This window comes from Sorex fumeus, unplaced genomic scaffold (genome assembly GCF_029834395.1).
Source record: "Sorex fumeus unplaced genomic scaffold, SorFum_2.1 ptg000061l, whole genome shotgun sequence".
In the NCBI taxonomy this organism is placed as follows: domain Eukaryota; kingdom Metazoa; phylum Chordata; class Mammalia; order Eulipotyphla; family Soricidae; genus Sorex; species Sorex fumeus.
Genome location: NW_026606118.1, coordinates 32880336 through 33007369, shown reverse-complemented (window position 1 = coordinate 33007369; position 127034 = coordinate 32880336). Strand labels below are relative to the sequence as shown.

At 40.4% G+C, this 127034-nt stretch overlaps 2 protein-coding genes and 3 non-coding genes across 6 annotated transcripts; 4 read left to right on the top strand and 1 right to left on the bottom strand.

Moving 5' to 3' along the window:
• Window positions 1-16043: 16043 nt before the first annotated feature.
• SLC18B1 (solute carrier family 18 member B1) lies at window positions 16044-54048 on the bottom strand. 2 transcript variants are annotated; one of them, XM_056126199.1, is made up of 14 exons: window positions 53977-54048; window positions 51456-51598; window positions 42232-42327; window positions 41630-41703; window positions 40250-40397; window positions 36721-36877; window positions 28373-28509; window positions 25130-25231; window positions 23258-23349; window positions 21268-21363; window positions 19768-19842; window positions 17888-17981; window positions 17743-17792; window positions 16044-16608 (listed from the first exon to the last, which is right to left on the bottom strand). In XM_056126199.1, the coding sequence occupies exons 1-14, from the start codon at window positions 54017-54019 to the stop codon at window positions 16542-16544; spliced, it is 1374 nt and encodes a 457-aa protein (XP_055982174.1). In that variant the 5' UTR covers window positions 54020-54048; the 3' UTR covers window positions 16044-16541. The 2 variants fall into 2 exon arrangements, with proteins under 2 accessions (XP_055982174.1, XP_055982176.1); XM_056126201.1 differs by lacking the exons at window positions 16044-16608; window positions 17888-17981 and having other exon boundaries at window positions 17743-17839.
• Window positions 54049-66106: 12058 nt separating this feature from the next.
• On the top strand, window positions 66107-68569 carry RPS12 (ribosomal protein S12). Its single transcript, XM_056126222.1, has 6 exons — window positions 66107-66212; window positions 66349-66399; window positions 66531-66647; window positions 67583-67685; window positions 68049-68150; window positions 68490-68569. Exons 2-6 carry the CDS (start codon window positions 66386-66388, stop codon window positions 68550-68552), a joined length of 399 nt encoding a protein of 132 aa, XP_055982197.1. The 5' UTR covers window positions 66107-66212; window positions 66349-66385; the 3' UTR covers window positions 68553-68569.
• On the top strand, window positions 66905-66981 carry LOC130034844 (small nucleolar RNA SNORD101). Its single transcript, XR_008794170.1, has one exon. It is a non-coding gene; the product is annotated as a small nucleolar RNA SNORD101 (small nucleolar RNA).
• LOC130034865 (small nucleolar RNA SNORD100) lies at window positions 67890-67966 on the top strand. The gene has a single exon (XR_008794182.1). It is a non-coding gene; the product is annotated as a small nucleolar RNA SNORD100 (small nucleolar RNA).
• LOC130034857 (small nucleolar RNA SNORA33) lies at window positions 68229-68356 on the top strand. The gene has a single exon (XR_008794178.1). It is a non-coding gene; the product is annotated as a small nucleolar RNA SNORA33 (small nucleolar RNA).
• Window positions 68570-127034: the final 58465 nt, after the last annotated feature.

Here is a 127034-nt window from a genome sequence, read left to right as displayed (position 1 = left end):
TAGAAAATAGATATTTTTTTTTCTGTTCTGGTGAATGATTTGCATCATAATTATTTTAATGATAAGAAAATGTAAACATTTACTATTAGGAGTAAACCCTGCAAATCAAAATGAGGAACAAAATTCACCCAGATCAACTTTAACTTACTGATTAAAGATAAAGATACGTGTGCTCCATAAAAATCAGAACATTGTGTCAGATTTGTTCCCTGCTGTATCCCTAGATGCTGTTTTCTGGGATTTGATCAGGAGAAATCATGAACCTCTGCTAAGGGGGCCCCAGTCTTCAAGGGACTATTATTCATTCTTCCCTTCTCCTAATCTTCCTTCCCCCTTGCTCTTCCTTCATTCCCCCTTTCTCTTTTCCTCCTCCTATTTCTCCTTCCTTTGTCCTTTCCTCTCCATCTCTTTCCTTTCTTCATAGATAGATAGATAGATAGATAGATAGATAGATAGATAGATAAATAGATAGATAGATGGACTGGAGCAATAGCACAGCGGGTAGGGAGTTTGCCTTGCACGTGGCTGACCTGGGTCCTCTCAGAGAGCCCAGCAAGCTATCCAGAGTATCCTGCCTGCTCGGCAGAGCTTGACAAGCTCCCGGTGGTGTACTCGATATGCCAAAAACAGTAACAAGTCTCACAATGGAGATGTTACTGGTAACTACTCGAGCAAATCAATGAACAACTAGAGGACAGTGCTACAGTGCTACACACACACACACACACACACACACACACACACACACACACATGCACGCACGCACACACACTACAACCTCTTTAAAACCTCCTAGGACATCTGTAAATCTCAAAAAAGAGAAAAGAGGGGTCTGATGGGCCTGCACAGGCTGAACTCGAGCTTTTGGTGGCCAAGAGCTACCTTCCCAGGCCGAAGGATGGGCAGCGAACAGGTGACAGACCGAGGAACAGGAACCCAGACCCAGGGCTTGTCGGCAGTCGGTTTATTTCTCTCTTCTCCCCAGTGTCATCCGATCTCTCCCCTTACACCACAGTCGTAGTCATAGTTTTGAACATAGTCTCAAAGTCCCAAAGTCCCAGTTCTCCTTGTCTTCAAAGTCTCGTCATTGACTTTCTGGTCTCCAACATTTCTGGTCCTCAGCGTCTAGTATTCAGCATTTCTGGTCTCCAACTAGTCTAGTATTCAGCATTTCTGGTCTCCAACTTTCTGGTCCTCAGCGTCTAGTATTCAGCATCTCCTCCCAGAACCTAGTCACCTGAGTCTAGTCCACTTCTCCTTCACATCTTGTTCCCTAACAACTACAGCACATCTTGTTCCTCTTACCCCTTAGAGCACAGTTATATGGAAATCATGAAGGATGGGGATAAAAAGGTGGGGTTGAACATTATCATAACAATAAAGAGGTAAAGTCACTCCTTCCGGGTATTAACTCAAGGACAAATCTCATCTGAGGGTTCAACACTTCAGATTACTAGAAGATCTGCTCAAGGGCTGGATTCCATTCAGGGTGTATTGCTTTCTCCTTTCCTCAGCTGTTTCCATTTAAACAGTCATAGTAAATTTACTTCTTATAATGTTATAATGTTTCTAGCAATGTCATTTTGTATGAACACAGTGAGAGATATATTAAGCTTAAAGGTTGGCTCTTCCTGAGGACATCTCGCTATAAATTCCAGACAACAGTCCTCAGGCCAGGTTAGTCTTTCCAAACCGCAGGGTCCTTATCCTTTTTGGGTCATGATAGAGTTTGTCCATGAGCATGTTCTTAATTTATAGATAAGTATTATGGTGCTTGGCCCACAATCCCAGGGTAGCTCATGGCTTGCCCTGGGTCCATGCAGTCCCTCATTGGGACCCTATTATCAGAGTGCTAGGAACAAAGGGCAACTGAGGCTTAAGATAAGGAAATATGAAAGACTGGGAGTAAATGTTATTTTTGGAGCCAATTAACGCCCATGTTACAAAGCATAGAATGAACTGTCTTCCTGTGTCTACACAAAAAGGACATTTCTAAATAAACTATGCAAATTACATAAAGGAAAAAGGAAAGCACTACAGAATTAAGTTGGGTGTGCCTCAGTTGCACTCTTGTGGAAGTGGCTCAATAAACCTAAGTTATCCAACAGACATGATAAATGATCACTTGATATAGATGATGTTTAATGAATATTTTTAACTTTCATGTCTATAAATATAATTTATCTATAATATAATTTGGATCATGGTCTACTCTTATTTAACCTCACATTAAAATGTTTTGTTATGTCTTTTGCTTGGAAGTGTCCAAGTTGATGATAAGTTTATAATCTTTACTTTTTTAGGGATAGGAGCCAAAACAATAATATCTACCTTTCAGATCTTAGTATCCTCCAGGTTTTCCTGAATATTTTCTCTCTTTGTGACTAAAAAAGAGATAGATCACTTGAATTAAGGTGTAGGTTTTTGTTTTTGTTTAAGTAGAAAGGAGAAAGGGAAATAGCTGCTAATATAAAGTTAAAATGAACAAGTTTCCATTCGACTCTGAAATTTTGAAAATCTGTTCCATATAAACTGGGAATCTGGGACTGGAGCGATAGCACAGTGAGTAGGGCGTTTGCCTTGCACATGGCCGACCCTGTCAACTCGAGTCAATTCCTCTGCCCCCTGGGAGAGTCAGGCAAGCTACCGAGAGTATTTCGTCCACACGGCAAAACCTGTCAAGCTCCCTGTGACGTATTTGATATGCCAAATACAGTAACAAGTCTCACAGTGTTACTGGGTCCACTTAAGCAAATCGATGAACAATGGGAGGTCAGTGACAGTGACAGTAACTTTAAACTGGAAATCTGAACAGCAAAGGCAATTGCTTGAAATAAATAGTCAGAAACCAGTGAATAAATAAACAATTTAAATACAGAAAGATCTGAGGTCTGGGAACTAGCCCAGTGGGCTAAAACTCATACTTTACATTTAGGGGCTCCAGGTTCAATTCCTGGAACTACTTTGTTCCCCCCATCACCACTTGAAAGAAACTTCAAGCACTGAGCCAGGAATATCCCCTGAAGACCTGTAGGTGTAACCCCCAGAAAAATAATAGAAATAACAATATGAAGTCCTTGAAAAATAAAGAAAAAGTGAATGATCTTTACAACCTTGTCATAGATGCTCTTGATACTGTTTTAAGTATGCAGAAGTAAAAGACCAAAGGAGAGAGAACTTCATGAGTTTAAATGCTCATGTTCATAAAGTTGATTAAGTAGGACTGGACTTCTTCATTTTTAACTCAGCGATAGAAAATTTTACTTTACTATCAGGAAAAGAGATTAATTACATTTCATTGCTTACAGACCCCAACATCCTAATTTACCATTTTGTGTTTATTTAGCTTTGTTAAAAGGTTATAATCAATTCAACATTATTTGATCAAACAGTTACTTTTTTAAAAAAGAGCACTGCTCAAATACTTGTCCCTTGCTTATACAGCTACTACAATATATAATTATCAAAGATTATGAGATTCTTATTTTCTAAGATTACCTCCTAGAATAATGTGCAACCAGGCTAGGTTTGAAGTCTATTGTAAGAAAAGTAGAAGAGAGAGCTGCTACTTTGTGGTCCACATTCTTAACCTCTATTCCTCATCTAAAAATTCAGGTATACATACCTTTATTGCCTTCAAAGTTCACTGTGAAATTCAGAAACACATGAGAGTCTTCTGTAAGATTAAAATAGAATTATAATCATTAACAAAAATGGATTACAATTTGCTAATATAGTAATCTTTTCCTCTTAATATTATTTAGTTAGTTATATGGAACTGCTATTTTTCAATTAAATAAATTTAACAGCTTTAGGTGCTCTTCTGGGGAGTATTTGGAGACAGAATGGAGAGCAGTTACCTGGGCACCAATCCCTAGATCATGATGAGCTGGACATGGTAGTCGCTTCTGAGTAGGGAAGTAGACATCAGCAAGGACACCGAGGAATCAGTCACAGCTTGCTGAAGAACAGCTCCTGGGGACTTCCTGGTCTGGCCTCTCTACCAGAAACGAAACGCTGAGAAGTGGAGCATTGAAAATGGCACGTACAATGTTTGACATTTCCTCATACTCAAAGAAGAAACAATAAAATAAGAAGCAAATGGGTGTGCGTGTGTGGAAGGGGCGGGGGGCGGGGGGGCGGAACGCAAAGAACCAGCAAGAGAGAAACAGGAAAAACTTCATACTTTAACCAAACTAAAAAAGGATGAAGTGGTGAGGTGCTCATCCAGCTCAGGACTGGGACCAGTGTCTCAGCTCTCACATTCTTACCTCCTGGTACTCTCTGAATGTGCAATTGGGCGGAAATGCTTGTGACACAGGAAGTTGCATAGCCCCAACTGCTTTATTGTTATCTATAATTACAGCAACTTCATGTGTTCGATTGACACTTCTGTTTTCTGCTCGAAGAATGTTAGGACTGAGCTGCAGAACTTTTGTGAAAGTAATATAACATGCACCTTTTCTCTCAGATTACCCTATTGGCAAAAAGAAGGACAGTAGTGAGTATTCTCCTTGCAAACTTTATTCTGCCAAAATTCATTGCATTCACCAGCAGCAGCTTATAACAAATGTCTCAGTTGGTACTACAGACTTTGGGCCATGCCAAATTCTTAGGTTAGAACTTCAATATTGTGGTATTAGGAACTGTTTCATCTGGGAGGTGATTAGATCATGAGGGTGGAGTTAATCTGAATGAGAATCTTGCCCTTATCAAGATAAATCCAGAGTGACCAGCCTCTGCCATCATGTTCTCTGAGAAGACAGCTGTCTAAATGTCAGTACTTTATACTTGGGCATTTCAGCCTCCAGAAATAAGAGAGATAAGTTTTTGCTGTTATAAGCAACTTGATCTATGGTATTATTAACAGAAACCCAAAGTGACTAGACAGTTGATTCAAAGCTGTTGGTAAAGTGAGAAAAGTCGCCCCGACTCAAATACAGAAGGGCTGTACCAAAATCAAGTGTTGACTTGGACAGTTATACTAGCATGCATTGGAAAATGTATAAGATACGAAAATAAAACTAAAACTTCAGATAGTGGGATGAAGAGAATGATTTAAAATTGAGAAGTATTGAGTTGAGGTACATTTGCTGTTTTGTTAAGCAATGCTAGGACTTCACAATTTCCCAGTATTCATCTTGCTCATTATTGTTCAGAAAGGACATAAAAACAAAAAGCATATGTGAAGCCACAATTAAATAGGTAAAGATTCTGTCCCAATGAAGCTCTCCACATCTGTTTTCTTTCCAGTTGTTGTAGTTTCTCCAGTGACCCCTTAACTTCTTGTTTTGGTTTTCTTTGGGGTGGGGGGGTGAGCAACAGCCAGCCAGCATATTTTGTCTTCTTATCCAGTTACCAGAAGAGGGAGTTTCTATTCCAGCCTGACTTCTGAGATTTCCTTTCAAGCAATATATAGATTATATCACCCAAGCCAGGTGGAATGATAAAGATTTTTTTCTGAAAAAAACCAAATGGCCTCAGAGAAATATCAGAGTGATAGAATCTGGACATTAATGGTCCTCAAGGCATAATGGCATCACTCTTAAATTTATGTCACATTCTTTCCCCTTAATAAATTATTCTGCTGTAACACATATTCTCCTAGAACTTTCCTACAGGTAAAGAAAACAAAGTTTGCATAACTCTTGATAAAGATCAGCATGATTTTTCTTTTTTAATCTAGATTTCCCAGGTTTTTCTGTTTATTTGACTTTGCTTTTTGTTTTGCGGCCACACCCAGCAGTGCTCAAGGGTCACTCCTTGCTCTGTACTCAGGAATCACTCCTGGCAGTGCTTGAGGGACCATATGGGATGCTGGGATGGAACCCCCATTAGCTGCATGCAAAGCAAGAGCCCTACCAGCTGTACAATCACTCTGGTCCAAGATTCTCAAGTTTGCAGCATTTCCTGCCTGTGTGATCATGAGCAAGTGCCCTCTAAGAAACACAGTATCTTTTCAGAAAAATGGTGGTAATGTACTCTGTTTGTTCTGTTATTATTGCCTCAGGCCCAGAGATGAAGATCTTACTGTGAGAACAACTTTGACCCAGGTCTTAACTCCTCCTGGTTAGATGCCCATTTGTCCTTGTCAACTACTGTGTGTGTGCCTGTGTATGTGTGTGTGTGTGAGAGAGAGAGTGCGTGTGTGCACACACATGTGCACATGCGACGGGGGGTGAAAATGGGAGCTTGCTAGTACACATACTCTACTTTCTTCGGGTTCTTTTTCCACTGTCTTTCCATGTTTCCTCTTTTCCGTGTCAACTTGACCTGCATGGTTTCTCCTAAAATTAAGATGATTTCTGCTAGCTAATCTCGATGATGTTCTCCCCAGAAGTGGCATAGAGTACTCCTTGATTTTGCTCTCAATTCTTCTAACATTCTACTTTTTTGTACATCATACACATAAAAAGAAAGAAAAAGAAAGTACGAGAATATCCTTACGAAACTAGACATTGCTGTTGAGAACATGAAATGCTTCATCCAGAGCCACCCTGGAAAAGTTTGGCAGTTTCTTGAAGAACTAATCCCAGACATGGAAGTGTGACTCCTTAGTAAAGGAAATGCTTTGCAGAACATGAGTCAAGGATTCCATGACTGGCAACACCCCACTGTGACACACCATTGGGATCCTGTGACAGGACACGTGTGCAGCACCTGAACATTGCAACAAGAACAAAAAATGGAAGAGAAGAGAGAGAAAACTACTCATAGCACACCCCATCATGGGTAGCAGGTAAAAGCTGGGAGGTTGTATATGATCATGGTTCCTCTTACATCCTCCTGTTCCCTAGTCCGGAAGAGGATGACGGACAGTGCTTTCAGAGCTTAGAGAGACCAGTGCAGAAATCCACCTGAGTATTTTGAAGAGTGGTAGAGGAGGGTTGGGACAAGTGCCTTGAGCTATGTGTTATCTCTCCAGTCCCAGTTTTTATTAGCTGTTTCCTCAGTTTCTTATCCACTGTGACATTAATCAAAGTGGTTTTATTCAAAGACAGAAGGAAAACTACAAGATCTGCATTTGTCACAAGGAATTTTAGACACAAGGAATTTTGGAAACAAGGAATCTTAGACTTATGCCATAGCTCTGCTAAAGGCAATTCACTTCTAGGGAAGATCAATGAAATGTAGTTATCAATTTGGGAATTCTCATTCCTCTGAAACAATTAACCAAAATCTTTAGAGTTGTGTGAAGATAATTTATCACCACAAGAGTGAAAAATTTGTGGCAAGATTTCCTATTCCCATGCAATGTTTTGGGCAATTAATAAAGCTTTACTTTAAAAAAGTTGTTTTTTTTTTTTTTTCAGAAGATCAAGTGGCATGCTTAGAATCCAGTGCAGCTGCTTCCTGGCTCTGAGATGACATTGTCACTTCCTGATGTACAGGCCTGTCCTCTGACACATGACAAATCCAAACACTAGACCAAGGTTTTAGGCCTGGATTCTCTGACCACCAAGTGATGCTGATCTTTAGCAGTGAATAAAAGGCAAATAATAATGTAGGAAAGAAAACAGAAATTAATATACTCAAAAGTTCTGAAGGCATAAGAAAGAAAGGTATGAATTTATCCAAATAAAATATTTCTCTACACTGGTTTAATTCTTTTGTGGGTGGGAGTCTGGAGGAGGGCACACCCGGCTGTGTTCAGGGCTTACCCCTGACTCTGCCCTCACGGACTGTCCCTGGTGAGACTTGGGGCTGAGCACTTGAAGAGTGACCCCTGAGCACAGAGCTGAGTAAATCCTGAGCACCACTGGGTGTGACTCAACCACCCCCGCAAAATAAAAGAACCTAATGGGTGTGTGACAGGAAGGATGGGAATGCTTCTATGTCTTGATTCTTCCAACACATCCTGTTCATGCTAACGTAAGCTAAGATGTGAGCCGAGGGGAACCAGAATCAAGAGTACAAGCAATCTCTTAACGGCCATGATCCCAGAGACTCAGGAACAAGTCTTGGAACCCAGCAGGTTTTGGCAGAAATCTCTCCAGATTTAAGTGTTAAAATTTCGGAATCAAAATCGTGTGGCCACTACTGCAGTCACGCGACATCATCTGTTATTCATAACCAGAAATAGAAAACAAATTGTCTACTGTTGCCTTTACAGCAGATCTGAGTGTTGGGGTAAAATCCCAAATAATAATGGTGGGTCTGGTGTCAAAATATTGAATGTGATCAAAGTAGAGAGAGAGTAATGTGGAAGTCATCTGCCCCACAGGTAGGGGGAGGGTGTGGGATGGAGGTATACTGGGGTTTTGGGGGTTGGAGAATGGGCACTGGTGAAGGTATGGGTGTTTCATTGTATGACCGAGACTTAGACCCGAAAGCTTTGTAACTGCTCTCATGGTGATTCAATAAATAAAATTATAAAAAATGAAAAAAAGTAAGGTGGAGTTCGTGCACAATTCAATCAGCTAATCAGTGGCTGAATAAATAGCAGTACTCCTACATAAAAAAAAAAGAGTACAAGCAATCTCTGCCTATAGTTTCTTATAACCTCTGGTGAATGAACGATTTTCTGAAAATAAAAAAAAAAGAAAAGTCTACTTTAAAATCTACCTGTGGGGCTGGAGAGATAGCGCAGCAGGTAGGGCATTTGCCTTGCACGTGGCCGACCCAGGTTCAATTCCCAGCATCCCATATGGTCCCCTGAGCACCACCAAGAGTAACTCCTGAGTGCAGAGCCAGGAGTAACCCCTGTGCATCACCAGGTGTGACCCAAAAAGCAAAATCAAAAACAAACAAAATCTACCTGTGATTTTTTGTGCCTTTCTGTTTTTCCTTTGAATTACTGTGCATGTCATATATATAAAACATGCATAAACATACACATTTCTATATTATATACATATGCGTGTATATAAACATATGAACGGCAGAGCCTGGTAAGGTACCCGTGGCGAATTCGATATGCCAAAAATAATAACAATAATGGGCCTCGTTCCCCTAACCCTAAATAAGAACAGGGACAAATGGTGACGTTACTGGCACCCGCTAGAGCAAATCGATGAGCAACAGGACAACAGTGATATGGCAGAGATACAGTGATGTAAACATATATGTATTTTTAAGTTTGCATATTACAACCTTAACATAAATCTATGGGTTATTATAATGTATAGTCAGGTATATGTCTACATTTTTTAAAGTTACAAATGTTCTGAGCATATTTCAAAGAAAATATGTAAAATGTAAACCTCCACAAAAATTTCCTTTTATATTTTTAATTTTTTTTCAATATAAAAACACTTTGGGGCTGGAGCAATAGCACAGCAGGTAGGGCATTTGCCTTGCACATGGCCAAGCCGGGTTCAACTCCTAGCATCTCATATGGTCCTCTGAGCACCGCTAAGGGTAATCCCTGAGTACAGAGCCAGGAGTAACCCCTGGTGTGACCCAAAAAGAAAAAATATATATAAACACTTTAATTTTTTGAATATTTATTGATTTTCAACATTATGTAATTTCAGGGGCATGTTTTGAACATTTCTGCAACTTGGGTTTTTTTTTTTTTTTTTAGCCACAGCTGGCGGTGCTCAAGGATTATTCCTGACTCTGCACTCAAGAAACACTCCTGGCGGTGCTTAGAGGACCATATGGGGAGCTGCTGATCCATCCCGTTGGCCTTCAGAAAGGCAAGCGCCCTACCTACTGCACTATCACTCCAGCCCCTTGCCACTTATTTTAACATATGCAAAATCATAGAATGGGGACGGGCAAGCTTGGTTTTGCAGTCTTTTAGATCACCAGTCTCGGTTGGTGTACAGAGAGCTGGTGTGTTGAGAATTGGGAACTAAAAGTTCGCTCACCGGAAAGCCTGGAATCTTTGCTTTGGCCTTGAACTCTCAGCTGTCACTAGCGCTGGTAACGGTAAAAGCTGGCAGTCCTGGGCTATGCAGATGCCCGGCCGCGAGAGGCTGGTATAGGGGTGATGCCAGCCGGACTGTCGAGGCCGTGCCAGGAGCAGCCTGAAGGCTCCGCAGCGCTGTCATAGCGACCCCGCACGGCAGCGGCGGGAACTACAGGCAGCCAAAATTGGCAGGTGAAGCTCCCGGGTAGAGAGGTGAAGGAAGGCTAGCCGGGAGAACAGGGTTAGAATGAAAGGTCAGGGTGATCTAGACTTTGTCCCACACAGGTGGAGCAAGCGGGGTCACATTCCGTCCTTGTGCTGCTTTGAGAAGTGGAGGGGAGAGGCGACAGTTCACAGTGCTCCCTACCCATTGGCCCACATTCAGGAAGTTTCTTGTTGGAAGAGATTTGGGAGAATAGGATAAAGAGCTCATAGGATTTGTGAAAATCCAGTATCACATCTGATTCCAGTCTTCCACGGACAATTCTAGGCAGGTTGCTTCCATGCTCTCCAACACCGCCATTGCTGTCTTCTTTCCATGTTCTGCTGCTATGAAAGGATGTTCCATTGTGGTCTATTTTGCACCATCAGATATTTTTCTCCGTTTTTGGGTCACACCTGGCGATGCTCAGGGGTTACTCCTGGCTCTGAACTCAGAAATAACTCCTGGCAGTGTTTAGAGGACCATATGGGATGCCGAGGTCAGCTGCATGCAAGGCAGACACCCTACCCACTGTACTATCGCTCTGGCCCAAGAATTTATTATTTATTTTGCTTCTATCCCTTCTCATCTCACAAAGAGCACAGACATAGACCATACCCTCCAACTAAATTCTAGGGATTCTACTACATGCTTTTCTTCTGCTGCATTCAGATCAGTAAGTCCTATTGGTCTCACTCCCAAACACCATTTTCTCTTTATCAACACTTCTCTGGCTTGAACCAATGAAGTCTCTCTTAAAACTTCTGAAGATCTTCTTCTAACCCTCGTAACCAACAACCCCTTCCTGTCTCTGGGTAGGTACAATGATTCCCTTCCTGAAACAAGAATCAAATTTCTGGAAGACCCCATCTAAAGCTAACTCCTGTACATCCCTCTAACATCCACTGAGCAGGTGTGATCCCATGTTGGACCTTGTATGCGAGGCACTGGTTTAATAAATAAATGTCTGCCTCCTCATCCTACCCATCTTCATTAAAACATTTCCACTCTTAGGGAAGTGGCCAGAGAGACAGCTCAAATGCGTAGGTAGTGAATATTTTGCCTGCAGAAGGCTCAATATAGTCCCCTGAGTAACAGGGTCAGGGGCCGAAGGGTGGGGCTGGGGAATGAGCCACCCCCATGCCAAAAAGTAGTGGATCTGAGAGTGGCCAAGTGTTAGAGCAAAGGCCCCTGGGTTTGTCCCCTGTCCCTTTGTTCATTCTCCAGGGTTACAGGGAGCAGCCTTGCCCCAGCACTGCTAGATACATAGCACTGTAACACTGTCCACCCGTTGTTCATCGATTTGCTTGAGCAGGCACCAGTAACGTTTCCATTGTGAGACTTGTTACTGTTTTTGGCATATAGAATACGCCACAGGAAGTTTGCCAGGCTCTGCCATGTGGGCAGGATACTCTCGGTAGCTTTCCAGGCTCTCCGAGAGGGATGGAGGAATCAATCCCGGGTCGGCCACATGCAAGGCAAACACCCTATCCACTGTGCTATTGCTAAGACTGCTCCAAAAATCACTTCAAAAACAAAGCCCATACCTGCTTCTATGGAAAGTGCTTATTTAAATTCAGGAGCCTTACCCAGTTGGTCCCAACCAATCAGTATAGTATAGCAACAGGCTTTCTTCCTCATCGCGGTCTGTAAGATAACTAGAGTTTCTGGCATTTACTTATATCCTGCTCATTCCAATGAACAGCATGGTCTGAAAAAGCAGGATTGTCTTGATCTTGATTATAGAATTTTTATAGCACCCTGCACAGTTCAGAGAAATCTTTTATGTTAAAAATTGTATAGATTTTTCTGGGGGGATAGTACAGCTGATAGGGCGTTTGCCTTGCCCACGGCCGACCAGGTTCGATTCCCAGCATTGCATATGGTCTCCCAAGAACCGCTTGGAGTAATTCCTGAATGCAAAAACTGGAGTAACCTTTGTGCATTGCTGGGTGTGATCCCCAGTAAAACAAAATATAAAAAAAATTTTTAAATGTATATATATATATATATATTAGGACTAGAGCGATAGTACAGCCGGCTCTTGCACGCGGCCGACCTGGGTTCGATTCCCAACATCCAATATGGTCCCCTGAGTACCGCCAGGAGTAATTTTTGAGTGCAAAGCCAGGAGTAACCCCCATGCATCATTGGGTGTTACCCAAAAAGGAAAAAATACATAGATTTTTTCAAAGCATTTTTATTCTTTTTTCCAAAAGGTGAGTGTAGTTCCACACCATAAAAATGGATCAGGAGGTGTAAGAATTGCACAGTTGAGATTTCCTCACTCAGCACAAGAGCATAAAATGTATATGAAATCAGACCATCCCTTCCTTAAAAGAGAACAGTCTCACAGAGGTATAGTGCCACCAGCAGGTCAATCTCTAGCTGTGAGCCGAGTGCATCAGCAGCCTGATGGCGCCTTCAGACTTCCAGATACCCCAAATTTGCTGCTGTGCCTTTGGCCAGACCCCAAAAACTTGGGGCAAAGTTTACCAAGAAAGTAAATGGCCAAAAGTTAGGTATGTGGGAGACACAACCACAAACCACCTCCGGCTCAGCTGTATAACTGGAGGCATGGCCTCTCTGGTTCCTGATCAAACTGCTTAACAGCCATGATACCAGAGATTCAGAAACAAATCTCAAAACCCAACGGCTTTTGGCAGAAATGCATCCAGTCCCTACAGTAGGTTACAGGCGCTGGACCACCCCAGGTGGGAATAAGTTTTGTGCCCTTGGCCTGGTGCCTTGGCCCAGCGGCTGCCATCCTCCAGAGGCCACTGCACAGTCAGGTTTGGGCCCACAGTGATGAGACACACGGGGCCTCACAGGATGGGGTGGATGCGGCCCTTTCCTCCCCTAATCAACAAGACTCCAAGTCGCCGCCCACTAACCACCTTTCTGGCTCCTGATCAAGCTGCTTAACAGTCATGATCCAAGAGACTCAGGAATAAATCTCAGAACCCAGCAGATTTGGGCAGAAATCCCTCCAGATTTGTTAAAATTTCAGAATTTCAAAATCACGCAGCCACTACTGCAGCCACGCGACATCATATGTTATTCATAACCAGCAATAGAAAACAACTTGTCTACTGTTGCCTTTTCAGCAGATCTGAGTGTTGGGGTAAAATCCCAAATAATAATGGTGGGTCTGGTGTCAAAATATTGAACGTAATCAAAGTAGAGGCTGAGTAATGTGGAAATCATCTGCCCCACAGGTAGGGGGAGGGTGTGGGATGGGAGTATACTGGGGTTTGTGGTGGTAGAGAATGGGCACTGGTGAAGGTATGGGTGTTTCATTGTTTGACCGAGACTTAAACCCAAAAGCTTTGTAACTGCTCTCATGGTGATTCAATAAATAAAATTATAAAAAATTTAAAAAAGGTGGAGTTCATGACCAATTCAATCAGCTAATCAGTGGCTGAATAAATACAGTATTCTTACATTAAAAAAAATAAAAACAGAACAGTTTCTGTGAACTCACTTGTTCTAAGGATGGGATATACCTATTAGTGTTATGTTTAAAGAAAAATAGTAGCATAAGCAAAATTAATAGTGTTGGATCAAGCATTGTAATAATCCACATAATAATTCAAAGATGGAAGTCTCTTCTGATTTGGTTGTTTTGGGGTCACACCCGCAGTGCTTGGGGCTTACTTCTGCCCTGCATTCCCGTCACTCTGGGTGGGCTCGGAGACCATATGAAGTACTAGGGATCAAGCCTGGTTAGTTGCATGCAAGACAAGCACCCTACCTACTGTGATATCACCCTATAGATATAAATTCTAATGTCATTCCTGTATTTTTCAAAGTTTTTATAAAAGCTGATAATCAATGATGCAGACTTTTTGCGTGGTCAGCAGGAATACTGTCTTTTGAATAAGAATTAAGAAAAGAACTCATGAAACACAGAGGTACCTTTTAAAAACAAATTTCCGATACAGTCGAAGAGAAGGGCCACATGGAGGGCGGGATCCACAGCTCCCGGAGGAAAAAAAAAAACAGGTTCCAAAAAGAGCCAAGAAAATTAGGAAGTTCCAGATGGGGTAGGTACCGCATCCCGCCTCCCCCAGATGGAACCCCGGTGACCAGAAGCCTCTACAAGCACAGCTCGAGTATGCGGGAACTAGGACTTTTCCTCAAATCTGCCGGGACTACAGCTCCCAGGTAACCTCTGATTCCGGGAGTCACGCCCACAGCCCGCCCTAAGCGCCATCTTTACAGCATACAGCCGAAGAGAAGGGCCACATAGAGGGCGGGATCCACAGCTCCCGGAGGAAAAAAAGAAAAACAGGTTCCAAAAAGAGCCGAGATCATCGGGAAGTCCCAGATGGGGTAGGTACCGCATCCCGCCTCCCCCAGATGGAACCCCGGTGACCAGAAGCCTCTACAAGCACAGCTCGAGTATGCGGGAACTAGGACTTTTCCTCAAAACCACGTGGCGGCTTACGCGGCCACGCGACATCTCTCTATATACAAAGTGATCAATGGGAAGTAAACCACCCAACGTTTCTCCCTGAAAATCAGAGTTAAGTTTGGAGCATGGCCACAGCCCCAGAAACACAAGGACTTAATGCAGAAACTAGCAGCTTGGAGCAGAAAAGTGAAAGGACTATGCGTTAATCCAGGCCATCATGTCTGCCCGGAGGGGAAAGGGTGTTGCCCCATTCGCCCTCTCTTCTCTAGAAAGAAAAATGGCGGCCGCATGGGAGCCTTGTGGACAGCAGGTATGAGCCGGGGGTGTGGGGGTGACTAAAACCTCATGGGAAGGGGGGCGTTCCAGTCCGTCCTTCACGCCCTACCGAGGTCACCAGTTGCCCCCACGAGCGGCTCTCCAGCATGGCCACAGCCCCAGAAGCACAAGGACTTAATGCAGAACCCAGCAGCTTGGAGCAGAAAAGTGAAAGGACTATGCGTTAATCCAGGCCATCATATCTGCCCGGAGGGGAAAGGGTGTTGCTCCCTTCCGCCCTCCTCCCTCTGGAAAGAAAGATGGCAGCCACATGGGTGCCTTGTGGACAGCAGGTATGAACCGGGGGTGTGGGGGCGACTAAAACCTCATGGGAAGGGGAGCGTTCCGGTCCGTCCTTCACACCCTACCGAGGTCACCAGTTGCCCCCCGTGAGCGGCTCTCCAGCACAGCCACAGCCCCAGAAGCACAAGGACTTAATGCAGAACCCAGCTGCTTGGAGCAGAAAAGTGAAAGGACTATGCATTAATCCAGGCCATCATGTCTGCCCGGAGGGGAAAGGGTGTTGCTCCCTTCCGCTCTCCTCCCTCTGGAAAGAAAGATGGCGGCCACATGGGAGCCTTGTGGACAGCAGGTATGAGCCGGGGGTGTGGGGGTGACTAAAACCTCATGGGAAGGGGGGCGTTTCGGTACACCCTTCACATCCTACCGAGGCCACCAGTTGCCCCCCACGAGCAGCTCTCCAGCACGGCCACGACTCCAGAGCACAGAAACCAATTTCTTAACTATCTGACTTTCAGTAGAAATACTTCCAGGGTCAATAAGTAAAATAGCAGAAATCCAAAACCAACATTTAATTCTTGAACCCAGCTGTAGAAAGCAAATCACTTCACAATGCTTTTTCAGCATGTCTGATTTGGGGGGGGGGGGGTAAACTCTAAATAATAGTGGTGAATTTTTTATTGAAACAATGAATCTAATCAAAGCAGATAGAGTGTTAACTAGAATCCATCTGCCTAACAGGGACTGGGAGGGGTGGCGGGTGAGGTTTTATTGGGGTTCTTCATGGTAAAAAATAAGTATTGGTAAAGGGAAATGTGTTTGATATTTGCATGACTGAGACCTAAACCTGAAAGCTTTGTAACCTTTCCCACAGTGATTCAATAAATAAATAAATAAATAAAATTAAAAATAAAAAAAAATAAAAACAAATTTCCAAGTAGTTGCATGTTTTGAGACACCTTAATATATTTTACGCATCTCAATCATGTCTTTCTTTTCCTGTTAATAAAAAATTACATTCAGAATCAGTGCAGTTGGAATAAAAAGTAAAAAGAGGGAAAAGGAGGCTTTAATAACAAGTCCAAGTTTAGTTACTTTACAAACTTTCAGGGACCAGAGAGAGTACAGTGAGTAGGGTGTTGGCCTTACATGTTACCAACTGGAGTTTGATCCCCTGTATCCCAAATGGTTCACCAAGCACTGCCAGAACTACTTCCAGAGTGCAGAGACAACAGTTACCTCTGAGTATTACCGGCTGTGGCCCCCAAACAAGAAAAAGTCCTTTTGTTAACATTTGGCTGTTCTTTTCACATTTAAAGATTCAAAGATGACTGGATCAACGAGCAACATATCAGCCAACTAAGTACAAAACAGGAGCATCCAAATATGATAACATTTCCAGAACGCTGGTGTAGGATCTGCGAATTCCATGTGTGCAATTAAGCAACTCTTCCAACTTTGACATTCAAAGCGTCTGTTTTCTACCCGGTAACAATCCAGGATTCTCAGGGCTATCTTTCATCAGACAAAAGAGTAATTCGGTCCTCCTCTGTGCTGGGAATATCTTGAAATTTGGATCTAAGTGAGAGAAAGATGAGAACCTCAGTATCTCTTATCTACAAATAACTCAACGGGGCAGAGAGCAAATATAGTGGGTAATATGCTTGCATGCAGCTGACCCAAGCTTGGTTCCAGGAACCACATATGGAGTCCTGAGCACCACCAGGAATGATTCCCGAGTACAGAGCCAGGAGCAAGCCCTGAGCACTACTGAGTGTGCCCTTTTCCCCCAACAAACAAACAAAAAACTCTCCATAACCAGGAATTGTAAAGGATGAGGGTTAAGCCACTTGCTTTACATGCTACTGACCCTGGATTGATTCCCAGGTACCATGGCGGTGAACCCCTGAGCACTACAGGACTCCACTCTCAAGCACAGAGCTGAGAGCAGTTCCGGAACCCAACTTGGTATGGCCCACCACCACACTCCAACTGAAAAAAACACCCTCGGTGCCTACATTTCTATCCAACTATCTTAAACAAATGATGAGGCATAGTGTCCAGAAACCTCTAACTGGAAGAAAGGGAATAAATTAAAATTTCTTTCCTACTTTCATAGACCAATTTTTTTTCATTTTTTTAATTTATTTTTTTTATTAGTGAGACATATGAGGTACAGTTGTAGACTTACAAATTTTTGTGCTTGGGTTTCAATTATACAATGATCAAATGCCCATCCCTCAACCAGTGCCCATTTCCCACCACCACGGATCCCAGTATCCCTCCCACCCCCCAACCTCCCATCCCACCCTGCCTCTGTAGCAGGGCATTCCCTTTTGTTCTCTCTTATTGGGTGTTGTGGTTTGCAAAAGAGGCACTGGGTGACAATAATGTTTGGTCTATAGTCTACTTTCAGCATGCTTCTCCCATCCTGGGAGGATCCTCCCAACACCTTTATTTGGTGTTCCCTTCTCTATCTGAGCTCCCTTTTCCCCTAGCATGTGTGGTTGGCTTCCAAGCCATGGAGTAAAATTGCTGGTACTAATCTCGGCCATTCTTGAGTGTTAGTCTCCTATTTTGTTACTTTATGTTCATAGACCAATTTTTAAAGGAGTGATAAAAAGGTCAAGAGCTGATCATACATCAATTATTGTAAACAACTTTATGAAAGTAAAATTTAAAAAGTTAATTAAAAAAAAGAACTGATCATACCTTTTTTTCCTTGAGTTCTCCAACAGATAATACAAGGCCATTGATGATCCCTTTAACATAATTAAAAGTACCTGTTAATGTCAATTCTCCAAGTCATCTTTCTCCACAGATGTAGGGAAAGGGAAAATAAAGACTGATTACTCACACTTGCCAGAGAACATAGACCTTGTATAGCAGCTGCCCATTCAAAACCAATTTTTTCATATAGAAATCCACCCAGCACAGGTCCTATAAAAGCACTAACAATAAAAAGAAGAGTATTAAATACTGATTTTTTTTTTTTTAAAGAAAGGGTACTTATGGGGCTGGAGCAATAGCACAGCGAGTAGGCATTTGCCTTGCACACGGTCGACCCAGGTTCAATTCCCAGCATCCCATATGGTCCCCTGAGCACTGCCAGGAGTAATTCCTGAATACAGAGCTAGGAGTAACCCCTGTGCATGTCTGGGTGTGACCCAAAAAGCAAATAAATAAATAAATGGTACTTATTAAAGAGTGAGTGATTGCACAACACAGGTCTTCATGAAGTCAGAAGTATGCATAGTAAAGTAAAAATCCTGTACAAAGTATTTGGGTATAAAATTTTTTTTCTGATAATAACGATGTTTAATATTTTAAACACTTCTACAATCATAACTTCTTTTGAAAAGTTGATGCCTTGTATAAGATTAGAAAGATGAAATAAGACTGAAAAGAATCTTTGTATTATTCTCACTTTTCTCATTATTTGTGCTTAAAATCTCTTGGTAGATTTATAATATCTACACTATCAGCATTTATGTCACCCTCTTGGGCAGCAGGGAGTAAAATTAAATAAATTAATCAGTAAATACATTTTTACAACCGAAACACACTCTTGTTAATAAAACTCTTTTTAAAAAAATGACTGGGGAGGGGGGCTCGAGCAATAGCACATTGGGTAGGGTGTTCGCCTTGCACGCAGCCAGCCCAGGTTCAATTCCCAGCATCCCATATAGTCCCCTGAGCATCGCCAAGAGTAATTCCTGAGTGTATGAGCCAGGAGTAACCCCTGTGCATCACTGGGTATGACTCCAAAAAGCAAAAAAAAAAAAAAAAAGACTAGGGACCAGAGCAATAGATGGCTGAATCCAGGATTTCCTGGGGTTCCCCTTACCCCCACCCCAGGGGGGCCTGGGAGTAGGCCCAGTAACAAGCCTAAGCTGCACAGGGTATGCCCCTCCCACTCCGCCACCACAAGTACCAAAACAAATTACTTAAAGGAGCTGGGAGATAATAGAGAGGTTGCCTGACCCAGGGTCAATTCCTGACTCCACACTATCTCCCCAGAATCTCCACGGACAACCCTGGAGACCACAGGACGGCAGGTGTCTTGGGTATCCCTGCAGCATGGCGTCCTTCATTCCCTGGATGGAACCTCAGGGTACAGCTGGCCAAAAACTTATGATAGGACCCCCAGGCCTCCTGAGCACCACTTGAGAGGCCCCCACAAAAGAAACATTTTAAAAATTTTAATTGCTTTAGTTACTATAAAGTAACTTATACCAATCACCTGAGTAAAACAAAAATATATCAGGATTTTTTTTGGGGGGTGGGGGTGAGGCTCACCTAACAGTGCTCCTGGAACCATAAGGGGTACCAAGGGATCAAGCCATGTTTGTCCTCATGTAAGGCAAGTGCCCTGACCACTGTGCTATTGCTCCGGCCCCACTCAGAATTTTCTTTAAATATTTCATTAATTTTTATTTTTGAGCCATACCTAGCGTTGCTCTGAACTTACTTTTGGCCCTGCACTCAGGAATCACTGGAGGACCATATGCGGTGCCAGGGATCAAAGCATACACAAGGCAAACACCCTATATGCTGTACTCGGTTATATCAGAACACTCTGATTAAGTAGAACCTCTAATCATGGAGTCAGAACTCCAACACTGCCCAAAAGTATATGTCTTGGTTCAACTCATCTGACCTTTCAGTGCCTCAATTTCTTTTTCTGTAAAATGGGAATCACCATTCAGATGTGAATGAAATTCAATCGTTACTCACCCAACTGACCACATTGCACCTAAGAGACCTGACACAAGTCCCAATGTACTCAAGCCTTCTTCAAAGCCATTTTCGCTGCAAAGACAAAAATACAGTTGTTATTAAAAGGGAAACCAGTGGAGCCGGAAAGATAGTACTGAGGGCAGGAGCTTGCCTTGCATATGGCTGACCTGAGGTTAAATCCCCAGACCTCACATGGTTCCCTGGGCCCTGTCAAGTGTGATCCCTGAACACAGAGCCAGGAGGAAATCTTGAGCACCACCAAGCATAGCCTACACACACACACACACACACACACACACACACACACACACACACGGAAAACTTGTGTGAAATAAAAAAGTGCACAACATCAAATAAAGCAGGTGCAATCCAGATAAAAATAATAGTAAAACACTCATTTCTTTTTAAAAATTTTATTTTATTGGACCACACTCTGAGGTTCTCAGAGTATACTCCTAGCTCTGCAATCAGGAATCACTCATGGTGTTCCAAGGACCATACGGGGTTAGAAAATCAAACCCAGGTTGGTTATATGCAAGGCAAGAGATCTACCTGCTATATTATTTTAGCTCATAAAACACTTATGTCTAAGATAAAAGCTAATCTTTTTTAGAGAAATGATTATAGTTATGTTCACATGATGTTGTCTTCTAAAAAATAATTTTATTATATTTAGAGGACATGCAACTGGGAATCATGATGCATTTGCATGAAATACTCATAGAATATATAAATTTAAAAAATTTTAGAAGGAGATAAGCAAGGACAGTAGGTAATGTCTTGAAAATACACAGCCAAATCCTTATTCATGTGAGAACTGTTTAAAGTGATATTAGAGACTCATCAATACTCTTCCTGCTTAAGTTACGTCATAAGGACATTCCTGTGTTCAACAAGTTAAAAATATAACTACACCGGGGGTTAACGAGATAGCACAGCGGGTAGGGCGTTTTTCGACCCGGGTTTGATTCCCAGCATCCCATATGGTCCCCCAAACACCACCAAGAGTAATTCCTGAATGTAGAGCCAGGAGCAACCCCTGTGCATTGCCGGATGTGACCCAAAAACCAAATGTGTGTGTGTGTGTGTATGTATATAAATAATATACATATGTATTTATACACATATATAGAATATTTAAAGGACACGCGACTGAGAATCATGATGCATTTGCATGAAATGCATATACATATTATATGAAACGCATATATATTATATATATATAAAACTGCACCAAGGCATAAAAACTATGCCAAACTTCCATCTACAAACCATTTTACTGGTTACTATGTTAATACTTCTACAAATTACAAATAATGTCACTTATTATATTATTGCATGCCTTATTATAGTGCAAAATTGTCATGAAATCACAAAGGTTTGGAATTGGAGAAGAAATATCTAACATCCTACACAGATTAAGAAACAAAAGGAAGCCTGTGATTATGGATCACAGCTAGTCACAATACAGCCCTTCACGCAATGCAAGTAACTTACTGTGCATAACTAAGGATTTCCGGGAAAACTGGAATCAGGCTCATTGCAGTTGAGATGCCACTGATGACTAACATCAACACCAACAACCAGAGCTGACTGCAAAAGAATTTGAAAGGAAAACAAGGTTTTGAAGAGAGACAAAGCTCTGTTAGAAAGGAGGGTTCCCAGGATCCCAGACAAGTTTATTTCACATATTCCATAATTGTGAAAATATGAGAATTAAAGAGAATCAGACGATTCTCTTCTTGTCTGATCATATTTCAGTACTAGCCCTTCAGCCTCTTACTTTGGGGGAATGTGGGCATCATTTCATCCTGATAGCTTGATTTTCTTTTTCATCTTTTCTTTTTGTGATGCCAAGGTATACTACATGCGAGTCCTACACTTTACCACTACATCCCCAGCCCCTGGTTCCTCTGTTTCTTAGGTCCTACAGATCACATGCCTAGTCAGCCTTTTTCTTCTCACCAAATGAAATCCCTTCATAATTGTTCAAAAATGAGCTAATGTTGCTCCATCAATCACTTGCCATTGATATGTACTTGAATGAAAGATGGTACAGGACGGGAGCAGCTGATTAAGTGATGGGCGACGAATATTTGCTCTATGCCATCACACTGCCAGTAATTTAACAGTCTTTAGCACCATTTAATCCTCACAGCAACCCCACCGTGTAGATAGTAATATCAACTCCTTTGGGGGGACGGTGGTGTGGGGAGTTGTGCCACAGTGCTCAGGGCTTACTTCTGGCTCGGTGTTCAGGGATTAATTCCTGGAGGGCTCCTGGACCATATGGGATGACAGGGATTGAAACTGTGCCCTACGCTCTGCACTATCTATCTGCCCCCTAAGCTCCTTTTTGTATATAAGGAAACTTGGAAATTAAGTGAATTGTCCAAGATAACATACGGAGTAAAAGACAGAGCCAGAACATCAAATCTAAATCTGACACACTATACGAAAAAAAAATAAATAAATAAAAATAAAGGTTAATTAAAAAAGAATCTTTGCTTTTCACCATCAGGGCTCACTCCTGAGCACAGAGTCAGGAGCATTCCTGGAGCTCTGCTGGGTGTGGCCTCCACAATGCAATAAAAGAAACCTCTTTGCCCTTTCAACACCATGTTTCAACTCACAAGTACCAGAAAAGGTCTAAGCAGTTCACTTTCTATTAGGAAGCTATAATGAACAGGTCAAGGGTGACACAGAAACAAAATGGTATTTGGTTCCTATCTCAAGAAAAATTACAGGCTGTAAACTAAACTAAAACAATGTAGTAATAAATGTTATTTTTAAAATAAAGTATAGGTGCTGAAGATATAGTATAGTGGAAAGGGCGTTTGCCTTGCACACTTGTGGCTGACCTAGGTTCAACCTCTGGCATACCAGACGGTCCCCAGAGCCCAACTGGGGTGATTCCTGAGCAGAGTCAGGAGTAACCCTAGAGCACCTTCCATGATGTCCCCAAATAAAAAATTAATTAAGTCCATTAAAAGGTACAAACAAGTGTGCAATTGAAATAGGATAAATAAGCCTTTTCCTCATTTGATGAAGATTTAGTTAACCCATTGTGTTACCATGTGAATATCTGCCTGACAATTTATCACAGTCCTAAATAATGAAAATTTAAATAATACAGTTCAAAACACTTAAGTTTTGAACTTATAACAGCTTTATAGCAATTGGCTGAAGCGACAGCACAGCAGGTAGGGCGTTTGCCTTGCATGCGGCCGACCTGGCTGACCCCGGTTCGATTCTTCCACCCCTCTCGGAGAGCCCGGCGAGCTACCGAGAGTATTTTGCCCGCACGGCAAATCCTGGCAAGCTCCCCATGACGTATTCAATATGCCAAACACAATAATGAGTCTCACAATGAAGACATTACTGGGACCGCTCGAGCAAATCGATTAACAATGGAAGGACAGTGCTACAGTGCTGCAATTCCTAATCTATTAGGCCAAAAATACCAGAAAAAAGCCCCAAAAATTACCTTTTAATGGGCAGGATTGGGGCAGGTCCTAAGAACATATAGCATCCTGCAGTGATGAGACTTCCAACGACCAGAAACCATTTCCGGAGATGCTGGGAAACAGAGTACAGAGAAACTCTTTCAGGTAGTGACCCTCCATCATCAAAGTATATTAACAAAGAAGAGCATAAGTTATGATATTCAGAAACCAAAAATACATCGAAGAAAACAAAACATTACATTTAAGAGAGAATAGGTAGGTGCTATACACAAAAGCAAGGACAATATACTCCAAGAAAAGGAGTGAGAAAAGGACAAGGACTCCTTGCAAAGGATATGATTAGAGATCTTGCAAATGATGAACTATTCAAACTGTAACAGTTTAAGAAGCAGGAGTCAGTAGACAAGATGATTACACTCGGTTGTGGGATATAAAGAAACAGAGTAGAAGAAACATACCCAAAGACATGAAGGCTAGCAGAACTGGTCCTTAGTAGGAAACTTGCCTTAATGGGGGGGATGTGATTAGGACAGAGAAGGGACAGCTAAGACAATGATTAGTGGGAAGAACCAATCTGGACAAGAACTAGATGCTGAAAAGAGGTAAATTGATATCCATGATACCCTTCTGCAATAGTATTGCAAAGCAGAAAGCCTAAAAGGAAAAAAGACAAAAAGAAAAGTGTCTAGCATATCAGCAGGCTAGGAGGATGGGTGAGGAAATGGGGATATTGGTGGAGGTAACTGGACACTGGTGAAGGAATAGGTGCTCCAACACTTACAACTAAAAATTAATCATGAAAAACTTTGCATCTTACAGTAATTCGATAAAAACTAACAATAATGAACTAAATGACACCTAAAAAATTGAATAAAAATCAGGGGTCAGAGATAGTAGAAGGATTAAGGTGCTTACATTGCAGATGGTTGACCCCAGTTTGAGCCGCATGGTCCCCCAAACACCATCAGGAGTGGCCCACAGAATACTCAAAACGTGAAAATTAAAATAAAGGCTTGCTCTTCAAGCCCATGTTCTTGCTGCTTGCCTCAATGTTTCTTTGCTTGCCTGTTTGCACTCTGGAGAAGCCAGTCCTGTTTTCTCTTGTGTCTTCCTAATAACTTTCGATTAAATCTACCTTACTTCACGAAGAAAGGAAGGAAGGAAGGAAGGAAGGAAGGAAGGAAGGAAGGAAGGAAGGAAGGAAGGAAGGAAGGAAGGAAGGAAGGAGAGAGGAAGAAAGAGAGGAAGAAAGGAGGGAGGGAGGGAGAGAGGGGAGGGAGAAAGGGAGGGAAGGAGGGAAAAGAAAAAGCAAACCCTATCAGGAGTCACTAGGCATAATACCTAGCAATTCATATTATTTTTAAAAGTACCCAATAAAATTATTTATAAAATAAAAAAATCACTTCCTAGGTATAATATCTAGCAATTCATATTATTTTTAAAAGTGGTCAATAAAATTCTCTTTATAAGATACTTGAATGAAAGCTAAAATGACAAAAGTACAGTTATCAGTTCAATTACATAAGACTGGTTTTAAAAAAACCATACTCCAAAAACTGGTTAAAGCAATTTGGGTTTTGTCACCAGCTTGACTAAGTAAACTTCACATAGTTAATAAGGCTTTGGCAAAAAAGTATGTAAATCAAATGGAGAGAAAATGTTTTTAAAATAAGTGTTAAAGTCATAGAAATTTGGAATCAGTACTAGTGCTATATACTAGTAATCCAAATGGAATGATTTAGAACTATTTAAGTAGACTAGAGTGGATTTTATCTCAGGTTGATAATGGGATAACCTACGTATGTCTAGATACCAGAATTCTGCATTATAGTCAGAATATCAAAGGTCTAAAAAAAAACCAAGCAACTCTCAGAAAAATTAAATCTACATACCGGCATTTTGTCACTCAGTAGACCAAGTAGTGGTGAAGAAATCATGTAACACAGGGCCATGCCCAAGTATACAAGTCCGACATATCCAGCTGGTAAATTAAACTGTAAAAGAAAACCTCATATTAAAGATATTATGGTTAACTCATTTTAAGTAAGCATCTCTTGTTTCTGTCTGCTATTTCTTCAGCTCTTGTTTATAATGATTCTACCAACAACACTCAGGGTACTTAATTTTGCCCTTACATCTATAAATGATTATTTTTCCTCTATCAGAAATATACCTAAACGAGAGGTCTGATGGTACAGATTTCTTGCTTTGTAGCATTTGGCATTAAACATAGCATTTTACTTCTATGAATTATAACATCTTTACACATGAGCCAGCTTTTGCAAACCTTATGATACACAAAACTTAACTGGAGAACTTCCTAAATTAGATTCTGGTTCCTCAGTCTGAGATGTTTTGATTCAAATACTGGGATATGGGACAGGCATTTGGCATTTCTAACACTGCCCCCCACGATGCTGACTGTCCATAAACTGAACAACACTGGTGTGAAAAAACACAATGACACTGTTAATTCTACTACAGCTCAAACAACATGTAACTGAAATTTAGAAGGAGGGGTCAGAGCAAAAGTGCCAGGTGGGGAGTTTGCCCTGCACATGACCCACTTGAGTTAGATCCCGCCAACTCTATGTGGTTCCTGATCCCCACTAGGAGTGATCCCTGAGAATCAGGGGTAAGCCCTGAGTATCCTCCACCCACAAAAAAATTAAGATTCATGACCCATTTTTTTCTGTTTTATTTTTTTTCTTTCTTTTTTTTTTTATTAGTGAAACACCATGAGATACAGTTGTAGACTTACAAGTTTTTGTGCTTGGGTTTCAGTTATACAATGCTCGAGTACCCATCCCATCACCAGTGCCCATTCTCCACCCCACCAATCCCAGTATCCCTCCCACTCCCCATCCCCCTTCCCACCCTGCCTCTGTGGCAGGGCACTCCCTTTTGTTCTCTCCTTTTGGGTGCTGTGGTTTGCAGAAGAGGCACTGGGTGGCAATCATGTTTGGTCTAGAATCTACTTTCAGCATGCATCTCCCGTCCTGGGCAGATCTTCCCAGCACCCTTTATTTGGTGCTCCCTTCTCCATTTGAGCTGCCTTTACCCCTAGAGTGTGCAGCTGGCCTCGAAGCCATTGAGTCAACCTCCTGGTATTTATCGCAGCTGTTCTTGGGTGTTAGTCTCTTATTTTGTTACTTTATATTACCCAGATGAATGCAGTATTTCTATGTCTATCCTTCTCTTTCTGGCTCATTTCCCTTAGCATGATATTTTCCATCTAGTACCACTTGTATGTAAATTTCATGACTTCATTTTTTCTTACAGCTACATAGTACTCCATTGTGTGGATGTACCAAAGTTTCTTTAACCAATCATCTGTTCTTGGGCACTCAGGTTTTTTCCATATTCTAGCTATTGTAAACAGTGCTGCAATGAACAAACAAGTGCAGATGTCAGGACCCATTTTAAATTAGTAAGTCACCATATAACTCATACTATTACTATTCACAGTGCTCTAAGCACTGCTTTTGAGACTCATCTAAATTCTCATTTTCTTCAATGAATCTCATGAGATTTACTTATGGTCAGTATATATTTTAACAAATAATTAAAATGAATGATAGCTCAAGCTGAAATTATTTCTTTAAGGATAGCAGCAAGATATGCAAGTCACTACGTCCTTTGTGATTTATTTCTGTGGATTCCTAATAACTGGGAAGCAAAATATTGATTCATTTAAGTCCAAAAAAGGCAAAAAAATTTCTAGGATATTATAGGAAAATACATTTTTTGACATTGCAAATTTGTTTATTAGGTTTTTAATTTTATTAATTTTTAAAAATTTTGAGTGACACCCATTTGGGGCTCAGGAACTACTCCTTGCTCTGCTCTTGGGAATTACTCCTGGTGGTGCGATAGGAATATGGTGCCAGGGATGAAATTTGGGCATCCTGTTGCAAAGCATGTATTGTGGCTTGCTGAGCTATCTCTATGGCCCCACTGAAAATACATGTTTAAAGACATGAGCAACATGGGTTTATCAAAAGTTGGTTACAAAATCTTTCATTGCGTAGATAAATTTCCTTACAATGAAAGAAGCATAGCTTTTAGAGAAAGTGTTCACGCTGTTAATGATGTGAATGGAAACGACAGCATAAACATAAACATTTTCATAGGTGTGGGGTCATGGGTGCCAATGCTTAAGTGTGATATTTTATTACTTTCTAATCCTTGGAACTGGTGCTAAAATTCCCCAGGTTATTATTTAAGGTATCTCACATATGCACAATTATCTCTAATGACCCAAGGAGTTGCAGTTCTGACAACTATATTTTTAACTTTAGTGCCTCTAGTCAAATCACTTTGAGCTATAAAATTAGTAGATGTCTCTTTATTTACACATTAATTCTTTAGTAAAACAAGCCATCAGATGTGCTATTAGAGCATACTACATTATGAATCTTATTTTTCAAAAATATCTAAAAGCATGTTTCTAGGGCATAAAAATTTCTAATTCAATGTCTGCTTTTCAGGCTTTAAAAAAAAGGGAGAGATTCTTGATTCCTTTCTCCCATTCCAGTCTGATCATAGACCCTAAAACATTTTTATTACATGCAACAGATCCAGTAAGGGGACCAGGTGATATATAGGAGAACAAAGGCCTATCACATTAATTGAGTCATTGCATATTCTATCACACTGAAATCTAAAAAAACAGAGGAATGATAACTTTGATATGCTACATGGATGATGCCCAAGTGACACCTATAAGACAAGTAGTGTTGGGGCCAGAGTGATAGTAAAGCGAGTAGGCGTTGCACGCAGCTGACCCAGGTTCAATCCCCAGCATCCCATACGGTTCCCTGAACACCGCTAGGAGTAATTCCTGAGTAGAGCCAGGAGAAACCCCTGAGCACTTCTGGGTCTGACCCAGAAAGAAAAAAAAAAAGACACATAGTGTCTTGGAAAGGAGACCAATGTTTGGGTCACTTCAAAAGCTTCTTTTATTTTTACATAGAATCAGACCCATCATTACTGAGATATCAGAGAGGGAAGGCACAGACTGCCTCAGATGATAACCCTTTGCCTCCTTTCTCACAGTTACTCAGAGGATTTTCCTTAAAGTAATCATACCCACTCGCCACAAGGCCAAGCTTTTCTGTTCTCAGGCTACTTACCTGCTTCATAACAAAGAGAGACAGAGTCGGGTCAAGGAAGCCTAAACAGGAGCTGACGGAGATGATGATGAAGGCGAGGAAGGCAACCTTGGGTAAAGTGATCAGTTTCCAGAATGAGTGTTTATTTGGATCGGATTCTTTGGGATGAAAAATTTTTAAATTTGTTAGCATAATTAAAAAACACTTAACTTTATATTTTAACCAATTTTGAAAGTTAAAATCAGCAAGAACAATCAAAGGAACTCATCTCTAAGTTTACCTGAAATTGTGTAAATACACATTTGAATATAAGTCATTTGAACCTAGAGACTAGTTTAGTTTAGTTTAGACTAGACTAGTTTAGTTTCTTAAAAATAGTTTCTGAAATTCCAAAGAAATCCTTTAGAATCAGTGTGATAAGAAAGGGACATGGATTACAGGTGAGATCTTGAATCAGGAATGGCTTTCACCAGGCAGAAGAACATCTATGTGACCTTGATCTGTTACATGGGAAAAGCCAGACACTATGTGTAGAGAAACTATGTGTAGAGACAGATAGGACAAGATAAGGTGACTGCCTTGCACACAGCCAACCAACCTGGTTTGATCCATTCCACCGCATACGGTGCTCTGAGCACTTTCAGAAGTTATCTCTGAGCAAGCACAAAGGCAGAAATGAGTCCAAGGAGGGAGAAAAAGAATGGAGGGAGGGAGAGAGGAAGGGAGGGAAAAAAAGAGAAAGAGAGGAAAGACAAAGGAAGGAAGGAAGGAAGGAAGGAAGGAAGGAAGGAAGGAGAGAGAGAGAGAAAGAAAGAAAGAAAGAAAGAAAGAAAGAAAGAAAGAAAGAAAGAAAGAAAGAAAGAAAGAAAGTTGCTAGGGGCTGGAGCGATAGCACAGCGGGTGGGGCGTTTGCCTTGCACACAGCCAACATGGCTGACCCGGGTTTGATTCCCAGCATCCCATATGGTCGCCTCCCCACTCCCCCCAGCACAGCCTGAGTAATTCCTGAGTGCATGAGCCAGGAGAACCCATGAGCATCGCCAGGTGTGACTCAAAAAGCAAAAAAAAAAAAAAAAGTTGCTAAGAAGGAATCTAAATTTTTAATTAAAGAACACAAGATTTTTCTCTGGTGGCAAGTAAAAACAGCAAATCAAAGGGGTGCTGCTAAATTATGTGTGAATTATGTTTGGAAAAGCTGTATTTTCCAGGATTCCGGGGACGGTAACCCAATTTCTTCACTGTTTCCAATACCAAAGATCATTGTTTCACCTCTCTGATGTCTTTCCTCCTTCTAATTCTGCAAATTCTATTAATTTTGGAAGGCCTGAGTCTGGCCCTAATTAAAACCAGAAATTTTACCTTTCTCTGATCTGCAAATATGCTCCCAGCCCATCCCATATGATTGCAACACAACTCTATTTCATCCAATACTGTTTACTATTATTTGGTAATGTTCCTATCTTCTCGTTAATTTACTGAGTAGAATCTTTGCACACAAAATCAAAGAAGAAAAACGCAGAATCTGTATAAGAAGACAGAGTAGTTAGCATGATTATTGGAGAGAACAAGAATGCAGCAGGAAGGCATATATTAGAGGGGGCGGAGGGCTGCCTAAGAAACAAACGAAACAACAAACACCACTCAGGCTGGCACACATGAAAAAGAGCAAAACAATCAGTGGTGGTGTGTATGTAGGAAAATAAAGAAGCCTTGTCCACTGTTGGTGAGAATGCTGACAGGTTCACCCTCTTTGGAAAAAAACACGGACACTTCTCGTAAAACTAAGAATTGAGACTTGAGCAATTCTGCTTCTCAGTAGCTTCTCAAAGACGCCCCCCTCAAAAAATCCCCAATATTTTGAAAAGAACAGGAGCTCATGTTTGCCCCTATGTTCATTGCAGCAACAGTCACTATAGCCAAGATTTGGAAACAACCTGCGTCCCTAACAATAAATGAATGGATAAAGAAATATTATAGAGAATATCATGTAGAATACTACTCAGCTATAGGAAAAGATGAAAGCATGCAATTTACCACCACATGGATAGAACTAGACGGTATAATGCTGGGTGAAGTCAGACAGAAGACAGATACAGATATATGTCTCTCAGACAGAATGATTTCTTTTATGTGGAATATAAAGAAACATGGTAAAGGAATGACAAGTGACTAAAAGCAACACAACTGGAGACAGTCTACTGAGTTCGCCTGAGGTGGAGGAGGGAAGAGGAGGGGTCCCTGGAACATTGATGGAGGGAAGGTGGTAGGTGTGATATTGGAACGATGTAGCCTACTAATACTATGAACTGACAATATTATAAACCAGGTTCATTAATAAAAATAGGGGGTTCAAAAGGAGAGAGAGAACAAAAGGGAATGCCCTGCCACAGAGGCAGGGTGGGATGGGGGGATGGGTGTGGGAGGGATACTGGGATCCATGGTGGTGGAAAATGGGCACTGGTGGAGGGATGGGTATTTGATCATTGTATAATCGAAACCCAAGAACAAAAATTTGTAAATCTACAACTGTACCTCATGATGTTCCACTGATAAAAAAAATAGGGGGATACCTAGGAAGGGCTTTTTTAAATTAGTAATATCTTAGTTGTACCTAAAGGATAAACTTGAGATGGGCAATCAAGAAAAGAATCTCCAGGACTTTTTTTTTTCAACAATGGTATATTTCAAGGCTCAGCAAAAATTACTGTTTGGGGAAATAAAAGAATAAAAGCAGGGACAAAGACTAGGCTCAAAAGGCTGTCAGAGGGGCTGGAGCAACAGCACAGCGGGTAGGGCGTTTGCCTTGCACGTGGCCGACCCAGGTTCAATTCCCAGCATCCTATATGGTCCCCCAAGCACCGCCAGGAGTGATTCCTGAGTGCAAAGCCAGGAGTAACCCCTGAGCATCACCAGGTGTGACCCAAAAAGGAAAAAAAAAAGGCTGTCAGATAACTTCTGAAAGTGCTCAGAGCTCCATGTGTGGTGGAGTGGATCAAACTACATGGTTTGCACGCAGGTCCAATTTCCGACACATAGATCCCCAAAGCAAAACTGGGAGCGATCCTTGAGCAGAGAGTAAGGGTAGCCCTTAACACCATGGGGTGAAGCCCTTAAATAATAACCAAAGAATACATGCAAAGTTGGAGCCGTGAATGATGAGGATTGAAGTAGGAGACTGAAATGAGATTCTGCTGCAGAGGAATATACTGACAAGATTATGTAGGCAGGTCTTTGTAAAATATGCTAGAAAGTCTGAGAACAACTGAGCATTCCAAGTGAGGGGTGAAAATGTATTTTTTTTTTAACTTAAAGGGACATTGCTTCAGACTTGTGGAGAATGGAGAGAAGGGGAGATATGCAGTTGCAGTTTTACAGGTCAGGTAAAATGTTGATTAGGTTTGGCTGAAGGAGTTCTTTGAGAATTAACACTGGCATATTCCTATTTTCTAAAAGCATCACAGTTCATCTCAATAAATTCTTGCAATAATTAGCAAAATATAAAACGTCATAGAGTTGTCGAATTAAGTACTATATTTAAACTTTTTAAGGTAAGGTAAAGGCCCTCCCGTTGATCGTCGATTTGCTCGAGCGGGCCCAGTAACGTCTCCATTGGAGACTTTTGTTGTTACTGTGTCTGGCATATCGAATACTCTCGGTAGCTTGCCGGGCTCTCCGAGAGGGGCGGAGGAATCGAACTCGGGTCGACCATGTTGGCCGCGTGTAAGGCGAACGCCCTACCCGCTGTGCTATAGGATACAAGGGATATCCTGCGGGTTAGTTTCTTAACTATCAAATATTGAACTAAGAATCAAGACTGAGCACAGCCCCCAACACGCTCCATACAGAAGGACCTGCAATGTACTTAGACAGAGGACGCGCATCACCTTGTGGCTACATATGGCAGTGCAAGCAGGGAAACGGACTTTGTGTAACATCAGAATGACAAAAATGGTATACCTTTCTCTAAATCCAAAGCGGCGAAAAATGTTTATCACAAAATAGTACATAATAACGTCAATAAAGGGGACCCGGAGAGATAATACAGAGTGTAGGATGCTCGCCATGGACGTGACCGACTGAGTTCATTCTTCGGCATCCATCATGGTTCTTAGAACATCTCCAGGAGCAATTCCTGGGAGCAGAGCCAAGAATAAGCTCTGAACACCTCTGGGTGTGGCTCAAAAACAAACAAATGCACAAAACCCAACACAGGGGCTGGAGCGATAGTACAGCGGGGAGGGTGTTTGCCTTGCACACAGCAACCTGGGTTCGATCTCTGGCATCCCTACGGTCCCCCAAGCATTATCTGGAGTAATTCTTGAGTGCAGAGCCAGCAATAAGTCCTGAGCATCACCAGGTGTGACCCCAAAAGCCAGAAAAACAAAAAACAAAGAACAAAAAAAAATTGCCAGTGAAGGAGTTCTCCACACAGGTCTGGCTGAAGGCAGCAGGCATCACCGTGATCCGCTACTTGGTGGTAGGGAGGTTGGTGCAAACAGCAGTATAGCTAATGGCAGAGGATAAATTTGCTCTTGACTTCCCTGATTATGAAAGTATTAACCATGTTGTAGCTTTTATGCTGGAAAAAGTCCCATTTCCAGGGATGAAGGGATCTGTTGACTTTTCCTATCTTAATCAAACAAAATGCTAATTTGGCAGCTCCAAGGATGTGTCACTAATGAAAAACCAAACACAAAGTTTCGGGTCTTAAGTCCGGTTAACTACTTGTAAGGTGTCTTAAAAGAGAATGACGAAGTGGCTGGGTGCATCAGTCGGGGAAATTCCAGTGATACCTGCCATGGAGAATGGGAATCGGAGCAGAAGAGGCCATGGTTGGAGGAGCAGGAGGGGGACTAGGTATTAAGTCGGATATCATGAAAACACTCTGAGATTTAGGGCTAGAGTGATAGCACAGTGGATAGGGTGTTTGCCTTGCACGCAGCTGACCCAGGTTCAATTTGCAGCATACCATATGGTAACCCAAGTACTGTCAGAAGTAATTCCTGAGTGCATGAGCCAGGAGTAACCCCTGTGCATTGCCGGGTGTGACCCCCTCCCCCCCAAAAAAGAAAGAAAACACTCTGAAAATGTTAAAAGAGCATGTCAATAACATGGAGGACCAGAGGTGAGAGGTAGAGCACTTGGTTTTGCATGCAGGCAATCCCGGTCAATCCCCTATACCACATATGATCCCTGAGTCCCACCAGAAGTGATTCCTAAGCATAGAACCAGAAGAATTCCCTGAGCGTGGGTGTGGTCCCAAAAAATCAAACAACAACAGCAAAAATAGAATGTCAATGAAAATGAACACATAATAATAAGTTCAACTCTTGAAGTAGTCCAAGTAACACAAATTTGGGGTGATAGCTACTTCAGGAGAAAAAAGGAAGAACTTCCTAGGGTGTTTTATCAAACTCCATGTAGTTAAATACCTCTCTGTTCTCCCAATTTTGATAGATTCTTCTTAGAGGAGTGACTTTCTGACTGACAAGAACTGCCACAGGAAGCTGCTGTCAGGGATGAAGCACTGAGGAATGAAGTGAAGTAACCTCAGGTACAATGCCACAGGGAAATGCTGAGTGCTGTGTTGCACGGTGCTACTTCTTCAGCACTTGGTACTGGAATTGTGACAGTTCAGAAAACTTTCTCAAAGAGGTACTACAAATTAAGTAGGCGAGGGGATATTCTACATTCTGGGATTCAACTATTGAAATCTCACAATCTCTTAATGACTTTCAAAAAATTTTTCTTATTTCATATCGAATGAAAGGATTGGAGAACTGTTTCAGAAATATTTAAGAGCAGTGCAAAAGACTGACTACACAGAGAGCAGACATAAAAGATAAGTGAGATGAAGCTTCTGAAGTTGGAGTCAACCCTCAGAAGGAAGAAGTAAAACAGAACTTTTTTTTTCTTTATTTATTTACTTATTTTTGCATTTTGAGTCACACCCAGAAATGCTCAGAGGTTACTCCTGGCTCTACACTCAGGAACTACTCTTGGCGGTGCTCATGGGACCATATGGGATAATGGGAATTGAACCCAGGTCTACATGGCAAACGCTGTACCCGCTGCACTATCACTCCAGCCTGAAGCAGAACTTACAAAACACAAAATACTGTACGTTGTTAAGTTCTTTACAGTATTTATCAAATATTCATCGATATTCATAAAAATAAAGTTTAATTTATTTGGGGGCCCAGAGAAATAGTACAGTGGGTAAGCTGCTTGCTTTGCATGCAGCCAACCTGGATTGGATCCTCCAAGCATCCCATATGGTGCCTCAAGCTCAGCAGAAATGACCCCTGAGGGTATAGACAGGAGTAAAGCCTGAGCACCACCAGGTGTAGACAAGAAACAAACTAACAAAAATGTATTTTAAAACTGTCTCTGGGGCTGGAGTGATAGTACAGCGGGTAGGGCATTTGCCTTGCATGTGGCCAACCCCAGTTTCTATTCCCAATATCCCATATGGTCCCCTGAGCACTGCCAGGAATAATTCCTGAGCACAGAGCCAGGATTAAGCCCTGTGCATCGCCGGGTGTGACCCAAAAAGCAAAAAAACAAAAACAAAAAAACAACCTGTCTCTATATGTTCCCCTAAACAATATTTTTTAAAAGCACCAATTAATGTGTACACCTGAGCTTATACTCATTCACTTAACATTGTTCATGTTAGAGATACTATTACCAAATACCGTTTTTCCCACCCAGTCTACAGAAGATTCTATGTAGTTAAATACCATGTTTGTCAAACTATTTGTATAGAAAAAAATGCAACTAACCGAGACCTTATTAGGACCAGTAAAGCCAGGATATTAATTCATGAATAACAGTAGTGAAGAGTAGCAAGTAACTACTTACTAGTGACTGGGGGGGGGAGGGGAGGATGACACTGCAAAAGATGCCAAGTTGTGGGTGAGGGAAGGAGACAAGGCAAGGATGACAAGTCTCAGAGAGGAATGGATTGGGCTCGAGAGATCATACAGAGGGCAGGGAGCTTGCTTTACATGAGGTCAACCAGCATTCAATCCACAGCACCCCATCTGGTTCCCTGAGCCCTGCCAGGAGCGATCCCTGAACACAGAAAAGGAACAATCCTTGAGTACTGCTGGTTGTTACCCCAAAACAAACAAAACCAAAATAAGAAAGAAAAAAAATGAAAGGGGAACAGGTATTGGAATCATCCAGAAGCTAATGACCAATGTTCTGAACACCATAATCTGCCAGAATGCGGCAAGCAGTCTGCTGCCTTGTATGAGATAATACAGGTTTAGTTTATTCCTTCTCACAAGAAAAATCCTGAAAACTTGACCCTGTCACATGACACTTCTTCCTGGAGTCAGTTTCTTGGATCTCAGCCAAGTGTTCATAGGCTGAACCAAGTTCAGCACAGTACAGGATGCAGGGCTACAGAGACTAGGATCCCTGTGCAAAGGAAGAGGACAAGCACCTCGAATGTTTGGACATGGTGATTCCTTTCCTGCAGTATTTGTTAGCTCTCCCATCCCCAGCTCACAAGCTCCAGTCCCTTTCCCTAGCAACCCATTATAGGGAAAGTGCCAACTAATTACTAAGCCTATTAAAATAACCCTAATTGGAGCACCAGCCTGTACAGAATAGAAAGAAATGTACCATAAATATCACGCTTTGTACATGATAAGTTGTCTGAGCATGCAGACCCATGAGCTTGGCTCCTGAGCCTGTGGAACTGTTATGACAGATAGACCCCTCCTATAGGCATAAAGCATTAAAGCCAGGACGACCTGCATTACTGCCTCCTGCTGCCTCGGGTCCTGGCATCTGAGCTGTGCAGAGCAACCAGCTTTGAGGAACCCACCCTCCCCTCGCCTTTAAGAAAATGTACCAGGACTGGCCAGTGACTGCTTGCCATTTGAAATATTTAAATGAAGTCCAAGAAGACTTCTGGAGAGCAGACCTGTGGTGATTTTTTTTTTTTGGGGGGGGTCACACCCGGCAATGCACGGGGGTTACTACAGGCTCTGCACTCAGGAATTAGCCCTGGTGGTACTCAAGAGGACCATATGGGATGCTGGGAATCAAACCCTGGTCATCCAAGTGCAAGGCAAACACCCTACCCGCTGTGCTATTGCTCCAGCCCCTGTGGTGATGTTTTATGAAGAGGAAAGAAATTCTGTTTAGCTCTAGAGAAAAGAAAGATTTGTGTCATATGGGGAATTCATATAAACAAGTCGCTAACAACATTTATGAAGAAAATCAATTCTTTCAAGTACTCTAAAATATCTACCATTGATTATAAAAAATCAAATGGAGGATCTATTACATTGGTCTCTTATAAAGGTACAAAATAAATAAATCGTAAGAATGAGAAATAAATCTTGGCTTACCATAATTAGGTAAAATACACATGTTGAGAGGCACCATCAGCAGAACTATGCATCCCAGAGCAATAAAAGGCACCTCATAGCCAAAGGACTGATACAAGAAGCCACCGATAGGGGGCCCTAGCACAAGTCCCAGTCCAGAGAAAATTTCAAGAATTCCCTAGAAATGAGAAAACAAAAGAACAAAATCAAAACATTTTGAAGAATTAAATAAAATACAAAGGGCACTATATAAAAAAATCTATTCTTTATATAATTTATATAAACACACTATGAATCAAAAAATTTAAAGACACATGTTGAAATCATTAAAGAACTAGTGAAATAAAATAAAGACAATTTTGTTTTAATTAGTTATGATGGAAAAGATTTTGCAGTTATGACTTAAAAAGTCAGAAGACACAAAAAACATTTATGAAATGGTCACATAAAAATATTTTTAAAAACCATAAGGCAAAATGTATCAGAAGAAACCTGAAAACGGCTCATTTTTGCAACTACTTTAAGGGAGCTGCTACTGATCAGTGAGAAAACAATGCACAGCCCAACAGGAAAGTCCTAAACTGACCCATAAAATAAAATTCAAATAGTTCTTAGATCCATTAAAAATAAATAAATAAATAATAAATAAATAAATAAATAAATAAAACCACCAGAGAGCCAGAGAGATAGTTCAGCAGGGAGAATGTTTGCCTTTGCAAACAGCAGACCAGAGTTCGATGCCCGGCATCCCATATGGTCCCTGGAGCACTGCCAGGATAAGTCCTGAATGGAGAGACAGGAGTACGCCCTGAACATCTCTGGGTGTGACCAAAAAATGTAAAAAAAAAAAAACATAAAAAACACACCATCTGTTTTTTAAAAAATGAACATTTAAACCACAAGACATAGTGTCTATTTATTACCTATTATTATATATAAAACCCTTCATTTTTGTCATACTCTGTAATACATTGCCTGTGGAGTGTCTGAACAATTGATCAACATTACTAGATGCACATGCTCTCTGGCCTGAATGCCTCTTCTGGGAATTTATTTATTTATTTATTTGGAGGGCGGGGGTAGGTGATACCAATGATGCACAGGGCTTATTCCTGGCTCTATACTCAGGGATCACTTCTGGAAGGGCTTGGGGGACCATATGGCAGCCCATCAAGGATCAAACCCAGGTTGGGCCGTGTATAAGGCAAGCCCCCTACACACTGCATTCACTCTACAGTCCCTCTTTTGGAAATATAAACGACAAGTATAGCCATAAAGATGTGATATGGCAAATGTACAAACTTAAGTGTTGTGGTACTGTTTGCAATACCAAAAGATGTGAACAATTTAAATATTCATCACAATCAAAATAAATTATTGGGACCAGAGAGATAGTACAGCAGGTAACGCACTTGCTTTGTGTGTAGTCAACCTGCATCCCAAATATTCCCTTGAACACCACCAGGAGTGATTCCTGAGTGCAGTGCTAGGAGTAACTCCAGAGTATCACTGGATGTTGCCCCCAAACAACAAAAATATTAAATAACTAAAATATAGGAGTTTTAACATATAAGTCCTGAAATAGCCACAGAAATCCTAAGAAAATGAAAAGGAAGATGGAAGGCATTGCATTTCTAACTTTGCACTATATTAAAGGCTATAATAACCAAAGCTACATAGTACTGGACTAAAGACAAACCCACAGATGAATGGAAAGAGTTAAACCCCCAAACTTATGAACACTTAATCTAAAACGAAGGAGCTAAGTACTTGAAATAAAGCAAAGAAAATCTCTTCAAAAATGATACTGGGTAAACTGGAAAGCCCATGTAAAAATATGAAAATGGAATTGTATCTCACATGATTCACAAAAGTGAACTGCAAACTTCAACATTAGACCATAATCCACAAAATACATTGAAGAAAAGAGCCAGAAATCTCCAAGAAATTAAACTTGTTCTCAAACAATATGATCACAGTTGCAAAGAGAACAAAATTAAAAAAAATGGGACTAAATCAAATCTAAAAGCTTCTGCACAGCAAAAGAAACTCAAGATAAAATAAAAAGATACCCTTACTTTTTTAAAAAATCACTGTGAATTTCAAAGTTACAAAGATATATATCTTTGAGCTTTGGACATATATTGTTCCAACACCAATTCCTTCAGCAGTGTTCACGGGCGTTTCCCTCCTATTCCCAAGTCTGCCTCTGTGACAGGCACTTTTCCTCTCCCCTTCCATAATTTATCACTTACTCCTGCCCCCATCCCAGCAGCAAGCTTCCTACTGAAGACCAGTTCTCCTGCTCTTCATTTCTATTGCTATTGGGCATTTGATACTCACCACTAGGAAACAGCAGAAGACAGAAAATAGTCTGAAAAGAAATGAACAGATACCAGAGAATCATGGGATGAGTTTAAGAGGAACAATGTAAGAATTTTCAAAGTCCCTGCAGAACAGGAAGGCAAATGTGATGAAGAAACAATAATTAAGGAGATCACTGATAAAAACTTTTCAGAGTTGAGGATTAAAAGTACTGAGATTCACAAGGCCCAAAACGCCCCAGTGAAAATGGACCCCATCAGGAAAACCCCAAGACATAATATATTCAAAAATGACAAAGTCCAAAGATAGAGGTAGAATATTGAAAGCAGCAAGACTGAAAAGTAACTAATATACAAAGGAGAGCCCATAAGACGTACAGCAGAGGAACTAGAGAGATACCACAGAGGGTACAGTGCTTTCCTTGTACTTGGAAAACCCGGATTCAATCCAATGCTTCCCAGATAGTCACTGTAACACCACCATGTGTAATTTTTGAGTGGCAGGGTCAAAGCAAGCCCTGAGCACTCCTGGATGTGAACCCAAAACCAAAACAAAAACCAAAACATAAGATGGACAGCAGATCTATTGAATAAGACACTACAAGTATGAAGAATATGGAAAGATATAATACAAAAACACAACAAAATAAACACCTCAACAAGAATATATATCCGGCTAGATTATCATTCAGATCTGAAGGAACTATGCAGAGTATCATGGGCAGGCAACAGCTCAGGGGATTCATAGTCTTGAAATCAATTTTGCTAGAAGGATTAAAAGAGCTCGTTTAAAGGACAGGAGAAACTTCCCATCATGTGGCATTGAGTATAGCACTCACTCATGATGCACATGGTTGCCTCCTACTAGATTAAGAAAAGCTAAAATCATATAGCAAATCATCACAAATTGACTTTTATTGATTTATTTTCTGTTAATTCTGTTTGCCACTCTTCTAAAATTTTTTTTGAACCACGTAATATATACGTATGGGGTTTGGCAGTTAGGTGGGACACTGGTGGAGGGAAGTGGGTTCTCAGGGGTGTGGAGTTGCAAATCATTGAACAAAAGTACAATTAACAGTACTGTAAATCCCAGTACCTCGGTGAAAATGGAAAAGAGAAAGACTGGAAAAGCAGGGATGGAATAATACCCAGTTTAACTGGGAAGGTCAAATATTTGAGCCGATACTAAAACTAAAGTAGGGGAAAACGTATAAAATACATACCATGACGGTAGCCACATTGTTTGGAAACGTCTTTGCAAGGATAGAAAAAGACGCAGTTATGGCTGCAGAGAAGCTTATGGCATCTGCTATTCTCACTATAAAACACAGAGCAATAAATGTTGATCTGTCTGAAACTTGATCCAATATACTAAAAAGAAAAAAAAAAGACAATTCTCAAAAGCCAATTTGGGTTTGTGTATTTCTTTCTTCTGATTAAGCTGTATTCAATGAAAAGAGTAAAAGTAGTACTACGCTCATAGTTATTAGAATCATATTTTAAGCACAATTTGAAGAGTTGTTTGCTTTTAACAAAAGGAAATTGCTCTTTTTTGTTAACAAATTGCACCAAAATGATTTATTTAATAGAATCATTCTGACAAGAACCTTTAAAGAACACACTAGATTCAATCCTCCCTCTTCCCATGGTGAGGCACAGACCTTCTAAATAAATTGATATGTAAAGAAAGTAGAAGGCCCTCAGATCCAAATTAAGTAAATAAACACTCATATGTGTCACCATCTTCCTAAGGCAATTTCTTCAGCCACCTTGGCATCGTGAAAGAGAAAGATGTTCAAGAAAAAAGCACAAGAAGAGGAAAACAGGGACTGAAGCAATAGTAGAGCGGGTAGGGCGTTTGCCTTGCATGCAGCCAACCCAGGTTCAATTCCCAGCATCCCATATGGTCCTCTGAGCATTGCCAGAAGTAATTCCTGAGTGCAAAGCCAGGAGTAATCCCTGTGCAATGCTGGGTGTGACCCAAAAAGAAAAAAGAAAAGAAAAGAAGAGGAAAACAAAATTAGAAACTCAAGGACGGTTTTTGGTGACATTAAGATCTCTATTCTGCTCTTCCACTGGTTCTTTAGGTCCAAAAGTTTACTCTTTGCTTAAGGCAAAAAATTTTCTGTGAGTTAAACAAGTGAGTTAAATTTCTGTCACTGCAAACAAAGGAGTCCTAATGAATAATAGGTACAGTAGCCAGATTAGTGGTGATTCCCTTGCAGGCCTCTCCCAAAATCTGTCACTGTCCTCCCATTGCTCAAGCGGGCCCAGTAACGTCACCACTGTGAGACTTGTTACTGTGTTTGGCATATCGAATACATCACGGGTAGCTTGCCAGGCTTTGCCATGCGGGCAACATACCCTCAGTAGCTTGCCAGGCTCTCCAAGAGGAGAAGAGAAATCAAATCCAGGTCAGCTGCATGCAAGGCCTTACCCGCTGTGCTATAGCTCCAGCCCCTCAATATCATTCACCATAAATTATTTGCCAAGTATCCAACAATCAATGGAAATTATTGTCTTAAGGACTCCATTAACATTTTAAACTGAAAGCAGACAATAAAATCTGCCCAAGGTCCTAAACATAATAGAATGTGACTTACCCAAAAAGAATTGTCACTCCTCCTGATACAAACATTCCTGCCACAAACATAAATTTCGCTCCAATATGTACAAGCTACAATAAACATCAAAGAAAAATGGTTAAATTAGTGAGTGTTATGAGTCTAAATTGGCATAAATTAATTCACTGTTATCTGGAAATATAATATTTCATGAAGAAATGATCAGTTACAATAAAAATCCATTGTAGAATGGCTTCATACATTGATCACAAACATCAAATATTTAAAAAGTCATTTGGTCCTTGGGCCAAAGAAATAGTTTCGGCATTAAGGTACTTGCTTTGCTTGTGGGTAACCCAAATCTGACCCCCCCTAGCACCACATACGGTCCTTAAGCTTTGCCAGGAATGATCCCTGAGCACAGAGCCTGGAGTCAGAGATAAACACTGCTGGGTGTGACTTAAAAATCCATTAGACAAATAAATACAAAATCAATCAAACCTAGGAATAGAACTATCAACTATGGCAGTATTCATAAACATAATGGTTATTATCTATTTATCCATGGAAATCCCCCAGATATTAGAATGACTCATTGTATATATTTTAGCTAAAGTGTATATATGCACCTTAATACTTACATATTTTCCAAATAACAAAGATGCCAGAAAGTCAAACAAAGCATAACATCCAAAGATCAAACCAATAATTGTATTGCCGACTCCTTTCTTTTCAGCCTATAGAGAAATAGAAATGGAAACCATTTTACAGATAAATTAGCATCAGTATGGAAAAATTGCTATTATATCAACATATGATCATCTTATAACTTTCATGTAGAAGTTTCAAACATTATTATTTAAGATAAACAGGATGGAGAAGAAAGAAACTATAGTTAAATCTAAATTGACATGAAAATTATTCACTTACCATACTTAAAAATAATTATTTCACGGTCACTGTCCTCCTGTTGTTCATCAAATTGCTCAAGCAGGCCCAGTAACATCTCCATTTTGAGACTTGTTGTTACTGTGTTTGGCATATTGAATACTCTCAGTAGCTTGCCAAGCTCTCCGAGAGGGGCAGAAGAATTGAACCTGGCTCTGCTGGGCTGACTGTGCGCAAGGCAAACTCCCTACAGCTGTGCTATCGCTCCACCCCCAAAATAATTATTATGTTTATAAAATTAAGAAATAAGCACAAAGTTGAAGGCATTACATTTTCTGATTTCAAAAATATTTTACAAAGCTATAGTAATTAAAACTGTTAAACTTGCATGAAGAGGGATAAGTACATATATGGAGCAGAATAAAGAGCACAGAAATAAATCACAAATATTTGGTTTATGATATTCTTATACTTGATATTCAACTAATATTTCCACAGGATGCCAAGGACAAATGATGAAGAATGAACAATATCTTTCAAAATCAGAATTGAAAAAACTGAGTATTTAAAAAAGAATATCGTACATCTATACCACTCACAAAATCAGCTCAAAACAAATTAAAACTAAGACCTCAAAAAGACTTAGACAAAAAGACTTGAAGCTATTAAATTTCTCAAAAAAAGGTAATGAGGTAATTTTTTGACATTGGTCTTGTTAATTTTTTCTTGGCCTTGAAACCAAATGCAATGACACCAAATGCACAGTACTAAAAGTAGACAAATGGCATTACACGACTAAAAAACTTGCATGGAAAAAGCCATGATCAAAAAAGTGAAAAGTCAATCTACAGAATGGAAAAAATTCTAACAAGCTATCTATTTAATAAAGGTAAAGGTAAAGGCCCTCCCGTTGATCGTCGATTTGCTCGAGCGGGCCCAGTAACGTCTCCATTGGAGACTTTGTTGTTACTGTGTCTGGCATATCAAATACTCTCAGTAGCTTGCCGGGCTCTCCGAGAGGGGTGGAGGAATCGAACTCTGGTCGACCATGTTGGCCGCTTGTAAGGCCAAGAGGTTAATATTCAAAATATTCTCAAATCTACAACTCACCAATATCAAATTCTCAAGGAAAAAAATAGATTTTAAAATCGGTATAAGACTTGAGTAGACATTTCTCCAAAGAACACATACAGATGGCCACTGGGTACATGTGAAAGTGTTATCGCTAACCATCAGAGAAGTATGGATCAAAAGCAAGTAATACAACATTTCACATCTATTGAGAGAACTATTGATGTAAGAAAAATAAGAGCTAATAATGAATGGTGATGATATGGAGAAATTAGAGCCACATTCACTGGCCGAATGCAAAGTATTGCAACCACTGTGACAAACATCAAAAACAGAACAAAATTTAGGTCAGCAAAACATTAAAAACATAACAACCATAAGATGCAGCAATCCACTCTTTTTAGTAATATACAAAAGAATTAAAAGCAGGATCTCAAAGACATGTCTACACTCTATGTTCATTCACCATTATTCACAATTAGTCAAGAAAATGTGGGACACACACACACACACACACACACACACACACACTGGATTATCAGTCTTAAAAAAAAGGAAAATTCTGATACTGGTAACACGAATAATCCTTGAGGGAATTGTTAAGTGAAATAAAGCAATCAAGAATGAACAAATATTGCATGATCCTACTTGGTGGTGGTTGGAAGAGGCCTTGGAGGAGCAAGTGGGGAATTATTGCTTATTTTAAATAAAGCATTGGTTATGCAAGATAAGCTCACAGTTTATTCTGATTACCAAATAACATAAAGAGAGGAACGTGAAGAAGAGAGGGAGAGAGAATGAGGAAGAGATGGGGGGAAGGAGAGAGCAACCCACAAACAAAAACACAAATGTTTTTTGTCTGCGTGAAAGATACTTAGTATTTTATTATAATGATATCAGTAGACGCCTATGTCTAAGGTTATCAATATGAATGAATAAAATGTGTACAATTTTTAAAATGAGATAAATCTCAAAAGGTCCCCATAACCCCATTCCACCCCCACCCCCCAATTATTAGCTTTACCAAGCAAATAATGAAAATTAAAGAGAAAAACAAAACCAAAAGAAACTTGGCTGAGGAATTCTGGGCTCTACTTCATTCAGACAAACTGAATTAACAGCTCAACCGGACTTATTTCTTTTTTCTATCTATGAGATAATAGAAAATATACATACCTATCTCTGTCCTAGACTCCTAGAATAGATCACATAAAACCCATGAAGGTCCTAAGAACATTAGGAACATCTTTCATTCCATTAAGTGGTTTTGATCTTTAGTCTTTGCTCTTGGTCAAGCTCTTAAATCTTAAATCAATAATAGTTTTAGTCTTTGATCTGAAATTCCTTGCACTTCCTGGATGACAGTTTTTCTGTGGTTGTCTTAATGAGGTGACTTTAGTGGATTCTAGATGGGGACTGATAAAGGTAAGATCAAGTCAAGGTTAGATGCTTGCAACTTTCAGCCCTGTGCTCATTCTCTGTGAGAGGATAGAAATTCAGTTAATGATTGATCACGCCTTCAGGTAGGTGGAGTTAGGAGAATATTCCTAGACAGGTCTCAGAAGCTCAGCACCCTCTCCTACTTACCTTGCTCGTTGTATCTCTCCTAAAGTGCCTCTCTGCGCTTTACCATATCCTTTCATAAAAATGCTGGTAAATATTAAATACATGTTTCCCATGGGTCTATTTCCCATTCTACAAAGAACTGAATAAAAGTGTGGAAATTATGGATACTCTGATTTGGCTCCAAATCAAACCAGATTACCACAGACATTAAGGGTAACCTGGAGACCTAGTACTTATAACTGGTCTGAAGTGGGCACACTCTAACACGATTAAGTCTTTAATTATAAGGTAGGCGGATGTTACTGAGACTCACTTGATGTGGGGGGAAATGTTAAATATCAGGTTTGAGATGTATTGTAAAGTTGATAAAAGTTTGAAAATAAGGGACAGTCACACAGGGGTTATTGTTTTTCCTACTCAATAACACATCGTTACAGGATCAAATTCCACAACTGAAAAAAAAAAACTTTGTCAGTCAAAAAGCTCAAGAATAGGAAGTTCCCTAAGTTATCACGTAAGTTCTCCCAAAGCCTATTCAGTCTAGTTCTCTAATTCTGATATTTATATCAACCACCTGACAGCTTAGAAAAGAACAAAGTTTTTTTTTTAAAAAAAAAAAGAAAGAAAAAAACAAAGTTTTACTTCCTAATAGCAATACTACAGATAAAAGATGTCCTTTTGCTGTAGTTTATAATCTATCAATAGTATATGTTAATGTTTAGAAGCTATTCTGTCCGTGAATTTGCTATAAATGATACAACAGTTCATCTAAATCTAATTGTTTTTGTGGGGCACAGCCAGTGGTATATAGGGCTTACTCCCGGATCTGTGCTCAGGGATCACCCCTTCTGTCCTCAGGGATCACTCCTGGCAGTGTTCAGAGGACTATGTCATGCCAGGGTATGAATCTGGGTTAGTCGTGAGCAAGACGAGCACTAAACTCAATTCTTTTGAAATTCAAATGCTACTATTAGTTATAATGGACAGCTGAATTCATATAAAATATAGAGTGATGGTTTAACAAAATATTTAAACCCTAGTTAAATACAGCAAATACTTATATCTGGTTCCAGCTACAGTTATTTGAGGAGCTAAAATATAAATTTGAACCATTTAATATAGGTTTGGCAATGTGTCAAGCTATGAAATTGAAAATTTAGTGTACACAATTTTCTGTCCTCCCAGGCTATCCATTGGGCATTTATTAAATACCTTCTATTCTTCAGATATTATTGCTGGGAGCCAATATGATCATGGCCGGAAGATGCAATGTTCATTTATCCTTTGCCAGAAATTCAGCAAATAGTTATTTTTCAAATAACTCTACTTAATATAGACATATATTGCACACAAAATCCTTTGATCTTCAAAATTCATTCTTTACAATAATTCAAGCTGCACTTCTTGGGCCTGAGAGATCATTTAACAAGTTGGAGTACATGCTTCTCATGCAGGAGGCTGAACTCAATCCCCAGAGCTACTGTGTCCCACAAGTATCGCTGGGAGTAGCCCTGAGCACTGAGCCAGGAGGTGCCTGAGTCCTGCCAGGTATTGTCCAAAACAAAACCCAAAAAAAAAAACCAAAACAAAACTGTGTTTTTTTTTGCTTTTTCTCCATAATTGCATTTTAAATATAAATTAAAAAAATGTTCTCTTGTGTAGGACACAAAGGGTAGTTAGGACAGAGAAGGGATCAGCATGACAATAATAGTTAAAGGATGACAATAAGTAGGTAAAGGATATACCTGATAACCTTTCATTATCTTTATTGCAAGGCATAAGCCCTAAAGGAAAGGGGAAGTGGAGAGAGAGAGAGAGAGAGAGAGAGAGAGAGAGAGAGAGAGAGAGAGAGAGAAAGTGGTGCGAGAGACTTAGTCCTGGCTCTGTGCTCAGGTGGCTGCTCTTGGGGTCCACATGGGTCGACAAGGATTGAATCTAAGTCAGGTACCTGCAAAGCAAATCCCTTCTGCTGCAATCTCGGTCAGGTCCGTGCAAGGAAAGTGCCCTACCCCACAATCTCACCAGTTCCATCAAATCTCTTTAAATAGACCCTACACTTCATATCATAGTACCACAGGAGAACATTTAGATGATCTCTTGTTCCCAGCCATACCTAGGAAGCGGTATCCCCCTCCTGAAATACGTTCTCTAAGTTCCAAGTGATGGAAAAAGCAGAGAAGATAAAAATAACAGTTCTACAGTAACTGCTCAGGCAAGATTTAATCTCATAATTCTATGGGATTCAAAATCAGTCTTTACCTGCCCATTACTTAATAAGCACATAAGGTGATGTGGAGAACAGAAAGATATCATTATAAAAGATACTTTTAATGGCATGGTCACAAATGGCTACACTGTACACAGAATGAATCATGATGTCAATATTCCTGGCAGAAAGGTTGGTGGGTGCTATGGACTGGACTCTGTACCTCAAACTGATGTGGCAAATCCTGATTGATAGTACCTCAGTATGTGGCTTTATTTGGATACCAAGTTTTGCAGAATAATCAAGTTAAAATGAGATCATCAGGGTAGGGCCTAATCCAACATAATTTGTATTTTTATAAAAAGTGGGTATAGAGAAAAGACGATGAGAAGAGACATAGGGAGAAGTCAGCCATCCTACCAACCAAGGATAAAAATTTGGAATAGATCTTCCCCTTCCAGCTCTCAGAAGAAACTCATCCTGCCAGTCCCTTGATCCTACAACTTTTTCCTCCAGACTGTGAGGTGATAAATATGTCTCTTAAGGAAATCTAGTTTACTCCACTTTGTTACAGAAGCCCTAGAATAGAAAAAGAATCAAAGGATTTGAGTAAGATGCAGAAGGAATGTTTGTTGACCATGTAACAGTAAACAATGTTCTTTACTTAATTGATCTAGGAAGCCTTTAATTCTAGAGACTAGAATTAAATACTAGAAAGTATTTAATGGTTGCAGCAATCAACATTTACTAAATCCTCATTATAAAACCACAATCTCTATCAAGTGCTGTTCCACGTGATCTCTTACAACTAAATGAAAGATCTAACTTTCAATTACTTCATTTATAGATAAGAATACAAACTTGCAGTAAAATTCCTGGTACTACAACTGCACCTCATGGTGTCTCACTAATAAAAATTTTGAAAAAATACAAACGTGCAAAAGTTACATGATGACTGAATTCCTGATATGTTCCCAACCTCTACTATGGAAAAGGAATTGTGATTTGGCATGGCTTAGAAGCACACACCTTGGCAGCAGCTGAATACCTTCTTTGGAATTGGATCCCACTTCATGTTAAGAAATAAATAGTTACTAAAAGGCATTTTTGGCTCACATGCACAGCTCTAATAAGGGAAGAGAGTGGCCAGGGCAAGGTTGAGTAGAAACAGAAATCTGGTGGCAGAACTGAAGAAAGGCCCTGTACTGCTTTTGCCTACTTTGCTCTGACTAATACGGTATGGGAAGACGACTGGGACTGAATGTGAAATCTTTTTTTTTTCTTTTTTGGGTCACATCCAGCAATGCACAGGGGTTACTCCTGGCTCATGCACTCAGAAATCACTCCTGGCGGTGCTCGGGGGACCATATGGGATGCTGAGAATCGAACCCGGGTCGGCCACGTGCAAGGCAAATGCCCTACCCCGCTGTGCTATCGCTCCAGCCCCTGACTGCGCAATCTTTAACAAGAAATGAACAACTGAAAGGTAGAGCACCCGCCTTACATGCGCAAGACTGCAAATGTGATCCCTGGCCTGCCATGGGATGCCCCCAGCTGGCACCCACAAGCACGTCTCATCCAGCACAATAAACCCAAATGTGAGGTTCCTAGACAGCACAACAAAAGGAAGGGCAGGTGGGAAGAGAAATGAAAAGAATCCACTCCTCATCCCTCAATACTGAAATTATGCTTTTTCTCCTGGCTGTCCTCTTTCCTACAGCCTTCCCTCCTATAACCCCCAAAACCCCAAAACCATAAAACCAACCAACTCAAAGTCTTTCAAAGCACCCTATTCTACGAAGAGAAAGTGAACATTCGGTGACCTCGCTCAAGTGCCAGCTGAAGCAGGAAATGCCCTTCTAACTGGTTGGTCCACTTACTTCAGTTCTTTCTCTGAATTCCTCAAGCTCCCAGCCACTGTCCTTTTCCAAACCCTGAATCTCGTCAGGTTACTTAGTCTTGCTCAAACACCTATGATGACTTCTCACTAACTAAACCTCTGACATGCATGGAAGGACTCTTGTATCCTTGCTCTACCTACTTTCCTACTTTCCCATATCCTCTGTCACACCTCGCTCCACCCCAGCCCAAGCCACAGCATGCTGTCAGTTGTTACCCAAGAAAAAGCTATAGGTTTCCCCAACAATGCAAAAGTCCCTACATGTATGATTTGACATGTTATTTTCAGGAGGGGGGAATGTTTGGAAATACTATTGTCATTAACATATAGAATAAATGGTTTTAGTATTTTCAACTCTCCAGACCACCCCTACACTCCCATGGCCTACCAAGGCATCCCAAAGAGAGGCATTCTACTATTAAAGAGCATAGAAGACCTGTTTTTATTGAATGAATCGAACAACCGGCACCTGCTGTCTTCCATATACAAAATGCCCTTCGCAGTCTTGTTTACCTTGGTAACTCACATTTCTCAATTATTCTGTTAAGTCCTTTCATAACTACCTCTTCTTTTCTCAAGCCCCAGTCATGAAAAAAATAAAAGTTTTTTGAAAGAATGAACCTTTTTGAGTCTCACAAATTTTGGATCCTCAGTAAACAACTCTCCCATTCCCACCCTCACCTTTATTTTCACTCACAAAGAACAGACAAGAGAGAGGATTATTGTCTAGATCTTTTTTCTGTCCTACCATATCCATGTCTAGCATGCTCTAGAGTGGGAATTATTAAAACCTCCTCATCTCATTCAGTAAATAGAACTGTGCAAATCATTTCCCTTCCAGATGATTCATTTGCAACATGATAGAGTCTCACTGATAATCTTATCTCTTTTCTATCACCTTCCTTGCTGAGGAGACGAAATGTAGTAAGTATGTGGTAAATAAATTTAAAACTAAAAATCACTGTATGAGTACAAATGCATTTTGCTCCTGCTGCACAAGAATAACTTCCAGTCTCTTTTATAATACGCAGTATGGAATTTAACTACAGATAGAGGGCTGAGAGAAAGCAGTGCACTAAGGTGATGATTTGCAGAAAGCTGGAAGTAAAACACATGGTTAGATTATCTCCACTCAAGTAACTAGACCTATTTTTTTCTTACTACATCATAGTTACCTGTACTGCAGCCCACTCACCACAACTTCATCCCCTCGTCCCCAGATTTCAGGTGGACTTTCTAGGTGTATTTTTCTTTTAAGCCTGTGCCATAATCTATAAAACTCATTACCTTATAATTATGAGTATGATTAAAAGAACTAGCCAAAAATCCCCCTTTGCATAAACCACTCAACTCATTAAGAAACTCAAGTCAAAAAAGAATTTAGTGGGCTATGTCTTCCTAATTACAAAATTCTAAGACACTCCAAATTCCAAGAATCAGATACAGTTTTAACTTTCTGTAGTATCATTAAAAGATCACAGTCACCAGGGCCTAAGGAATAGTACAGCTGGTAGGGTGCTTGCCTTGAATGCAGCTGACCTAGGTTCCATCCCATTGCGCCATATGGTCTCCTGAGTGCCAGAGTAACCCGAGCTCAGAGAAAGGAGTATGCCCTGAGCACTGCCAGTTGTGGTCCCACCAAAAAAAATAATAATTATAAAAAAAATCACAGTTATGCAGGGTGTCTTCTCTGCCCCGAGACTTTTTTTTTTAAGATTCATCAAGCTTTATGTAAGCGAAAGAATCCTCAGAAAGACAATTACATTAGGTGAATTAACCTAAATGATGTTCTTTCGGATTAGATTTGGGTTTTATTTTCCTGGTATCAGATATATTCCACAAGAAGTATTCTACAGGATAGGAGAAAAAATGTTCTTAGTATTTTTAACTCTCCACACCCCCTCCTACACCACCATGACCTACCAAGTCGTACCAAAGAGAAGCATTCTACTATCAGAGAGCATGGAAAACCTGTTTTTATTACATGACTCGAGCTTATCTTTTGTAGGCAGGAGGTCAGGACTCAGTGATTCCTGAGTGGTACCTGAGGCAATCTCCAAGCACAGAGCACAGGGGTAGCTCCCCAATTCAAACCAAAACAGCAAAGTCTCTGTTGACTAAGCTGTACATATCATCTTTCCTATATGCAGACTCTATGTTTTACCTACTGGAAAATGAAATAATTCAAAAGGCTGTTTTGGAAAAGAGTTCATAAAGATACAGAAGACTCTTACCTCCTTGGGAAAAAAGGGTCCTAAAATGGAATAGCACATCATACAACCCAAGTTGATGGAAGCTGCAGAGATCAATACAAAAAGCTGTTCTCTGGACACCCACCACCTGCGTGTCTCGCCTGCACTTTCGGGAGGTCCATCACCTTAAATGCAAAGACAGTACAATTTCAGGCAGACCAGACCTACTGATTGAAGGACACAAAAGTCACCTGTGCTCATAGTGCACTCTGAAGGTAACATCTGTTGAGACAAGGCTATTCTTTTTTTTTTATTTATTTTTTATTTTTTTTTATTAGTGAAACACCATGAGGTAGAGTTGTAGATTTACAATTTTTTGTGCTTGGGTTTGACTATACAATGATCAGATACCCATCCCTCCACCAGTGCCCATTTTCCACCACCATGGATAATATCCCCCCCACCCCCATTCCCCCATCCCCCCCTGCCTCTGTGGCAGGGAAATTCCCTGTGTTCTCTCTCTCCTTTTGGGTGTTGTGGTCTGCAAAAGAGGCATTGAGTGGCAAACATGTTCAGTCCATAGTCTACTTTCGACATGCATCTCCCCTCCTGGGAGGATCCTCCAAACACCCTTTATTTGGTGTTCCCTTCTCTATCTGAACTGCCCTTTCCTCTAGAATGCCCGACTGGCCACTAAGTTATGGAGTAATCCTCCTGGTGCTGATCTCAACTATTCTTGGGTGTTAATCTCATATTTTGTTACTTTATATCCCCCAGATGAATGCAATCTTTCTATGTCTATCCCTCTCTTTCTGACTCATTTCGCTTAGCATGTTACTTTTCCCATGTTGTACCACTTGTATGTAAATTTCATGACTTCATCTTTTCTAAGAGCTACATAGTACTCCATTGTGTAGATGTACCAAAGTTTCTTTAACCAGTCATCTGTTCTTGGGCATTCAGGTTTCTTCCAGTTTCTGGCTATTGTAAAGAGTGCTGCAATGAACAAACAAGTGCAGATGTCACTTCGACTATACATTTTTGCCTCTCTGGGATATATTCCCAGGAGTGGTATTGCTGGGTCAAATGGGAGCTCAATTTCTAATTTTTTGAGAATCGTCCCTACTGTTTTCCAGAAGGGCTGAACCAGTGGACATTCCCACCAACAGTGTAGGAGTGTCTCTTTCTCGCCACATCCACGCCAGCATCGGTTGCTTTTGTTCTTTTGAATGTGGGCCAGTCTCTGAGGTGTGAGATGGTATCTCATTGTGGTTTTGATCTGCATCTCCCTGATGATTAATGATGTAGAGCATTTTCTCATGTGCTTTTTTGCCATTCGGATTTCTTCTTTGAGAAAGCTTCTGTTCATTTCATTGCCCCATTTTTGGATGGGGTTGGATTGTTTTCTTCTTGTGGAGTTTAACCAGTATTTTGTATAACCTGGATATCAACCCCTTGTCAGATGTGTATTCGGCGGAGACAAGGCTATTCTATTAGTCTATTTGATCAAATACAACACACTCCTAGTACACTGCTGCAAATTTGAAAACCCTATCACTTCCAAATAGAATTTCAGTGTAGAAACCATCAAACTAATCTATTTTGCCTCCACCCTAACACAAATTTACTTTATCATGTCCTTTTATTGAGTCCACAGAAAGGACTCTGGAGGTAGAAAGTGATGTGTGATACAGTATCTCAAGTTTACAAGCTCCCCATATTACAATGGTAATATACACTTTTGGCATATCGGTTTAGTTATTCGATATGTATTCAAAAGCAGTATTAAGGGAAGTCAGGTGAAGTTTTAGGAAGGAAAAAGTATCTATTATTCAAGTGGAAAATTAATATCTACAATAGTATGCTCCTACAAAGACAAGCCCCATGAATCCAAATACCAATACATTTTATACACCGATTATTGGTCTTTTGCATCAATTAACTTAGCACTTCTTCACAGGATTACATTTCCCTTACAGGTAAAGACACTAGTTTAATTACTTTTAAACACGCATCTGTTTTTAAATGGTTTGCAGGGAAAGAAAGACCTGTAAGGAAAATTGTATCTACTCTGCTCTATCTATTTTTAGAGGTTTGCCACTGCAGTAGTGGCAAAACAAAAATCTGTGCCACGGGAGGAAGTCTTGAGAAATCACGGTAAAAATGTTTGGAGTCGGGAGGAAGGGAACTGAGAGAAAAGCGACCAAGAGCAGTCAGAGTGGAACTGGGCTGCCCCGTGGTCCAGCAGACGGCATGCCAGTGTGCAGGCGTTCTTAGGACGCACGGTGCTTTTAAAGAGCAGGCCACGGAGCAGGGCCACGATGCAGAGCCACAGAACTGAGGCGCCGAGAAGAAAGTCGTTTATGATCCTGCACCCCAGAAATCCCCAGCTTTCACTGGCTCCCGAGAGTAAACGGAGCCCCCGCACGACCCGCACCCTGCGGCCTCTCTGCTCCTCCGAGTGTCCACACGGCGACAAACGCAGCTAAAGCGTAGCCGTGGTCCTTAAAGAGCCAGCACCGCGGTCCCCCAGGCTGCCAGCCGGCCGCCCCCTCTCAGTCACCTGCGGCGGGGCCGAAGCCCTCCGGGTCCCGCGGCGAGTCCATGCGCAGCGCCAGGAGCCCCGCCGGGTCCCCGCGCCCGTCCTCCGGCCGCGCCCCGGGCACCCGAGGGCTTAGCGACGAGCCCCGGACGCGGTGGCCGCCCCGGAGTCGCACCGCGCGGGCATCCCGGGCTGCCAAGACACCCAACTCCGCCGAGCTCCCAGCCCCGGAGGTCGCTGACAAGTCCCGGAGGCGGAGCGAGGGTGGAGCTAGATCATTAATTACTCATTCTTCCCCACCTCCCCCCCCCCCCCACCTTAGTTTTAGATACTCTAGGAAAAAACAAAACAACAAACATCCACCACTTCTGATTGCTGCGTTGTCGTTGTCTATGAGAAAGTGGGGGCGTGAAAATAAGGGGAGTAGATATTCCGTCTCGTAGAGCTCCTTCACCTAGAGCATAAATAAACACTGGGAATGGGGGTGGGGGATGGGGGTAGAGAAGAAAGCCTCTGGGGAATAAGGCCACAATGCCTCCGTTTTTGAGAAGTTGTTTGTTATTTTTCATGGTGGGGGGAATGTGCTGTCTTTGCCATCCATCTGAGTTTAGTAACAGATTGGCAATGAGTTCTACCTGGATTAGAATGAGTAAGAAGAGGTATAATTAATGTTCAAGAAAACACAGCAGGCTGGCTGGGAGTATGACCTCTGCAGGCCCCGCCTGAATTTCAGTCTTAGGCACTTAAGGAGACCCGGGATTGCAAAGAGTTTCACTAGCCATAAAACTATGGAAGAGAATTATAGTGCCTGCCTTATAGGGAGGTTATGAGCAGAGGGTGTATGATTCGCTGGACAGGGAGAGTGATGCTGCTAACATACTCTAACCCTCAAATTTCCTGGCACCAGAAATTCGAAGTGCATAAAATTTAAATATATATACTTTTCGAAATTTAGTCAAGGTTAATTACAGTGTTTTTCATGATTGGGTTTCAGACACATAATGTTCCAATACCAGTCTGATCACCCATATCCACTTCTCTCCACCAAAATGCCCCAGGCACCAGTCTGTCTCTATGATAGATACTTTAAACAAACTTTTTAGTAACTGTTAATGATAAAGTTTCAGTCATAACACTTTGCCACCTTTCAGCACCTCCTCCTCCCCCGCGACCACTTCCCTTCACCATTGTCTTAATGTTCTTTTTCCTGCTCTGTCTCTACCGGCCCAGGCCCCTCTCCACCACAAGCTTCCTACTGAAGATCGATTGTCCTGTACTTTAGTTACTATTGTAACGCATAAAATTGTGAACAGGATTTTTTTTTCGTGCAAGGTAAGCTAAACTAAGGGGAAAATAAAAAGGTATGACCAAAATTTAAGGCAGCAACTAACACTCCCATGAAGCAACTGCAGTTCTTACAGATTTTGATGTTTTTATTTGGTATCAATAAATCATGACCTTCTTGCTAAGTTCTTGTGACATTCATCAAGTCAGGTATTCCTTTCTTATTTAATATTCCAGTCTTAAGGGGGGGGTCATTTGGTTGATGATTACCAATGTGAATATGCATTTGAAACTTTTGAGCATAGTGTATCAGGGAGATTATTTTTACACCTTTTTTTTTGTTTTTGGAGTGTACTTCAGTACCTTGATCCCTAAGACCTAAACCAATAAAAATCAAATGTTTAAGACCACACAGAAGTAGTCACTGTTTTAAGCCAAAGGGCTAGTTTAGTAACCTGTGACTGTTGCAACTTCTCCAAATTTTTTAATCTAAGCACAGTGGGTTTCTTGGACTCTGCACAGATATCCCTTGTTCAGTTAAAAGATAATCAAGGGTGGGGCCAGAGTAATAATAGTACAGCAGGTAAAGGACTTGCCTTGCACAGGGTGAACCCTTTGCTCAGAGTCGAAAGATCTTTGTTGACCAGTAATTATCTTCACAACCACTCTGCAGTATCTTCATGTTAATGCAGGATGGTGATGATGGGTCTCTGTGTTCGTCCGTGGCTCGTGGGTTCTTCAGTATTTTCATTTTTTTTTTCTTTTTGGGTCACACCCGGCGATGCACAGGGGTTGGTTACTCCTGGCTCATGCACTCAGAAATTACTCCTGGCAGTGCTCGGGGGACCATATGGGATGCTGGGAATCGAACTCGGGTCGGCCACGTGCAAGGCAAACGCCCTACCCGCTGTGCTATTGCTCCAGCCCCACTTCAGTATTTTCAAGAGTGAAAATATTGAGCAATAAAATGCACACACTCAGAAAAAAATGGAAAATTTCATTGGAAAGTAGAAGAGAAAGAAATTCCCTGTTAGGGTAGGAACTTAGTATAGGACTAAGTTTAATATGGCCTTCTTTTTGGGGGGTGGGTTTTATATAAGAAAACTGGATCTTTGTGTTACTTCTCATTAGACAAGAAGGTTACAGAATGGTTACAGAATAGTTACAGAATGTCAGTTCTCTTTGTCTTAGAGAACAAAAATCAGTCTGGCTGATATAGGGTCTTTGTGCTGCCAAGATTAACTCCCTATATGAATTTCCACTTAGGATGTTCAGGCTGTCTACTTATTTAGGGCCTTTTAAGGTTACCCATTGACTATCTGCCTGGTATTTCCCCTTATCTCCAAGACTTCCGTGAACTCAAGAGCTAGGGCACAATTTATGGTGTTGGGAAACTGTAAACTGTAAACTACCTGGACTCAAAAAAATCCAGGACTTTGTAGGATAGGAATGTCAAAAATGTAGACTTAAGTCAGCTAAAAATGGACCTGCAAACTGCAGTGGGCAGGGAGGGGACACAGGCTTCCTTTGCCTGTGTTACAGATGATTTCGGATTGCAGTCTCATTTATATATGAGACTACATATTAGTCTCGGATTGCGCCTATCCAGGAAAGCATGGCCCTGCCCAAGAGCAGATCCTGAGGCATGAGTGCCACATGGTATATCCTTTCTAACTCAATGACGTAAATAGAGGGGAATGGCCCGGAGAGGTAACTAAGTTTGTTTAGGTAAGACTGCCGGCGCATCTAGATAATCACAGAGGAGTTACCTGACTAGGTGTCACTTATCCTTGCACTTATGATAAACTCTTGCCGGGCACAAACTATTTCCATTAAGGAGATAGAATTAGTTTTCATTGATTCATGTGCATGAATTGTGTTCAAACTCGGATCAGTCATGTTTTCAGCACATACAATAAGAGAAGCATGCCAGAGCCTTAGCGCAGTGGGTAAGGGTGGTATAGTGAGTAGGGCACCTGCCTTGTACAGGGTGAGGACCCAGAGCGCTAGTGGGTGTGGCCCCAAAACAATCTCCTCTCTCCCCCCCAAAAAAGTAAGAGAATCTCTCAATCTGTCATAAAAGAGTTGGTCAATGCCTTGTACAGTTGAGTGCTGATTTCTTAGTTAAGGATGGTGAGATTTCTTAGTGGGGGCAGATCCAATCTACATGAGAAAATACAGGGGTGCAAATATGCTTAGAAAAGAAATTGGCCATATGAAGTTGAAGTTTCTTGCATTACAGTTAGATCAGAATTGCTGATCATAAATTCACTCGGAAGAGTTTCTCTCCTTAGTTATGGCCGGAAGATATGGAAAATAAAGGTGACTTCTTTTAAGATTTGAATTAAAAATAATAATAAAGTAAGGATATAACTTTGGTGTCCACCAGAATTCAGCCCAGTCTTTTTTTATTATTATTAATTTAAATTTATCATCCAGAGGCTCTCCGTTAAAGATTAACAGGGGAAAGAGAGTTGAAGGATTTGTGGACATTTGAGGACAATCCCTTTTTCGGTGTTTCAACTGATAAAACTGAGACATTGATCCACATTTTAATGATGGAGAACTAGGCAGTAGAGTGTAAGAGGCCAAGGTGGTACTTTTGATCTCTGGTTGCAGCCCATACAACTGATAGCTTGCATTGCACTTTCTAACAGATAAAATAGACACTAATGAATAATTTACTATAATGAAATGAATTCTACTATAGAGACATATCCAAAGCACTGTTTACTTTGGCTAAAATGTGTACATAATTGATTCTTGAAGTGTTGTTACTTTGGATCCTACAGGTTATACAAAATTTTCTGGGAGGGCACAGAAGATGAAAAATGGGCTTTAGAATCATTCTAAATGACGCTAGTTCTTGCAAAAGTCCTTTATAATCTTACTCCAGCCAGCTTTGAAAAACCTTCTTTTATTCAGTTATTTCTTTAATCTAACATCAAATCAAACAGTTTCTTTAATTATTTTTCATTCCCTCCTCTCTATCTCTATATTAATCTAAAAGATACTACATCATCTAGTTAGTCCAGTGGTTTTCAGCCTTTTTACACCTGTAGATGGGCACTAGTTAATGGAACGATGGTTGAAAATAACTGACCCAAACTGATCTGCTTATCTATTATTACTTTTCTTTCTACTTTTTTTTCTTTTTTCCCCTTTTTGTCCTATATCTTACAAAAGGTTTGTTAAAGTTTATATTCCATTTTAATTTTTCACTTTTTATCTATTTCTATCACTACAGAATTGTCTCAGTGAATTTATTCCGGGGACATTTTTGTTGTGTTGTTGTTTTCGAGCCACACCTGGAAATACTCAGATTACTTCTGGCTCTGCTTGGGGGACCTTACGAGATGCCAGCAATAGAACCCAGGCCATGTGCAAGGCAAACTGCTCCACTAGTTGTACTTTTGCTCCAGCCCCTCAGGGGCTATTTTTCTCTCTGTGATCCTTGGCATATTCAAGCGACCATATGTGGTGTGAGGAATTGAATGGGGTGGATAGCATGCAAGGCAGCGTCTCACTGCCCCCCACACCCCCGTTACTCTCTCCCAGCCTTTATCTTTTGTTCCTATATTCATATACTAGGATTCTGTTTAGGGAAAGTCTTTCTTCAGTGGCAACCATTTTTCTTCAGTAATAATAATATTGCTTCCATTATTATTTCCAATATTTCCAATAATATTATAGCACTGTGGTACTGTTCTCCTGTTGTTTATCGATTTGCTCAACCGGGCCCAGTAACGTCTCCATTGTGAGACTTGTTGTTACTGTGGCATATCGAGTACGTCACGGGTAACTTGCCAGACTCTGCGGTTCGGGCGAGATACCCTCAGTAGCTTGCTGGGCTCTCCGAGAGGACGGAGGAAATGAACCCAGGTTGCCCGGGTCGGCCGCGTGCAAGGCAAACACACTACCCGCTGTGCTATCGCTCCAAATAATATTATAGTCCATATTTAAAATTATAGTCTCAGAGTCTTGGCCGCTGATGGGATTACACGGCGCCAGGGGGCCAGTTGGTGGGTGTGACCCCCCCCGCCTACTGGAATTTGGAGGATCTGGGTGGAGGATGCTCGACTCCAATCCGAGTAGGCTCTGAGACTATAAAAACCAGCTCCCGGAGGAGAAGAGCGCAGTCTCCTGCCCCCGTGCCTGGCTATTCCTCGCCGGGGCCCTTGGAGGGGAGCGGGTTGAGCTTTCCTCCCCGCCCTGGCCAGGGCCCCAGGAGCCGAAGACCTCCAGGACCAGCCACCACCATGCTGAGACCACTCTCCGCACACCTGAAGGTACCGGCAGAGGGACAAAGCCACGTGGGTTCCAGGGCCGAGATCTCCAAGCCTACTCGGATTGGAGTCGAGCATCCTCCACCCAGATCCTCCAAATTCCAGTAGGCGGGGGTCACACCCACCAACTGGCCCCCTGGCGCCATGTAATCCCATCAGCGGCCAAGACTCTGAGACTATAAAAACCAGTTCCCGGAAACGCGCGGCCGCGCGACTTCTTATTATGACATCTCATTCCTACTTTGACAAACTGGCAGGCTACCGAATGTAGCCTGCCCACACGGCAGAGTCTGGCAAACTCCCCGTGGTGTACCCAATATGCCAAATACCAGTAACAATGATGGGTCTCATTCTCCTAAAGAGCCTTGAATATAATCTCCGGGCTAGGATGAAGGAGACGTTACTGGGGCCTGCTCGAGGCAATCGACGAATAACGGGATGACCTGTGATCTGTGATCTGATATTTAAAATAACAGCTGGGGCCAAGATGTGGCTCAATGTAAGAAAGGAAACCTCATACATGGAGGTCCTGAGTTGGGTGCCAGACACCATCCTAAAACAACCACAAAACTCCCAACCAATAAGTCTACTAGGCTTTATCTCAGAGCAGCAAGATATTTTCCTGAGTCTCTCCTTTTTCCTTAGTTTCTGGTTCATTTTTCCCATAGATATGACTTTCTGACATGCCGCAGAATCAATTCTATTAGGTCATATGTAATATATAGAGTTGGTTGAATTCTTAATGCTATTCTTTCTACATTTAGACAATCATACAAATAGCTAAAGGGTTAGAAGCAAGAGCCTAAGAGTCCACAGGCTTAAAATAAATTTATTATATTTATTTGTTTTCAAACCCCCCAGAGATAAGGCATTTTAAAAAATTTTCAAATGAATAATGGTTTTCTGTGATTCCCAAGATATCCAATGAACACCAAATAGATAGTAATCCAGTAAAGTAATTAGTTCTTTTTTTTTTTCTTTTTGGGTCACACCCGGTGATGCACAGGGGTTACTTCTGGCTCTGCGCTCAGGGGACCATATGTGATGCTGGGAATTGAACCCGGGTCGGCTGCATGCAAGGCAAACGCCGTACCCGCTGTTCTATTACTCCAGCCCCACGTAATTACTTCTCAACATAGAATTTTTTTTTGATATGCCATCTATCCAGTAGATGATGATTTTAAATGATGTACTTTAAACGATTTACTTTAAATGATTTAAAATTATTTCCTTTGGACTAGAAAGTACAGGAGTTGAGGTGGTTGCCTTGCGTAAAGCTGACGAGGGTTTAATACCAGACACCACAGATAATGCCCCAGCACAATCAAGTGTAACCCCTCAGCACTAACAGGAGTGGCCCAGCCCCTCTCCCCTCTTCAATAAAAATGAATACAATGATTGAATTTGTTGCATTTGTTCATATATAAGTAACATGCAGTTGGTATAATGACTCCAATAAGTAAGTTACTGTACTAACCCTCGTGGTTTAGGGCAGGAAAAGGGAAAAGTTTTGAACCTTTCCACATGAAGTTTTTTTTTTTTAATGTATTTTTTTTATTAGTGAAACACCATGAGGTACAGTTGTAGATTTACAATTTTTTGTGCTTGGGTTTCGATTCTACAATGATCAGATACCCATCCCTCCACCAGTGTGCATTTTCCACCACCATGGATAATATCCCCCCACCCCCATCCCCCCCATCCCCCCCTGCCTCTGAGGCAGGGCAATCCCCTGTGTTCTCTCTCTCCTTTTGGATGTTTCCACATGAAGTTTTTTATAAACAACATTATTTCTCAGGCACAGTGGCAGATACTTGTAACAATTATCTCATTTAGTCCTAGCACTGGCACTAGCACTATCCTCTCCTTGTTCACCAATTTGCTCGAGCGGGCCCAGTAGCGTCTCCATTGTGAGACTTGTTACTGTGTTTGGCATATACATCAGTCACGGGTAGCTTGCCAGGCTTTGCCATGCGGGCGAGATACTCTCAGTAGCTTGCCGGGCTCTCCGAGAGGGGCAGAGGAATAGAACTCGGGTTGGCCAGGTCGGCCGCGTGCAAGGCAAACACCCTACCACTGTGCTATCGCTTATTGTTAAACTGATTATCATTTAGTCCTAACAATATTATAATCCATTACCATTTTTTTATGACACAGTAATCTGCCAAAGGACACAAAACGAACTGAAAATTCAACTCAACTCAGCTGGATCTCACTACTGCAATAATAACAACAACAACAAAAATCTTTTATAGATCCTGGCCCAGCTTCTATTCCTAGCACTGACCTCCAGAGTTAGCTTGTTGTAGTTCAGCTCAAAGATCTTTTTAGCATCTAATTTATTCTATACTTACTCCTTTATTGACATGTATAATGAATCATTTTTTTCCCCAAATACATATGTTGAATACCTTTCTTCCCCTCACTCAAGGTAAAGGTAAAGGCCGTCCCGTTGTTCATCGATTTGCTCAAGCGGGCCCAGTAACGTCTCCATTGGAGACTTTGTTGTTACTGTGTTAGGCATATTGAATATATCACGGGTAGCTTGCCAGGCTATGCTGTGCGGGCGAGATCCTCTCCGTAGCTTGCCGGGCTCTCTGAGAGGGGCGGAGGAATCGAACTCGGGTCGGCCATGTTGGCTGCGTGCAAGGCAAACGCCCTACCGCTGTGCTATTGCTTCCCCTCACAACAGGATTATTTTGAAAACGGGTTGTTTTAAAGGTGATTAGTTGAGAGAGGTCATACTGGAGTAGTCAGGGTCTTAATCCAATACAACTGGCACTCTTATAACAAGAAAAATTTGGTTGCATAGCTATGTAAACAGTAAAAGACATGTAATAAACAGTTACACCACTATAACATGGCCGACCCGAGTTCAATTCCTCCGCCCCTCTCGGAGAGCCCGGCAAGCTACCGAGAGTATTCGATATGCCAAACACAGTAACAACAAAGTCTCCAATGGAGACGTTACTGGGCCCGCTCGAGCAAATCGACGATCAACGGGAGGGCCTTTACCTTTTACCTTTTACCACTATAAGTCAAAAAATACCACCGGCTGGCAAAACTCTAGAAGCTACGAGTATCATTTGGAACTGATTCTCCTCTGCTCCCTTGCAAGGAACACATTTTGCAGACACTTGAGATCAGACTTCTTCCTCTCAGAACGAAGACATTAGCTCTCTGGTTTTGTAACTCCATCTGTGACTGTCTGTCCTGGTTGCCTCAGCAAACTAATACATCTACTATTTCTATCATTTTTTCTTTTTCTGCCTGACACTGCAATGATCGTTTTCCCCATAGATACGACTTTCTGACACACCATAGAATTGATTCTATTATGCCATATGTAATATATAGAGTTGGTTGAATTCTTAATGCTCTTCTTCCTACACTTAGACAATCATACTAATGGCTAAAGTGTTAGAAGCAAGAGCCTAAGAGTCCACAGGGCTTAAATACCAGCATCCATTTTTACTGACTGTATATTCTCAGGGCTAGCACAGCAGGTAGGGCGTTTGCCTTGAATGCAGCCAACTTGGCCGACTCGGGTTCAATTCCTCCGCCCCTCTCGGAGAGCCCGGCAAGCTATGGAGAGTATCTCGCCCGCACGGCAAAGCCTGACAAGCTACACGTGGCGTATTCGATAGGCCAAACACAGTAAAAACAAGTCTCACAATGGAGACATTACCGGGCCCGCTTGAGCAAATCGATGAACAACGGGAGTACAGTGGTACATTCTCAGGCAACAACCTAAGCTTCCGTTTCCTTATCTGTTAAAGAGGGCAAATACTATCTTTGTCATACAGGTTCTCAGAGGCCATCAAGGGATCAAATATGTAAGTTAGGTCAGACAGACAGTGAGGCAATTAAGGCACTTGTGATGTGAGGAGTGATCCCTGAGCACAGAACCAGGAGTAAGCACTGAACACCTTTATGTGTGGCCCAAACTCTGTACCTCCACCATCCATTTCTAACAATTTAGTACCTCAACTGGTAAAGAAAGTGCTAGGCAACATAACTTATCACTAATACTAAAAAAACAAACAAAAAAACCACACACTTTTAGCATGCTTTTTCTTTTCTATTTTATATGTACACTTGTGACTATGCAGAATTTGATAATTTAATGGAACATTCATGTATACTTTGAATCCAGGGATATAGTACAAGTGCAGAGCATGTGCCTAAAAGGCCATTCAGGTTCAATCCCTGGCACTCCCACCTCTCTCAGGCACCCCCAGTACATCTGAGCTGGATGCCATCTACCACCCATGTGGTCCCCTGAGCATTGTGGATCTGCTACAGAACCTGAGCACACAGGTGTGGCTCCTCAGGGTGGGTGGGTGGGGGGGTAACCTATAGCAACTAGACTCTCATTTGGCTGTTTGTGTGTTCTTTTTCTGTATTTCATTCCTCAAAGAACTTTGGTGATACCTAAAATTGAGAGAAAATTACTTTAAATGAGTGAATTAAGACTATCTATCTTAAAGAATCTTCAGTCCCTAGTGGGCCTGAAATTTTATTCTTGGCATCAGAGCTGCTTTTCTAAGTAGGACTAGGAAAATATGTCACTCCAGTTTTTAGAAAGGTTTCCAAGTATATAGAAAAGGTATTTGTTAATGTAGAGTATAAGCTCCCTGTGAGGACAGAGAGACGTTGAAGAACTTGAACAGCCAGATGAGGCCAAAGTATTTTTTTTTTTTTTAGGAATACATATTTGGGGAGTTGGAGCTACAGTACAAAGGGCAGGGCGGTTGCCTTCCACACAGTGAGTCCAGATTTGATTCCTGGCATCCCATATGGTGCGCCAAACACCGCCAGGAGTAATTCCTAAGTGCACAGCATGAGTAACTCCTGTCCATCTCCAGGTATGGCTCCCAAAACAAAACAAACAAAAAAATATATACTTGATTTTACAGAAGAGCTTCTGAACCTGCTAGGAGACTGAAAGCAAATTCACCATTGGTTGGTACTATCTTGGCACCTACAGGCTGAGCCCCTTCCCCTCCATGCCCCCCATCAGTTTGGCTGACTACCTTCCCATTCAGGTTTCTCAGTCTACCAAATGTCCCACCTCCTCCCTATGATATTTTAAGTGAAAAGTATTAGAAATATACTTGTGTGCTGAGCCGACTAACCTTTAACTTTTGGTGAGAATTTTGCTGGAACATTTTTTACACAGTTTAAAAAAATTACAAATATGCTAATTTCCAAAAAAGACCTTGTGCTTCCTCCATCTTTGAACTTAGGAAACCTCTCATTCTCACTCTGAGCCCTTTTTAATGACTGTCAAAAGCCCTTCACTCACCTGTTCTAGTTTATCCACAATGCCACTTTGTACTTCTCCTGTGGCCCTGAGGTACATGCGTGGTTGAAATCTTACTACATCGCAACCACAAGAGGGGCAGGAATAAATGTTTCAACCTTACATATTTTCTCAGCTTTTTAGAAAGGCTCAGCAATTAGTGAAATTAGCCAAAAAAAGTGAACAACATAGAACTTATTGATAGTGATTTTTTGCTGTTTTTGCAGTACCAGGATGGAGACCCTGCCTTAAACATAAATCAAGTGTTCTACCCGTTAGTCACATCTAAAAGTCATTTTTAAAGTTAACCTTTAGAAAGCTGAGAAACACAGGAATTTCTTAAAATTCCAGTATTCTTCTATTCAGATCAATATTCCCTTATACTCTTACCATCTTACCTAGCTTTGTTTCCTGAGTCTGGCATTATTTGCCGCGGTTCTCTGTTTCCGCGGTGCAGACACTAATCGAAAGCCTAACAATTGTCGATTGGGCAGAAAGTACTTTTATTTGCCTGTTTTTCTGGTTATTTGTGCTGGAAAAGTGGATGAAGAACCATCGCAAAATTCAAAAATATTACTTCCAAGAGAAGTTTCAATAGAGTGCTCGAATTCCACCAACAAGCCTTTGCTGGCTGGCAAACCAATACCCGGAGTTTTTAAGATTTTCAATGCTCTTTTGGCCGACCCAGTCTGTGTCGTGTACAAGATTTAAACGCGGACCCGCGATTTCCGCAGGATGACGAATTCAGGAGGGTTAACCTAGCCTAAGTAAAACAACCTTCATTTGGAATCAAACACAATTATAATGACAGAACCAAGCCCCAGGCGGGAGGGTCCAACTTGACTTTGCAGAAAAAGTATTAGCGATGGACTTAGAAGCAAAAACGTGCTAGCTTTAGGGAAAACACACGCCCCCAACAGAGCGATCACCCAGACATTCACGGGTATTTAAGAAGAAGAGGAAGTAAGTACGCAACCCAGAGAAGCAGTAATAACGAAAGAAATGGGACATAGCAACTACATGCGCAGGTGGACTGAAACTCCCGGCCTTATAACCCCACGCAGGCACACGTGCGCTACTCGCCCTTCTCGCGCCCCGTAGAACGAGGTCTGCGGGCCTCTGCAGGCCACGCCTACGGAGGGCAGGGCCATTTGTGGCAGTCCGTGCTAGTGCCTGCTGCGCGTTCCGCACAACCCACGCAGTCTCCAGGCCGCCTCCATACGGAAACAGAAATTGTGAACCCGGCATTGCCGAAGCCACCCCTGCCCCGGGAGGGAGTGCGCATGCGCCCTGGGGCCTCGGGCTGCCTTAAATACCGGCATGCGGGCTTCGGAGGCCTCTTTCCCTGCCGCCGCGGAAGTACGCGGAGGCGGAGGCTCGGGGTGAGTGAAGCCGGAGCGGGTGGTGGTTCGTCCATGGTTTCTTGTTCGGTGTTTTCTTCTTCGGAATCGAGCGTGGTTCTCTCTGTTTTCGGTAGAGCTGGAGCTATTAACCGAGTGCCCCGTATCTTTCTTGCAGTGTGTTCAAGATTCGGCTCCACCCGTAATCCACCGCCATGGCCGAGGAAGGGTGAGCTCCGGGGACGGGACGCCCGTGCTTTGGGGAGGCCGGAGTTGGGGGGAGGGGAAGCTCCGGGTCCTCGAGCGCGCCCGTCCTGCCCCGGGGACTTCCTCACGGGCTCTTGGTCGGTGTGTCGCTAGCATTGCTGCTGGAGGTGTAATGGACGTGAACACTGCGCTGCAAGAGGTGCTGAAGACCGCCCTCATCCACGATGGCCTCGCACGTGGCATCCGCGAAGCCGCCAAAGCCCTAGACAAGTACGTGTATGAGTCTCAATACTGTGGGTTGTTGGAACCCGAGCAAAACTGCCGCCAAGGGACCCAAGCGTGAAGTTTTCAATGGTGGTGGTAGCACAAAAGTTCTGAATGACATCCGCCCTGCAGGCAACGTAGTAAAAAAGGTACCAGACCTTGGATCTTACCTAGTAGCCCCCCCCTCCCCGCCGAGTTTTTGTGGGGTTCCGGTTGGAATGGGAAAGGCGCTCTTATTAAACCAGAAGTTGGACGACTACAGTGTTTGAATGATGACTTACATTGTTGTCGGATACCCCTTCACTCCTCTCATGAGTGAAACCTGTATAGTCTGACAAACCTGTAGGCTGTGGACCTAATTTTATATATAGGGAAAAGGTGAAAGTGACTAAATAGAACTAACTAAAGGGAATTTCAAGCTATTTATATAAAGCAACTGGAGTACTGGTTGCGTTGAAGTTGAGATGACTTGAAAATTACAGGTGCAGACAACTGGGTATCTGATGTAGCGATTCCGGTTTATTAGGAGTGGCAAGGATGCATATTATAGCTGAACGGAAGTGAAAACCAGAGAAACTGTCACTGATATAGCGTATATGCTGAAATTTTCTTTGGTATGGTATGAAGTAAACCCTGCTGTTACACCTGGTGGGTGCAACATGCCGTTAATAATCTAATAATTGGAAGTTTGTTGAATAGAATAGTCATGTGTTTACAGGATAGCATGATAATTTTTTGGATGCAAATTGGTGATTTTTTTTTTATCCAGACTTGTTTATTCTTAAATTACCGAAGATGATTTTGGATGCATGCCTTTGAAAACCTGTTCTATAACTCGATTGTGCTGCATGTTTACTGGTGGGCCCAGAGCAAAGTGAGCTATGGTGTGAACTGCAAGAGGTGAATCTAGAGCTGACCCGAGTTTGAATTTTGTATTTCAGGCGCCAAGCCCATCTTTGTGTGCTTGCATCCAACTGTGATGAGCCTATGTATGTCAAGTTGGTGGAGGCACTTTGTGCTGAACACCAGATCAACCTAATTAAGGTATGTTGCAAATCTGATATATTTGAGGATGATAAATTAGCTTAAGGTTGTGTTGAGTCTACATAGTGTTTTTGCCGATGGCAGATTTTAGCCTAAGCCCATTACTTGCTACAGGTGTGAAAAATTGTGCATTGGCTACTAAAACATGAAAAGTCAGGTTTTCAGGAGCAAGAACAATTTTTCTGTTTTTGTAAAGTATTGGTTGCTGTGCATGATGACAACTGGCTCCCTCTACTGAACCGCTTTGAGGAAAATGCCATGTCACCCAGTCTGACAACAGCTGCCTTCTGGGTTAAACTTCTGGGTTTATATTACTGTGTGCTAATACACTGACTTTTGTCTTCATGTATCTCCTCCCCATAGGTTGATGACAATAAGAAGCTAGGAGAATGGGTTGGCCTCTGTAAAATCGACAGAGAAGGGAAACCCCGAAAAGTGGTTGGCTGCAGTTGTGTTGTGGTTAAGGTAAGTAATAATTCCCTGGATTAAGGTTGTTCTGGGTTAGCAAATCAAAACTCCAAACTGGGGAAAAGTTGGGTTGACAAGCCAGTAAATAAATCTGCTTACTTGACTGTGTTGGCAGAAATTCAGAAATAGCTGGCAATACTAAAGCCATGTTACGAGCCTTAACGGCATTGAGGTTGTTAAGGTCCCTGAAAGTGGCTACAGAAATTGATAAAGATTCACATCAATTATTTTGATAGTGATGTTTATAACATGGTATTTTGTAGAACATTAGTTTTAATAACATTTTAAGCAATTTGGAGTTTCCAAGTACAGTAAGCAATCTTTTTTTTTTTTAAGGACTATGGCAAAGAATCACAGGCCAAGGATGTCATCGAGGAGTACTTCAAATGCAAGAAATAAAAAATTTTTTGGCTGTTTCTCATGTGTTGGTTTATTTGGGGCAGTAAGATCCATTTTCATAGTTGACAAAGTCACTGACAAAGTCAGGTGATAACATGAGATCTGTTTCTGGTTTACAAAACCAGAAACTCCTTAAAAAACTTAAACTGAGTTAACAGTGGATAGTCTTGAATTGTCCTGGTACCACACAAAAGAATGAAATCAAGTCTGGATCATGTTCGAGTATTTCGGGCCAGGAAGGTTTAGTCAAGATAGTTTCAATTGATACTTAAGCCTGTGAGATGATGGGGCACCTACTGATGCAATTTGAGTTCTTAAGTTGTTAAATAGCTTTGACATGTAAACTACAATTTGCCTTTTAAATGCTTATGGCAATTTGATGACTAAAGACTCAATATCAAAGTAAGCTCTAGAGTCATAGTTTTAATACTTTAATTACTTAAAAATACAGAGTAATTTTATAGGCCTCCATGTTTTTTATGAGACTTGGTACAAATTTTCTTTTTGATTTTTTTTTTTTTAATTGAATCACTAATAGAGATAGACCCCTTCCAAAGCTTTCTTGATCAGGTTTCAGTCACGACATTAGGTACAGATTTTAATCTTAAGAAATAACCTAGATAAACTTTGATATCAGTGTTAGACAGGCATCTGTTCACTGATGTGGGTGCTTCACATTGTTTTGTAAATTAAATCAGCTTTACTTGAGGTATTTACTATAGGTACTCTTTAAGTGCAAGTCCAGGTACAGCTGTCACTCTTAAGGCATGCTAAGCCATAGTTTAGCTTTCAATATTGAGTAATAATGTTTAGTATTGAGTAATATTAAGTAGTTGGCCTTAATGTAATGGTCAGATCTAGTCGGCTGAGTCCTTTTACTATAGACACCTTTTAGCCATTTATAAAAACAGCTTTAATGTGATGGGTGGCATTTGTCAATACTCTGCCTAATTCTATCGATAGCCTATTTGTATCCATATTCAGAATTGTATTGCCTTCCTTACATGTTTATTCGCTTCTGTCTCAGGCTTTGTTTCTTGACGTTTATCTGTTAGGAATCTAGCACCCACTGGACATGAAAATGGATAAACCTCAAGATTACTGATGGAAATAAGCTTTCATTTGGTGCAATTAAAATGTGGACTTTTGAGTCATAACTGATGCTGCACTGCACTCAGGAATTACTGCTGCACTCAGGAATTACTCCTGGCAGTGCTCAGGAGACCATATGGGATGCTGGGAATAAACCTAGGTTGAATGGAATGTGGAAGACAAAGGCCCTAACTGCTGTGTGATGGTACCAGCCCCCAAGGTGGACTTTTTAATTTTACCTAACCAGAGCCTTGCACACCTTTGGCCATACTTGACATTCTAAAAAATTGTACCAGTGCCATAGCTCTTCCCTGCTAAATTGTCTATCCTTTCACCCATGCATCTGCTTAAAAGTAATGTAACAGCTTATTTAAGGGTATGTCTATACCATGATTATAAGAGTATTGTACTATATGAACTTTTTTTTTGTGGGTGGTGTTACTGTCAGGGGTGCTCAGAACTTGGTACACAGCATGAAAGGCAAGTGCCTTACTCTTGGTACCGTACCTCTCATGTGAACTCAACTTCCTACTTGAATTAGAAAGTGTACTAAATACAAATGCAAAGAAATAAAACCAGGATGGCCATAGAAAAAGACTTTGAGGGTGTGTTCTAATGTTGAGTAATGTGTAAGTAAGTAAAGGCCCTCCCGTTGATCATTGATTTGCTCGAGTGGGCCCAGTAACGTCTCCATTGGAGACTTTGTTGTTACTGTGTCTGGCATATCAAATACTCTTGGTAACTTGACGGGCTCTCCGAGAGGGGCGGAGGAATCGAACTCTGGTCGGCCATGTTGGCTGCGTGCAAGGCAAACGCCCTACCTGCTGTGCTACTGCTCCAGCCCTAATACACTCCAGAGTAAAGTGTATTAGTAGTTAAATGCAGGGCTTCATTTTGTTACCTGCTGACTCAAAGGAGTATCAGGACAAGAAAGCTTTAACTGCCTTTTGATCTTCCTGAAAGGAAGGAGACCCTTTAGCCAAGGTAGGGAAAAAAGCCACTCAGATAGGTACCCACCCAGGAAGAAACGAAAGTGAAGGAGGACATGATCTAGAGAAGCAGAGGCTATCAAAACTTTACTACTGTCAAGAAGCTCGTGGGTAATGTCTGATAAGGTGCTGGGAGCCTGAAGGACTGTTGTGGTCCAAGTGGAAGGACAGGATAATTAAGTAGTACTTGGATTCAATAGAGTTAATTTAAGTCAGGGGTGGTGGCATGCAGTGCAATCACTATGCAGCTCTCATTTTTCTTTCTGGAACCCTGACTTAGGCTTTTAATAGAGTAGAAGCACAAACACCTAAATTCAAAGTGCCCAACTGATGTTAGAACATGTTGAGATGCTTCAAGTAAGCTTTATGTTTTGAATTTTGGGGGTCTTGGTGTATGTGCTGGTGTTGAAATTTGGGCCCCATGTATATATAGCATGTGCTCAAACCCATTGAGCTGTCTTCCCTGTCTAATAAAAATCTGTATCTCTTTCGGGGGTTTGGTTTTGGGATCACATCCAACTGTTGAGAGCTTACTCCTGGCTCTGCACTAAAGGATCACTTCTGGTGGGCTCAGGATTTTATGGGGGCCTGGGAACCAACCAAACCTGGGTCAGCCACATGGGGCAATAGCATAATCTTTTCGACTAGAGTTTGGATGGCTAGCAGTGCCACATCTGTTTGAAGGACTTTCGAACTTAGTTGTTGCTTGTCAGGAGTGGCACACTCTATATGCTCGAGCACACATTTAATTACTGTGCACATGTGCAATTCTCTCTGGAGATAACATATTAAGTTTCGTGCACTGGATCTGGTGCATGAAGGGATCAGACTTGGCATGTGGATCAGTGAATTTGTGTCTGCAAGGCAGGCACTCTACCACTGAACTGTATCTGGGCCCTTCAGTTTTTTTTTTTTTTTTGATATTAGAACCCTACAGATAATAATTAGTCTTCATTATATAGTACCATGTCTTTTACTTGGAGAGGATTAAAAATGGGATAAGTTTGATCCTAAAACACCTTTACTGCATATCAAGGCAGTTTTCTTTTGGCCTGTTTGCTGGTCATTGCTATAATCTTATTCCTAAATTGATTTATACTGGGCCTTGAGTTTGGTAAGCAACTGTACCAGAAAATGGTAAGTGCTTGAAAGCATGAGTATGAACACTTTGGGAAGAAATGTGATGCTAGAGACTGGTGATGTTACTGTGGCCCGGCTGGCCCGGTAGGTCCTGAAAAGGTTGCCTTTTCCCCGCCTTCAGGCCACACCTAGTTATGCTCAGGAATCACTCCTGGTGGGGCACAGGGGACCATATGGGGTACCAGGGATTGAGCCCGCTCAACTGTGTGCAAAGCAAGCAATCTGCCCATTATACGATCTCGCCAACTTGAAAATCTCTTTTTTGTAACAGGAGAGAAGTGATTAAAGTACAGTTAAAGATGAATATTTTTGGTTTTGAGGACATGTTTATTTGACTTAATTACAAGTGAAAAACTTCATTATAAATGAAATACACAAACCCATTGGAAATATGTTTAGCAAGTGGAAGACAGTATTTGATATATTTGCATACATATGATTATTAAAATGGTCAGTGTGAAAGGATATTAATGCGAATTTTTTTCAAAGTATTGAAGATGTTCATCAATTTGCTCGAGCGGGCCCAGTAACGTCTCCATCGTGAGACTTGTTGTTACTGTGTTTGGCATATTGAATACGTCACAGGTAGCTTGCCAGGCTCTGCCGTGTGGACGAGATACTCTCGGTAGCTTGCTGGGCTCTCCGAGAGGGGCGGAGGAATCGAACTCGGGTCGGCCATGTTGGCTGTGTGCAAGGCAAACGCCCTACCGCTGTGCTGTCGCTCCAGAAGATGAACTAAGAATCACATTTTGCTTAAAAAAGTAATGGGAGAAAACAGCTGGGATAGAGAAAGCACACTATGACAATGGTAGTTGAAATGATCAATTTGGATAAGAACTGAGTCCTGAAAGTAGGTAAAAGAAAAAATATGATAACCTTTTAGTACTTGTACTGCAAAACATAATGCCCAGCTGGTGGAGGATGGGTGTTGGAATATTATATGACTGAACCCCAATCATGAACTACTTTGTAACTATTTCATGATGGTCCAATAAAAAAGTAAATAATGGGATATAAGTGCATGTGAGTAGAGAAAAAAATTGGAAGGATATATATCAACGTTTTAACGGTTATTTCTGGGGAGATTTTATTTTAACTTCCTTTTTCTTTTATCATGTACTTTTTTTGTAAGAAAGTTTGTGAAAAAAAGTAATTAGTATTTTATTGGAATTAACATTAAGTACCATTAATAAAAATTTAAGGAAATTATGAGACCAAGTTAATTTACCGTCTAGTTAAATTATACTTGTGTAAAAATAAGTGGCTTAAAAAGACTGAATTCAATGGGCTGGAGTGATAGTAGAGTGGATAGAGTATTTGCCTTGCACATTGCCAAACCCAGTTTTTGTCTAGGACACCCCATAAGTTTCCCGGAGTCTGCCAGTAGTGATCCCAGAACGCAGAGCCTGGAGTAAGCCTGGAGTCCAGTTAGGCCCCAAAAGCAAACAAAAACAGCCCAAATTCAGACATGGCCAGCAGAGGGCAGTAAGAAGCTGATAATAGTAAGAGAGACATTAATGGAAAACTTAACACTAACGGGAAGCTCTGGGTTGCAGTGGCACAAATCTCTTCCCCTTTGGCAAGAATTTCTCATTTTTGTTGTTGTTGTTGTTGTTTTTGGACCACACTGGGCAGTGCTCAACCTTGCACTCAGGGATCACTCCTGGTGTTTCTTGGGGTTACCATATGGGGTGCTGGGGATTGACCTGAGCTCTTGTTTCGAACCTTGCTTGCCCTGGAAATGATTTCTCTCCCACTCTAAAAATTGTTGGGCAGGCTTGACTGCTTCTGGTTGTTTTTTTTTTTTTCTTTTTCTTTTTTTTTTTTTAATTTTTGGGTCACACCTGGCGATGCACAGGGGTTACTCCTGGCTCTGCACTCAGGAGTTACTCCTGGCGGTGCTCAGGGGACCATATGGGATGCTGGGAATCGAACCCGGGTCGGCCGCATGCAAGGCAAACACCCTACCTGCTGTGCTATCTCTCCAGCCCCTGTTTTTGCTTTTGATCTTTGTATAACAGTCAGTTCTGAATCCTTAACTGAGGAGGTGGTTTCTTCATATGCTTTAGGAAACCGAGGTATATGTAGTTATTTTTTAGACAACTAATAAATTGAAATGACCACATATTAAAGGAAAATAAAGGACTTGGATAACATTGGATATTATATATTATAATAACATATTGGATAGCAACGTTTTTGTTTATGTGTCATTCTTTTCCACTATAGTGGAGGGTTTCGTGAAGATCCAACCCAAAGCTTTGAGAGAGGTTTGGACCTGTTCTGAAAAGTGGGTACATTTCAGGCTGTTTCACTCCGGGTGCCCCAGAGGGCGTGGGTGAGACCCCTCCCTGTCCCAAGGGAACGAGTCCTGGCAGCCGACAACTTCTAGAACCCAGCCTCCACCAAGCTCATGGCCGCTCTCCACACATCACCCATGAGTGAATCTATTCCTGGACTGCGTGGCTGCATTCGTGGCTGTGCAATACTTCAAACCAGACACCCTACCTTTACTCCAAGATTATGGCACCAAATTTGATAGTGTTCAAATTAGGAGGCAATCAATCTTTTTTTTTTTTTTTCGTGCACGGGGGTTACTCAGAATTACTTCTGGCGGTGCTCAGGGGACCATATGGGATGCTGGGAATCTAACCCGGGTGGGCCGCATGCAAGGCAAATGCCCTACGCCCTGTGCTATCACTCCAGCCCCAGGAGACAACCATCTTAGAGGGAAAATATACATTTTTCATTTTACAGATACATATATAAAAAGCACACAAACCTCATCCTTTAACAACATTTTAGTGATCTCTTGTAGAAGGATTTAATGGTCCCTAGGTGAAAATACACCAATCTTCACATTCTTTCCTCTACTGATACTTTTTTTGTAGCATCTTCAGTGATTTTTCATGACAAACAATACAAAATATATTATTTCGGTTCTACTTTGAGTTAGGGATTGGAAACACCCGAATTATGGTGGTGGGAAGGTGTAATGGTGATGAGATTGGTGTTTGAATATTAAATGTAATCAATTATTGTGAACTACTTTATAAAATAGTTTTTTTTTTTTTAAAAGGATACATTTTGACCAGGGCTGCTTAAATCTACTTTCAATCCCTGTTCTTGAGAATGCAACATGGGCAAGCTCTCCTCAAAACACCTCAGATTCATTATGTGCTTGATTTTGAGTTAATATTTTGGTTTTGCATATTCAGAAGCCTGTTGCCATTCTTCCCCCTCCACCCTCATTCAGTGAAACGATCCTACATGGAATTTTGAGAACTATTCAAAGGCAACAGATATATCTTAGAGACGATAATCTCCACAGGGTAGTTTCATGGAAGCACAGACTTGTTTCATACTGTATCTTAGAACGTTGCTCCATGAGAAAATGCTCTACATCATTAATCATCAGGGAGATGCAGATCAAAACCACAATGAGATACCATCTCACACCTCAGAGACTGGCCCACATTCAAAAGAACAAAAGCAACCGATGCTGGCGTGGATGTGGCGAGAAAGGGGCCCTCCTTCACTGTTGGTGGGAATGTCCACTGGTTCAGCCCTTCTGGAAAACAGTATGGACGATTCTCAAAAAACTAGAAATTGAGCTCCCATTTGACCCAGCAATACCACTCCTGGGAATATATCCCAGAGAGGCAAAAATGTATAGTCGAAGTGACATCTGCACTTGTTTGTTCATCGCAGCACTCTTTACAATAGCCAGAAACTGGAAGAAACCTGAATGCCCAAGAAAAGATGACTGGTTAAAGAAACTTTGGTACATCTACACAATGGAGTACTATGTAGCTCTTAGAAAAGATGAAGTCATGAAATTTACATACAAGTGGTACAATATGGAAAGTATCATGCTAAGCGAAATGAGTCAGAAAGAGAGGGATAGACATAGAAAGATTGCATTCATCTGGGGGATATAAAGTAACAAAGTATGAGATTAATACCCAAGAATAGCTGAGATCAGCACCAGGAGGATTACTCCATAACTTAGAGGCCAGCCGGGTATCCTACAGGAAAGGGCAGTTCAGATAGAGAAGGGAGCACCAAATAAAGGATGTTTGGAGGATCCTCCCAGGAGGGGAGATGCATGTCGAAAGTAGACTATGGACTGAACATGTTTGCCACTCAATGCCTCTTTTGCAGACCACAACACCCAAAAGGAGAGAGAGAACACAGGGGATTGCCCTGCCACAGAGACAGGGGGGATGGGGGGATGGGGGTGCGAGGGATATTATCCATGGTGGTGGAAAATGGGCACTGGTGGAGGGATGGGTATCTGATCATTGTATAATTGAAACCAAAGTACAAAAAATTGTAAATCTACAACTTTAAAAAAAAATAAAATAAAGGGGGGAAAAAAAAAAGAATCCATAAAAAAAAAAAAAGAACAGTGCTCAATGTGAAAGGTACTCAATTATTTGTAGTTGGAAGAATAGATCTGACTGACTTATTTAATGAATTAGTTTTAATTTGAGAGCTCTATTCTCAGGCTTAATTTCCTGTCTTTTTTGAGCTTTTAATTTCTCATGTTCCTTTTCTTCTGGCAACAAATATGAATCTTTCAAATTGGGCCTCTTTTTAGACCCATATGGTGCCAAGTTGTCTGTACTACGTTTCTCTCCAAGTTCGCTCTGCAGAGCAGGGCAGCGATGCATACCCTATCACGTTATGGGGAACACAGCTCTAAGAGTCTGAAAAAATAATTTTAAAAGCCATTTTGAGACCTGGGAATGGTAAAAAAAAAGCACATGAATTCAGGGAAACTATTTTACACTGCAATGATTTCTTTTTGAAGCCTGTTTATTGAGACACATGCCAACAGCATAGTATTATACAAGTGATGTGAGTTAAATCTTACACAAATGTTGTATTTGTCTTTTTATTTTTCCTTCTCTCCACCAAACTGCCCCCAACTAAAATTTACAAACGGATATAAAAATCCTGTTTGTACCTGGTTGGCTTGTTAGAGAAATACTAAGTAAAAGGCTTGTGACGTATCATAGCACTGCTACAGGTTAAAAGGAGCAAAATGCACATAAAGAAACTTGAGTCATAAGGGGAAAATAAAATATTAACATACAGAGGACTACATGCTTAAAACTCTGTCTTTAAAATTTGGTTTTGGGGGATACTTGGTGAGTTCTGGGCTCAGCAGATGTTTTGCTAACTGGGTACATGTTGTGTCTTGCTGGGAGGTACTTAACCCACACATGGGCCATAAATGGACACAGTTATGCTGTTATATGGGGGGGGGGGGGCAACAGACGTAAACTTTAAAGGAAGTGAAATACATTCTACCACAATCCACAGTCTACATTTCAAAATAAAACCCAGTTTAAAGTTTTGTATTCTAAATATCTGTCAAGTAGAACCTGTTGTAAATCTATTATTTACAATTATATCAGAAGTGAAGTGACCACCTAACTTGAACCAGGCTGTAATGCAGAAGCAGAACTGAGAACCCTCTGTGGAGAGGAAACAATGCATATTAAATCGTTTCGATTTTAAAATAACCAGATCAAGGCATACAGAGCGTACTAGTTGCTACCTTTATGGCTGCCCAGTGTTGTCATGTGAAGTCAGTCAAAGCATTCCGGGTTGCATTGCTCCCATCTGGCGTGCTGGGGAACAACGCAGGGCAGATGTGAGTTTTGTTAACCTTCAGTTTGAGTTTGAAACTATCACATTGTGTGTGAGTAAAAATAAGTAAGAAAAGAGCTGCTCTTTGAAGACATGCCTATGTTTCTGTGAAGTGCTGAGTTTGTGCCCTCGTAGCAGTGGGTGACAACAGACTTCTGCTGAAGCAGCAGCCGGCCCGAACCAGGGGTCCCAGGAACCCCCCCAGAAGAATGGCAATGTGAACTCGAAGTATTTCGTTTACTTGCTGTAAATGAAAACGTGTCAAAAGCAAGTGGTAAGAGAAGAGCAGAGAGCTAGGAAGGGAGAGAGATGACATGGAGAAGAGAGAGGCAGGAGAAGAAATGTTCAAGGATCAAATGAATTCACACTATTAAAATACTAAAAAATGGTACAGTGGCATCATTCATATTTGATTTCAGGAAGAACAGCAATTGATGTTATAAAACATTAGTTGGGCATAAGTATAAATGAATCATTTTAGTTATGGGGTTTGTTTGGCGGGTTTCCCCAGCACTGCCACTGGTTTTATACTGGGCTGTGCTTGAAGATCCTGCAATGCTGGGGATCAAACCTGGGGCCTTATGCATGCTAGGCTTACTTCTGCCCTTTGAACTCTGTTTCAGCCCCAAGTAAACTAAACGTTAACTGATTGGCTCACTTCCCCCCCCCCCCCCCCCCCGTGGATTGGTTTGGGTCACAGTCAGCGGTGCTCAGGGGTCACTCCTGGTGGGTTCAGGAATCTATGTGTTGTACTGGAAATTGAACCCAGGTAAGCCACATGCAAAAAATCTCTACCCACTATACCATAATTCTAGCCCCTAATAAGTTCACTTTCATTGAACTGAGTAAAATGTAGTAGTAGTTATTTTCCATGGTTTTTAGACAGTTGCATCTTAAATGGTATCTTATTGATACAAAGACACTCAGTCAAACTGACTTTCCGTAGTAAGCTTGTGTGTGTGTGTGTGTGAGTGTGTGTGAGTGTGTGAGTGTGAGAGTGTGTGTGTCTGTGAGTGTGTGTGTGTGTGTGTGTATAAGTCATGGTGAAGGGAAAGGTTTGCTCCTGAGGAGAAGGGGTGCTGAAAGATGCCAAAGTGATATGCTTGATACCCAATCAGTAACAGCATCATAAATCACAGTGCCTAAAGGATAAAAAAGCATTTGCCATAGAGACAGTAAGTGGGGTGGGAGGGAAACAGAAGGTCGATGGAGAGAGTTGGACACTGACAAAAGGACTGGGGTTGGAACATGGTATTCCTGGACCAATATAAAGCAGTCAGTCTTTGCTAGTTTCTAGACTTGTATCTGTGCAATAATATTTTCTAGAAGCAACGAAACCAAATCTAATCCTACTCGGGGGTTTCAACTTGATCTTTCAAATAAGGCATTCAAACTTAGAAAGTAAAAGCAAATTTTGATAAGAGATGAACACTCTAATTTTATTCTTTCTGATTTAAGGGCCACACCTGGTGGTGCTCAGGGTCTACTCTTGACTAGGTGCTTGGGGGTCAATCCCAGTAGTGTTGGGGAGACCATGCACTGATCAATATCAAATATGGGATCTGAGATGCAAAGCGAAGCATCTTCTCCTGCTCTCTGAGCTATAAGCCTGAAAAATTCGGGGGGAAAATACATTTAAAAACACTTTATATAAACTGGAGAACAACCAACCAAGCATAGATCTTCACAATGTATAAATAAGTATTAAAAGTAAAAATTATGTAGAGCTCAGTGGGAAAACATAAACACTGTTCCCTGTAATTTTATAATTCTCTAATTTCTGCCTTGATACCTTGATTACAAATAAATAATAGGCATTTCTTTTATTCTGGCATTCTCTACCTTAGACAATTCCCCACATGCTTCAAATCACATTTAATTTTAATCATTTGCTCTTTTGTTTTCAGTTTTTGGGCTACAGGGGCACTGCTCAGGGGTTACTGCTAGCTCTACATTCAGGAATCACGCCTGGTGGGCGTGGAGGACCATATGGGATGTGGGAGATTGAACCGAGGTCGGCAGTGTGAAAGGCAAACACCCTACCTATTGTACCATTGCTTTGGCCCCTGATTTTAATCATTTGAGTGGGGTATACTTGGAAGTACTTGCATGAAATTCTGGGCTCTATTTAAGACAAACCATTAAGTATCAAAAAATCTATTTTTAAACCATAATTACCACATGAAGTTATTTATTGCTAAATGAAATACAATTTAGAGAATTAAAACAATTAGAATGTTCTGCATAATGACACAGTAGCATTACTTTTGGGGGCAGGAGTTGGATCTGAAAGCCACAATACCAGGGTATTTACACCTGGTTCAGTGATGGGGTGTTGCTTCCTGAGGGTGCAAGTGAGACTGTGTGCTGGGAATTAAATCGGGGCCAGCTGCAAGGCAAATGCCTTCACCCCTGTACTCTACCTCCAACCCACTAGTAATATTCTTTAATTCTGTCTCCCAGGGTAGCCATTAATAGCAATTATGGTAAATAATCAGTGACCTCCTCGCTCTATTCTTGATCACGTTTCTCTTTTCTCCTTCTCCCCTTCTATTACTGGTGTGATGACTCAAGTTCGTACACATCCCTGACCGTGGGCTTTGCACATTTGGTTGTGATACTTGCTGGGGACTGTCTGACTGGTTGAGGCAGTTGCACATGTTCTTACTGGGGATGTACTCCTATAACTGTGCTCATGCATATACTACTCTCCAGGGTCACAGTGGTGCTTACAGGTACCATGCTCGCCCAGGTCACACATCCTGCTTACTGCGCTCACCCTTCATTTTCAATTGCAGTGCTTTCACATACCTCACTGGTAGGCTGGAAGATCATTGTGCTGCTCAGGGCCCCGAAGAGCAGACCTTGCCAGGGTTGTGCTCTGTGCCCAGGGGCTATGCTGGTTCTTAAACTTAAACTTCACACTTGCAAGACAGGTTTTATGCCTTAGAGCCATTTGGGTTCTGGTTGGATTGTTTAAGCTAACTATTTGAGCTAACCAAAGTGTAATTTTTCTAGGTTTGTCCTATATTATGGAAAGGTGATGTCCTCTCAGAGAGAATTTGGATCAGGAGTTTAGACTTGATATACCAAGATTTTTCCCATTGAATATGCAACTTGTAGACAGAATCTGAAATTTTAAGTTGGAAGGGTCTGATCTTGTTGAGTTCCCTTATTCTCTAGCTGGGAAGACAGAGCCACAAATCATAGGAAAGGCCAAGTGATTGGAACATGGAAAGTAAACTGATCAAGAATAGAATTTGTGGAATGATTCCTGAATATAAAGCCAGGAGAAACCCCTGAGCATCACCATGACCCAAAAAGACAAAAAAAAACCAAAACCCAACAAAAAAAAACCCCCAAAAAACAAAACCACCAGAAAACCCAGAATTTTAAATTTTGTTTAAGATGTATTTTATATTTAATGTATGTAGAAAAATAATATTTTGCAAATTGTGTGTATATTGGTGAGAAATATAAGTGATGAGAACCATAAACATGCTTTGAGCACATAAACAATTTTTCATACCGGAAAAATATGCTAACACTGGTGACTGATGGCTTTCATTAGAAGTATGTACAGATGTGGAAGAATGTTTTCAAAGCTAAAATGTCAAGAAACTGTCCTCAGGCTATCTGCTTCATCTTGTGTGCTCTGAGTTTACTGTACAGTATTTTCCTGATCTGCCTTTACTCCATATAACCCATGCCAGTCAATCCCAATGCAGAGTGGAAATCAAGGATCTGCAAGAGGCTCTTTCTGAGTCTTTGATACACAGGTGAATGAACAGGACCAAGAATGTGTGTGTCACTAAAGAGAAGTAGTTCTGAGGATATAACTTGTGTAGGCCATATGCCTAGCATGTGCTAGGCCCCAAGTTAAATTCCTAATCATGGCCCTGCTACTCTCTAGCACTAATGGTATTTTATTGGTGGGACCTGAGCAATGCAGGGTGTGAAAATAATTAAAAAAAATTTCAGGCAGAAAGAGAAAAGAAGAAAAAAATTAGAAAAGGGAAAATGAGGAGAGCTTTTTGTGTTTGAGTGATTTGAAGAAAACCTTCCTTGATGTGTATAATAAGGACATATTTTTAGAAAGAGTGCAGTTTGCTATTTTGCCTTGCTATCAAATGAAGTAAATGGGCTGAAGAGATAGTATAGTGTTTAAGGTCGGCTTTGTATGTGGTTGAACTAGGTTAAATCTGACACTACATATGGTTCCCCAAGCATTCCCAGGAGTGATCCCCAACCACTATTGGATATGGTCTCCAAACAAAAAACTCAAATAAAATAGATAAATTAGTCTGAACTTTCAGAATGTTCATAAATAACTTTACATGACAAGTATTATCTATCATTGGTTGGTAGGGGAAATGTATATTATTTATCACTTTATTTATAGATTTTTTGGGGGACATTGAAGGTTCTCAGGATTTATTTACTCCTGGATCTTTCTTAGGAATCACTCCTATTTGTGCTTGGGGGACTATATATGATTTTGGGTATCACAGTGATAGCACAGCAGGTAGGGTGTTTGCCTTGCACGTAGCCAGGTCCGATTCCTCCATCCCTCTCGGAGAGAACAGCAAGCTACTGAGAGTATCCCGCCCACATGGTAGAGCCTGGCAAGTTCCCTGTGGCATATTCAATATGCCAAAAACAGTAACAACAAGTCTCACAGTGGAGAAGATACTGGTGCCCGCTCAAGCAAATCTATGAACAATGAGAGGACAGTGTTACAGTGCTAACACAGGGTCAACTATGTGCAAGGCAAGCTCATTAACCTTGTACACTCTCCTGTCCCAGAACAGGACTTTTTATTTGGGGGCTGGGATAAAACTGGGTGGTGGTTGAAGTGATCACTCCTGGAAGTGCTAGGGGGTTATAAGGTGCTGGGGATCCAACTCATGCCTCCAGCTGAACTACTTTTGAAAAAAATTCTCCCTCCATTCCTTCTTCCCCTTCCTTCCCTTCCTTCTTTTCCTCGCACTCCTTCCTTCCCTCCATCCCCTTCTTTTCCACTCACCTTTTCCTCCCTCCCCCTTCTCCCTCCTCTTCTTTCCCTCCTGCCCCTTCTTACCTTTTCTTCCCTCTGTCTCCTTCCTTCCCACCTTCCCTTCTTCCTTTCCTTTTTTTCTTTGCTTCCTCTCATCTCCTCCTGTGTTCCTTCTCTTCCCTTCCTTCTATCCTTCAAGGGCCTTACCTAGAGAGGGTTGGGCTCTGTGCCTTATGGCCATGCTGTTTAAAGAATCTAAATCTCATAATTCTTCAAGTTTTCCACCCTGTTCAACTGTCTTCCCAGCCTTGAGATTTTCTTTTAAAACAATACTGGATTAAGTGTCAATTCTTCTGACACATTTATCAAAACATTGCTGATATTCTTACAGGAAACTATCTCTTAAGAATCTATTGACATAAGCATTAATCTCAATGGGGAAAAACTAAAAGCCTTCACTCTAAGATCAGGCACAACACAAGGTTTCTCACTCTTGTCACTTCTATTCAATATAGTACTCGAGGTACTTGCTATAGCTATTAAGCAAGATAAAGATATCAAAGAAAATCAGATAGGAAAGGAAGAATTCAATCTCTCACTATATGCAGATGACATTATACTATACTCAGAGAATCCTAAAAACTCTACCAAAAAGCTTCTAGAAACAATAGATTTATATAGTAGAGTGGCGGGCTACAAAATCAATACCCAGAAGCCATGTAAAGAAAACTACAAAGCACTACTCCAAGAAATAAAAGAGGACACAGGGAAATGGAGACACATCCCCTGCTCATAGATTGGGAGAATTAACATTGTAAAAATGACAATATTCCCCAAAACATTATATAGATTCAATGTGGTCTCTGTAAGGATATTAATAACATTTTTCAAAGAAGTAGACCAAACGCCCCTGAAATTTATAGGGAACAATAAACCCCCATGCATAGTTAAAGCAGTGCTAGGGGAAAAGAAGATGGGAGGCATCACCTTCCCCAACTTCTAACTGTAATTCAAAGAGGTAATAATTAAAACAGCATGGTATTGGAGCAAAAACAGACCTGCAGACCAATGGAATAGAGTTGAATATCCTGAAACAGACTCTCAAATATATGAACATTTAAGAACAAGAAGTATCAAGTGGAGCAAGAAAAACTTCATCAACAAGAGGTATTAGAAAACTGGAAGCTACATGTGAAAAAGTGAACTCAGATCTATTTTTAACTCCATGCACAAAAGTCAGATCAAAATGGATAAAAGACCTCAATATCAGACCTGAATTCATAAGGTACATGGAAGAAAATGCAGGCAAAACCCTTCATGACACTTAAGCTCAAATCATCTTCAAAGATGAAACACCACAGACCAAGCAAGTGAAAGCAAAGATAAGCAAATGACACTACATGAAACTAAGAAGCTTCTGCACCTTGAAAGAAATGTTGTCTGAGATACAAAGACAGTCCATGGAATGGAAAAATTATTTATTCAATACCAATCTGGTAAGGGGTTAACATCAAAGTTAAATAGGACACTGGTAGAACTTTACAAGATAAAACATTCAACCCCATCAAAAAATAGGGAGAGGAATTGAAGAGAAGCTTTATCAAAGAAGAAATTTGAATAGCCAAAAGGCACATGGAAAAATGCTTTGCATCACTAATCATCAGGGAGATGCAAATAAAAAAAAACAACGAGATATTATCTTGTACCACAGAGACTGGCAAATATCTAAAAGAACAAGAGCAGCCAGTACTGGTGTGGATGCAGGCAGTAAGGGACTCTCCTTCATTGTTGGTGAGAATTCCAACTTGTGTAGCCTTTTTGGAAAACAATATGGACATTCCTGAAGACTAGAAATTGAGCTCCCATTTGACCCAGCAATACCACTTCTGGGAATATACCCTGGAGGCCCAAAAACACAGAGCAGAAACATCATCTGCACTTTGATATTCATTGCAGTGCTGTTTACCACAGCTAGACTCTGGAAACAACCTGAGTGCCCAAGAACAGATGACTGGATAAAGAAACTATGGTACATATACATGATGGAATATTGTGTAGCTATTAGGAAGAATAAGGTCATGAATTTTGCTTATAAATGGATTGACATGGAGAGCATCCCATTGAGTGAAATGCATCAGAAGGAGAAGGACAGGTTATAGACTGCATTCATTTGTGAAATATTATATATGCATAGATATTATATATATTTATCATACATGCATATATATATAAACTAATATCCAAGGTGAGGGTAAACAGGTGCCAGGAGGAAAGGTCACTTGTGGAAGTTTTACACAAGGGTGTGAGTTGGGGGTGGGGTGAAGGGCACAGGTAAAGGGATATACCTGATAACCTTTCACTATCTGTGTTGCAAACCAGAAGACCCTGAAGGAGAGAGAGAGAGAGAGAGAGAGTGAGAGAGAGAGAGAGAAGAAAAAGAAGAAGAAGAAGAAGAAGAAGAAGAAGAAGAAGGAGGAGGAGGAGGAGGAGGAGGAGGAAGAAAAAGAGGAGAAGGAGGAGTAGGAAGAGAAGAGGAGGAGGAGCAGTAGGAAGAGAAGAGGAGGAGGAGGTGGAGGAGAAGGAGGAGGAGGAGGAGGAGGGGAGGAGGAGGAGGAGTGTGACAGGTGGTGGGATGAAATTTGGAAAACAGAAAGGATTCTTTTGATTATAGGGATACTGGTAGAGAGGCTGATGAGTATATTGGTGATGATGGATGCAGTAATTTTGTATACAAATAACTTAAAGTTTTAATTTTTAATGTTTTAAAACTTTTTACTTTTTATTGAAATACCGTGAGACACACAGTTATAAAGCTGTTCATGATTTGGTTTTAGTCATACAATATTCCAACACTTGTCCTTTCACCAGTGTACATTTCCCACCACCAATGTCCCCAGTTTACCTCCTTCCCTCTCCCACTGCCCCCAGGCTGCCTCTACGGCAGGCACTTTTCTTCTTTCTCCTCCCCCACATATCTCTCTCTGTCTTTGTCTCTGTTTGTCTGTCTCTCTTTCTCTCTCTTTCTTTCCTTTTGGGCATTATGGTTTGAAATACAGGTGCTGAAAGGTTACCATGTTTGTTCTTGTACCCACTTTCAGCATGCAGTTCTTGTACAGTGATCATTTCCAACTATCATTGTCATCGTGGTCCCAGCTCTTTCCTAATTGCTCTTTTCCCCAATCCATCAGTTGTGGCACTTGTGACAGGCTTCCAACTGTTACCATAGAAGTTAGTCCTTCTGGCCCTTGTTTCTTCTCTCTTTGGGTGTTAGTCTCATCATATTTAATTTTATTTATTTATTTATTTTTTAATTTTCATTAGTGAAACATCTGAGGTACAGTTGTAGACTTACAAATTTTTGTGCTTGGGTTTCAGTTATACAATGATCCACCCCTCCATCAGTGCCCAATCTCCACCACCACGGATCCCAGTATCCCTCCCACTCCCCCATCCTCCCCATCCCACCCTGCCTTTGTGGCAGGGCATTCCCTTTAGTTCTCTCTCTCCTTTTGGGTGCTGTGGTTTGTAAAAGAGGCATTTAGTGGCAATCATGTTCGGTCTATAGTCTACTTTCAACATGTATCTCCCATCCTGGGAGGATCCTCCCACCATCTTTTATTTGGTGCTCCCTTCTCTATCTAAGCTGCCTTTTCTCCTAGTGTGTGCAGTTGGCATTCATCTGGGGAACAAAAAGTAACAAAATAGGAGACTAACACCCAAGAATAGCAAAGATAAGTACCAGGAGGTTTACTACATATGTAATTTTATATTTCACAAATGAGAGCATTCATTCTATGTTTCCTCCTCTCCTGACTCATTTCACTCAGCACGATATTCTCCATGTCCATCCATTTATAAGAAAATCATTTTTCCTGGTGGCTATGTAGTATTCTATGTGTAAACATACCATGATTTCTTATCCAGTCACCTGTTCTTGGGCACTTGTTTTTTTTTTCTAGATTTTGTCTATTGAGAATAATTCTACAATGAAGATAAAAGTGTAGATGGTTTTATTGCAGTGCTTTTGAGACTTTGGATGTATTCCCAGAAGTGGTATTTTTGGGTCTTATGGAAACTCAATTTCTAATTCTACCAAACAGTTTATATGCGGCAAATTTAATTCTAAAACAGAGAGAGGCACCACAAAAAAAAAAAAAAAGAATTACAGAGCAATATCCCTAATGAACACAGATGCAAAGATCCACAACAAAATACTAGTAAACGAAATCCAACAACTCATCAAAAAGATTATACACCATGACCAAGTACAGATGATCATTTTTGTCTTCCTTCGTTGTGGCAGCCTAGGTCGGCCTTGAGATTTTGTCGGCCTCTCCTTTCTCATCCTTCTCAGTGCTGCCATGTCGGTGAAGCCTTCTGGGTCAGGTGAATGAGACCAGTTGTAGTTACTGGTTTTGGCATATCGAATACACAGCGGATAGCTTGCCAGGCTCTTCCGTGCGGGCGGAATACTCTCGTTAGCTTGCCAGTCTTTCCGAGAGGTATAGAGGCTTTTGGGGTGGCCTCTAATCACCCTTGTAGGTGTTACCATATTTGAACCCTATCAAATATGGTACGACAATTCCAGAAGACGGGTATTTAGTGTCTTATGATGTGTCGCGCGGCCGCTTGCGGCCGCGCGGGTCCGGAAAGCGTCCTGGAGTGTGGCGACGGCTGGGTAGTGGAAGTAGTGTCGAGAGTGGAAGTCTGCCAGTGGGGTATTTATCTGGGTAGGGTGGGTCTCCTGTGCACAATTCGATCCCTGGGTGGTTGATGGAAGCAGACAGGGCAGGGTAGGGTGGGGCTCCTGATTAGAATCCCTTTGTCACCTGTGGTGGTGGGAGCAAGCAGAGAAGCTCTGTCCCTGGGTCCGCCGAGCCTGGAGTCCAAGGTCTCAGAGAGTTCCGCTTACCTTGTTCTGTGGGTCTTCAGTTGTGCGTGGGTCTCGGCCGGAGCTGCCGCGCGGGTCCGGAAAGCGTCCTGGAGTGTGGCGACGGCTGGGTAGTGGAAGTAGTGTCGAGAGTGGAAGTCTGCCAGTGGGGTATTTATCTGGGTAGGGTGGGTCTCCATCTGTACTTTCAATGCACGTACGCTAGCATCAGATGCATCCATCGAGGACCTGATGGTACAAGCGCGAATGATCAAGTACGACATCATTGGTCTGACCGAGACAAGAAGACACGAATCTCACCATGCCGTTTTCGACACTGGAGAAGAATTGTTCCTCGGAACATGCGATAAAAGAGGTGTTGGAGGCGTCGGTGTCCTTATCAACACAAACTTGGCCAAGAGCATTGATTCATTCGAATGCCTAACAACCCGAATCGGACGTTTACATTTGAATAGATGTGGCTCACTGCCTGCAGTTTCTATCTTCGTTGTCTACGCACCAACATCTCATTATGATGAAAGAGAAATCGAGAAGTTCTACATGGAGCTAGAGAAATTCTATAAAGAAGACCACACCTTCTACAAGATCATTGTGGGTGATTTTAATGCCAAGATAGGACCGAGAAGATCAGCTGAAGAACTTCACATCGGAACCCATGGCCTAGAATGGAACGAACAGGGTGAGAGACTGTCTGAGTTCATCATGTCGACCAAGACCATTCATGGTAACTCACAGTTCCAGAAGGCAGAATCTAAACGATGGACATGGGAGTCTCCCGGTGGACGATTCCACAACGAAATAGACCACATCATATTCAATCGACGGTTTTGCCTGACTGATGTCGCTGTTGTCCCAAAATTTCGAACGGGATCGGACCACCGTCTCCTTCGTGCAAAATTCTACTTCACAGAGCGGGGAGAAAGGGCTGCAAAGTTCAAAAAGAGAACTCCCAGAACGACCACCAACTGGGAACTCTTTGGTACTATTGCGGCAACATGGGAAGATGCCATTGTTGACAACATTGACGAGGAATACGATCGACTGGTTCAGCACCTCCATGAATGTGCGAGGAACGCCAAGAGAGAGATAGCCACAAAAAGTCGCCTATCTTCGAAAACTCTTGAGCTAATTCGCCAGCGTGGTTTGGCGCATGCCTCAGGCAACCGCAAGCTAACCTCCGAGCTTGCAAAGCAGTGCAGAGATGCGATCAAGGAAGACCTCAAAGAGAGAAGAGCAGAAGTACTGGTAGATGCGGCAGAAGCCGGGAAAAGTATTCGTAACGCCCGCCTGTCCTTCGCCAACTATAAGACCAAGATGACTGCCCTCCGACGTCCTGATGGATCCATCACATCCTCCAGAACGGCAATGGAGAAGATTATCCATGACTTCTACTCAAATCTCTTCGATAGCCATGTCCACTTGCCGACATACCAAATTCCACAGGATGGGTATGTCGTTCCCAACGTTCTCCCTTCCGAAATCCGACACGCCATTTCGTCAGTAAAGAAGCAAACAGCACCCGGCCCAGACAAGGTCAGACCTGAACACCTGAAGAACCTGCCGTCAGTACTCATCAATACACTGGCTCGGCTCTTCACTCGCTACCTGTCTGAATGCAAGGTTCCATCTCAATGGAAAACCAGCAGGACCGTACTACTGTTCAAGAAGGGAGACATCCATGACATTGGCAACTATCGCCCGATCTGCCTATTGTCTGTCATCTACAAGTTGTTCACTCGAGTCATCCTGAATAGGATTGGCAGAACACTAGATGAAGGACAACCATGCGAGCAAGCAGGGTTCCGCAAAGGATTCAGCACCATCGACCATATCCACACGATAACCAAACTCATTGAGGTTTCTCGGGAGTTCAAGATGCCGCTCTGCTTAACGTTCATTGATTTAAAGAAGGCCTTTGATTCTGTTGAGACGGAAGCGGTCATTGAAGCCCTAGTCAATCAGGGCATTCAAGCCCAATACATCAGGATCCTCTGTGAGCTGTATTGCGGATTCACTACCAGGATCTCACCATTCTACAAAGAAGTGATCGTTGATGTCAAGAGAGGGGTGCGGCAGGGTGATACCATTTCACCAAAACTCTTCAGTGCCACCCTCGAGAACATCATGCGACGACTGGAATGGGAAGGAATGGGAGTGAAGATAGATGGTCGGCAACTACACCACCTCCGCTTTGCTGATGACATTGTTTTAATAACACCAAACATCAGCCAAGCGGCACAAATGCTGGCCGACTTTGACCGTGAGTGTGGAAAGGTAGGACTACAGCTGAATCTTACGAAGACAATGTTTATGAGAAACAGCCTTGTTCCTGACGCCCCATTCGCTCTCAATGGAACGACCATCTCCGAATGCAACAGCTATGTCTACCTAGGTCGAGAGGTCAACATGACAAATGACCTGGCACCCGAGCTGCGCAGGAGGAAGAGAGCGGCTTGGAACGCCTTCAAGAACGTCGAAGAAATAGCTAAGAGGACGAAGAACCTCCGGCTCCGGGCACATCTCTTTGATTCCACTGTTCTTCCTGCATTAACATATGCCTCAGAGACCTGGGCCCTACGCAAACAAGATGAGAACGCCATTCAGGTCTCCCAAAGAAGAATAGAAAGAGCTATGCTTGGAATATCACGTTTCACTCAAATGAGAGAAAGAATCCGGAGTTCTGACATCCGTCGACGATCAAGGATCAGGGACGCTGTCTCATTTGCCAAGGTGTCGAAAATCAGATGGGCTGGTCACGTAATGAGATTTAAAGACGACCGTTGGACTAGAGCTGTTACTGATTGGACTCCACGGGATGTCAAGAGACCGCGTGGCCGCCCACCTACCAGATGGTCAGACTTCTTTGTCAAGGTCATGAACGATCGGTTTGAGGCCCTCCATGTTCCTGGAGCGAAGAGATGCCATTGGGCTACACTAGCACGCGACAGGGACAAATGGAGACGTTACTGGCGCCCACTCGAGCAAATCGACGACTAACGGGAAGTTTAGTGATTAGTGACCAAGTACAATTCATCCCAGGGAAGCAAGGATGATTTAACATTTACAAGACAATCAATATAAAGTTTCATATGAATAAAAAACCCCATATTATCATAATCAATAGATGTAGAAAAAGCATTTGACAAGATCCAGCATCCATTCATGATAAAAACTCACAACAAAATGGGAGTTGAAGGAACTTTTCCTCAATAAAACCATCTACCATAAGTCTACAGCACGCACTATTCTCAATGGGAAAAAATTAAACCTTATCTTATGCTTTTCCTCTAAGATCAGGCATAAGATAAGCTTGTCCACTTTTGCCACTTTTATTCAATATAATACTGGAAGTACTTGCCATAGCAGTTAGAAAAGAAGATATCAAGGGCAAGATAGGAAAGGAAGTGGTCAAGTTATCACTATTTGATATAATGACATGATACTCTACTTAGAAAATCCTAAAGACTCTACCTAAAAATCTACTAGAAACAATTGGTTTGTTTAGTAAAGTGACAGGTTAAAAAAATCAATACCTAAAAGTCGATGTCCATGACTTCCTATATACAAATAATGAAAGGGAAGAAAGAGATATTTAAAAAACAATCCTGTTCACAATTGTACTCCAGAAAATCAAGTATCTAGGAATAGACTTAAAGAGGTGGAGTACCTATAAGAGAAAACTACAAAAAACTATAAAAAAAACTACAAAGCACAAGAGATAGAAGAAGACAGTAGGAAATGGAGACACATCCCCTGCTCATGGATCAGGAGCATTAACACTGTCAAAATGGCAGCACTTCCCAAAGCATTATACAGATTCAGTGCGGTCCCTAAAAAGATACCCATAACATTTTTCAAATAAATAGATCAAATACTCCTGAAATTCATTGGAACAATAAACCCCGATGAATGGCTAAAGCATCCTTGGGGGGAAAAAAGATGGGAGGCATTGATTTCCCTAACTTGAAATTATAGTAAAAAGTGGTAGTAATTAAAACATTGTATTGGATTAAAAACAGAGCCTCATATCAAAAGAATAGAGTTGAATATCCAGACACATATCATAAAATATTCATTCATTTAATATTTAATGAAAGAGTAAGAAATAAAAAGTGGAGCAAGGATAGCTCCTCATCAAGGAGTGGTGCTGGAAAAACTGGGTAGCTACATGCAAAAAAAAAAAATAGAGAACTCAGACCTCTCTATATATGCCAGAAACAAAAGTCAGATCAAAATGGATTAAAGGTCTCAATATCATATCTGAATCCATAAGGTACATGGAGGAAAACATAGCAGAACCCTCAGGACATTGAATCTAAAGGCATCTTCAAAGATGAAACACCACTGACCAAGCAAGTGGAAGCAAAGATAAACAAATGGCACTCATTAAGCTAAGAAGCTTCTGCACCTTAAAAGAAATAATAACCTAGATACAAAGACAGCCCATGGAATGGGAAAAATTATTTACCTAATGCCCACCTGATAAGGGGTTAATATCAAAGATATGTAAGGCACTGGTAGATTTCACAAGAAAAAAAACCCCAACACCATCAAAAAATGAGAAGAACTGATCAGAAACTTCCTCAAAAAAGAAATACAAATGGTCAAAATGCACATGAAAAAATGCTCTCCGTCACTAACCATCAGGGAGATGCAAATCAAAACAACAATAAGATATCTCACACCACAGAGACTGGCACACATTCCAAAGAACTAAAACAACCAGTGCTGACTGTGGAAAGAAAGGGGCTCTAATTTACTGTTGGTGGGAATACTGACTGGTCCAGCCTTTTTGGAAAACAACATGGCGATTCCTATTAATAAATTTACTATTATTATAATGACCTAAATAAAAGTAAAATTAAAAAAATATTTAAAAATAAATGAGCAAAAGCAATTTTTTTTGGGGGGGTCTCACCCGGCGATGCTCAGGTGTTACTCCTTACTCTGCACTCAGGCATTACTCCTGGCGGTGCTCGGGGGACCATATGTAATGCTGGGAATTGAACCCGGGTTGGCTGCGTGCAAGGCAAACACCCTACCCGCTGTGCTATTGCTCCAGCCCCTAAGACTCCAATTTTTATCCTAGACTATAATACAATTCTAGTTTAAATTCACTCAACTTCAGGAGACAACTGCATCAACACACTAGTGTTACTGATTTTATAGCAATAACAAGAACATTAAACTTTGTTTAGAAGACATGGGACTCTGGCGAATATTTTCCAATGCTGAATAGAAATGAAAAGAAATTTTGGATAAGCTTATATCATTATTAGAAATAATATGGCTTTGGTAAAAATTGGTAAAAATTCCACATAAGAGAAATTTTAGCTTTTTTCTTTGATGCACTTCTCTAAAGATTTCTGAATTTGGGATTCACTAGAGATGTATAAATTAAAATTCAACAGAACAATTGTTTTTAATGCTTTATTCATGTTTTATTGTACAGAGAAGAGAGTTGAAATTTAGGTTATATGAAAACAATATTCAGAAAAACGGGAACTAAGAAGTTAATGTTTAAGACTCCAAAGCTTCCCTCGAATAGCTTCTGTCAAAGGCACATCTCCTTGATAACGGGAATGTCATTACAACTCTGGATGTAGGTTTATACATATAGAGGTTGTATGCATATAGAGATGTAGGACTATTCTTTCCAAATTGATCTATATTGAGGCTGGAGAGATAGTATAGCACAGTGGGTAGGGCGCCTGCCTTGCAGCCAACTTGGGATCAATTCTGGGTACCACATATGGCTCACCAACTCACATTTGCGGGTGTTTCCAGGTCACAGCTCCAGGAGTAAGCCCTGAGCATCACCAAGTATGGCCCCTAATCAAAACAAAAAAAATGATAGGTAGTGTAAACCAATAGTAAGTCAAAGCAATTTTAATTTTTAAAACAGCTAGAAGAAAACTAGGAAATCACTATTCTGAGTAAAATTGATTTATTGTCCAGAAAAAAAATTATAAAAGCATCAGCAACCGGAGCAGGAGTGATAGCACAGCGGGTAGGGCGCTTGCCTCACACTCGGCCATCCGGGTGCGATTCTCAGCATCTCATATGGTCCCCTGAGCACCGCCAGGAGTAATTCCTGAATGCAGAGCCAGGAGTAACCCCTGTGCATCTCCGGGTGTGACCACCCCCCACCACCAAAAAAAAAAAGCATCAGCAACCCCCAGTTCTTAATTTTACCTGATTTCACTGGGCATTCCTTGTGAGGGCAAAGCAGCACATTCTGCGCAGCGAACGGGAGATGGCAGCATTGTCGCGGCGGTTAAGGTAGAAGCTCGGGACGCTTCCCCGCTGGGTAAGGCGGGCGGTGGGTGCTGTCAGGAGCAGAGCTGTGGCAGCAGGTGCTCCAGCCTGTCCCTCAAGCAGAAGACAGCGGAAGCAAATGTGAAATTAAACTGCCTAATGCCTCTGAATGCTGCAGCTTTTTACGCATATTTTACAGTGTAATGGCCCCTTCTCTTGTAAAAATGAAATGGGTCAGATGTTGAGATTTTTATGGATTTATAAAGTTGGGCATGCCTAACAAAGAACTTGGCTCCACAGCTGTGGGATTTTTAAATCTCTTATTGTACTTAGTCATTTTTTAAATCATTAGACATGCATCCTCCTTATTTCTTATTAAATTTCTAAATGTATCTTATTTACTTATTCATGCTTTAATCAATTTGATTTCACAGATGAGGAAATAGTGGGGAGCAAGGCTAAATAATTTGAACAACATAATTCTAAAGGAATTTTAATAACAATAAATAAGTAACCTGAATTTCAGATGACCAGATATGCATGAGTGTCACTATCATAAGGTTTTGCTTCAATGTCAGCGCAGCAGAGAAAAGATTAGGCTGGGACTTCATGGACCCCGAGGTCCTCAAGCCTCAGTTCTTTGAAAACCCAATTTGGTAGCTCTCCTTGAAGGGGCAACTTCCAAGTAATGCAAATCTATAAAATGAAACTGGGATGCGCTTTGCTAAAATACTTTAAAATAAAGACATATGTATACGTTTATATATTTCATAAAGAAATTCAAATATTCTTCCTTAACTTACTTCATAAATGTAACTAGTTATTGAGAGAGTACCTTGAGAATCAGAGCTTATGAACGTTGGGAAGAAGAAATGGAGAGAATGAAGTCTTAACCAAGAAATTTTTTCTGCAATATATCATAGACCTTTACTTTAACTAGGAAAAAAAAATCAAAGGTTTTATGTTGGATAGTTTTGTGCTTCCCTTTAACCCGCATTATAACATTTTATATTCTTAGAAGTCTTCTTTAGAAGATATTTAAAAGCATTCTACCTTTAGAGCATGAATTGCTATTGCTAATTTTCTCTAGCCTGTAAGGTTTAATTTTTTTATATCTCCATATGATCTGCCTTGGACAATGCTTACTGTTATTTTCTCTTCTATTATAGCATAGCATAAATTTTACATAGTAAGTATAAGTAGAATATTTATTAATATACTAGCTCCTTTTCCAATAATACCTTAGGTTAATGAATGCATAAGTATAGCTTTTTTAATAGGTTCTCCAGAGACCCAATGATGAACCTGAAATTTAGTCAATCATTTGGCAGCTTATTTTTCTTTCAACATCACTATATCAGAAATAATAACTGTGAGTTTGAGTATATGAAATAGCATAGATGTTTAATCATAATGCAGTCAGAGGCCCATCATTGGCTCTATAGAAAGTTTGAAGGGAATTAGTGATCCTAAAACTGGCTTTACTTTTGTTTCTCAATATGCTGGGTCCTCATTAATTTTCAACAAAGACACACACAATAGTTTTGATTCCTTTTGACATACTAAATACATTTAAATGGAATATTTGGCAGACAACATTTTTTGGTCAGTTTTATAGGGTCAATCATTGAGCATCTGATTGATTAGTAGAGGTTGTTATGGTGTCCAATACAATTCTTTTGAACATTGGTAATGCAGAAGAAAACTCAGTGTTTTTACAGATGTAAGCTCATGTACATATAGTTTTTGTCAGCCCACACTTACTAGTCAGAGATGCTTGGGTATTATTCCTGACTGTGCCAGTTTAATGATTATTTTGACTCAGGAAGTAATTTCACTTATACAAACATTAGTTTCATTTTGTCTAAAATAGAAATACTAATATGCTCTATTTTTATGTAATGATCAATGGATAATGCACATTCAATCCTTAACTCAGTATCTATACTACAATTTGAAGTAGTTATTACTGTGATGGTACAGAATTAATTACACAGAAATTCGAAATAGTTGAAATATGTCTACTACATCAGACTACTTTTCCTTTGAAAAATTCTAACATACAAAGATGGTTTTAAGATCTGTTAAAAAAGTAGATAGTCCCCAAGGCATAGATTGTAACTTTCAGTTTCACAGTGCTTGGGACAACATATTTGTATAGCCTTCCCAGACAAGTTTTATGAATAACTTTCATAGGCCATGGGCTTTATTAGGGTCCAGGTCCTATGGGGTTTATAGGTTGATCTAAAGATTCTTTCGTAAGATCACAGAAAATTGTTATGCCCAATGGGAGCGTGCGACTGTTCTGACCCTTGTTCTGGGCTTAAGCTCTTACTTGTGGCTTTGTGCGTTCCAGGATAGCATGCTAATTTGGCATGATTGTGGTAGTCACCTAGAGTCATTAATCTTGACAGCATTTCCCAAACAGAAAGGACACTTTCTATCTCTGCAGAATTTCTTTTTACTTGAGACAACATAAATTTGAATATTTTATTAAACTATTTCTGAAAGTCTATAGACTTTCTGCCATACCAGCTTTTTTGGTTTTGGGTTCTTTTCCTTTCAGTTCCAACTTAGGTCTTTGAGCAATGAGGTAATATAATTCTGTCCCTCCTTTTGTATTGTTCTGTTTCTTAAACTCTCTCATCTATGCCAAGTTAGCTTGTTGCCTATTTGGTAGAAAACATTCTTCTTATGTGTTTTCCCCATTGTCAATGATGATGCTTTGTTCAAAAGGTAGTTAAAAAATAATATGAATTTGAGCTATAGGTCATGCTTAGTGTATTGGAGATACAGGACTTAACATTGATTAAAGTCGAGTCTCTTTTCTGTGAAGAGATAACAATTGAGTACTATGAGGAAGATAATATACAGCATAGATTGAAAGCAATGTTTTCCAATTAAAGATTTATCAAAGAGTGAAAACAGAAAGTTACATTTTCATAGATAACATGCTACTTTCCATACCTGTTACTTCAGGGATAATTTAGACCATAATGGGAGTTTTGGGGTAAGTGTAGAGGTAAGATGTAGAATTAATAGTTGAGGGAAACTGCATGCTTTGAGTAAATCTCTGAATTTTAAGAGAAAATGGGGATTGGAGAGATAGTACAGAAATTAAGTTTTATGCTTTGCATGCATCTGAACCTGGTTTGATCCCCAGTAACACATGGTACCCTAAGCATTGCCTGGGTATAAACTGGGAGGTCTCTGAGCACTCCTGGAGTAGTTAGAGTAATCCCTGGCACTGCAGGGCTTAAACAGAACTGCCTCTTCAAGCTCTTGTATTGAATTGCTTGACCATTTGTCCTAGAATAGGAGAGGGGATGCCCCAGGATCTCATGAACATTTCCCCCCAAATATGAGGGAGTATTTGGAAGGGGTAGGCAAAAAGACTGTGCCCATGCTTTGCATGTGTAAATCCTGTGTTTGATCCTTAGCAGTGCATGGTCTCACAAACACAGCCAGTTGTGGTCCCAGAACAGGAAAAAGAGAGATAGAGGGAGAGAGAAGGAGAGAGAGAGGGAGAGAGACAGAGAGAGACAGAGAGACAGAGACAGAGAAAGACAGAAAGAGACATAGATAGAGACAGAGAGACAGAGAGATAGAGACACAGAGAGACAGAGACAGAGAGAGACAGAGAGAGACAGAGACAGACAGAGAGACAGTGATCAATTTTCTATCTGCCACCATCTTGGAATCTATGGACAAACAGGAACTGGTTCTGACAACATGACTATTCTTATACTTTCAGGGCAAGCACCCTATCCTCTGTAGTATCTCATTGTATCCCACTCGCCCCCTAAGTAATTATTTTGTCCTTGTCCCTAGTATCCTATATTATCCCCACCTAGAAAAAGTATAAACCTGTTTAATACAGTGCTTTTCCAGTTACATTCCTGCAGTGCAAGCAACATTGCATAAAAACATACACATAACTGATTTCATGTCGAATAATTTTATGGTTCAGTTAGGAGGTTAAAAGTCATGATGGCAACTTGGAGATGTTCCTTTCTAATTGCTTTTACTCTCAGTGACCTAAGATAGCAAGAATCATGTTGAGGGAGATTGTGATGAAACTTGAGGCAAGAAAAGACATCCAGAAGAAAGATCAAGTAAAGCAGTCTAGATTCGCTCATCTTTTGTTCTGCTTCTAGTTCATCAGGAAACCATTCCAATCAGGTTTTAAGATTCTTGAAAAATTCTCTTGTCAAAATTACTGGTGGGTTGGGGTCAGGGATGTAGTTTAGTGGTGGAATGCTGGGTGGTAAACTCCACACCACAAACAAGCAAGAACCAGCAGTAAGTTAATCAATGTCTGATTAATGGTCAGTTTTGTCTTTAACTTTCTTGGCTTCTTGGTAGCATTTGACAGTCCTCTTCTGTGAAGTACTTTCTTTTCTTGTCTTCTAGGATACTATTTTTCTGTACCATTGGTTTGTATTTTTTTATTTTTTTATAAGTAAGCTTTATTATATTTTTTAATAATTTAAATATTTTATTTTTATAGGTTGTTCACATTAATTGATTACATTCAATATTTCAACACCAATCCCACCACCATTACACTTTTCCACCACCATTATTTAGAATTTTCTCACCACTGTTCAAACCTGCCTGTTACAGACAGATTCTAGATAATTTATTTTCTATTGCTTAATATGAATATCTTGAGAGGTCGTGCGTCCACAAAAGTGGCTGCACGCTCCTAGAATTCTAAACATGTAAATGATTAGGGTCCAGGGACATCTCTGTAGGGAGCTAATCCATTTTGAGACTTATTTGTTGGTCTCTGGATCAAGGCTGGTGATGCACTTAAATATGGCCCAGAGTTACTTTGTGGGCATGACAGCCAGCATCCCGAAGGGTCAAGGAGATGGGAAGGGACGAACCCTGTTCGCCACCATGTGACCTGGCGTCTTCAGACCCTATTCTTGTGTACCTGAGTTTTTCTTCTGAAAGTTTATGGCCACCAGGGTGTTCATCTGGAGTGGGTGGAGAGGTTTGTCTTTTCTGTAGTATCACGCTGTTTCACACCTAAAGACTGAGAAGTTCAGGTTGCATTCCCTGGGTCTCTTCTCTATGTATGGTCACTCTTTTGATCTTAATTCATAAAACCATAGACGACTGCCAAATTTATATATCCATCTTTTATATTTTAATTTCAAAAATTGTATTTATTTATTTATTTATTTTGGGGGGTGGCACATTCGTGCTCAGGGCTTACTCTTGGCTCTCCTCTCAGAATTCACTTCTGGCAGGGCTCAAGGAACCATGATGGATTCTGTGGATCAAAACCAGGTCAGTCATGTGCAAGGCAAATACCCTACCTTCTGTACTATCACTCCAGCTCCCCATTACTCCCACTCTGCCCCTTATTTCCTCTTCTAACCACTAGTTATTCAGTAGTAGTAGCACTGTAACACTGTAGCATTGTCCTCCTGTTGTTTATAGATTTGCTTGAGTGGGCACCAGTAAGGTCTCCATTGTAAGACTTGTTACTATTTTTGGCATATCTAATATGCCATGGGGAGCTTGCCAGGCTTTGCCATGTGGGCAGAATACTCTCGGTAGCTTGCCAGGCTCTCTGAGAGGGGCGGAGGAATCAAACCTGGGTCGGCTGTGTGTAAGACAAACGCCCTACCCACTATGCTATCGCTCTGGTTCTATTCAGTAGGAAGTTGTTTAATTTCCAAGTGTTTGTGAGTTTTTTTTCCTTGTTTCTCTTTGTGATTGACTTTCATTATCAACACATCATGGTTTGAGATCACTGATATAGTTAATATAATTTCCTGCAAGGGCTTTTAAACCAATGTCCTTTTTTGCTATTCTTGACCTCAAGTATTATCCCAAGCAGCAAACACAGTGCTTTCAAAACATAAATTATCCTGTAGACTTATATCCCACTCAAAGTAAAAGCCAGTTCTTACAATGACCTACAAGATCCTGTGTGATCTGACTCTCAGATCAGACGTTCTGATCTTTTCTTACATTCTCCTTCTTTTCTTTCTAGTCACACTGGCCTCCTTGCTGCTCATTAACAGAACCAAGCACACAGCTGCTGTTCTCTCTACATCGGTCTTGCTCTACACATCTTACCCTTTCATCTCACTCAGGTTTCTGTTCATATGATGTTATTATATCACCATAGAATACCTTTGCTCGTTCTACTTAAAAATAAAAAGCTCTTCCCAGATGAAGATGCTTTTCTTTTTTCTATGTTTTCTTCCTTAATTTGTTTCTGTACCATTTACTATCATGATAACATATTTAAATTACTTAAGGGGGGGAGCAGAGAGATAGCTCAATGGGTTGAGTGCTTGTTTAGCAAGTGGGAGGCCTGGGTTTGAAACTCAGCATTGCATGGAGTGACTCTCAAGCACTGAGTGGTGTGACCTCCAAATCAGACCAAAATTAAATTACTTCGGTTATTACATGAATCCATCTGTGTTTTGTGTTGTTCTCAACCTGTTAGTAATGATGTGATTGGCTAGAATGCCTGTAGACACTTACTTGGCAATATTATTTGTGGTGATACCCTACTGACATATTTTGAGCAGAGGGAGTTTTGTGCTTGGACTGACTCTTGTAGTTCTTACTTAGATTGCAGAGGTAGCTCATGAATAGTCCTTAAGGGACTTTGGAAAGAGAATATTTGTTATTTACAGAGAGCATTTAAATCTGGAGTGGTATGTGACACTCTGGGGGGGGTGACACAATATATGAGAGAGAGAAAAGAGAGAGGGACAGAGAGAGACAGAGACAGAGACAGAGAGACTGTGTGTGTGTGTGTGTGTGTGTGTGTGTGTGTGTGTGTGTGTTAGAGAAAGGAAAGAGAGTGGGTGGTAAGGGGGGAAAACAGATTTGAGATTAAGCCTTGATTGGAGTCAGTGTAGGCTTGGTAAAATAAAAATATAAATTACAGGGTCTGGAGATATAGCACAATAGGTAGGACACTTGCTTTGCACACAGCCAATCAGGGTTCAAATTCCTAGCATCTCATGTGGTCTTTTGAACTCTGCCAGGAGTGATTCCTGAGTGCAGAGCCAGAAGTAAGCCCTGTACATCATATACAAAATCCAAAAAGAAACAAAAGCAATAAAAACACATAAATTACAATTTGGAGAGGGGAAAAAGCAAAAGGGTCATTCAAAGCAAGTTATACATATCAACCAAAGTTTTCTAGAGAAGGATACTTCATACCTAAGAGATTATACAGGGACCTGCAGGTTCAATGCCTTGTTCCACATAAGGTCCCTGCTCACCTCAGCAACAACTCCTATGTACACAGCCAGTATATTCCTGTGCACCACCCAGAATGGCCTAACACTCTCCCACCCAACCCTAAAAGATGGTGTGGTGTGGTTCTTTATCTATTTCTTTACTTATTATTTTACAAGTAAAATTATTTTATTTATTTGAAATAAATAGATACTGTAAGTGAATGCCATGTCTGGCGAAAGCTTAATGTCAGGCACCACAATAAAAAAATTGCATTATCTGCAATGGTTTAAATAGGGAAAGCCTAGATCACCCTCTGGCCCAGAGTATAGAGAGAAGGAAAGAAACAGAGTGAATGGTGTAGGGGAGAAGAGCTAGATGAGAAGGAATGTGGGGAAAAGATCAAGGGGATTCAGGTACATCAACGGCGTTTAAAGAACGATAGAGCTAAATACCTGTGTAAACACAAAACGGAGGTGTAAACTGCAACTGACACCAACCAGCTTGGCCCTCGTTCCTCCTTCGTTCTCCCTTCGCCATTGACCTCCCCAGGGTGGGGGAAGTGGTGTGAGACTACTGAACATGAGTAGCGGAGAGATAGAGTGCTGCTGCCCCTTTTTGTGTTTACACAAATACCCAAACCTGAAATCATGAGACCCAAACGTTAATAACTAGATTTAAAAGGTGTCAGGCAGGAACTAGAGGATGGTCATAGGTGAGGGAATCTGGGAACCTGGGAACACTGGTGAAGGGAAGTTGACACTGGTGGTGGGATTAGAGATGGAGCAGTGAATGTCAAAGTCCTAACTATGACTAACTTTGTAACACACGGTGCTTTAATAAAATAAAAGTTGGAAAATAATTGTACCTTTATGTTTTGCTAGTACTATTTGTTGAAATTTAATTTAATGTTTCTGAGTGAAGCTTGAGAAGTATATAGGGTATGCTCAGGGATTACTCCTGGCTCTGTGCTCTGGGGACTATATGTGGTTCAGGGATCAAGACTGGGTTGGCTATGTTCAAGGCAAGAGTCTTAACGTCTGTATTATCTCTTCAGTCCTAATTTCAATTTTATAAGTGGAAAGGTAAGGAAAAGTTTCTTGAAAAAAGAATTATTGAATTGAGATAAGGAAGAATAGAAATAATCTAAGTAGGCTGAGAGAAGATTTTTCTAGATGAAATATTTATGCAAAGAACTCCTTCCTATGGGAAGAAGTATGGCGAGAACAAGTGATTTAAGGAGATCTCATTTCCTCTTATTGAGCTAAACTCTAATAAGTAAAATCATGGCTAACAGGATGGCTGAAACTCAGTTTAATATACTCTTGGCCAGAAATTAACTGAGTCTCTTCAGACCCAACTTCAAAATTTCAGGGAATGACTTGGATGAGAACTCTTGGATTAGAAGACAAATTGCAAGAGTAAAGCAGCGTATCTGGGATAACTTCCATTACTTTTTTTTAAAATTTTATTTTATTGAATCACTGTGAGATACAGTTACAAGCTTTGATGTTTGAGTTACAATCATGCATTCTTCACGAGTTCCCATCCCTCCACGAGTGAACATTCCCCACCACCAATCTTGCCAGTAAACCCTGCCTTTCCTACCTGCCTCCTGTCTCCATGGCAGACAATTTCTCACATACTTTTGCTCTGCTTTTTTAAAAAAAAATTTATTAGTGAGACACCATGAGGTACAGTTGTAATCTTAACAAATTTTGTGCTTGGGTTTCAATTATACAGTGATCAAATACCCATCCCTCCACCAGTGCCCATTTTCCACCACCATGGATCCCAGTATCCCTCCCACCCCCCATCCCCCCCATCCCACTCTGCCTCTGGGCATTATGGTTTGCAACATAGATACTGAGAGGCCATCACTTTTGGTCCTTTATCTACTTTCAGCACCCATCCTGACTGATCCTTCCAACCATTATTTTCTTAGTGATCCCTTCTCTATTCCAGCTGCCTTCTCCTCCTACTCATGAGGCAGGCTTCGAACTATGGAGAAATCTTCCTGGTTCTTGTGTCTACTGTCCTGGGGTGTCAGTCTCATGTTATGTTATTTTATACTCTACAAATGAGTATAGTCCCTCTCTTTCTGACTCATTTAATTTCCGTAACTTCGTGATGCCTTGAAGGGAAGGAGAGGTTTCAAAGAATTTGTTTTACTTTTTAAAAATCATTGTTGTTTTTATTGGTTTCTATTCCATGATGAAAGTATTTACTAAAGTTATTTAGAGACAGGTTAAATATCGGTTTCCTTTATTAAAAATGATCTGGTCTGTCTTCAAATTTTGGATTTATTCATAAAGGAGCTACAAAAAAATCTGTTAATTCATTTATCATCAATATACTGTTTCAGCAATGTGTGTTTTCAAGTTATTGCTTGTTTCTGATTTAGCTCCTGAATTTCATTTCATTGGCCATGGTGTGTGTGTGTGTGTGTGTGTGTGTGTGTGTGTGTTTGTGTTTGTGTTTGTGTGAGTAAGCGAATGACCGGGAGAGAGAGAAAGAGAAAGAGGAAGAGAGATGCTGAAATGGTAGGAATGTATTTTTACCATTGGACTTTGTCCCTGGCCTTAAGTGGCCACTTCTGACCTATGAAAAGATAGAGAAGACAGAGCAGTAAAACCTAGCACCTCTATTGGGAGATTAAGTGAAAGTTGTACCTTTAGGTGAAGAATCACTATGAATTTGCATGTAAATTTTTTTACATTGAATTATGACTTTCTCAATGTTTGTAAAGGTTTGTTCCAACTGTGGTCATTAGGTAAGAGGAAAATGTATTTCATATGTTAAATTCATGTGGGTATTTAAGTTTTGCTTTAGGTTTGATGTGTAACACTGGGCTCCTATAGATTTTTTTTTTTTAAGTACTGTGTAGTAAAAGTCTGAAATCTGATACCTCACACATTTCCATTGAATTTATTCTATTTTGATTTTTTTTCATTGATACAGTGTTTGGTGAGAAATTAAGGCACTTTCTTTCACAAGTATTTTATTTGATTTATAGCACTTTGAGCTGTGATATTCCTTTACTGTTGAAGTCTTTACACACACACACACACACACACACACACACACACACACACATTGGTTGAATTCCCAAAGGATAATGTGCATCAGTTCTATGTTAAGCTCTTTGTTCAGACTTATTATTTCAGCTTCCAAAATGTGTTTTCACTAACATAATAGCGTGATAAATGCAAAAAGTGTGTGCACAGCTTAAAACATTTGGAAATGCTTCTACAAGTTGCTTTTATACCAGGCCATTTCTTTTGCTCTAAAGGTATTTCTATTCCATACTCTACTATCATAGCTTTCCAAAAATGTGAACGTGAATTGTCGGAGAATTCTATCTTTGGGTTGAAAAATGAATTTCATAGTGGATAACTTTTACTCTTATATAATTGAATTCTCTAACTGACTACCTTCATGGGAACAAAAGCCTAAATTTCACTCTTCTTTTGTGATTTTTTAAATTTATAGTAAAAATAAACTTTACAGTTAAGAGTTATACTCATTCTGTGTTTTCCATGTTATTTTATTCTCCCCCCACCTTTGAATTTTGGGCCACACCCTTCAGTGCTTGGGTCTTCTCGCTCTGCACTCAGGGATCACTCTTGGTGAGGCTAGGGATCGAACTTAGTTATGTAAGTATTTAATGGTTCTGAATCATCAAGAAATAATTCCGTCTTTGAGAGAGCTTGTATTACTAAGACTGAGAAAGTTTGTCACTTAACACTCTGTACCTGCTCTTCTCAATATAGTAGCCAGTCTGTGGCTGATAAAACACAGTGAGTTATCTCAAATGTTAATTCTGTGTAACTGAAAAACATCCTAATTTCAAAGATCTATGGAATAGAAGGGATTAAAACACCTTAGTAATGCTTTTGTTTTTGTGTTTTTGGGCCACACCTGGCAGTGCTCAGGAGTGACCCTAGTTCTGCACTCAGGGATTACACTTGACAGTGCTCGGGCGACCATATGAGATGCCAGGATTGAACCCGAGTCAGCTCTGCACAAGGCAAATGCCCTGCTGCCATACCATTGCTCTGGTCTCAGAAATGCTTTTTGTATTAGTTAGAAGTTGAAATGATAATATCTTAGATCCCACAGTCCCACAGTCCTCCCGTTGTTCATTGATTTGCTCGAGCGGGTCCAGTAACGTCTCCATCATGAGACTTGTTGTTACTGTGTTTGGCATATTAAATACATCATGGGTAGCTTGCCAGGCTCTGCCATGGGGCGAGATACTCTCGGTAGCTTGCCGGGCTCTACGAGAGGGGTGGAAGAATCGAACTCGGGTCGGCCATGTTGGCCGCTTGTAAGGCGAACGTCCTACAGCTCTGCTATCACTCCAGCCCTAGATAATCAATTTAAATAAATGTTTTCTTAAACCAATAAAATGCATTATTAAGATGTTTTGTTTTCTAAAAATGTGGCTATTGGAAAACCTGGCTCACATTTTTTTTCTTGCATTGCATTTAGAATTGATCGTAAGGTTTGGCATCAATATTCTTAATTCTGGCTACCCACCAGAAATAGCTGGGAACCAAAAAAAGTTTTTTTGTGTCCTATCCCAAACTTGTTGCATTTGAATACTGGTTGTTGATCTTAGGAATCTATATATGTACAAAGCCTTTTGATGACGTTGGGTCAATCAAATTACCGAAGAAACATTAAAGAAGTTCTACTGCTTTATCTGACCCCTCTTATCCCTTTTATCTTTTTACACCCATCCTGGTTCTTATACCACAGGGAGCACTCTTTTATATAGCAACTCAACATAGTTGTAAATAAATTTAAAAAAAATCAAGAATCTACCAGTTTGCTAAATTAGCTCTAATTTAGCTCCCTTCCTTTAAATTTAGAACCCTAAGTAGGGACTTGGTGAGTAAGGATACTTGCATAATGCTGAAGAAACCCTTCTATGTGCTTCAGCAAGACCAGCAGATATAACTTACCCATCCATTATTTACATTAGGATTTATTCTTGCTGTTATAGCATTAATTATCATAATTTTTTTTGCCTCCCTAGAGGTACCAAGGCCCCACAGTGATTCTCAGTCCACTGGGCCTGAGACAGTTCAATATTGAGGTCTGAGGATGCAATGATGCTTGGTGTTTGCTTTCTGAGGGATATTTGGGCCACACCCTGAGTTGCTGGCAGCTTCCAGAGCCACATCCATGGTGCTTGGGGGCCTCTAGGGCTTCACCCTGTGATACTTGGGTACCACATGGTGCCAGAAACAGGACCCAGGTTAGGCACATTCCAGGCATGTGCCCTATCTGCAATACAGTCTATTGGTCCTATATAATTTAAATTTAAAGACACTAAAAAGGGAAGTAATAGTTTTATATATAAAACATTTTATTTTAATCAGGCAGAGTCTCCTGCCCCCGCACCTGGCTGTTCTTGCAGAGGCCCCTTGGAAGGGGGCTGATTGAGTTTCCCTCCCCGCCCTGAGCAGAGCCCCGACAGCCGAAGACCTCCAGAACCAGCCACAACCATGCTGAGACCACTCTCCACACGCATGAAGGAACTGGTTGAGGAACACAGACATGCGTTTCCTGGGGCTGAGATCTCCAAGCCTTCTCAGATCGGGGCTGAGCATCCTCCACCCAGATCCTCCATCTTCCAGTGGTCAGGGGTCACACCCACCAACTGGACACTGGCGCCATGTAATCCCATCAATGGCCAAGACCCAGAGAGTATAAAACCCAACTCCTGGAAGAGAACAGCGCAGAGTCTCCTGCTCCCACGCCTGGCTGTCCTCGCCGGGGCCCCTTGGAATATATACAGATACTCATTATCAATCTTTTGATGTAGGGTAAGCATGTTTACTTGACATTGAGGTTTGCTGACTAGAATTTTCTGGTATATTTCTTCCATAGGCAGCATCCAAAATGCATTGCTTAATAGATTCTATCAAACTTCTTTGATCTACCACCCCTGTACCACATACACACACACACACACATACTCAAACACATTATATATAAAACATATACTTAATACATCCCTGAAATCTACTTTTTTAAGCACAAGAACAGAAAGTGCTCCAGTTCTTCAATTGGACCCAAATTTATTGGTGCCTCCTGGATTATCCAATTATCCAAAGGAGTTGGGGGGTGGTGTTGCCCATCATATGAAACATTAATTTCCATTTCCAGCTTGTTTAGACAGAATCAGCTAAAATATATCTTTTTTTTTGACTTTTGGGGTCACACCCAGAGATGCTCAGGGGTTACTCGTGGCTCTACACTCAGGAATTACTCCTGGGGGATCATATGAGATGCCGGGGATTGAACCTAGGTTGGCTGCGAGTAAGGCAAATGCCCTTCCATCTGTACTACCACTCCAGCCCTAAAATATATCCTTAAGGTTATCTATATACAGTACTTTCTAGGTAGTTGTGACTCTCTTCACAACCATTTCTAATTTTGATACTTAATTTGTCAGTAAAAATCTTCTCTGCGTCCTCCTCCTCCTCCTCCTCCTCCTCCTCCTCCTCCTTCTCCTCTCCTCTTCCTCCTCCTCTTCCTCTTCTTCTACATTCACCTTCTCCTCTTCCTTATCCTCTTCTGTGCAGGGACCAAATTCAAGAAATTCAAGGTCTCATACATATGCTTTCACCCCTGAGACACATCCTGGTTCCTTCCTAATTCCCTGCCACCCCATTTCCCCTCCAGACCCCCCACCCCCCAGTAATTAGCTTTCACAATAAAAGCTGTCAGAATGAAGTTTCGGGACAAACCTTTCTGATTTTTGTTAAACATGAAACAGCAGTCAGAAAGAGTATCCTACAGGTTTTCTGTAATGCTGTCAACTGTGGAGAGCAGTTAGGAGTACTGGGATTCATTTCTTATACTTTAATGGGAAGAAAGAGAACACGGTGAATTTATTTAGCAAAACAGTTTAAGACAATTTCTGTAATAAAAATTTCTCATTTGTTGAACACATATAAAGTGCCAAACATAGACACTTTATGTCTAATATAACAAATTTCACTCATAAATATCCTATGAGGCCTGATTCATAATTAACTTTGTTTTGAGCAGGAGGAAATTGGGGTTTCCAGAGGTTGTCATTTAAGGTCTTACAAATTTAAGTTTGGAGATAAAATTAAAACCCAAGTCAGTCTGAGTCTGGACTATAGGACCGAGTTTTCGTTTCAAAAGCCTAATTTGGGTGTGAGGGGATCCTGTTGTCCCTTGCCGGAGACCTCACTTGGCCTGACATTGATCAATGGGATTGGGTCAAGGGCACAGACTTTGTAAAGAAAGCAATCCCCATAGCAAATAACTTGCATGTGTGTTCAAAATCAGAGGACAACTCTATAAACCTTTTAAAAATTTGATGAAACATCATGTAAATTCACATATTTAATGTCTTAAATCATTAGATTGGGTGTCTTGAAGGAAACTTTACTGAGAATATTATTTGAGCTTGATTATTATTGGGCTTTAGGGAGATAAAGAAATTCTTAGCCTTATTTCTGGACACTTTATACTAGGATCCCCAAACTAGGTATTTATCATGCTGTCTCTTTTGTGGTGCTGTTTCTTGGTATGATGAATGTGGCTTCCTGGGAAGACTGCTTTACACCAGCCTGGAGGCAGTCCTTTTAACTCTAACAAAAATAAATTGGCTTCAGGAAAAAAAAATCACCGTCAACCTTTTAATCCTTCCTTTTCCATCTTCTTTGTCCTGGCTATGGTATCACACATAGTTCAGTTTTCAGGGATCCATTGTTCATTTTGGAAGAACATCAGATGACCCAGAAATGTACACGGAGTGTTCTTTATATGCTTTGTCACACCATATTTATAGATGACAACCAATCACCCATGGATCAATTGCCGAAAGTATCACCCAACGCTATCCTTTGTCTCTACACATTTTTTTTTCTCACCCAAAATTTTGTGGATAAATTTGCCAACCTGTTATTTTGTAGTAAAATATTTTTCCAAGCAATTTTGTAGTGAGCTATGAAACACTTAGAACGATTTACACCTATTTTCTTGTCTTTTCTAAGTGAAGAATGGCATTTACTTTCTTTGAAGTAATAATTATTCCCATAGAAGCCATTCTTTTTATTTGGTGGCTCTAGATTTCTTGAGACTTTACTTTTGAACCTGCTCCACTTGAAACACCCCCCCACCCTGTAATAGTTTAGATCTTTTTGTTGTTGTTGTTTTAAAATCAAGCAGTGTAGCTTCTCTTTGGCACTGGTGAGAGCAATCAAAATTATTCTGTGAAGATTTTAGTTCATAGAAACTTGTTTTCAGGGAAGTGAAAAACTTTAGTAGAGCCTTAAACTCAGTTGGACATAGATAGGCTTTGCCAAGTCACTTGAAGTTAAAGACTTTTGGCTGTGAAAACAAGAAGCATAAATGAGAGTATTTAAAGGGAAAAAAACAGAAACTTAAATTTCTCTTCCATGAGATCTGTCTCTGCTGTCTCTGAAACAATATTAAATGTGAGTATTGTTTAAGAGAGTTAGCTTTCTGGTTAAATCAGCTTCACCATAAGAAGAACCATTATTTCATTCTTTTCCCCTTAGAAAGATGTATATTTTTAGGATTGTCAATAAAATCAAAGTTTGTACATGTTTTTATAGATGATAAAATCAAATAATTTGCAGAGGGCCCAAGACTTTGTACATTGGCTCAGGAGTGCCTTATGAATTATGGCAATATCAAATCAGTGATTCTCAAACTGGTGATTGTGAGAAGTAATAGAAATGGGTGAACATACCTACATCTATATTATCATAGTATAAGGCTTAGTATCATTGCTACCCTATAATATCTTACAATCAGTGATTCTCACAGAGGAAGAGCATCATCTTCCTCTTATAAAGTTAAATCCTCAGTTCCCACTAATCTTTTTAAATAAAAAACTGAGGGATGGGCGGTCATGTGGAGTTCATTTATCTGAGTTGAAACAACCCTCACATGTGACTCTGCACACTGAAACCTTGAGAATTGCAGGTTTTGTAATCCTTTCTGTTTGTTTTTTTTTGGACCACACCTACTGATGCTCAGGGGTTTATTCTAGTTCTGCACTCGAGAATTACTCATGGAAAGCTCTGAGGACCATGTGGCATGCTGGAGATGAAATCTGGGTGGACCATGCGCAAGGCTAATGTCTTACTTGCTGTATTTTTGATCCTCACCCTTCTTCTCCCCACTCATTTTAATTGAAAGTTATTTTTACAGTATCTCATCTAACTCATTGTTTACTATATAAATATTTGAAGCTCAGAGAAATTATGTGATTCTTCTAGGTTATTAGTTGTTTCCAATTGCAAGGAAACAAAATCAAACAGTAATCCTTTAATGGGAGTTATTTGTGAGATTTTATATGGTAACAATGATACTAAGCCTTATACTATGATTATATAGACTTAAGTATGTTCATCCATTTCTATTACTTCTCACAAATGGCTTCTCTTTTCTTCCTCCACCTCATTGTTTATGCCTTCATATTTTCATAACTTTTGCTTAATGCCTTTAAAGATATGTCATTTTGCTTTTTCTCTCTTATTTTTAGTTTTTTTGCATGGATCCATAGCTTTTACTCCACCTTGTGTTATAATTTAAAATTTTCAAGAGAGAAATACTGCCATAAAATATGAGGCAACCTGTCAGTCAGAGCTATAGCATCTTGTTCATTCATTTAACAAACATTTAAAGTGGGTAGTTGCACCCAAGCAATGCTCTGTATTCTAGTGGTCACTCCCAGGCATACTCAACCATAGTTACTCAGGTCCTGCATTGCTGGGGACCCACGTAGTCACCCTGTGATACTCAAGAGCCACCAGGACCACAGACACATATATATGGTGCTGTGGTCCTACCCCCTGTGTGGATCCTAGCCCCTGTGTCCTTGACTACTGAACTATATTCTCACTCCTTTCCCTGTCAGGTATATATTAAAGTTTGTATCTTTCATTATTCTAGATGTTGTGAGGAATATCAACAAAAATTTTAAATATCCACAGCTCTTAAATTTCAGTAGGGGGGATGGATAGAAAGTACACAAAGGGTTAATATTTACAGATCCCAAATCTTTTATCTGGGATTCTGAAATTTAATAAGCTCTTTTAACTGAATGGCATTTCCTAATTCATCTGGCAGTAAAATCTGACCTTGCTTGAACTTATCTGGCAGCTGAACGTGACCTGCAGAAAGGTGAAGCTATTTGTAGTCTTTGTTTATCCCTTTTTGTGTGAAGTTCCATGCACGACATTGAAGAAATATCTCTGTCACTATAGGGATTTTGTAATAAAGCCTGATGGGAATATGCCATAAAGCTCCAATAAAAATTCTTCTAAAAAATGTGTTTCAAAACAAACTGACTTTGAGCGCTTTAGAAAAGGGTTGTCTGTGTTTTAGACTTATAACTCAATTATAAGAGTTGCTGTGTTCTGTGAAGGAAAGATCATCAGGGCAAGGGTACAGAAAAATGGGGAATGTTGATTGCTCTATACACAAGTGAGAATTATACTTCCTCTGAGTTTTTCAATTCCAGCAGCAGTCACTAACAAGTGGAAGGAGTAAGTACAATCACCAGTAGAAAATAGAGGGTTCTTTGCAAATTAATCATTCAAGAAGAAATTAAATTAAGAACTTGTAACCAATTCCTTAAATCAAATAGAAAATAGTATCAAAATTATGGCCTGATGTAGCAGGACATTAATGGTCTTAAAGTACACACAGTTTAAAGAGTTGGATTTAAATTATGCCCCACTATAATAAGGACTGAAAACACAAATATATGTTTACATAAGTGACTACCAAGGACTTATTAGTGTCATGAAAAAGAGAGACCAAGGGGCAAGGGAGTGTGAATTATCATTCTCTTGGTGTGGTCTAACCCTAACAATTTTCTTTCTTTCTTTCTTTCTTTCTTTCTTTCTTTCTTTCTTTCTTTCTTTCTTTCTTTCTTTCTTCCTTCCTTCCTTCCTTCCTTCCTTCCTTCCTTCCTTCCTTCCTTTCTTTCTTTCAAGTTTTTTGGCCAAATCTTGTGGTACCGAGGTTTACTTCTGACTCTGTGCTCAGGGATTCCTTGTGAATGGTTCTTGAGGAATCGTATAGATGCTGGGATTGATCCAGGGCCAGCCATGAACAAAGAAAGCACCCTAACCCCTGTACCATCTTCCCAGCCAACAGATGTTATTGTATGGAAAAATGGCTGATGAATATCTTCTTTGCAGTGTTAGTGATAGCATGAGTTTTTCCAACTTCAAATCTCTGCTACTGCTTGTTGTTTAAAATTTTCTCATTTTTTTTCTGCATGTAATGGCAATCTTCACCTGGTTTCAAACACTATACTATTATTGAGCAGTTATATTAAAAATATAAATTGTGTCTGACTCTATTGCGTTTATTTATTTATTTATTCATTTTTATCTTTGTGTGTGTTTGTGTGTTGCGAGGAATCCAACTCAGGGGTTTGCATATGAAAATGCTCTACTGGTGAGTTATATTCCCTGTCCACTATTATTTTATTTTAAATGTATAATTTTTAATAATATTTATCATACGCTAAACTATGTCATAAACCTAGGATAAACCTAATATATACATAAAAGATGATTATTCATTTTCTCATGTTAAGGTAAAGGTAAAGGCCCTCCCGTTGATTGTCGATTTTGCTCGAGCGGGCCCAGTAACGTCTCCATTGGAGACTTTGTTGTTACTGTGTTTGGCATATCGAATATGTGCTGGGGAGCTTGCCAGGCTCTGCCGTGCGGGCGAGATACTCTCGGTAGCTTGCCGGGCTCTCCGAGTTTAAGCATTTAAGTGACTTTTTGTATTTTTATCTTTAAAAATTTTAAGCATAGTTATGTTTGGTAAAGAATCATATATTGAGATCCACAATATCACAGTGTTGCATGAGAAGTTTGTGGGAATGTCAGCTGGTTCTGGCTCTATGGAAAACAGTGAAGAGACCTCAAAAAATTAAGAATTGAATTTTCATATGATTCAACAATTCTACTTCTTGGCATCTAATTTAAGGACCCCAAAACTATTTCAAAAAGACATTAGCACTCCTATATTTATTGTAGCATTATTCACGATAGCCCAAATATGGAAACAACCCAAGTAGCAAAAAACAGATGAGTGGATAACTAAACTGTGCCTATATACACAACTGAATACTACTCACCATAAGAAAAGATGAAATCATGCAATTCACCACTGCATTAATGGAACTAGAGTATCATGCTGAATGACATCAGTCAGAAAGAGATAGATAAATACAGAATTATTTCTCTCATGTGTGAATATAAAGAAACACAATTTGGGAGTTAAAAATACAACCTGAGAATTGAGTCTATTAAAGGGAAGGTTGGAGAACGGGAGAGAACCTTGGAACATTATTGGAGGGATGCTGACACATTGGTAGGGGCTGTGGTGTTGGAATGATGTATTTGTGAAAATTTATTAACAGTGTCTTAAATCATGTGTATAAATAAAAATTGAAGAATGGGGAGAAATGTAAAGTACATATTTGCAAATTTGAAAAAATGAATGAGAAAGACACACTTTAAAATATAAACTGGAGCATCCCAGAATGAGGCATCAAGTTCAATTTTTGATGCTGTCCCTCATAACACCCTCATAACCTCTCATTCTCTATCAGCACCCGCCCCAGTGGCACAGTAACCATGTGTGAGCTTAGGCATCACTGCCAGGTGTGTAAGCGCAGCAACTAAAGATGTATTAGTCTAGTAGGCAGGATTGTGAGCCCATGAAGGTACATAGCTAGAGCATGCACAAGCACCATGCTTGAATGCAGCCCTTCTCGATGAGCATATGTGCAAGCAGTGTAACTGAGAGAGTGACCCCGGAGTCTACAAGTACCACAAACCAAGTGTGCATGCAATCCCAGTCGTCAAAACAACAAAGGAAGGAACGGTTAAAGAATTTCTCCCATTGGCACAGGCTGTTGCAGTAATATGTCTCCTGGATTTCTTTTTTCCAACCTATTTTTGCTGGTAGAGGAAATGGTCACATAAGCAAAATTGCCTTGTTATGTTCTCTGATATTGCAGCATATAATTTACTCTTTCCATCTTTGACATACGTTATCATATTATGCCTCCATCATTTCTTTTCTAATTTGTTACAAAAATTAGATTTTGAAGCTTTTCTTCTTCTTTACATTTTAGTTTTCTCTTTTGGGTCACACCCGGTGATGCACAGGGGTTACTACTGGCTGCTCGCTGTACTATCACTCCAGCTCCTCTTTATGTATTTTAAATAAATAGTGCAGTAAATATTGCTTTACTCTTTATTGTTCTTTAGAAATGCAATATTCGGAGATAGAGAGAAAACTCAAAGAGGTGGAACTCATGCCTTGCACATTTGAGGTCCCAAATTTAATCCTAGGTACCACAAGTATCCCTGAGCACCACCAGGTGTGACCCTGGTGACCCCCAAGCATTCATAATGTAACCCTGGCAGCCTCCAGCATCTCTGGGCCTGAATGGTGCCACATTCTGAGTACAAAACTGTTGAAATGAGTATTGTCAGGAGTGGTGGCTGTGGATCACCAAGTGCCCCTATTTAAAAAATCTCTAAGAGTGAACTGAAGTTATAATATTCTAGCAGAGTTGTGATGACTATAGGATATAAGACCCCTAAAAGTTTCACATATCTGGAGCTGTAATGTTATTTTGCAACCATGCCTTATATGTACACTCTTGTCCAAATTGATCTCTTACTTTAACTACTCTTCGGCACTTTTCTGTCACTACATTCTTTCTCCCTCCTTCTCTCTGTTGATCTTGTTGCAATGACTGGGGGTACATCCAAACTTGATTTTGATACCCTCAAAGTTAGTGGGGGTGCATTCTGGAGAACATACCTTAAGCTATGATGCTAGTATACTTAGCCAGGGTGTTTGCTGGTGGTTGGGGTCAGTCCTTTAGTTCTGGTAATCATACCCAATCTGATTGTAGAGCTCACTGGGGGTGAGGGGTCAGCGTAAGGTCATGCTTTCTAGGGGTCACAGTGCTTGGTGCTTGCAAGTTGTGGTACTTGCTGGGGGTTGTACCTAAAATTGTAGTACTTACACACTGTGGTGCTATTGAAAATTGATTGTGGTGCTGGAGATTCAAACAGCAGAGCTGTTGGGATCACACTTAATGCTTGTCTAGGCCCTGGGAATCAAACTCACAGCTTCGGGTTTCTAAATGCTTGATTCAATGAGTCATCTCGTCTCCTCTGGCCGCTTATATTTTAATGTCCTGTCTGACTGAGTTATACTTGGATGTGTAATTGATATGGAGAACTTGATCAATTCTCTTGGAAGTTGGTAGGTTGATGTGAAGGGCACACACATAAATGGCTCCCGATAGCTAAAATGATTCCAATTGATACTAATGAAAATATTAAAAGCAAAATTTTCATTAGGCCTTAAAATTTGAGATGGTAAAGCAATTGTTACCTTTGTTAACAATATTCTTGCTAGTTTGTGTTCTCCATTTTTTGGTTTTATAAACTATGTATGGAGATTAAATTCTAGGTTTTGCTCCCTCAACTAAACAATAGGATCAAGTACAAAGTTTATTTTTTCAAGTATAAAGTTTTATGAGAAATAGGTACTGACATAAGTTGGTGTTTGTTTTCTAGAAAGAATCATAAGTGTTTTGGACATATTTAATTATTCTTAAAATATTAATAAGAGAATGATCTATAGTGTTGATCACTGATCTTTGCTGCAGAACTTCAGCTCATGATTTAGGAGGCAAGGGCTATAAAAAGGTGATTCAGGGGCTGGAGAGGTGTTACAAGAGCAGTGCATTTTCCTTGCCTAGGCTTGACCTGGGTTTGATCCCAGCATTGCAAATGATCCCTTGAGCCTCACCAGGAGTGATCTCTGAGCATAGAGCCAGGAGTTAACCCCGAGGGCCACCAAGCATGGCTGGCCCCTAAGCCAAAATAATAAAAAATAAATAAATGTGACTATTGGTTAGATTGTCTTTGAGAAATCTATGCTTTCAACACCAAGGAAATAAAAAAATAGCTGAAAGGAAAAATACATTCTCTGAAAACAAGCATCTCCATCCAGGTCCTAATCTCTTTCCAATATTCTTGTTTATAACCTGGTGTAAAATTGGTGTTGGTGAGGACTTATCTTTGTCTCTGTGTGTTAACTTCCTTTTCCTCCAGCTTCTCTGTCCATGCTGGTTATGTTTACTCACTTATTTCTGTCAGGATTATTAGGCCAGTGGAGTACCGTTATGTGGTGTTTGTGAAAAACAAAACAAAACAACACACACACAAAAAACCCAACTCAGCCATGAGCAAAGACAGTAGAGGAAACTTCACTTTCCTGGTTTTAATGTCATATCACTAAGGGAGTTACACTGTGTCATGAAACTTGGTTGGTTACCAGATTTCCAAGACCTCACTCATGGATGTATCCCTTATGAAATAACAAGGAAGGTGAGAATCCAAAAGGGTTATAACCTCCCCAAAGAATGTTATAGTTTCAGATAGTAAAACATTTAAATGTATTATGTGTGATTTTTAAGAAATGTTATAACTGATTTCCTGATTTTAAAGAGTCATGGCCAAAACACACAGAAAATATGTAGAAAATGGTGCATTTGAAAAGTTGCCATTAAAGTATTCACACAGAGTGTGACAATAATGCATATTGCATATTTAAAAACACTTTATTAGTGAAACACCATGAGGTACAGTTGTAGACTTACAAACTTTTGTGCTTGGGTTTCAGTTATACAATGATCAAATACCCATCCCTCCACCAGTGCCCATTCTCCACCATACTGATCCCAGTATCCCTAAACCCCCCCCAATCCCCTCAGCCCACCCCTTGACTTTGGAGAGTCAAGTCCGTAGTAAATATAAATATTTCTTTGGAAGAGTCTAATTATTGACAAATTCTGAGTCTTTAAATTTAGCCCACTATCCAAAATAACTAGTTCCATTAAATTTTGATCACTGTCACTGTCACTGTCCTCCCACTGTTCATCGATTTGCTCAAGTGGGCCCAGTAATGTCTCCATTGTGACAATTGTTACTGTGTTTGGCATATCAAATACGTCACGGGTAGTTTTCCAGGCTTTGCTGTGTGGGCGAGTTTCTCTCAGTAGCTTACTGGGCTCTCCGAGAGGGGCAGAGGAATCGAACTCAGGTCGGCCATGTTGGCCTCTTGCAAGGCAAATGCCCTACCAGCTGTGCTATCGCTCCAGCCCAAATTTTGATCATGTAAGTTAAAAGAACAAAATTTGAGTAATTTATTATTTTGTCTGCCATAATCTAGCTGCATATAATCGAGTTACACAAATACAACTTAAATATTATTTATATATATTTCTTACTATAATTCACATTTATTGATTGATTGATTGATTTTTAGTCTGTAACCAGCAGTACTCAGGAGCTACTTTCAGCACTATGCTTGGGTTCTCTCCCAGCAGTGCTCAGGGGTCCATGGTGGAGATGGAGGTTGAACCCAGGTCTCCTGCATGCAAAGCATGTGCTCAGCCTCTTGAGCTGTCTTCTGGCCCATAAGTTGCATTTTTTTAAAAAAAATATATATATGTCAAAAGTGCACATTCAAAGAATTATCTTCAGGAAAGACACAGCCAAGTACTTAAAGAGAAGGTCAGAGAAAATCTTGAGTTGTAGATTCTGAAATACAGGGGACGTTATAGAGGAGGTCAGCTACTAATGACCTAACAAGCATGGGCATTAGGGCTGACTTTTTCTCCAACCAGTTTTTAATTTCTCTGGTTTCACAGGTTAATCATGAAATCTAAAAATATGTAGCAATTCAATTCAAATGTATTAAATTTCAATTAATATTAGGTTTATCTAGGGAAAAATACAAAATTAGTGAGGGTTAAAGAGATAGAAAAGCACATAAGGTGTTTACCTTGCATACCCAGGTTCCAGATCTGATAACATATTTGGTCCTGAGCACTTCTAGGAGTGATCTCTGAGCACAGAGTCTGAAGTAAGCCCTGACTGCCATTGGGTGCAGCCCTAAAAATACATATGTACACCAAAACAACAAAAAATTATATAATATATTTGAATGGCGACAAGTTTTTGATATATATAATAAATATATATTTACATATATATCGTATATATAAAATATATACCCATATAAACACAGTAGATATATATATTTGAATGAGTACAAATTTTGTATATATATTATATAAATATACACACACATATATGTACAGTGAAAAGAGTTTAGTGGAAATATGTACTTCACAATTAGACCCAAACCTTGTAGCCATTCAAATAAATCTTTCTATCTAGTCACTGTACTACTTTACATTTTACCTAGTCTTTTCATCCAGTTGGAGTTATTTGTTTAGAACTCCATATTCTTTCTTTCGAGTTCTGAAAGCAATGAAACCCATTCTGGAAAAAGAAAAAAAAAACACAAATAGCTCTGACTAAGGGGCAGACTCCAAAGATTTGCTAATCAGATAATAATATGGAACAATGCAGTGATTTGAAGGAAAGGGGGAAAATGTGGCTTTTCAGGTTTCATGGAAGAATAAGGTAAAGGTAAAGGTAAAGGCCCTCCCGTTGATCATCGATTTGCTCGAGCGGGCCCAGTAACGTCTCCATTGGAGACTTTGTTGTTACTGTGTCTGGCATATCGAATACTCTCGGTAGCTTGCCTGGCTTTCCGAGAGGGGCGGAGGAATCGAACTCGGGTCGGCCATGTTGGCCGCTTGTAAGGCAAACCCCCTACCGCTGTGCTATCACTCCAGCCCGGAAGAATAGCCTGCAAATATTTCCAAAATTTTCAATTTTGGTTCACAGTTCACTCCCCGTGCCCTTTCTTAAATCACACTGCAACTTTGAGGGTCTATCTGACTCCATATTCTGTGTACTGATTTCTGGATTTCTTCCTTGAGATGGATGGCAAGATGCAGATTTTTGTGAAAAGAATTATAGAAAAAAATTCTTGTCTGGTTTCCTACAAACATCTGAATATTTTTAAAACTACTTTTATTGTGGCAGTGGATTTATAGTCACTGTCGCTGTCCTCCCATTGCTCATCAATTTTCTCGAGCAGGCCCAGTAACGTCTCCATTGTGAGACTTCTTGTTACTGTGTTTGGCATATTAGATATGTTACAGGTAGCTTGCCAGGCTTTGCTGTGCGGGCGAGATACTCTTGGTAGCTTGTCGGGCTCTCTGAGAGGAGCGGAGGAATTGAACCCGGGTCTGTGGGTTGACTGCGTGCAAGGCAAACACCCTACCATTGTGTTATCTCTCCAGCCCGGATTTATGGTACTGTTAGTAATACTTTCATGCATACATCATTCTAATACCACACACATACACAGAGTGCTTGCATCCCTTGGCCAGTGTCCCCAGGACCGCCTCCCCAATCCCCAGCCCCACTTCTACGTGAGCTAAGCTCTATAAATCAAATTTATAGTTCTGATGATCTTGACCATTTGTTGTTCTTCTACTGTGTTTATTTTTTATACCACATTAAAAGATCTCTGTCTTTCTCCCTCTCTATTGTGGAGATGGTGACAACTAGATTCAATAAAGAGAGTTAATTTCTTAAAACTCCACGAAATTGTAAATTAATTATGTTGATAAAGGCTGTATATTTTCTCTTATTTTACAAGTACATAAAGTAAAAACTAGTAATATGATAATTCAGTGCTAATACCTTAAAATTTTTCTTGAAATGGATAAATCCTACAAATGTGCAATTTAGTAAGAGTGAAGTTAATTAAAAGAAATTTAAGGGAAAATTTGAAGTATAGATATAAAGTAGAGGTCAAAAGTATAGAAGTGTGTTTTATCCTAAAAAAGGAAATTTGACTATATGTTAGAAAATATCATCTTATACACAGTAATTAAGTATCAGCATTAATAATTAAATGAGTATGATGAAGATTTCAATGGGTGTAAAAAAAGTACCTGATCAGATATTGAATGTTCCATATAAAGTAAATGTTAATTTATTATTGAAAATGTTTAAAATCTCTTAGCAAGTTTGGAGTAAACAAACATTTCTTAATCTAGTAGAAGACAATCATAACTACCATGAGTGAATACTATTCTCAGTGCCAAGTGCTAAAAAATTCATTTAGTCTTTTAAAGAAGTTCTTTAATGTTTCTTGAAAAACTGGTTTCAAGGCTCTGAATTCTCTAAACCATTTGCTGTACATGAAGCTCTATATAATTTATCCAATTATTAATAATAATCTAGCTGAATAGATTTTCTAAGTGCCATGTTCATTTATATGACTATATTCTTTACTTATATCATTTCTGATTGTAGTTTTCTCATTTCAGCTCTCATACTTTCTTGTGTTTTGCTAACTATCTGTTTACCATCATTTCTTAGTTAACTACCATATTTGAACTCATTACACGTTCTCTCCATAATGTCACTAAAATCATGCTCTGAGGATTTACAGAGCTGATTGGCCCTCACTTAGCCTTCTCTGCTATTATTTTCACTCATTGAACCTACTGAGTCTTCCTCATTGGGTTTTCTATGTTCCTGATATATCACTGTATCACTGTCTTCCCGTTGTTCATTGATTTGCTCGAGCAGGCCCAGTAACGGTTCCATTGGAGACTTTGTTGTTACTGTTTTTGGCATATTGAATACATCACGGGGAGCTTGCCAGGCTCTGCCGTGTGGGGGAGATACTCTCGGTAGCTTGCCGGGCTCTCTGAGAGGGGTGGAGGAATCGAACTCGGGTCGACCATGTTGGCTGCGTGCAAGGCAAACATCCTACGCTGTTGAATCCTTGTAGTAAGCCCACCTGGAAGTCTCTGAGGTATTTGGCTGGGAGTTGCTGTTTCCTTCCCTGCTCCTTTTCACCCAGTGACAGGAAGTATAACTGTGAGCAGTGTGAAATTTGATGGATAGAGCTGTCAGCTGGTTGAGGAGATGTGGAGCTGGGTTCATTGATATGGTGAAGGTCAGTTGTACAGCAACATCTGAATATTTTAAAGCTAGCAAGAGGCTAAGAGAATGGATTTAGGCTTTTAGGTACAAGTTAAACTATACCCATGAAGCATAGTACCTGAGTAATACTAGGCTGCATATCCTCGGCTAAATTTAGGCAATATAGTAGCAAATTAATACAGAATGTAAACAATGGCCAAAAAACTATTGGTTCAAAGAATGAGAGTTATGAAAGTCCACAAAAGAGAAACAAATACTTGAACAAATGAAAAGGATTTGCTTGGAAGATATGTCACTAGATGAAAATTCAGAAAGACTATGAGTGCTTTTATGTTATCTATTGGCAGAGAATTTAGGTTCATAGATATGGTGAGGAAATTTTGTGAAAATAGAGATAGAAACTATACTCTGAGTGTCAGTTTAAGAGTATAAGCTTCATAATTAGGGTAATGATGAATATTAATTTATGATGTTATTTAAAAAATATAGGTTCTTGCTTTGTGAAAGGAGGGTTTTAGGAAGTCTTTTTTCCCCCTGGCAGAATTGAAATTTGGCTTGGAGAGTAGAAAAACTAGAGTAGGGAAGAAGTGAACGAGAAATCTAGATAAGGCTGACTATGCACCAGAGAAGGACAATGTTCACTCTGGTGTTGGGTGTGGGGTTGGAACATTGTGTGAATGAAACACCACTATTAACAGTATTGTACAGCACAGTGACTAAAATAAAAAATAATTAATGACAATGAAATAAAGAAGATAAAGTGAGATGGTCTTCTTTGTGTTGTGGTAGTGAATGATAATGCTATGGGAAGTGACAATCAGATTTCCATCCTGAGAGAAGAAACAAATGTTGTCATACTTTCTGAGGCTAAATGCTTAGATTCTGATCCAGAAGACAGAACAGTTTCAGTGGTGAGGCTATGTGTTATAAATGCTTCCATTAAGAGGCATTCTTAAAAGATTTTTCCAAGTAAAACTTCAATGGAATATTGAGACCATTATGCTGGTTCCATTCTGTTTTTCCTAACCTTTCATACAAGATTTAATTTGTCAAGAGTAGACATGTTATCCTCATATTGTTTTTGTCACTTGAAAAGAAATGTCTGAGCAGAAAAACAAAATTTATGACAAGGTTTTCTAGGAATATAGTTGTCAGAGACCCTGGGTGGCTGTAACATATTAATTTCTCTAAGTTCACAAGCTCTTGTACTTGAAGTTTTTAAGAAAAAAATCTCAAAGTACTAGAAGTTATCCCAAACAATTGATCAGCTTTCTACCTGCCCACTTCTCTTTTTTTTCTTTTTTAAATTTTTATTAGTGAAGCACCATGAGGTACAGTTACAGACTTATAGATTTTTGTGCTTGGGTTTCAATTATACAATGATCAAGTACTCATCCCTCCACTAGTGCCCATTTTCTACCACCACAGATCCCAGTATCCCTCTCACCCCCCACCCTGCCTCTGTGGCAGGGCATTTCCCCTTGTTCTCTCTCTCTTCTTTTGGGTGCTGTGGTTTGCAAAAGAGGCATTGAGTGGCAATCATGTTCCGTCTATAGTCTACTTTCAGCATGCTTCTTCCATCCTGGGAGGATCCTCCCAATACCCTTTATTTGGTGCTCGCTTCTCTGTCTGAGCTGCCTTTTCCCCTAGCATGTATGGCTGGCCTCCAAGCCATGGAGTAAACCTCCTGGTACTTATCTTAGCTATTATTGATGCCCAGTTCTCTTGATCTTAAACTAAATAATTTTTTATTCTCCAAAGGTATAGTGTCCAGTTCTTATGTAACATTTTGCCTTCATGGAGATTACAGTGCAGAGAGGAAGTCAGTTAAAATAAAACTACATATATAGCATAATAAATGCAATGTACATATGAAATCTAGTCCTGTTAATTACTGCTATTGTAGCATTAGGTCAGTGCCTAACAGGCCTTCTATCTTGTATAAGTCAACCATTTGTAAATGAAAATTGTTGTAACTACTAACTCATGCCTTGAAAGCTGATTGAAGTAGTAATAAGAAAATAATTCAAAACAGCAACTGGCACAGAGGAAGTGGTTAGTAAATATCAGCATGTATATTCTAGCCCAAGGAAGGGTCAGTTGCAATGAAATAGCCAACGGTACCTGTTGTTTGTTAGTGCCTGCTAGAGCATTACGTGTTGATAGCCAGAATTTCTTTTATTGGTTATAATGTCTCTTCTTACTGGTTACTATTTACAGTTTGATCTCTTGGCAACTGTACTTTGTTTATTATTTTTAATATCATTACACAGTCTAGACATTGGTTCTTAAGAGTCAATAAAAAAGATGAACTATGTGGTTTCTTGGGACCTAGCCTCAGATTTTGATTCAGTTAATATGGAGTCAGTCCAGAAATATTTCAAACAAACCCAGCCTCCTGTCCTCTGGAGACATACTGATTTAGAAGTGGGGAAGATCATCTGGAAGAAGTAACACTTAAATTAAGACCTGAATTTCTAGCACCTTTAGTCATGAAGGTGGGGCGAGCAGGAAGGTCTGGGAGATTATTTTTCACTGGGGGAATAGCGTAGACCCCATACCGAGGTGGAAGGGGAAGAAGTTCAGAATGGCTGGAGTATTAAGTACTACAGCGGAAGGTATTAAGGAAAAACACTGTTCACGTCAATGTAAGCCATGCTATGTTTTATTTTATCTTCAGGACAACAAATTCATTCAAAATAAAAAAAAAGTCATTGAAAAAGTGTTAAAGTTGGCGACAGAATCCTATTTAAACAAGAAACGAGTTTGTTGTTGTTGTGTGTGTTAAGGGAAGAATGGCATGAAAGGCAGAGGCAGGAGGTCAGCCCCTGTTTTTTTTTTTTTTTTTTTTTTTTTTTTTTTTTTTTAGTGAGCACTGTCAGCTTGGTGACTTGTCATGGGTCTTCACTCTTGTGCTTGTCATTTTCCCTGACTCTTTCCGCCAAGATTTGTCATCAGGACTTCTCTTCACACACTTAGTCTCTCAAGCCTTGTTGTTTTCCTTCATGTCAGGTGTCACCTCCCCGCTCTAGCCTCTGCTAAGACAGAAAGCAATGAGGATCTGTAGCTCAGGGTATAGCCATAGGGCACCTAAAAGAGGAAACAGGTGGAAGGCAGAGTGTAAGATATAGGAAGTCTTGTTTATTTCAGAGCTTAAAAAAGGTAGCAACAAATGGCAATAGAATATAGAAGAGTATATAGTAAGCATTGAGTAAATACTTGCTAAAATAATGAAAGCTCTAAGTGATTCCAACTTCTCTGAACAATGGGGGGAGAGTAGTGATGGAACAAGCCGCTGTCATTGTCTATAGAGAGTCATTTTTACTCAGTCTTTTGACCTGACCTTCTGTTCCTTTTCCACCCTCCCCCTTTGTTCTTTGAATTTCTCCTGACAAAGGTATTGAATATCATTTCTTCCTTTGTCAACTTCAAATTATTTTATTTTGGTTGTATGTGTCATCCTGTGATTATATTGTTGGCTTGTATAGGATTCTTTTATCAAAGCTGAGAAAGTACAATTCCTACTAACCCATTATTCACTGAACCCAAAGCATAAGTGACTCTATCCAGAATAATTTTCCACAATAGGACTGGATGAAAAAACATAGGCCTAATGTACCTAAATGTAGTATTTCAGATCAAGTCCTTCTGCCAGTATTTGATGTAGATGTAGGAACCTAAAAGAATAAGATGGAGATAATAAAACTCTAAAATGGCCATGATTTTCAAAGGGTCATATTTAAGACCTTGGGATTAATCCCTGACAAGCTATTTATTTAGTTACTAAAATTATGGACAGGGCTCTTTCCTTTACCAACCCACTGGCTGTTGGTTAAAGATGAACTGTACCCACTGATAATAGGGGTTCAGAAGGATCTGCTTTTAAGTGCCAACTGCATATTTGCTACTAAAAAAAAACTTACTTGTATACTGTGCAGAATTTGAAACAAAGTGCCCTTTTTACTTTTGTAGGAATGTGGATGCTAACCAAATGTGTTCGCATGGTTTCAATTAAGGGAAGGAATGTTAAATGTAAAGCTAAATTGATGAAAATAACCAAACTTTCTGACAAACCAATAAATTGGAGTCTAGAACTCACTGCCCATACTGTATGGCAGCCAGAGAAACACTGCTAGATCATCAATTTTTACTTAATTTTTTTTTAGTTAGTTTATACTTGAAAAGCAAAAGGAATGTTAAGAAAGTAATTTAAATTCTTCCCAGCTATAAACAGAGAATATGCACATTGAATGGAGACCGTAGTCTTACTGTATGCAATTGAACTGATTGTTTATTCTTTTAGCAATTTCCTCAGTGAAATTTTTGGAAACTTAAGACAAAGTTTTCAGGGACTTCTCATGTCAACATTTTGGCAAATGATCTGGCAAAATGCTAGTCATCGGACTGTTTTTTTGAAACTACTCATAACTCCGTAGCAATTTTTATTTTTTTAAATAATGATTTAATTTTCCTTCCCTCAGAATCTTTAGTCCTTTAAATTGCTGTCATTTTGAGATGACAGTTTATTAGAAAGAGTATGAGTTTGGAGAAAATTTGATTTTTTTTCTGAAAACAGAGGATAAAATTTCAGTTAGAAATTTCTTTGCACATTTATGCTGGTGTCAGAAATTTCCATCTCTAATATAGATATTTACCTCTGAAAGGAATAGATAGTCTTATTTTGTGGGAAATGGCACAAAATGAAACATTTAAACTAAAATATAAGTGGAAGTAGAGGGCATCACTTCACCATTATGGTCTTGTAACATTAAATAGGCCGCTTTAATGATATATCCAGGAATCCAGCCCCCCTCCGCCATCATGATCCTTACAGATGTTCTGTTGCTTAGAAAGCTGAACTGCTGCCAAGTGTAAGGTGGATTCTCTTGGTTCTCAGAGCACTGTCCCATGCACAGATGGTGCCAAATGGTCCTGGTATTCTAGTTTGGTAAGTTCCAAAGGTCTAGTCAATACCTATCAATATTGTATTTATTTGAGCAGAGGTTCCCAAGTAATTCTCAGGGGCCTTGGTACCCTCATAATATTGACTCAAACTGAGCTAGTTAGTTTAATGTTTGATCCTAGAATGTGGTATTGCTTAGACTTGGTGATACTGAGGCCACTAGGATCCTATCTGTGGGTTCTGAAAAAAATCTTATGATGCTGAGGATAGAACTTGGGATCTTGCACATACAAATCTCTAGCTTCAGCTTTTTGTAGCTATGTTCCTAGTCTCAATTATATATATATATATATATATATATATATATATTCTTTATAATTTTTTTACCATTTTCATTGAGGTACTGGGATTTATAATAACAACACTAGTGAGCAATCATTTATTTGGGGGACTTTCTAAATAGTGCTATGGGCCCTGGGGCCACACATGGATATATTTGTAATGTGCTTAGATATGATAAATTGGTGCTCAGGGGCTATTGAGACCACACTGGAGGTACTCAGAGGCCCATACAGTGCCAAGGATTGAATTTGGGGTCTTGAGCATGCAAGGAATGTACTCCAACACGTGGAGCTATCTCCCTGTTCTGAGAGCAATCACTTTTTGGAATGAAATGACTTCTCACCACATCCTGTTTGCTGGCCACTTGAGGAATGTTATTTTCTGCAAACTTAATTTTTTTTCATGCACTGTCATGAAATTGCTTCTCTATGTACCTTTTGATCAAGTTTTCAACCCTTTAATCTTTTTAAAATCAACTTATTTTTTTATTTCTATGATAAAATATATTATTATTTTCTTATATTCTATTTCAAAACCTAAATACCACTTATTATTTCTCCTCAAGTTCAATTGACTTGTGAATATTCACTGTATAATCATTTGTAAACTTTGGCTTTGTAAAGACAATGACTGTCACATGGTGTTTGCCCTCAGTTGCTCTCAATAAAGACGATAGTAATGCACTGATTGATAAATCTATCTCAGTAAAGTTTAAATTAATTTAATGTGTTATTTCCTGATTACATTTATCAATATATTTACTTCTATATTGGTGGAGATCAATATGAACCCAAAGCCTCAGATACAAGAGAGAGGCTTGTGCTCTAGCATGGAATCATATTCCCAGTCTTCTTTTCATTTAAGTATTTACTAAACACTGAGTGATGTGATTAATCTTAGAAACATATAAAATCCACAATTCATCTACAAATTTACACTGAAAGACTTTAACAAGATTTTTGATTTATTCAAGGTTCACCATATCAGATGATTTAGCAGATGATTTAGAAGAGTGCCAG

Excerpts from the sequence above, each read along its gene's own strand:
- SLC18B1 (XM_056126199.1), bottom strand. The coding sequence starts at position 54,019 with ATGGACTCGCCGCGGGACCCGGAGGGCTTCGGCCCCGCCGCAG. Across the intron at positions 51,599-53,976 it reads GGGCTTCGGCCCCGCCGCAG|GTGATGGACCTCCCGAAAGT; the intron begins GTGACTGAGAGG and ends TTTGCATTTAAG. Across the intron at positions 17,982-19,767 it reads GGTGCAATGTGGTCAGTTGG|TGCTTTTATAGGACCTGTGC; the intron begins GTGAGTAACGAT and ends TTTTATTGTTAG.
- RPS12 (XM_056126222.1), top strand. Across the intron at positions 67,686-68,048 it reads ACCAGATCAACCTAATTAAG|GTTGATGACAATAAGAAGCT; the intron begins GTATGTTGCAAA and ends TCCTCCCCATAG. Across the intron at positions 68,151-68,489 it reads GCAGTTGTGTTGTGGTTAAG|GACTATGGCAAAGAATCACA; the intron begins GTAAGTAATAAT and ends TTTTTTTTTAAG.